Source organism: Anolis sagrei, chromosome Y (assembly GCF_037176765.1).
Source record: "Anolis sagrei isolate rAnoSag1 chromosome Y, rAnoSag1.mat, whole genome shotgun sequence".
In the NCBI taxonomy this organism is placed as follows: Eukaryota; Metazoa; Chordata; class Lepidosauria; order Squamata; family Dactyloidae; genus Anolis; species Anolis sagrei.
The window spans coordinates 25,916,095-26,060,273 of record NC_090035.1 but is presented as its reverse complement, the minus strand read 5'-3'; the positions used below and the strand labels follow the sequence as shown (position 1 = coordinate 26,060,273).

At 43.4% G+C, this 144,179-nt stretch overlaps 1 protein-coding gene and 2 pseudogenes across 1 annotated transcript; 1 reads left to right on the top strand and 2 right to left on the bottom strand.

The window, feature by feature from the left end:
* Positions 1 to 17,880: 17,880 nt before the first annotated feature.
* On the bottom strand, positions 17,881 to 28,445 carry LOC132775547 (small ribosomal subunit protein uS5-like). The gene is made up of 6 exons (XM_067461810.1): positions 28,359 to 28,445; positions 28,129 to 28,236; positions 21,173 to 21,346; positions 20,927 to 21,086; positions 19,506 to 19,597; positions 17,881 to 18,025 (listed from the first exon to the last, which is right to left on the bottom strand). The coding sequence occupies exons 1-6, from the start codon at positions 28,407 to 28,409 to the stop codon at positions 17,942 to 17,944; spliced, it is 669 nt and encodes a 222-aa protein (XP_067317911.1). The 5' UTR covers positions 28,410 to 28,445; the 3' UTR covers positions 17,881 to 17,941.
* A 29,577-nt stretch (positions 28,446 to 58,022) lies between these two features.
* LOC137095562 (transducin beta-like protein 3) lies at positions 58,023 to 117,616 on the top strand (annotated as a pseudogene).
* Positions 117,617 to 117,884: 268 nt separating this feature from the next.
* LOC137095280 (NADPH oxidase organizer 1-like) lies at positions 117,885 to 143,435 on the bottom strand (annotated as a pseudogene).
* Between the last annotated feature and the right edge of the window lie 744 nt (positions 143,436 to 144,179).

Genomic DNA, 144,179 nt, shown 5'->3' with positions numbered 1-144,179 from the left:
TAAAATTACTATTGTCTGCTGTATGCAGGACGATTGGAACATTGAAAATCAAGTCTACTTTGCTTTGTGTTGCCTAAAATTACTATTGCCTGCTATATGCAGAAACATTGGAACACTGAAAAACAAGTCTACTTTGCTTTGTGTTGCCTAAAATTACTATTGCCTGCTGTATGCTGAAACATTGGAACATTGAAAAACAAGTCTACTTTGCTTTGTGTTGCCTTAAATTACTATTGCCTGCTGTATGCGGGAACATTGGAACATTGAAAAACAAGTCTACTTTGCTTTGTGTTGCCTAAAATTACTATTGCCCGCTGTATGCAGGACGATTGGAACATTGAAAAACAAGTCTACTGTGCTTTGTGTTGCCTAAAATTACTATTGCCTGCTGTATGCGGGAACATTTCAACACTGAAGAACAAGTCTACTATGCTTTGTGTTGCCTAAAATTACTATTGCCTGCTGTATGTGAGAACATTGGAACATTGAAAAACAAGTCTCCTCTGCTTAGTGTTACCTAAAATTACTATTGCCTGCTGTATGCAGGAACATTGGAACATTGAAAAACAAGTCTACTTTGCTTTGTGTTGCCTAAAATTACTATTGCCTGCTGTATGCAGGACGATTGGAACATTGAAAAACAAGTCTATTGTGCTTTGTGTTGCCTAAAATTACTATTGCCTGCTGTATGCGGGAACATTGCAACACTGAAAAACAAGTCTACTATGCTTTGTGTTGCCTAAAATTACTATTGCCTGCTGTATGTGAGAACATTGGAACATTGAAAAACAAGTCTCCTCTGCTTAGTGTTACCTAAAATTACTATTGCCTGCTGTATGCAGGAACATTGGACAATTGAAAAACAAGTCTACTCTGCTTTGTGTTGCTTAAAATAACTATTGCCTGATGTATGCGGGAACATTGGAACACTGAAAAACAAGTCTACTTTACTTTGTGTTGCCAAAAATTAGTATTGCCTGCAGTATGCGGGAACGTCGGAAAATTGAAAAACAAGTCTACTCTGCTTTGTATGGCCTAAAATTACTATTGCCTGCTGTATGCAGGACGATTGGGACATTGAAAAACAAGTCTACTGTGCTTTGTGTTGCCTAAAATTACTTTTGCTGCTGTATGCGGGAACATTGGAACATTGAAAAACAAGTCTAGTCTGCTTTGTGTTGCCTAAAATTACTATTGCCTGGTCTATGCGGGAACATTGCCCCACTGTTTTCCTGCCCTTATTGAAAATCAAGTCTACTTTGCTTTGTGTTGCCTAAAATTACTATTGCCTGCTGTGTGCAGGAACATTCGAACATTGAAAAACAAGTCCACTTTGCTTTGTGTTGCCTAAAATAACTATTGCCTGCTGTATGTGGGAACATTGGAACATTGAAAAACAAGTCTACTCTGCTTTGTGTTGCCTAAAATTACTATTGCCTGCTGTATGCGGGAACATTGGAATATTGAAAATCAAGTCTACTTTGCTTTGTGTTGCCTTAAATTACTATTGCCTGCTGTGTGCGGGAACATTCGAACATTGAAAAACAAGTCTACTTTGCTTTGTTTTGCCTAAAATTACTATTGCCTGCTGTATGCGGGAAAATTGGAATATTGAAAATCAAGTCTACCTTGCTTTGTGTTGCCTAAAATAACTATTGCCTGCTGTATGCAGGAATATTGGGACATTGAAAAACAAGTCTTCTTTGCTTTGTGTTGCCTAAAATTACTATTGCCTGCTGTTTGCGGGAACATTTGAACACTGAAAAACAAGTCTACTTTACTTTGTGTTGCCCAAAATTAGTATTGCCTGCAGTATGCGGGAACGTCGGAAAATTGAAAAACAAGTCTACTCTGCTTTGTATGGCCCAAAATTACTATTGCCTGCTGTATGCGGGAACATTGGAACATTGAAAATGAAGTCTAATTTGCTTTGTGTTGCCTAAAATTACTATTGCCTGCTGTATGCGGGAATATTGGAACATTGAAAAACAAGTCTAATTTGCTTTGTGTTGCCTAAAATTACTATTGCCTGCTATTTGCGGGAACATTGGAACGTTGAAAAACAAGTCTACTTTGCTTTGTGTTTTCTAAAATTAGTATTGCCTGCCCTAGGCGGGAACATTGTAACATTGAAAAACAAGTCTCCTTTGCTTTGTCTTGCCTAAAATTACTATTGCCTGCTGTATGCGGGAACATTGGAACATTGAAAAACAAGTCTACTTTGCTTTGTGTTCCCTAAAATTACTATTGCCTGCGGTATGCGGGAACATTGGAGCATTGAAAAACAAGTCTTCTTCGCTTTGTGTTGCCTAAAATTACTTTTGCTGCTGTATGCGGGAACATTGGAACATTGAAAAACAAGTCTAGTTTGCTTTGTGTTGCCTAAAGTTACTGTTGCCTGCTCTATGCGGGAACATTGCCCCATTGTTTTCGTGCTTTTATTGAAAATCAAGTCTACTTTGCTTTGTGTTGCCTAAAATTACTATTGCCTGCTGTGTGCGGGAATATTCGAACATTGAAAAACAAGTCTACTTTGCTTTGTGTTGCCTAAAATTACTATTGCCTGCTGTATGCGGGAGCATTGAAAAACAAGTCCACTTTACTTTGTGTTGCCTAAAATAACTATTGGCTGCTGTATGCGGGAACATTGGAACATTGAAAAACAAGTCTACTCTGCTTTGTGTTGCCTAAAATTACTATTGCCTGCTCTATGCGGGAACATTGCCCCACTGTTTTCCTGCCCTTATTGAAAATCAAGTCTACTTTGCTTTGTGTTGCCTAAAATTGCTATTGCCTGTTGTGTGCGGGAACTTTCGAACATTGAAAAACAAGGTATTAAAAACACACGTATTTTTAAAAAATATTCAGAAATGGAAAATGAACCAAAAACTGGCCCTGATGTGAAGCAATCACAGGCAGGAGACAGGGCAAACGAGAGCATACAGGAACAGTAGTTTCTTTTCTTTTTTTTAGAATATTTTTTGTATTTTTTTAAAGAATAAAACACAGGTATTTTTAAAAAATATTCAAAAATGGAAAATTAACCAAAAACTGGCCCTGATGTGAAGCAATCACAGGCAGGAGACAGGGCAAACGAGAGCACACAGGAACAGTAGTTTCTTTTCTTTTTTTAGAATATTTTTTGTATTTTTTTAAAGAATAAAACACAGGTATTTTTAAAAAATATTCAAAAATGGAAAATTAACCAAAAACTGGCCCTGATGTGAAGCAATCACAGGCAGGAGACAGGGAAAACGAGAGCACACAGGAACAGAAGTTTCTTTTCTTTTTTTAGAATATTTTTTTGTATTTTTTTAAAGAACAAAACACAGGTATTTTTAAAAAATATTCAAAAATGGAAAATTAACCAAAAACTGGCCCTGATGTAGACCTAACACAGCCAAAAGACAGGGCAATCGAGAGCACACACAGAAGAGTCTTTTCCAACGAAGCCAACCCAATGCAAGTCTTTTTCCTACCCAAGCCAAGCCAAGCCAACCCAAAGCAAGCACAAGCAGCCCTCCCGGACCTCTCTCCTCCCTCGCCTCCGTGCAACAAATGAGCTCCGCGGCCACGCGGAGCCGCTTTTAAAGGCCTTGCCAGCCAATCAGACACTGCCACGGTGCACTGCTTGCTTGCTGATTGGCTCCAGCCTCCCAGGGCACCAGCATCCTCCATCCCATTTCCGAAACGGGCGGAAGCTCGTTAAAAGTATGGGGGATGCCGTTTCGTTATTTTTAAACCCTTCCGGGTTTGAAAATGTGTTTTGTAATCGTTTCGTAATTAATAAAAATAACGAATAATTAACAAATTACAAAATTAACAAACGAAACCGCCCAGGCCTAATATATATAACTAGCTGGGCTTCCATGGAGGGGGGTGGGTGGGGGAGGAGGAGGAGTGTAGGGGCGGGGCGTCAGTGGGTGTGGGCGGGGCTTCCATTGAGGGGGTGGGAGGAGGAGGAGTGTAGGGGTGGGGAGTTGATGGGTGTGGGTGGAGCTTCTGCTGAGGGGGGTGGGCAGAGGAGGAGTGTAGGGGCAGGGCGTCGGTGGGTGTGGGCAGAGCTTCTGCGGAGGGTGGGCGGAGGAGGAGGAGGAGTGTAGGGGTGGGGCGTTGGTGGGTGTGAGAGGAGCTTCCGTGGAAGGGGGTGGGTGGAGGAGGAGGAGGAGTGTACGGACGGGGCATCCGTGGATGTGGGCTTCTGCAGAGGGGGGTGGGCAGAGGAGGAGAAGGAGTGTAGGGGCAGGGCATCGGTGGGTGTGCGTGGGGCTTCCGCAGATGGGGGTGGGAGGAGGAGGAGGAGTGTTTTGGCCATGTGCACGCACCTGGGACTTGCGGGGCACCATTGCACATGCTCAGTTGTTTTGTCTATTTGTGAGTGTGTTGATATGTTGTTTAGTATTTTGAATCGATTTGTGCATACCTTGTGGGCTGAGGTATGTGCATGGGAATTTTATTAAATTTTCGTCTGGGTTTTTTTGAGTTTTGCTGTTCCGTTGGACGCCCCTTACAGATTTATATATATAGATATGCTACTAATTATAATATAATTATTATCATTATAATATATATAATGATATATTCTACTAATTATAATAATATATACTCTTATGATACAATATAAATTATACAATATAAATAATATAATATAGTATAGTATATATAATAATATATCCTCCTACTAATATATACTCTTGACATTCCAAATTCATACACTTCTATGGAGAATGCAATGGCTATAACTTACAAGGTAAATGTTGTGGAGATGATGTCTCAAACACAACACTGAAATGCCATGTTCCTGTGCTGCACATGTATTATGCATCTGTTAGCACATGGTAAATTATAACATGATATGTTTGTTTCCATTATTTCTTACGCGATTAATACCCATGCTATTTAATTCTGTTTATATAGTTGCAGATTTGAACTATACTGAAATACTTTTAATGTGAGCCACTTTGAGTCTCTTTGTGGAGAGAAAAAGCAGGGTATAAATAAACATAATAAACATAATAAACATAATAATAATAATAATAATAATAATCACAGCATATACTGTGCTTTTGTGTCAATAATAATAATAATAATAATAATAATAATAATAATAATGGCACAAGCCAGTCAAGGTGGTCCCAGTGGTGATCGTCCCAGTGCCTAAAGACTTTGGCCTGCACTTAAACACAATCGGTGTTGACAAGATTAACATCTGCCAGCTGCAAAAGGCCACCTTCTTGGATCTGCATGCATTATTCGCAGATACATCACAGTCCTAGACACTTGGGAAGTGTCCGACGTGTGATCCAATACAACAGCCAGCAGAAGGATCTTATTTGCTGTGGACTCTTTTTGTTGTGTTTCAAATAATAATAATAATAATAATAATAATAATAATAATAATAATAATCTGTATTTTCTCCATTGCCACTAACAGAACAATTATGAAGCTTTGGAGATTCAGATTAGGAAACAAAATGGATCCAATACAACAGCCAGCAGAAGGATCTTATTTGCTGTGGACTCTTCTTGTTGTGTTTCAAATAATAATAATAATAATAATAATAATAATAATAATAATCTGTATTTTCTCCATTGCCACTAACAGAACAATTATGAAGCTTAATTTCTTTATGAAATTAAGCAGAGGTCATCCAAATTACTAATTATTTATATTAAATATAAATAATAAACAATAATAAACAATTGATAAATTATGATTTATAATTATTAATAATTATGAAACAAATTACTAATCAGATTTCAGTTGCTTAACACACCTCTAGCAACTCCCATAATTCCATAGGATTGAGCCATTGGCAGCTCAAGTGGCACCAAATTGCATTAATTCTACAGTGTAGATGTATCCTTAGTTTGCAGCAACTGAAATAACCTGCAGGTGTATATTAAAAGCAACTGATAAAGTGGGATAACAGAGGATTACTTGGTGCACTCAGAGAATATGTTATAAGCCACGTTTCTTATTTATTTTTCTTGACCTGATTAATTGCATTTTGACATCAATAGCAATGTGAGCCAAACCCAGCCTTGCTTTAAAAGCTTCAAAACAACATACCCTTGACAACATTTCCTTTTAGGAACATTATGTATATCTAAATCTTGTTGGGTCTAAATGGGATTCCTTCCTGGCTGAGTTAAAAACACATTATACATCTGTCGAAAAGAAAGGGCAAATCTAAGGGAGTGAAGATGTGAAAGTAGAACAACCTGGATAAAGCCAAAACTAACATCTCCACCTATATTTTCTGACTAGAAAAAAAGTCAAGATAGAGGATATCTATCTATCTATCTATCTATCTATCTTCTATCTTGCATCCTATACACTAAATCCCCCATTAGTCCTTATATCTGCATTTAAGATACTAAATGCTGGAAGATCTATGACATTTTACAAGCTTGCAATGGAGTTCTGGGATGTAATACTGGTATTGTAGATTTAATGCAATTTAGCACCACTTTGACTATCACGGAATCCTGGGAATTGTAATTTAGCAAGGTCTTTCACCTTGTCTGCCAAAAAGAGCTGGTGTCTCACCAAACTACAACTCTCAGGAAAAGTAGTATCAAACAGAATTAGTTCTACAGTGTAGATGCAGTCAGCCAAGGACAAGGGGGCCATAATGTAATGTAGAGTTCTGAATTATGAATCCATTCTGGGTTTTAGTCTGAAATTTAAAAGCGATCCACAAATTGCTGTGACTTGAACAGCAAATTTGGAGGGTCATTTTGTCACATGTATCCCTATGCATTCATAGAATCATAGAATCATAGAATCAAAGAGTTGGAAGAGACCTCATGGGCCATCCAGTCCAACCCCCTGCCAAGAAGCAGGAATATTACATTCAAATCACCCCTGACAAATGGCCATCCAGCCTCTGCTTAAAAGCTTCCAAAGAAGGAGCCTCCACCACACTCCGGGGCAGAGAGTTCCACTGCTGAACGGCTCTCACAGTCAGGAAGTTCTTCCTGATGTTCAGATGGAATCTCTCTTGTAGTTTGAAGCCATTGTTCCGCGTCCTAGTCTCCAAGGAAGCAGAAAACAAGCTTGCTCCCTCCTCCCTGTGGCTTCCTCTCACATATTTATACATGGCTATCATATCTCCTCTCAGCCTTCTCTTCTTCAGGCTAAACATGCCCAGTTCCCTAAGCCGCTCCTCATAGGGCTTGTTCTCCAGACCCTTGATCATTTTAGTCGCCCTCCTCTGGACACATTACAACTTGTCAATATCTCTCTTGAATTGTGGTGCCCAGAATTGGACACAATATTCCAGATGTGGTCTAACCAAAGCAGAATAGAGGGGTAGCATTACTTCCTTAGATCTAGACACTATGCTCCTATTGATGCAGGCCAAAATCCCATTGGCCTTTTTTGCCGCCACATCACATTGTTGGCTCATGTTTAACTTGTTGTCCACGAGGACTCCAAGATCTTTTTCACATGTACTGCTCTCGAGCCAGGCGTCCCCCATTCTGTATCTTTGCATTTCATTTTTTTTTTGCCAAAGTGGAGTATCTTGCATTTGTCACTGTTGAACTTCATTTTGTTAGTTTTGGCCCATCTCTCTAATCTGTCAAGATCGTTTTGAATTCTGCTCCTGTCCTCTGGACTATTGGCTATCCCTCCCAATTTGGTGTCGTCTGCAAACTTGATGATCATGCCTTCTAGCCCTTCATCTAAGTCATTAATAAAGATGTTGAACAGGACCGGGCCCAGGACGGAACCCTGCGGCACTCCACTTGTCACTTCTTTCCAAGATGAAGAGGAAGCATTAGTGAGCACTCTCTGTGTTCGTCCACTTAACCAATTACAGATCCACCTCACCGTAGTTTTGCCTAGCCCACATTGGACTAGTTTCCTTGCCAGAAGGTCATGGGGGACCTTGTCGAAGGCCTTACTGAAATCCAGGTACGCTACATCCACGGCATTCCCCGTTTCTACCCAGCTTGTAGCTCTATCGAAGAAAGAGATCAGATTAGTCTGGCATGACTTGTTTTTGATAAATCCATGTTGACTATTAGCGATGACTGCATTTGTTTCTAAGTGTTTGCAGACCGCTTCCTTAACAATCTTTTCCAGAATCTTGCCCGGTATCGACGTGAGGCTGACCGGACGGTAGTTGTTTGGGTCATCCTTTTTTCCCTTCTTGAAGATTGGGACCACATTGGCCCTCCTCCAATCTGCTGGAACTTCTCCCGTTCTCCAAGAACTCTCAAAGATGGTTGCCAATGGTTCCGAAATGACTTCTGCTAGTTCCTTCAATACTCTAGGGTGTAGTTGATCTGGCCCTGGGGACTTGAACTCATTAAGAGCGGCCAGGTATTCCTGGACGACTTCTTTCCCAATTTGGGGTTGGATGTCCTCCAATCCCTCATCCACTCCATCTTGCTGAGGTTGAAGACTCTCTTTTTGTGAGAAGACCGAGGCAAAGAAGGCATTAAGTAGTTCTGCCTTTTCCCTTTCCTCTGTCAGCATTGCCCCATCTTCTCCTCGAAGAGGTCCTATCGCCTCCTTGTTTTTCCTTTTTCTACTGACATAAGAATAGAAGCCCTTTTTATTGTTTTTAATATCCCTGGCAAGTCTGAGCTCGTTTTTTGCTTTAGCTTTGTGGACCTTATCCCTACAGGTGTTGGCTATTTGTTTGAATTCTTCTTTGGTGATTTCTCCCTTTTTCCAATTCTTGTGCATGTCTCTTTTGTGTCTTAGCACAGTTAGAAGTTCTTTGGACATCCATTCTGGCTTCTTTGCACTTGTCCTATTTTTTCTCTTTGTTGCCACGGTTTGCAATTGCGCCTTGAGTATTTCACTCTTGAGAAATTCCCATCCATCCGTAACTCCCTTGTCTTTTAGTATCTGTGTCCACGGAATGCTGCTCAGCGTTTCCTTCATTTTTTGGAAATCAGCTCTCCTAAAGTCCAAAATGCGGGTTTGACTTGTCTTAGTTTCGGCCTTCCTTTGTACCTCAAATTGCAGGAGCACATGGTCACTTGCCCCTAAGGATCTTACCACTTCGACCGCATCGATCAGGTCCTCCGCATTTGTTAGGATGAGATCAAGAGTAGCCAATCCCCTTGTTGCCTCTTCTACCTTCTGGACCATGAAATTGTCTGCAAGGCAAGCGAGGAATTTGTTGGACCTTGTAATCTTGGCCGAGTTTGTTTTCCAGCAAATATTGGGATAGTTGAAATCGCCCATGACTACTACATCTCTTTTCTATGCCTGTTTGGTCAACTGTTGGCAGAAGACATCATCAAGATCTTCCTCCTGGCTTGGGGGTCTGTAGTAGACGCCTACAACGACATCTTTTTGAGTCCCAGTTCCCTTGATTCTTATCCAGATGATTTCAAGCTGGTTTCCCAGATTGCTGTCTTGAATTTCTTCTGCAGCATAAGAGTTTTTGACATATAAGGCTACTCCGCCTCCTCTCCCCTTTGTTCGGTTTCTGTGAAAGAGGTTATACCCCTCGATATCTACATTCCAGCGATAGGAGTCATCCCACCAGGTTTCAGTGATGGCTATGATATCATATTTGTGGTGTTGTGCTAGAAGTTGGAGTTCGTCTTGTTTATTTCCCATGCCCTGTGCATTAGTGTAAAGACATGTGAGCCCCTGGGATCTTCCCTTGAGCTGTTTAATTGGGATTATTGTGCTTTTGGTACTTGGTCCTTGTTGTGTTTGTGCAGCCCTCCGTTTAGCCTTCTGGTGATTCCCAGACATTATGGGTAAAGTAGTGTTCGCAAGGCTGTTGTCCCCCTCCCCGGTGGACCTAGTTTAAAGTGCGTCTAATTAGGTTTGCGAGTCTGTGAGCAAAAAGGTGTTTTCCTACTTGTGTGAGATGCACCCCATCCCTTGCCAGTAGGCCATCCTCCTGGAATAGCAGGCCATGGTCGAGGAAGCCAAAGCGTTCCTCCTGACACCATTTTCTAAGCCAGTCATTGACCTGGACTATTTTTCTGGCTCTTGTGGGTCCGTGTCTTACAACAGGGAGGAGGGATGAAAAGACCACCTGTACATTACATTCTTTTAGCATTGCTCCTAGAGCTCGAAAATCATTTGTGATCTTTTGAAATGTATGCCTTGCAGTATCATTGGTTCCAACATTCCCAGCATTGCACTGGGAATAATAATAATAATAATAATAATAATAATAGAAACACAACAAGATTAGTGTTTAGGACTGTGTGGTGTATCAGTGAATAATGTGTGCAGATAATGTGAATAATGTGTGCAGATGAGTCAGATAATATATTATTATTAAGTATTAATTAGTATTACAACTACCAATAATAATAATAATAACTATTATAAATAATAGTACCCAACTTTGAGCCTCAGACAGAAGCAGATAAATAATAATAATAATAATAATAATAATAATAATAATAATAATTTGAAACACAACAAGGTGAGTCCACAGCAGACACTCTGCTGGCTGTTGTATTGGATCACACGTCAGATACCTACTAAGTCTCTAGGACTGTGTAATGTATCGGCGAATAATGCATGCAGATCCCAGTAAGGTGGCCTTTTGCAGGTGACAGGTGGTAATTTTGTCAGTGCTGATTGTGTTTAAGTGCAGGCCAAGGTCCTTAGGCACTGCATCCAGTGGGCTAATCGCCACTAGGACTAGCTTGACTGGCTTGTGCAGTTTGATCTTTAAATTCTTGTATCGTGTCAGCTTATTATTATTATTATTATTATTATTATTATTATTATATCCTGCAAGACAAATCAAAACAACAGAGCACCAAACACCATGTTTTTCTCAATGTATTCATGTTGGGACGCGGACCAAAGCAGGGACAATTTGGAGAAATGAAAAGAATTAATTTTTTTTCCCAAGATGGCGTGGGATCAGCACCTCCTTTGTCCGCTCCCAAGGGGGATCAAAAAACTTTCCCCTTGACCTCCCCATCGGACCCCTCTCCACCACATTGAGTCCTCCTGAGGGACTTGTGGAGATCCAGGGAGGCTTTCAATAAGGGGATCAGCAGCGACGGCCTGAAATTCGCCGCTTCCACCGCGGTGCGGGCGCGAGCTCTTACCTCCAGCCAACATCTTGGAGGCGAGGCTTGTGGGGCCTGCATCAGTTGGCGACCGGGCCCTGATGAAGAGCTTCAACGGAGAGTGGATTGGCGATCCTGGGAGCCCCAAATTCCACCTGGTGAGGCTCCCGGCCCTTCCGCCGCCCCGGGGGAGGTTCCATCGGGCCTACTAGGCCCCGCCGCTTTGTGCCCCCCCTCCCGCCGCCCCAGGGAAGGGGAGAGAAGGCAAGAGCCCTGGCTGAATTCCATCAGGCCTGCTAGGCCCTGCTGTTGAGCGCCCCCCCTCCCGCCGCCCCGGGGGAGGGGAGAGAAGGCAAGGGCCCCCCCGGCTGATCTCCATCAGGCCTGCTAGGCCCCGCTGCTGAGCGCCCCCCTCCCGTTGCCCCGGGGGAGGGGAGAGAAGGCAAGGGCCCCTCGGCAGAATTCCATCAGGCCAGCTAGGCCCCGCCTCGGAGCGCCCCCCCCCGTCCTGGGGGAGGGAAGAGAAGGCAGAGCCCCCGGCTGAATTCCATCAGGCCTGCTAGGCTCCGCCGTTGAGCGCCCCCCCCATCCCACCGCCCCGGGGGAGGGGAGAGAAGGCAAGGGCCCCCTGGCTGATCTCCATCGGGCCTGCTAGGCCCCGCCGTTGAGCGCCCCCCCTCCCGCCGCCCCGGGGGAGGGGAGAGAAGGCAAGGCCCCTCCAGGCGAACCCCATCGAGCCTGCTAGGCCCCGCCACTGAGCGCGCCCCCCTCCCGCCGCTGCGTGTGAGGGGAGAGAAGACTTGGGCCTTCCTGCAGCAACTCCATCGGGCCTGCTAGGCCCCATCGCTGCGTCCCCCCCTCCTGCCATCCCGGGGGAGGGAGAGTGTGGGGTTTCTACTGGTGTACCGTCCACCCCGTGACCCAGTAGTTTCCCTGACTGAGCTAGCAGAGGTGGTCTCCAATTCGGCCTTGGTCTCCCAACACCTGGTTGTGCTGGGAGACTTTAACATTCACGCTGAGACCCTCTTGACTGGTGCAGCCCAGGATTTCATGGCCACCATGATGACCATGGGGCTATCACAAATTATATCTGGCCCTACCCATCAGGCTGGACACACACTCGATCTAGTTTTTGTGGCGGACAGTGGAGTGATCAGAGTGGAAGAACAAAACATCCTTCCTGTGTCATGGTCTGATCACTATCTGGTCAGCTTTAGACTTTCGGCGACCCTAAACCTCCGCAGGGATGGAGGACAAATTAAGATGGTCTGCCCCAGGAGACTGATGGATCCGGAGGGATTCCTGAAGAATCTTGGGGATTTTCCTGCCATGGAGCCTGTCGATCCTGTTGATGTCTTGGTCGATCTCTATAACAGGGAAATGGCCAAGGCGATCGATGCGATCGCTCCCGAACTCCCCATCATGCTGCGTCGTGACAAGCCGTCTCCCTGGTTTACCGGGGAGCTGCCTGTCATGAAGCATGCGAGGAGGGGGCTAGAGCGCACTTGGAGGAGATCTTGGGACGTGTCTGACAGAGCACGGGCTACAGCCTCTCTTAGGGCGTATACCGTGGCTATATGAGTAGCCAGGGAGGCGTATACGACTACCCGTATAGCATCTGCAGTTAATAGATCATCGGAGTTGTTCCGGGTCGTCGGGGAACTCCTTCAGCCACCTGTGATGGAGGAGACCTCCAACAACCCAGCAACTCGGTGTCACGATTTCGCACACCATTTTGCAGACAAAGTCTCTCAGATACGCCGTGAGCTCGACTCCAATTTCATCACAGTGCCAGATGAGGTGATTGAGCCATCTGCTTGTCCAACTTTGTGGGATTCTTTTAGGCTTGTTCTTCCTGAGACCGTGGAGGAGGTCCTTGGGGCTGTGAGAGCGACCACGTCTGCTCTGGACCCTTGCCCGTCTTGGCTAATTAAATCGGCCAGGGAGGGGTTGGTATTACGGTATATTGTTGTAAGTCCAGTGTGTGTGTGTTAAAGGAAACCTTGCAGAAAAGCCCTGCAAAACTGTTAATGATTAACTACAGCTGCAAAAGCTAGCTCAGCTAAGCAAGGCTAGGCCACGCCTCTTGAATGTAACAGTTTTCTGAGCCTTTTGCAGCCTGTTAGCAGTTGGAAGTTTGATTTGCTAGAGAGCAGATGCAAGAAACTTGTGCTATGGTGAAGTAACCATGTTTTATTTTGTTATGCTCTATGCTTATAACACAGAAGATTTATTCTGTATTACTTACAGAGACTATGTAAGTGTGCCAAGCTGTTTTATTTTCAACTCTGCAACCAAGAGTAAAGTTCTACTGTTTTATTTCGTCTGACTGGTCTGTGTCTTTGGCATTGGGTTTTTGGACATGTTGGACATTGCTACTGCGCAACAAATTGATTCTGCGTAACAGGTTATGGGCCCAGCATAACCCAGCATAACCCAGTATGCACCAGTATAACCCAGCCTAATTTTGCAAAGGCCCTAACAGAGGAATTTTTTTTACTTTACTTTGTTGTGGGACTAAACTCTGGAAGATGGATCCAGGAGTGAATATTGCAGCATTCCCTATTGCCAGGTTGAATGGCAGAAATTACTCCATATGGAAGGTTCGTATGGAGAGTTACTTAAGGAGGGAATCTCTGTGGGATTGTATTATGAACCCACCACCAAAACAACCAACAGCAGAGGAGCATAGAGCATTGGAGAAGGCTAAGGCAAGTCTCATTCTCGGAGTAGATGACGAACAGCTGATCCATGTTTGCAGTTTGCCCACTGCACATGCCATATGGGAGTGGCTTAAGGAGGTGCATGTCTCGGACTCTTCAGCAACTGTGGCTGTATTAGCTAGAAGGCTGTACAGAAAGCGTCTCCAGAGAGGAGATGAATTGAGAGACCATTTACAGACATTGCAGAGCTTATTTGTTGAGCTGGAGCAAAGAAACTTCACGCTCACTGAGGCAAATAAGTGTTTTATTTTGGTATCCTCCATGGACGATTCTTTTGATGGAATTGTGAATTCTTTGGAATCACTCCCACAAGCACAGCTGAATCTGCATTATGTTTCTTCGCGTCTTCTTGCCAACGATGAACAAAGAAAGGATTGGTGTTTGGAGACCACAAGCTCAACTGGTCGTGTTCAACACAGACAGCCTGCTGGGGAAGCAGCAGAGGAAGGAAGAGAGACAGTTTGTGCTGTGAGAAGGTGCTTTGTTTGCAATTCTCCAAAGCACATGAAGAAAGATTGCCCAAAGCTGTGAGACAAGCAGAAGGGGAGTCAGCCTTAACAGAAAAAGAGCGGTCCCTTGCACGTAAGGGTTGTACAGACAAATTCAAGCCTAGAACAGAAGGATGACTTTCATGTTGACTCAGGGTGTTCACAACACATTGTAAATAACAAGACTTTGTTTAGAAAATTTACTAAGCTGAATGGTTTCAATGTGACACTTGCTGATGGAAAGCATTACTCCGTTCAAGGAAAAGGAGAGATTTTTGTTGATAGTTTGGGTATAACCTTGGAGAATGTATTTTATGTTCCACAAATTGATTATAATCTCATATCAGTGGCGAAACTTGATAGTGAGGGGTTTGATGTTATATTTTCAGGAGGCAAGGTCAAAATCCTGAAAGGAATCAAACTGTATGGAACAGGGATAATACAGGATGGTATATATGCTTTAGAGTCAAGGAGTGCAAATAATATCAACATAGTGAGCAAGAATACTCCTTTACACCATAGGTGCATTCATGAGTTGCACAGGGTTTTGGGTCATCCATGTTTTAAAGTTCTGTACAAGATGCAGGAGTACAGTGAGGGTTTAAAATGGGAAGATTGTAAACATTTCCTGGTTTGCACTGTATGCAAGGGAACTAAAGCTCAATCTGCGCCTGTAAATAAAAAGAGCTTAAGGAATTCTGAAAAGCCTTTTCAGTTAGTGCACACAGATTTAATTGGACCTTTTCATCCCAGCAAAGGAGGGGAAATTTATTGCTTGTGTATTCTTGATGACTACTCTATGCATGGAGTTTTTTGTTAAAGCATAAAAGTGAAGTGTTTGAAACTTTTAAGAACTGGGTTGCTTACGTAAGGAGACAGTTTGAGGTAGATATGAAAGCCTTGCAAACTGATAGAGGAGGCGAATTCACATCACACAATTTACAGAGTTTCTTGAAGAAAGAGGGGATTAAACACAGACAGATGTGCCCATATCATAGTGCCAAAAATGGCAAAATAGAAAGATTTGTGAGAAAGATTCAAACAGTTGAGGATTCTCTCTTGACAGACTCAGGGTTACCCAGTAACTTATGGGGAGAGGCAATGATGACTGCCAATTACTTAATTAACAGAATATGGTCTGAACCTATTCAAAATACCCCATATTTTCTTTTGTATATATAAAAACCACCTTTGGGACATCTGAGAGCTTTTGGGACTCGAGCATGGGTTTTAGTGCCCAAAGCAATTAGAAGGAAAGGTCAGGATAAATCCAGAAAGTTAGTCATGGTTGGATATGCTCAAGGAGCTAAGGTGTGGAGATTTTTGGACAAGGATGGGTCCATAGTAATTTCTAGGTCTGCAAACTCCTGCTTCTCCTCAACTCAAGAGTAGTCCAGTGACTAAGAAATTTAAAATATCTAAGTCACATGAGGTTGAGGTAAAGGAAGAGCAGATACATCCTGAGGAAGGAACTAGTCAAGACATAGGACCCAGGAGGACCACAAGAATTAGAAAGGCTCCTGAAAGATTTCAAATCCAGCAAGTTAAAGAGTGTTTGGTAACAGATTAACCTCAAATTTATGAGGAAGTTGAGAGTTTGCCTCATGAAGAAAAAGAAAAATGGCTGCAAGCTATACAGGAGGAAAATGAGTTTTGTTAGGAGCAGAGCAGACCCATGTGTCTATACTTGGAATGTTAATTGCGATTATCAAGTTCTTTTAGTATATGTTGATGACCTTTGCTTTATTGCTGAGAGTGATAAAGAGATTAACCATTTTGCTGAGGAGTTAAAGCAACAGTTCCAGATAAAAAATCTTGGGCCAATACATTACTTCCTGGGGTTATATATCATGAGAACTGAACAAGGAGGTTTTATGTTAAGTCAGAAAGGGAAAATATTGCATGTGTTATAAACCATGAGAATGGAAAATTGCAAAGGTGCCCGATCACCTATGATTTTAGGGTTTCAGAATGAGGTTGAAAATGCTGAGCCAATTCAACAGAGGGATTTATACAAAAGTGTAATTGGTCAATTGTTGTATATAAGTAATTACACCCATGTTGATATTGCTTTTTCTGTAAATTTCTTGAGCAGGTATACAAATAATCCAACCACAGCAGCATGGAATGGTCTTAAGAGATTGCTGAGATATTTAAAAGAGACCCAATTTTTTTGTTTAGTTTTGAATCCTGACGATTCACTAATTCTAGAAGGCTATGTAGATAGTGATTTCGGAAATAGCCCCGATAGGAAGTCAACAACTGGGATTTTGTTTATGCTTAGTGGTGCAGTCATCGACTGGAAATCCAAGAAACAAAGTTTTGTGGCCTTGAGTTTGAGTGAAGCCGAGTTTGGTGCTCTTTCTCAAGCATACACAGAGTCATGTGTGTTAAAACAACTATTGAAGGATCTATTGATTCCTGTTGGAGAACCAATAAATATTTTTGAAGACAATCAAACTTGTATTTTGATGGCTACACAAGCAAGGGTTAAACAAAGGAGTAAACATGTTGACATAAAATATAATTGTGTCAGGGATGCAGTGAAAGATGGAAGAATTTCACTGACATATTGTGAAAGTGCAAAGAACCTAGCTGACATTTTAACCAAGCCGTTGGGAGCACAAAAACATAGACAGTTTCTAAGTTTCTTGGGAATATTTGAATTTGCTTTGTGAAGGTTTCTTTAACACAAGGAGGGGTATTACGGTATATAGTTGTAAGTCCAGTGTGTGTGTGTTAAAGAAAACCTTGCAGAAAAGCCTTGCAAAGTATTAATAATTAACTACAGCTGCAAAAGCTAGCTCAGCTCAGCAAGGCTGGGCCACGCCTCTTGAATGTAACAGTTTTTTGAGGCTTTTGCAAATGGTTAGCAGTTCGCTGTTTGATTTGCTGGAGAGCAGATGCAAGAAGCTTATGCTATGGTGAAGTAACCATGTTTTATTTTGTTATGCTCTATGATTTATAACACAGAAGATTTATTCTGTATTACTTACAGAGACTATGTAAGTGTGTCAAGTTGTTTTATTTTCAAACTCTACTACCAAGAGTAAAGTTCTACTGTTTTATTTCTTCTGACTGGTTTGTGTCTTTGGCATTGGGTTTTGGACATGTTGGACATTGCTACTGCGCAACAAATTGATTCTGCGTAACAATATTTACATTACAATTCATAACAGTAGCAAAATTACAGTTATGAAGTAGCAATAAAAATGATGTTATGGTTGGGGGTCATGACAACATGAGGAATTGTATTAAGATGTTGCGACATTAGGAAGGTTGTGAAACACTGGTTTGAATGGTCCCTTCCAACTCTATTGGGTCTATCTATGGCCCGCCCAAGTCCTCAATGTTGAGAAGTGCTCCCATGGTAAGGCTACTGAATGTGTGCTCTGCCTCCAAGTATGTGCAGAGTTCTTCTTTCTGCCCACCTCCCACCCTTGTGCATCTACTTCTACCAGTAGCAACTGCTGTTAGTGCAAGTAGGCAATACACTTGTGTTCTTACAGAAGAAAGCTCTTATTATTATCCTTATGGGCTTCATTGCAAACACTGCTGCCTATTCGGTAAATATTATTTTCTTCCCCATAAAGACTGCTGGCCAATTGAAAGAACCCACCAAATCAAAGAAGTATTTGCCAGACTAGTTTTAGAAATCGCTTGGTTCTGAAATTTTATTGAACATTTTCATCTTAAAAGCGTTTCCTCTTAAGTAGTGGCCACAGCGGCTGCCTGGGTTCTCTGCACAGAGACTCGAGTGGCATGGGTCTTCTCCAGGTGTTTGGTAAACTCCTGCAGAAAGAAAGGAAAAAGGATCATTATCCAAAGAAACAGCAATGCTTGCAGAATTTGCAGTTAGGGAAATAAAAAATTCAGTATCACATCTATATATATAAATCTGAAGTGACGTCGAACGGAGAAGCAAAACTCAAAAAAAACCCAACGGAAATTAAACAAAATTCCCATGCACCTACCTCAACCCACTAGGTACAAACAAACCGAATCAAAATGAAAAACAACACAACAACACCCTCACAAAATGACAAAACAACTGAGCATGCGCAATGGCGCCTAGCCGCCAGTTCCCCCACGCGCGCACATGGCCTGCCGGCCAACGCTCCCTCCACGAAGCCCCGCCCACATCCTCCCTCCCTACGTTAGCTTACATGGAGCCCTTTGCCCATGCTCCCCGTCGGGAAGCAGCAGCACCGCCGCCGAGTGCCGCAGCCTTCCCTCGGCAGGAAAAAAAGCCCCAGCTGACAGGAGGAGCGTTCCAAGGCACTGCCTGTGGTACCGCGCTTGGAAAGCTACTGAGGCGAAACACAAGGAATGCTGCTTCTGCCGCCGCTCTTCCCTCTTGGCTCTTCCGTCTTCCCTCCCTCCGCCCCCCCTTCCTTCTTGCCTTTTTGGACGACTCCGGCCAGAGGGAGGGACGACAGAAGAGCAGCAAAAGAGGCGCGTGCTGGGAAGGGAAGGGCGGGGGGGGGGGAGAGGAGGGGGAGGCTCCACAACACAACACAACATCTCACAACAGAAGGAGTGACCATCACTCAAACAATTATGATTTTGTCATTTGGGAGATGTAGTTCCTGGGATTTATAGTTCACCTACAATCAAAGAGCATTCTGGACTCCACTAATGATGGAATTGAATCAACCAGGTCATACAGAACTCCCATGACCAACAGAAAATACTGGAAAGGTTGGAGGGCATTGACCTTGAGTTTGGGAGTTGTAGTTCACCTACATCCAGACAGCACTGTGGACTCAAACAATGATGGATCCGGACCAAACTTGGCATAAGCATTCAATACGCCCAAATATGAACACAGGGAGTTTGGGGGAAAATAGACCTTGACATTTGGGAGTTGTAGTCACTGGGATTCACAGTTCACCTACACTCAAAGAGCATCCTGAACCCCACCAACGATAGAATTGGGGCAAACTCCCCACACAGGACCCCCATGACCAACAGAAAATACTCAAGTTTACACACAAGCATAAAGAAGGAGGAGGAAGGAGGGATGCGAGAGAGAGAGAGAGAGAGAGAGAGAGGGAAAGAGAGCAAGAGAAGGAAGGAAGGGAGAAGAAAGGAGGAAGTGAGGCCAGGCAGAGACTTCAAAACTCTTACTATAGGTCACAGCAACGCATGGCAGGGCACAGCTAGTTAGCTAATATATTTATAGCTTGCAATATGGTCTTTCTCCCCAGCTCTTGGAGGAGGAATAAAAGGGAATTCCAAGACATCGTTCCCAATCTCATGCTTTCCTTACCTGATATGGAGATTTGGTGAAGACTGTCTCCTTCCAGAGGTCGGGGGTCAAATAGCTGTAGGTCTTGGAGATGGCGTCAAAAGTGGCCTTGGCTGGAAAAAGGAATGACAGGTCAATGACAACTGGTGAATCCACAAGAGATTCCAACTGCATCGCCATTGCTGAGCACATGCAGGTCCCCAGCATTTCGGCCTGTTGAGTCCGGAAAGGAACAGAAGAGACCACAGGGTCAGGTCCCACTGCCATGCATTTAGGGACTCCATTGCTGTCCCTCTCGGAAAACGACATCAGCGCCACTGGCATCATGCGCAACTGAGCAGAGCTGAGAGGGTTTGAAAGCATACCCCAAAGTGTAGTACTTACACTAGATTGGAAAATACCTCCTACAATTTCATATCATAGTTTCCCTCATATACACATCTAAAAAACTTTTTTCCCTTTTGATGGTACTGTTATTAGTGTGCATCTTACCACCAATGGCATCTCGTAATTGATCAGATAGCATATTAATTCATTTAAAATAACGTAAGACTCTGGTTGCTTTTGTATCAGCTGACAGCCATAACTCCCTTCCATCCCCAACTTTTTCCTAGGAGAATTATAGGTCCTTAAAGCTAATGCAGGCCTAGCTGTCCTCCCTTGCAAAGTATGGAGCCATAATTTACATTACAGATATCCTAATTAAGATTATTATAATATTAAGAACAATAATTGAAATATAAATAAAAATGATAGCAGTCACAGAGACTACAATATAAAATGCTACTAACTTTATTACTATTATTGTCATAATATCTCCTCATTAGGGTGCAGCAATGTCAACAAATAAAATAATAATAATTAAAGAATAATGACATGGATTCATAGTCACCGGAGAACACAGTAGCCCTTCAGATTACAATCTAAAAATTGCTGAAGAGAATGAGACACACTGCAAGCCCACAAGGCTCTCGTTGTCCTTTCTAACACAGTGTTTCTGGGTTGTTGTAGGTTTTTTTGGGGCTTTATGGCCATGTTCTAGAGGCATTCTCTCCTGACGTTTCACCTGCATCTATGGCAAGCATCCTCAGAAGTAGCGAGGATGCTTGCCATAGATGCAGGCGAAACGTCAGAGGAGAGAATGCCTCTAGAACATGGCCATATAGCCCGAAAAAACCTACAACAACACAGTGATTCTAGCCATGAAAGCCTTCGACAATACACAAAGTGTTTCTAATTTTACCAGGCTAAATACAGTATTAAGGTTGGCACTACGAAGGTAGTATCTCTAAATCCCTTCCTTCGAAAACTGAATACAATGCAGCCAAAAAGTATCAAAGAGAGGTGAGACACTGCCCTTTTCATGGCAGAATGGGATTGCACTACTTTTGGGAGTCTTTTTCTAACTCTACTCTCCAGCTAATTGGGGCCAACAAACCTACCAAAGTTGCCCAATGTAGCTGTGCAGCCCCTGGCCGAGGTGTAGCAGTCGTCGATGCCAGCCATCATCAGCAGCTTCTTCGGAACTGGGGCAGAAACGATCCCAGTACCACGTGGTGCAGGGATGAGGCGCACCAGAACTGAGCCACATTGACCGGTGACCTACAACAAAAGATGATCGGGTTCATACAAGGAGAGACTTCTCCAAATGGTTTCATGTGGATACAGCCACTCCAGCGACTGGCTACCTTGCAAGGCACGGTGTGGTGTTTGCCGATCTTGTTGCCCCAGTAGCCCTGCCTGACTGGCACAATAGATAGCTTGGCCAAGATGATGGCCCCCCGGATGGCAGTGGCCACTTCTTTGGAGCATTTGACACCAAGGCCCACGTGACTGTTGTAGTCGCCGATGGCAACAAAAGCCTGAAAGGGGAAAACCACAAGTCAAGTCACTCATGCAGCTGAAATGCAACTTTTATTTATTTATTACTGTACTAGCTTGGGGATCCGGAGCTGCCTGGGTTATTAGAGAACGTGGGTAATGGCGGTTCTGTATGCCAAGTTTGGTCTTTATCAGTCATTGGATGACGGTTGCATTGTTTTCAGGAAGTGAGTGAAGGTACTTGAAGTCCCATCATCCATGGTCCATCCTCCTTCAAACTGCAGCAGGATGTAGTGGGGGGGGGGGGTCATGGAGGCTCTGTGTGCCAAGTTTGGTTTTCATCGGACATTAGATGAGGGTTGCAGCAGTCTTGGGAAGGGAGTGGAGGTACTTGAAGTCCCATCATCCATGGTCTGTCCTCCTCGAAAGTGCACCAGGATGTAGTGGGTCATGGGGACTCTGTGTGCCAAGTTTGGTCTTGATCAGTCATTGGCGAGGGTCTCAGTGGTCTCAGGAAGTGAGTGAAGTGACTGCAAGTCCCATCATCCATTTCCAAATTTTTCCAAACTGCACCAGAATGCGGGCTCTCTGTGAGAATTGTGATCCTGATGCATCACTGCTGGCAGTAGTAATGGTCTCAGGAAGGGAGTGCAGGTATTGCAAGTCCCATGGTCCATGGTGCATCCTCCCCCAAACTGCACCAGGATGTAGAGTGCATCATGGAGACTCAGTGTGCCAAGTTTGGTCTTTATCGGTAATTGGATGAGGGTTGCAGTGGTCTCAAGAATTGAGCAAAGGTACTTCAAGTTCCATAATCCATGGTCCATCCTCAACCAAACCACACCAGGACGTAAAGTGGGTCATGAGAGGTCTATGTGCCAAGTTTGGTCCTGATCGGTCATTGGATGAGGTTAACAGTGGTCTCAGAATGTGAGTGATGGTACTGCAAGTCCCATCATCCATGGTTCATCCTCCTCCAAACTGCAGTAGGATGTCGAGTAGGTCATGGGGGCTCTGTTTGGTCTGCATTGGTAATTTTCTGACAGAGCCCCTGGCCTTTTCTTTTCCTCTCTTTGTCATCTCGGAATCTTGGAATTGAGGGTGGCCAGTCAGAGACCATATGCAAATTTCCTTCTGTCATGTCCCCGTTTCTGTCATGAACCCTTTTCTCCACCATGGGCTCCTGTTGAAGCTGGCCAATCAGAGACCATATGCAAATAGCACCACAGCGGCAGCCAACCGGAATCTTGGAACTTTCAGGCTGACCAATCAGAAAGCCGGCACATACACCACCACACTTCCGCCGCATACAAACTTTGACTTTTATTATATACTAGCTTGGGAACCCGGCGCTGCCCGGGTTATTAGAGAAAGTGGGTAATGGCGGTTCTGTATGCCAAATTTGGTCTTTATTGGTCATTGGATAACGGCTGCATTGTTTTCAGGAAGTGAGTGAAGGAACTTGAAGTCCCATCATCCATTGACCGTCCTCCTCCAAACAGCATTGGGATGTAGAGTGGGTCAAGGTGGCTCTGTGTGCCAAGTTTGGTCTTGATCGGACATTAGTAAGGGTTGCAGCAGTCTTGGGAAAGGAGTGGAGGGAGTGGAGGTACTTGAAGTCCCATCATCCATGGTCTGTCCTCCTTGAAAGTGCACCAGGATGGAGAGAGGGTCATGGGGGCTCTGTGTGCTAAGTTTGGTCTTGATCAGTCATTGGATGAGGGTCACAGCAGTCTCAGAAAGTGAGTTAAGGTACTGCAAGTCCCATCATCCATAGTCTCCCTCAAACATCACCAGAATGTTGAGTTGGCCATGGGGGCTCTCTGTGCCAAGTTTGGTCTTTATTGGTATTTGGATGAATGTCACTGTGGTTTCAGGAAGTGAGTGAAGGTACTGCAAGTCCCATCATCCATTGTCCGTACTCCTCCAAACAGCACCAGGATGATCGGACATTAGTAAGGGTTGCAGCAGTCTTGGGAAGGGAGTGGAGGTACTTGAAGTCCCATCATCCATGGTCTGTCCTCGAAAGTGCACCAGGATGTAGAGTGGGTAATGGGGACTGTGTGCCAAGTTTGGTCTTGATCAGTCATTGGCAAGGGTCTCAGTGGTCTCAGGAAGTGAGTGAAGTGACTGCAAGTCCCATCATCCACTGTCAAATTCTTCCAATCCGCACCAGGATGTAGAGTGGGTCATGCGGGCTTTCTGTGTAAATCGTGGTCCTGATCCATCATTGTTGGCAGTTGTAATGGTCTTAGGAAGGGAGTGCAGGTATTGCAAGTCCATGATGCATCCTCCTCCAAACTGCACCAGGATGTAAAGTGCATCATGGAGACTCAGTGTGCCAAGTTTGGTTTTTATCGGTAATTGGATGAGGGTTGCAGTGGTCTCAGGAATTGAGTAAAGGTACTGCAAGTCCCATAATCCATGGTTCATCTTCGTCCAAACCACACCAGGACATAAGGTGGGTCATGAGAGGTCTATGTGGCAAGTTTGGTCCTGATCAGTCATTGGATGAGGTTAACAGCCATCTCAGAATGTGAGTGATGGTACTGCAAGTCCCATCATCCATGGTTGCAGTAGGATGTCGAGTCGGTCTTGCAGGCTCTGTGTGCCAAGTGTGGTCTGTATTGGTAATTTTCTGACTCAGCTCCCTCTGGCCTTTTCCTTTCCTCCCTTTGTCATCTCAGAATCTTGGAATTGAGGCTGGCCAATCAGAGACCATATGCAAATTTCCTTCTCATGACTCCATTTCTGTCATGAACTCTTTTCTCCACCAGGGGCTCTTCTTGAAGCTGGCCAATCAGAGACCATATGCAAATAGCACCGCTGCCCAGCCAATCGGAATCTTTGAACTTTCAGGCTGGCCAATCAGAGACCACAGTGGCAGCCAATCAGAAAGCAAGCACATACACCGCCACACTTTTGTCCTCCGCATACAAGTTTTGACTTTTATTATATACTAGCTTGGGGACCCGGCGCTGCCCGGGTTATTAGAGAAAGTGGGTAATGGCAGTTCTGTATGGCAAGTTTGGTCTTTATTGGTCATTGGATAATGGCTGCATTGTTTTCAGGAAGTGAGTGAAGGAACTTGAAGTCCCATCATCTATGGTCCATCTTCCTCCAAACAGCAGCAGGATATAGAGTGGGTCATAGGGGCTCTGTGTGCCAAATTTGGTCTTTATGAGTCATTGGATGAGGGTGGCAGTGGTTTCAGTAAGTGAGTGAAGGTACTGCAAGTCCCATCATCCATGGTCAACCCTCCTCCAAGCTGCAGCAGGATTTAGAGTGGGTCATGGGGGCTCTGTGTGCTAAGTTTGGTCTTGATCAGTCATTGGATTAGGGTCGTAGTGGTTTCAGTAAGTGAGTAAACATACGGCAAGTCTCATCATCCATGGTCAACCCTCCTCCAAAACTGCAGCAGGATGTAGAGTGGGTCACGGGGGCTCTGTGTGCTAAGTTTGGTCTAGATTAGTCATTGGATGAGAGTTGCAGCAATCTTGGAAAGGGAGTGGGTACTTGAAGTCCCATCATCCACGGTCTGTCCTCCTCCAAACTGCACCAAGATGTAGAGTGGGTCATGGGGGCTTTGTGTGCTAAGTTTGGTCTTGATCAGTCATTGGATTAGGGTTGCAGTGGTTTCAGTAAGTGAGTAAATGTACTGCAAGTCCCATCATCCATGGTCAACCCTCCTCCAAAACTGCAGCAGGATGTAGAGTGGGTCTTGTGTGCTCTGTGTGCCAAGTGTGGTCTTGATTGGTCATTAGAAGAGGGTTGCAGCAATCTGTGGAAGGGAGTGGAGGTACTTGAAGTCCCATCATCCATGGTTCATCCTCCTCCAAACTGCAGTAGGATGTAGAGTGGGTGATGGGGGCTCTGTGTGCCTATTTCGGTCTGTATTGGGAGTGTTCTGACCCAGCCCCCGGCCTTTCCTTTCCTCTCTTTGTCATCTCGGAATGTTGGATTTGAGGCTGGCCAATCAGAGACCATATGCAAATTTCCTTCTGTCATGCCCTGTTTCTGCCATGAACCCTCTTCTCCACCAGGGGCTCCTCTTGAAGCTGGCCAATCAGAGACCATATGCAAATAGCACCGCTGCTCAGCCAATCGGAATCTTTGAACTTTCAGGCTGGCCAATCAGAGACCATAGTGGCAGCCAATCAGAAAGCGAGCACATACACCGCCACACTTTTGTCCTCCGCATACAAGTTTTGACTTTTATTATATACTAGCTTGGGGACCCGGCGCTGCCCGGGTTATTAGAGAAAGGAATTGTATATCAAGGTTGGTCCTTATCAGTTATTTATATGGCTCGCAGTGGTCTCAGGAAGTTAGTGAAGGTACTGTGAGTCCCATCGTCTGTGGTCCATCGTCCTCCAAACTGCACCAGGATGGAGAGAGGGTCACCAGAATGTTGAGTTGGCCATGGGGGCTCTCAGTATTGGTATTTGGATGAATGTCACGGTGGTTTCAGGAGGTGAGTGAAGGTACTACAAGTCCCATCATCCATTGTCTGTCCTCCTCCAAACAGCACCAGGATGTAGAGTCTCTCATGGGGGCTCTGTGTGCCAAGTTTGGTCTTGATTGGTCATTAGATGAGGGTTGCAGCAGTCTTGGGAAGTGAGTGGAGGTACTTGAAGTCCCATCATCCATAGTCTATTCTCCCCCAAACCTCACCAGAATGTTGAATTGGTCATGGGGGTTCTGTGTGCCAAGTTTGGTCTTCATCAGTCATTGGATGAGGGTTTCACTAAGTGAGTGAAGGAACTGCAAGTCCCATCGTCCATGGTGCATCATCCTCCAAACTGCACCAGGATGTAGAGTGCATCATGGAGACCCGGTGTGCCAAGTTTGGTCCTTATCGGAAATTGGATGATGGTTGCAGTGGTCTCAGGAATTGAGCGAAGATACTGCAAGTCCCATACTCCATGCTTGATCCACAGTCAAACCACACCATGGCGTAAAGTGGGTCATGAGAGATCTATGTGCCAAGATTGGTGTTGTTCAGTCATTGTTGAGGGTCGCAGCAGTCTCGGAAAGCTAGTAGGGGTACTTCAAGTCCCATCATCCATAGTATGCCCTACTCCAAACCGCAGTAGGATGTAGAGTGGGTCATGGAGGCTCTGTGTGCCAAGTTTGGTTTTGTTCGGACATTAGATGAGGGTTGCAGCAGTCTTGGGAAGGGAGTGGAGGTATTTGAAGTCCTATCATCCATGGTCTGTCCTCCTCGAAAGTACACCAGGATGTAGAGCGGGTCATGGGGACTGTGTGCCAAGTTTGGTCTTGATCAGTCATTGGCAAGGGTCTCAGTGGTCTCAGGAAGTGAGTGAAGTGACTGCAAGTCCCATCATCCATTGTCAAATTCTTCCAAACCGCACCAGGATGTAGAGTGGGTTATGCGGGCTCTCTGTGTAAATTGTGGTCCTGATCCATCATTGTTGGAAGTTATAATGGTTTTAGGAAGGGAGTGCAGGTATTGCAAGTCCCATCGTCCATGGTGCATCCTCCTCCAAGCCGCACCAGGATGTAGAGTGTGTCATGTAGACTCAGTGTGCCAAGTTTGGTCTTTATGGGTAATTGGATGAGGGTTGCAGTGGTCTCAAGAATTGAGCAAAGGTACTGCAAGTCTCATAATCCATGGTCCATCCCCGGCCAAACCACACCAGGACGTAAAGTGGGTCATGAGAGGTCTATGTGCCAAGTTTGGTCCTGATCAGTCATTGGATAAGGTTAACAGCGGTCTCAGAATGTGAGTGGTGGTACTGCAAGTCCCATCATCCATGGTTCATCCTCCTGCAAACTGCAGAAGGATGTCGAGTGGGTCTTGTGTGCTCTGTGTGCCAAGTCTGTTCTGTATTGGTAATTGTCTGACTCAGCCCCCTCTGGCCTTTTCTTTTCCTCTCTTTGTCATCTTGGAATTGAGGCTGGCCAATCAGAGACCATATGCAAATTTCCTTCTCATGTCCCCGTTTCTGCCATGAACTCTTTTCTCCACCAGGGGCTCCTATTGAAGCTGGCCAATCAGAGACCATATGCAAATAGCACCACTGCGGCAGCCAATCAGAATGTTGGAACTTTCAGGCTGGCCAATCAAAATGCTGGCACATACTCCTCCCGTCGCACCGCCACACTTTTGTCCGCCGCATACAAACTTTCACCTTTATTATATGTATAGATATAGATATAGAATATAGATATAGATATAGATATAGATTTGTATACCGCCTTTCTCAGCCCACATGCGACTCAAATAATCTATATGTATTTATCTCAGGCATGGGAAAACTTTGGCCCTCCAGGTGTTTGGGGCTTAACTCCTGCAATTACTAACAGGCAGAAGGGACGAAGTTTGCCCATGTCTGATCTGTTATACAATAATAATAATGCTAATTAATATAATAGTAAATAATGTTATGAAAATCAATTAATTATTAATTATTGATGTAAAAGCAAATGTGTCTTTGTGTGTATATACGTATGTGCACATGTCTATATTTTCCAGGATGGCACCCACATCCAGAGAGCTGTATCGTGGCCGATAATTAATTTGGACCAAACTTGACATCATGACAACTTTTAAGTGGTATGGAAGCAATGACAGATAATGGGAGTTGTAGCTGACCCACATCCATATAGATTTTCTAATGCGATTATTTAAACATCTCTAAACTCAGCATTCGGTGCCTTAAGGCAACTGAATTAGCAGATCCATGCTGTTCTAAGAAATCCTGGCACAGAGTTTCTTTAGTATTAAATAACACACAAAACGAATGGGCAAAATGCAGAGATGCTGCTTGTGGAAGGGGGAGGGACCCCAAAGACTCACCTTGAACCTGGTTCGTTGACCGGCACGGGTCTGTTTCTGCACCGGCATGATCTTCAAAACCTCATCTTTCAGAGAGGAGCCCAGGAAAAAGTCAATGATTTCAGACTCCTGCAAAAGCAACATTGTTGATTCATCAGCTGCTGAGAAAGAATCACCATTACTGCAACAAGCCCCAGGGAAAGCAATGCACTCTAAGAACACCCACGCCCCAAAGTCACGCAGAGCAATACCTTGATTGGAAGGGAAAAAAGGTAGATCTCTTCTAGGGACTTGATCTTCATGTCTTTGACCAAGCGACCAAGTTTGGTGACTGGAATCCACTGCAGGGATGGAAACAAACCATTTTAAGCTGCCCACCCAAAACATTCTATCAAGTCATTTATGCCAAATGTAACTTGGAGGGGCCTTAGGTCCCACTTTGGGTCAAGGACAGGCTGGAAATTTGACACATCTAGTGCAAAAAAACCCCCACCAAAAAACCCACAAGCACTTGAGACAGCTGCATGGGGATGTTGTTTCACATAAAGAACAGGTATTTAATCTATCCTTCCTGTGCTAGTCTTCCAGTTATTTATTTATTTATTTACAGTTCTTATATTTCGCCCTTCTCACCCCGCAGGGGACTCAGGGCGGATTACAGTAAACACATATATGGCAAACATTCAATGCCAGTTTGACAAACAACATTTAACAGACAAAGGCTATTTAACTTTTTTTTTTCTGGCCGCCGGGGGAGCTGCTGCTTTTCATCGTCCATCAACGACACCGATGAAGTTCTTCCGCATTCCACATTCCCTGGAGTCTTCTTTCTTTATGGCCTCATAAATTAGTTAAATTTAGCCTCCCACACAAGGTGGTCCCTTATTTTCCTACTTGACAGATGCAACTGTCTTTCGGGTTGCAAAGGTCGACAATGGGCTACACAATGGCTGGACACCCACTCCAGCCCGGGCTGGCTTCGAACTCATGACCTTTTGGTCAGAGTGATCTTAATGTAGCTGACACTCAGCCAGCTGCGCCACAATCCCAGTTGTCAGTTTTAGCTTGGTTGGATGCAAATGCAATGCTCTAATGGGCAACTGCTAAATATCTTTCCTGCCAACATACATCAGTAAAATGTTATATGTATTTGCTTTATTTTAACTGCAATGTCCTAATATAGGAGACCTTGAGTCTCCTATATTGGGAGAAAGATGGAATAATAAAAACAAAGCAAAAAAATTACTAATCTCATTAGCTCCAAAGAAGACTTCATGGGAAAGGCATCCAAGTCTTTCGGAGCCTTCATTGCTAAGCTATGAAGTGTCAAATGATGTGATCAATACATTTAAACCATAATAAATGGCAGCTTTGGATCACATCTGCTGTATTTCCCCAAAAATAAGATTGACTTTTATATTAATTTTTGCTCCGAAAGACGTATTAGGGTTTACTTTCAGGGAATGCCTTACTTTTTCATGTATAACAATCTACATTGATTCATGCTCAACAATCTACATTTATTCACATATAAAAATCTGCACTGATTTAAATGCAGTCATGGCACATCCTCTTCTGGAACACTGTCATATTATTACTTATGGTATTTATATTCAATCATGTATTCATATTATTATTTTATCATTCAATACAGCTACCATTGGCTGCTACCAGACAAAGCATCCGCCTGGCTGATGATCTTAACCAGGGCTTATTTTTGTGGTAGTAGGGCTTATATCAACATGTAACAAAATGTTGATATAAGCCCTACTACCACAAAAATAAGCCCTGGTTAAGATCATCAGCCAGGCGGATGCTTATATCAACATGTAACAAAATGGGGGCGGAGTTAACCATGGCCGGGTGAACAGACGTCTTTCCTCCAGCTCTTGTGGAAATAAAGCAAATAAGCAGTGAAAATGGATGGATAATTGTCCTTTCTGGATCAAAAAGGAGGTGAAAGTCTGGAGCATGCGAGAAGCCGAAGAAGGTAATTTATTACCACTTAATTGCTTTGATTTATGAGCTTTGGCAGAAGATAGGGCGGCTGCCGAAGCTGCCTGATAGTGAAAAGTGGCTTGGAAGCTGCTGAAGCTGAAAGTGAAACCAACTTGCTAATTATAACTGCACACCGACTTGGAGAAGATAAACTGTTTGCAATTTAAATACAACATTAAAATACTAGAAATATTGGATTTAGAGGACTTAGAGGACTTAACGATCCGGGAAGGCAAAATAAAGATTAGAGGCAGATTCCTTCTTTGAAGAAGGATCGAGCTAGTCTCGTCATATTAAAAGCGAACCCTCTTGGCATTGCAAGGCATATTTGAGTGGGACTTTCTTGTATTGTGTGCTGTGAAGAATGGGAAAACTAAGTAATTAAAAAATTGATGAAAGCAGGAGGAGTAAAACTGAGGTTGAATGAGAAGGAAGAAACAAAGTCAGGATACCCCAAAGTCAAATCCTCTTTGGTTGCGTTCCAAGCCTTCAGACAGATCGCTTTCAAGATTAGAAAGACTGGAAAGGGTTCCACAGCCCCCCGAGGAAATGAGCACGGTCAGGAGAAGTCCTCCCCTCCCCACAATTAAGGGAGGAAAGCAGCTAAAACGAACACCCCCCAACCCCCCCCCCCCAAATGGAGGAGGCAAAAGGGGGAGGAACTATTTCTACCTCACTGCCATGTTTAACAGCAGAGCCAAAAGAAAGCAGGATGAGCAGTGAGAGGGAAGAATTGGGGATGGGCAGTAGTCAAATGCTAAGTAAATAGCAGAATTGATTAAAGGAGAGGCTGAAAGACAAACAAAGGAAATGAATTTGAACATGAACCTGATGTTTGATAAAGAAAGAGAAATAAGAAAGGGCGAAATTCAGGCATTGAAGCAAGAAATTCTGACCAGCAATAAGGAAATGAAAGCACAGTTGGATGCAGAATGAAAAAGCTCAGATGGAAAATTTCAGACAATAAGAGAAGCCTTGGAGACAGCACATGGAGAAATACGAAAAAACAAAGCAGAAATTGAAAGAAGTACACAGGAATAACTGGTACTTAAACAACAAATGCAAAAAAATGAAAATAGGCTCTCAGATATGGAAAGAAAGTTTGTGTACATGCAAGACAACCAAAGAAGAAACAATGCAATAATAAAAAAACTATCCAGAAGGAAACAAGAAAGAAGATCTGAAATCTGAGATCTTGAAATGGTTGCAAAAGATCTCGCCAACACTAAGCTGGTCAGAACTGGATATCGAGAGAGTTCATCACCTTCTGGCTGGAAGAAACAGAATAATTCCTAGGAACATAATAATTCGATTTCACAATTTTGTAAAGAAAGAAGATTTGATGAAAATATTAAAGAAGAACCAAGATCTCCTAAAGATGGGCGACTCAAAATTGGAAATATTTAATGACTACTGTCCTGAAACTAAGAACTGGAGATACTCAATGAAACCTATTACGATGCAGCTAATGAAAGCTGGAATTGTGTACACTTGGGGATACCCTATCTTTCTTAAATTTCAATGGAAAAGCAAGAGATATAGAATCGACACACTGGAACAAGGTTATCAACTACTGGAGGAGCTTGGCATAGTAAGAAGACAAGAGAGAGATCGAAAGGAAGAGGGGGTGAAGGATCCGGATGGAGGAGAATTGGAGGAATTAATCGGTGCTGTTGGAGGAATCGAGATGTAAGAAAAAACTATACACTGCAATCAAGTTTTTTATTGATTTAAAATGAGCACTCAGGGGGAGGGAGACTCTGGGCCACGGGATGACTTCGCCCACCCCTCCCCAATTGGGAAGGCCGGGGGCCATGATTGGGATGAGAAGTCCCGAAGATTGGAAGGGGAGGAAGGGGGGAATGAGGGAAGAGGGGTGACTGGGGGGAGGGGGAATGGGGAGTAAGGGGAGGGGAGGGAAAGGGACAAGGGTTCACGTTGTTTCAAGCCACAAAAAAGCTTTTAAAGGGAAATGGAAATGATGTCCCATAAATTAAGAATTTCAATGCATAACACGAGAGGGTTGGGGACGGTAATTAAGAGAAGGCGGATCGAATCCCTACTGAAGAAGGACGCGCCGGACGTCATCTTCCTATAGGAAACGCATCAAAATAAGCGGGGCTCAAATGAGCTAAAGTCGAGCTGGATAAGGAACTATGAAACATCTTTTGGGTCATCAAAGTCAAGAGGAGTAGCAATAATAATAGCAAAGAAATGTAATTTTGTCATAAACAAGGTATTGAAAGATGAAGAGGGAAGATATATAGTAATATATGGGGAAATAGGGGAGGAAAAATATGTATTAGTAAATGTATATGCACCAAATGTAAAACAGCAAGATTTTATGAAAAACTGTTAGAGCAAATAGAGAATTACCATCAACAAAATGTAATATTTGGAGGAAATTGTAATTACTGTATGGATTTAAAGAAGGATAAAACGATAGCATCAAAAGCTAGAAATATTGAAACAACGGAATTAAGTAGAGTAATGAATAAATGGCAATTAAAGGATGTGTGGAGATTGGTAAAAGGGAATGAAAGCAGATATACATATTATTCATCGGTACATAAGGTGTATACAAGAATTGATTATATTTTTGTCTCCAAAAATATAATAAGTAAAGTGCTAAATGCTGATATAGGTATGATTAAGATTTCGGATCATGCTTTGGTTTCAATTGAGATTGTGTTGAAATGTGATTATGACAAAATGAAAAGGTGGAGGTTAAATACAAGAATACTAAATCATAAAGAGATAGTAGATAAAGTGCAAGCAGAATGGCAAGAAATATGGGGCTTTAACGAAAAGGGGGTGACAAAGGGAGTTCTATGGGACACTATGAAAGCAGTGACCAGAGGGTTATGTATAAAAGTGACAATTAACTTAAAAAGAAGGCAAGAAGAAAGGAAAAGGAATTTAGAAAGAGAAATAGAAGAGATTGAAAAAGCATATGTAATAAAGAGAGATACACGAATTTATGCTAGGTTAAGAGCAAAAAAAGAGGAATTGGATAAAATGGAAATAGACAAAGTACAAGAAAATTTAATTTATTTAAGGAGGGAATATTTTGAGTTTAGTGATAGGAATTCAAAGATGCTAGCCAAATCAACACAGAAAAAGAAAATGGAAGGAATGATAAATACGATAAAAGATAAAACAGGTGAATTATGTAGAGCTATGAAAGAAAAATTGAAAGTATTTGAAGAATTTTATAAAGAACTATATCAAACCAAAGCAAGCCCCATAGAGGCAATTAGGAAATATGTGGCTGGAGCTTTCCCTACTTTTAATTTCTTAATAACTTCCTCTATTTCTTTTTTCTTAATAGGTTGTTCCAGTAACTCTTTATCTTTCTCCTCCAGCTTACTCTCCCAATTTTCCTCCACATATTTCTGTGTTGATTTGGCTAGCATCTTTGAATTCCTATCACTAAACTCAAAATATTCCCTCCTTAAATAAATTAAATTTTCTTGTACTTCGTGTATCTCTCTTTGAGTCTCTTTTGTAGAGAGAGAAAGTGGGATATAAACACATTTGGATCAACCAATCCAGGCCACCAAAGGCAAATTCTAAACTTGCATCCTTTGTTTAATCCGTTTGTGTATTTTAATATGCAATTTATAGAAATACATTTTAGTAATATTTTTACAATGTTTTATGTGTTTTAATTATTCTGTAGGTAAGGTAAAGGTAGTCCCCTGACATTAAGTCAAAGCGGCTCACAGTAAAACCAAATAAAATACAATTTAAAAATATAGAAGCAAAATTAAATATTAACGGTATTAAAAAGTAACCTGTTAAAATCCTTAAAGACTATTACAGATGTAATCCAGTTAACCAAGACTCGTCACTCAGTTAAGAACTAAAGAGGACTGACTGCTATGTAAGAAAATTATAGTTGGCCCTTTGTATGAACACCCATTATTATTATATTATTATATTGTTATTACAGGCAGTCCCTAAGTTACAAACATCTGAAAACTGCCCCCCCCCCCAATAGAAATTAGATCCTGGAAGAGTAATCATGGGGGAAAGGGGAAAGAGGCCACTACTGAAGCTTTATTAGTAATAATAAAGTATCTTGGGTAGTCTGACTTGGCCACGGTAGTCCACGCTCTGGTTACATCCCGTTTAGACTACTGCAACGCTCTCTATGTGGGGTTGCCTTTGAAGACAGCTTGGAAGCTCCAACTAGTCCAACGCTCGGCAGCCATGATTTTAACAGGAGCGGAGCGCAGGGAGCATACAACCCCCCTGTTGCGCCAACTCCACTGGCTACCGATCTGCTACCGGGCTGAATTCAAAGTGCTGACATTGGCCTTTAAAGCCCTAAACGGTTCCGGCCCAAGCTACCTATCCGACCGCATCTCTGCCTATGAACCCACCAGAACTTTGAGATCTTCCAGGGAGACCCTGCTCTCGATCCCGCCTGCTTCTCAAGCTCAGCTGGCGGGGACGAGAGATAGGGCCTTCTCGGTGGTGGCTCCTCGGCTGTGGAACGCCCTTCCTACGGACATTAGACTAGCACCATTTCTAATGGTATTCCGCAAAAAAGTGAAGACCTGGCTGTTTGAGCACGCGTTCCAATAATTAGTGCAATGATTGGTTAATGAACACTGGAATGGAACAATGGATGACGAATCTGGAACATGTTTTTGATGACGAGACGACAGTGAATGGGTATTGTAGTAACTGTTTATTAATTGTGTAATGTGTTAGGTTGTTAACTGTTTCTATACTGTAGCACTGAATTTTTGCTGTTCGTATTTGTTGTGAACCGCTGTGAGTCGCGTTCGGGCTGAGAACAGCAGTATATAAGTAAGGTAAATAATAAATAAATAAATAAATAAATAATCCTTGTTTCCATAACAACCCACATTTTCCAAAATCAAAATCTCACAGAGACGGAAAGTGAGGGGAAATCTTCTGAACAGAGGCACAGACAGCACAGGGATACCAAAGCTCTATATGTAATTGGTTGGGGTTACGCTTAAAAATGTACCTATTTCGACTTAGAAACAAATTCAGTTTAAGAACTAATCTACAGGACCTATCTTGTTTGTGACTTGAGGACTGCCTGTAGTATTATGCTTATTTATACCCTGCTTTTTCTCTCCATAAAGGAGAGACAAATCAGCTTAATTAAAAGCAATTTACAATCTAGATATGTATAAATATTGAAATAGAATTAAACATCAATGCAATTAATTAAAATTAACAGTTAACATCCTTACAACTGATTGGAAACCTATTCAAAACTAAAACCACAGCATCCCATGTCTTGATCTTAAAAATCTTTAAAAGTCTGCTTGAGTGAAAAGGTTTGAAGGTAACCTGATGTGGCCCTTGATGGGAATGAGTTGGACACTGAGACTTGTAACAAAATGACGATTCCCATGTCTTTTTTTCCTTTTTTTCCTTTTTTTCCTTTTCCAGCAAATGGCGGACGACGCCGGTGCTGCGGGAGGAGCCGGAGGGGCTGGTGGCGGAGGAGGAGGACCGGCGGCCTGAGGCGGCTTCCGGGGTGGCTTTGGCAGTGGAGGCCGAGGCCGGGGCCGCGGATGAGGCAGGGGCCGGGGCTGGGGAAGAGGACGTGGGGCCCGCAGAGGCAAGGCAGAGGACAAAGAAGTGAGTTGGACTCCATCCTTATTGTTCTCTCTGTACTTAAAAGTTCAAATTTCACTGTTAGGGCAGTACACTGGGGTCTGAAAGCTATGCACCAGTGGAAACGTGGCCACAAAGCTGCTAGTGATGAATCTATTGAACACTCCCAATTTTTAACATAGTGGAAACTCTCTTTTGTTTCCTCTGGAAATAAGATCTAGCACGATACCCATAATATAAGCTCTACTACCCAAAAGTAAGCCGTGGTTAAGTTAATACTGTAACACAATTTTTGTTCCTGGCTTATCAATGTCATTTTCTAATTGGCCCTATCATTAAAACGTGGGAAAAGTTTATTAAACTGCAAAACCTTTTGTTTCTGCGAAAGGGACATCCTGCAGCGCATTTTGCTCTAGTTTTGCAATGAATATCTCCTAGAATCTCAAAAACTCCAACCTAGTTTGTGGCAGCCACAAAAATGAAGTTCATGGAGTACTACTTTCAAAGTAAGTGCCACACAATTAAACAGGAATAACACTTGCAAACCAGGAGCTCCCCCCCCCCATTTTGTTACTTTTTCTTCTTTTTTTATTGATATATCACATTTATTACATACTATTGCAATTTGTACATCAGCCTCTTTAACATGTTTTATTGTTTTGCTTTGACATTCCCCCCTTTCTCTTTTTTTTTCCTTTTTATCACCACAGTGCTCCCCTCCACCCGTCTCAAGCCACCATTCTTACATTTCATCTGTCCAGAATTTCATTTTTTCTTGTGACAGTAATTTTCCTTCCTTATTTTTTAATCCATTTACCACAAATCTTCCCCATACAGCATCAAAATCGCTTTGTTTCCATGTACCTTTTTTAACCTTTAATATACATGTCAATTTATCATTTATTGCTATTTTCCATGCTTCCTTATACCACTCCTCTATTTGTATATTCATTTCTTTTTTCCAGTTCCTTGCTATGAGCAGTCTTGCTATAGTTAGTAAGTTTGTTATCGCTTCTTTATCCTCCTTTTTCCATTGCTTATTGTTATATAATGATAGTAAGGCTATGCTAGGACTTTTATCTATTTTCATATTCATTATAGTTTCTATTTCTCTAAATACTTTCTCCCAAAAATTATTTACATATTTACATTGCCACCACATGTGTATATATGTTCCTGGTTCTTGACACCCTCTCCAACAATTTATTGAGTTATTTTTATTCATATATGCTATTCTTACCGGTGTCAAGTACCACTTCCATATTAACTTGTAATAATTTTCTTTAACTCGTATCGATAAATTTTTTAAATGTCTTTGTCCCCATAACTGTTGCCACTCTGTTTCACTTATTTTCATCCCTAAATCCTCTTCCCAAATCTCCTTAAGGGTACACTTTTTTATTTGTTCATCCTTCATTTCAATTAGTATCTTATAAATTTTGCTAATTTATAAGATACTAATTGTCAGTGCTTTAACCCACTGCGCCACCGGGGGCTTATTCTGTAACCTACCTCAAATCATGAGGAGAGGCAGGTACAAAATACAATTATTATTATTATCATCATCATCATTATTAACCGAAATCCATGGCATAGATACAAATAAACAGAAAACGGCGAAGCTACTCTTAGTAGGTAATACATGAGAAAACTTAGACTTTGGGGATCCATTTTAGGAAACAATATTGTTAAGAGAATATCCTTGTGAGTTTCATGGGATTTACTTCCAAATATAATTATAAAATGGGACATATTTACAAGGATATAATTAAAACCTGGTGAATACACTTCAAGAGTAAAGGTAATGGTTCTTTGTTTTAAATCAGCACATTTCTAGGGTCTTCATAATGTATTTTTAATCCCTTATTTCACTTTATTGTGGAAAACATTGTTAAAATTAAAATAACCGATTTTTCTTTTAAGCCTTGCAATTTTATTTAGTTTTTACACTTACTTTTGGGGTATTATTAATAATATATTTAATAAAATATATTTTACTCCTATATATGGAATTTTAAGAGTCTATTTCCATGTCAAATCCAGCAAGACATACATTGTCTTTAGTCAATTCAATATTAAAACTTCAGCATTGCTTATTCATCGACACAATATTTCAAATAATTTTGTCCATGAATCCAATTTTGTTGATATTGATTAATCTAACAAAGGCTACAAATATGGCTCTATTTTTGTGCATTCTGGATTCCCAGATGAGAGCTATTCAACTTGTATTTTAAAATCCTCAAATAAAGCATTCCAGACTTGCTATAAATGATTATTATTATAATTATATTATATTTATTTATACTCCGCTTTATCTCCCCAAAGGGAACTCAAAGTGGCTTGACGTAAAAGCATTATTAGCCCAGAATTTAAAATATACAAATATTAAAACATAACTAAACACAAACAGCAGTAAAAAAAATCAGTTAAAATCCTATAAAAAAGGATCTTCAATATTATTCTTCCCAGGTCCCTTCTACACTGCTATATAATCCAGATAATCAAAGCAGATAATTCAGTTCAAATCTGATAATCTGGACTTTATATGGCAGTGTTGGAGCCTCAAATGGGCCCAGAAACCAACCCAATAAGAAAAAAATTAAGTTTTTCCTGATTAGCACTCGCATGGCCTGCTAATCCAGATGACTCAAACCTTGTATATATTAAGGCCTTAGTAGGCCCAAAACAAAGGATCCACGTCTGAATGCAGCCTTGAACCCGTGTCTAACAGCTCCCGGGAAAAAATACAGAAAACATCCTCATTTTGGACTGCTTAGGAAACTGACATCCATTCCCATCCCGCTAGAGTCAATTTAAATGCGCGATGGCAGCGGATTCCCCTTTCCGCCGGCTCTTTGACAAAAACCCCTTACTTACGTGATCTCGATTAGAAGGCCAAAAGCCTGCGGCCGAAAATATTTATTCACCGCAGTCTCGCAAGATTTTCCTCACGGCCGACCTGACGTGCAGCCGCAGAAGGTTTGTTATATGGTGATGCTGGTGTTGGAAACCCCATACCGAGCATACCGAGCATGGGTCTATAAAAAGGCCTCTGGAAAGCGGTCCACTTCCTGCCTGCGCGTGGCCACGAGGCAAGTTGTGTTTAGGAGAGGAGTCTAGCAATGTATAGCAGGACAGAGTTATGTGTGTCCATGCCTAGGGGGTTGGAGTGCTTTTGAAGGGGGTGAATAGAGCTTATTAGGAAATTATTAGTGCCTATTGGGAAAATGCTGAAAACTGTAAAAGCCTAAGGAAGAGTCTTGTCCTTTGCCATAGAAAAGGGGCAAGGGCAAGAAGAGAGACAGAGTTTTGGGAGAGAACAGGAAAGAACAGGATGCAGAGCTGAAGGACAAGGGACAGGATGACATCCAAGGATCTGCAGTCATAACATGGATGCAGGAGGCTCTTAAGTGGGTGAAAGGGCTCTGTCCTTGTAGAGTTGAGAGGAAGGAGGTGAAAGAACATGTTTTTGAAAGGAAGTTTGGAAGAGGGGTGGATCTGTTCATGATCTGTTCATGACACGGCAGAAAAAGGGTATAAGAATGATATTGGAAAGATCAAATGGGACAGGCAGCCTTTTGAGAGACATCTGATTGTCTTGCTGTTTCTGTCCAGTGCAGCCGCACTTGAAATAAAAAGATTTTTTGCTTCAAACTTCACGGAGACTAATTGTCTTTTTTAGATTCACCACATTTGCCTATTGAAATAGTCCCCTTCATTTTGGGGACCTCGTCCAGGATCTTGACACCATCTGGTGGTGAAAAATAAAAAGACAACCAGGAATCTTTGCCATTCGTTCCAACAGGAACAGGAACAGACCCCCTTGGAAGATTAAATAGTTTGCCGTGTCAGGGAACTGTAATAATGAATTGTGTGTGTGTGTGTATGTTGCAACACTGGATTGAGATTGGTGCATGTCTGAAGCGCTGTTTTGTGAAAAGGAAAGTGAGAAAAAGAGTTGGATTCTTGTTCCAGTACTCAGAAAAGGATAGGAATGTGTTTCATGGAATTATGTCCTAAATGGAGAACTTTGTGTCCTGAACTCTGATACAAAAACATAAAAGTTAAAAATTGGTGAAATGCCTGAAAAAGTTGGCAGACCATTTGGTGTATGTGTGTGTCTAAATGATATAATGGATATTTGACAAGAAAGAACTCAGACATGTTGAATTGAAAGGTATATATAGAACGTTAATTGTGTTTGAAGGATTCAATGGAAAATAGATTTATGTGTCTTTTTTTGGCAGCATGCCCTTGCTGTCACAGCCGGTGCTATTTGAGAAAAAAAAAGTCAAAAGAATGTGTGGGTAATGTGGATAAATGACAAAATGGGTTATCCTTAAAAATTGATGTTTTTTAATAATTGTTTTTAATTTTCTGATGTTTATGTTCTGTTCTGTGTGCCATTTTCAAATCATGTGTGGGTGTTTGTGTATGTGTGTGTGAACAACGTTTCTCTCCTTGTGTGTAAACGTGTAAGGATGTGTGAGAGAGTTTGGAGAATGAATATTTGTCTATGTTATGCGATATTTTGTGAAATGGTTAAAATCCTAATGTGTTCTGTGTCTATGAAAAATGAATTTTGCACTATGAATATGTATCTGAGATAACATGAAAAATTCACCCACTTGGGTGCCAGGAATTGGAAAGGGAAAAAGACCCAAAACAAACTCGTTGTCTGTGTTAAAAGGTTTAAAAAAAGCAGGCTATTTAAGAACTTACATTGGTGCCAGCCCAGAATAAAATCAAAAGGTGTCTATTGTTCTTGGAGAGGGAAAAATGATTATGGAACAGATTGACTGTGTTTTTAAGAGTGTACATTTTTAAAACCTGAGGTCTAAATTTCATTTTTTTGCTCAAGAATATGAAATAATTCTTATGTTTAAAGCAAACCTAATGGAAGACAGCTGCCTTACACAGCCAGAAAAGAGATAACGAGGCAGCCTGCCCCAGACATTGTTTTCAAAGATGCTTCATTTTTACCACCCCCTTCTTCTCCTAAGGACTGTTATTAGGTGTTAACTCTTTGCAGCTTGGGACATTTTTAAGGCTTGTGTCAAGAAGAGAAAAGTTACATCTGTGTGTGTGGACAAAAAGGTTTTAAAAGTTCAGGTTATCATAAGTTTTTTCAGGCTGAATGGCCATGTTCCTGAAGCATTCTCTCCTGACAATTTGCCTGCACCTATGACAGGCACCCTCAGATGTTGAAAGTTTAAACTTTTTTTTGGCAATTTAGAGATGCACACACTAGGAACTGTGTGGGAGCTAGTAATTTACAGAAAATAGGGATTTTCCAGCAACTTCTCTTGAGACAAAGAAGAGGCACAGGATACATGTCTAAAATTTGTTTGGGACAAAAGGTGTTTTCGGTTGGAGAGTTTGATTTTATCTCAGGACAACTTGCTAGGAGTTGTGGAATTTATAAATGCATTTCTTTTGAGGGAGGATTCAACTTCCCTCCACAGAATTCACTTTTATGTGGATACAATAACCCTGGACATGAATCATAAAATCATAAAATCAAAGAGTTGGAGGAGACCTCATGGGCCATCCAGTCCAATCCCCTGACAAGAAGCAGGAATATTGCATTCAGGTCACCCTTGACAGATGACCATCCAGCCTCTGTTAGAGTTCTTAGCCTGAGATGGCTATATTTCACAGCTTTCTTCAAACATAGGACAAAGTACCTCTACAGATTTTGCTATTTTGACCCAATCCCTCTACAAAGTTACTGAAAGAATTAATTCTGAAATGGGACATTAAACCAGATAGATAGGGCAGCTTGCCCTGGAGTTGCCAGATTTAAAAGACAGTACCTTGCCAAGGGCCAAGAAGGTTTTTGTCAGATTTGAGAGACATTGCCAGCAAAAGGATAACTGTTTATTAAGTTGGAAAAAGCAGGTTAAAGTTGGAAAAAGCAAGTTGAAGATGGAATGAGCTACCAGTATAAAGGATTGCTTACAGCAGATGGATGGAGAAACTGTGAGATGAATCATGGAGAGGAACGTAAGATGAATCGTAGAAGAAAACCGTGGAGAATTGTTTAAAAGGATGGAGATTGGTAGAGAGGACTCAAAAGTGAAAGATTGTGGAGGCCCGTCAATGGATGTAGAAGTGAAAGATATCGATGGAAACTGACAATAGAACTGGCCAAGAAGACTTCGGCAGATGGGTAATCAGTATCCCCCCTCCCTCTTTTTCTCACTATTTGTCTCTTTCAGCTCTTGAGCTCCTGGTATGAGACCCGGATCCTAAATTGGATATCCAAAAGGCACCACAGCCAGCTGGGAAGCCTAATGGGAGTCCAAAATACAAGAGCTCAGCCTATTTATTTATTTATTTATTTATTTACTGTCCTTGTATACCGCCGTTTCTCAGCCTAATAGGCGACTCAACGCGGTTTACAACAAAATATACAGTGCACAGTATACAATTAAAACCATAAAAAACATAATACACAATATTACACGAAATCACAATCCAATACATCTCCTAACTAAAATCGTGGTCCAATTGCATCATCCATATTACCAATCCGTAATCAACACATTTATTGCACCGAATTAGCCAAATGCCTGCTTGAACATCCAAGTTTTTAGTCTTCTTTGGAATACCATCAGCGAGGAGGCTGATCTTACCTCCATGGGAAGGGCGTTCCAGAGCCGAGGGGCCACCACAGAAAAGGCCCTGTCTCTCGTCCCCGCCAGCCGCACCTGTGAAGCAGGCGGGATAGAGAGCAAGGCCTCCCCAGAAGATCTTAGGGTCCTGGTGGGCTGATAGGCCGAGATACGTTCGGATAGGTAGGTTGGGCCAGAACCGTTTAGGGCTTTAAAGGCCAACGCCAGCACTTTGAATTGAGACCGGTAGCAAATCGGCAGCCAGTGGAGCTGGTGCAGCAGAGGAGTTGTGTGCTCCCTGCGCTCCGCTCCAGTTAGTATCATGGCTGCCGACCGTTGGACTAATTGGAGCTTCCGAGCCGTCTTCAAAGGCAACCCCACGTAGAGAGCGTTGCAGTAGTCTAAACGGGATGTAACCAGAGCGTGGACTACCATGGCCAAGTCAGACTTCCCAAGGTACTGGCGCAGTTGGCGCACGAGTTTTAACTGTGCGAATGCTCCCCTGGTCACCGCCGAAACCTGGGGTTCCAGGCTCAGCAATGAGTCCAGGATCACACCCAAACTGCGAACCTGCGTCTATCCAAAACACCACCAGCTGGATAGGACAAGCTAAAGACGTGAAATATGGTGACTTTATTTTACAGATTTTCTTTACACAGAGACTGACTTTAAAGACTAGAGACTGCTGGATATAGAGACTTGTTGAACATAGAGACTTTCTTCATTTTACCTGGAATTTAATAGACTCATTTCTTCAATCAAGAAGGGGAACACATCCCCAGTTTGACTCAGATTGCTTTTTATGCCAGAGACTGAAATGACATAAAAGTTGGATACATATGTGGCAGGCTATCCATCAGACCCGATGGGCAGCGTGAGCCAGCCAAGGGCAGCTGCTCTGCATGGCCTACTCGTGCGTAAAGCACCTCGCGAGGTGCTTTACTCGCAAGTAGGCTGCACAGGGCTGCTCCTCCCTTGGCAGGCTCATGCCATCCATCAGGCCTGATGGGCAGCGTGAGCCAGCCAAGGGCAGCTGCTCCACGTGGCCTAAACATAAACACACGTAAATTACCTCGCGATGGAGGGGACGTGGTTTTAAAAAGGGAATTTTCATATATTTCCCCAATGCCCATATGTCATGATTTACTACCATATTGGCCTATTTCTGCAGTAGGCCTTTGTTCACAGAAAATGCTGATTGTTTGAGAAATCACTGCTCCAAAGAAGAAGTTACTATTCAAGGATAACAACATATCCGGACAAAACCAACTAGCTGTTTGCTAGATAGAACCCCCAAGTTTCCCAGTTGCTCTGAAGCCATGTTTGCAACAGACTAACAGATAAGATGCAGTCATGGTCAGAGAACAATGGACCATAGTTATGTTATAGTTGTGCCATTGTTAGGATCCCACGTGTGCTATAATGTCAATCAAAATCATAAACAACTAATGAACAACTGCATAGCTAGCTTAGACCAATGAAATGATTTGTCTTTGGGAACCAATGAAAATGTATATTCAATTTACTATAATTGCTCTGCAGCCCCCTTGGGGGTTGCGACAAACCCTTTGATTGCATCCCTGTATGCTTGTTTGTCGTTATTGCTATGGCCACACAATAATAAATAGTTGGATTTTTTTTTTGCAGTTTAAAGGATTCAACTTTCGTGGTGTCCATCGTTGCCCTCCCTATTGGAAAGGGGGCTTCTGCCTTTTGGGAAATATTTTGGTTTCGTTGCCCCTACATTTTCTGGAGGTTCCACCGAGATAGTTTCTGAGGGCAATTTTGGGGACACCAGAGAGAGGTTTTTGGGACCTACAACTTGATCCTTCCTCTGGACGGTAGGAGAGGGGAAAACTGCCTGCGCGAGAGCTAGGTCTATCATAAATAAATAGCCGCCAGGTTTTTTGGCCCTAGCTTGTCGTCCTGAGAAGAGGGCTAGTTGGTTGAAGTACTGCAAAAAATCTACAGAGAAGCCCGGGTCGCAAGGATGCGTAGATGAGATGATTTGTTGATATGCGCAAGTATGAGATGATTACACACTCATATAGTTAGCGGGAATTTTATATTATCTGCAGTAAAAAAACATCCTTTGGACTGGAGTGTGGGGAGAGTGAAATCGGATGCTCTGACTTCACTTCCCAGAGAAACAAATTTTTAGTGCTGGCTGGAGAGATAAAACCCCCAAAAAAATCCCATCAAACAAAACCCAGCCGAAATCCTATATGAACGTGGAGTGAATGGCCACTTGTATGTTTGTTTCCATGTGCGCAAGGCTGTCCTGTCTTCACACCACCTGTCTATATGTCTTGTTTCCACACTTATGTGGGGGGGGGGGGGGATTTAAGATTGATGTGATGTGTTGAAATGACAAACTGCCTATGCTGATGTTTTTACTAATGTTGATGTCTTAAACTTTTGTGTTGAAATATATTGCAAACGTTGAGATTTCAAATGTACTAAAAATATTCAAACCTTGCAAATGTTATTGATGAATTGCATTCATCTGTATTGATTTCAATATTATTGTAAACCGTTAAATTGTGTTGAGATGCTGATTTGGTTGCAAAGGTGCTGTGTTAAACCTTGAGTGTGCATTCTGAGGCTGGAGAGGGCTTCGCCTCAGTGATTCTGGAAAGGAAAGAAATGAGAGAAGCTATTTTGATGTTGTGTTGTGTGATTTGAATTTTCTGCAAAAAGCTTTGGATTTTAGTTACCTGTTTGAAAAGGAGAGAAAGTATTTGTGTTTCCTTGAGTCAAAGGTGACAGGAGCAGAGAGAATTTATAAAAGGCATGATTCTTGTATTTTTAGCCCTCTGTAGCTTCCACAAGCTCTGAATTGGCTTCTGTCGCACAGTAGCACTGGCTTCCTTTTACCATCAAAACCCCAAGGAAGTCACCTACAGACGCAGTCAGTCAGTATGGAACTTTGGACTAGAGCTGTGTGTGAGAGTGAACAGATGCCTCTGAAGAATCAATTCCCGATTTGTGAAAAAGATTTGAGAAAATTATGTGATACTCCCTGGGAATTGTCAATTGTGTGAAATTCCCTGGAAACTAGGTTCTGTGAGACCTTGTGTTGTTGGAGGTATTTGTGATGTGCACATGTGATCTTGAGTGAATGGCAGCAAAGATTATCTATGTGTTGTAACACTGGGTTGAGATTTGTGCAAGCACCACTGTGTGAAAGAATGAGTACCTGATTTAGTTTTCCAAGAGTGCTGAATGAAAAGATTTTAAAGAGAAACTGAGAACCGTTTTGTGTAGATGGATTATTGTTGTTTCAAATGGGGACTCGTTCAGGTGCTTGGAAGAAGATAGGAATGTGGAATACAGTGATGTTTCAAAGGAGAGCTTTGTGTCCTGAACTTTGGCACGGAAAAATATATATAAAAAGTAAGATTGCCTGAAAAGTTGACAGGTGATTTGGCTATTTTGACCTTGTATGTGTGCCAAAATGATACGGGACTCGGTTTGACATTCTGTGTATTCCATTGATGAAATGCCAGGGGAGACTGGGAGCGAGAGACACTCAGACATGTTGAGTTGAAAAGTAAATATAGAATGTTAATTGTGGGAAATGAATTTATGTTCAAAATGTGTCTTTTTGATATTTAGTGACATACCCCTAATGCTGCCATTTGAAAAGCTGTGTTCTTAAAATGTAAGAAGAATGTGTGTATTATGACAAAATGAGTGATCTTTAAAAGTTTGATGTTTTCAATAATTGTTCTGAATTTTTATGTTCTGTTCTGTGTGCTGTTTTCAAATGATGTGTGTGAATGCAAAAGAGGGGAAGCTGACCTTGGGAAGTGTGTGTGTGTGTGTGTGTGTGTGTGTGTGTGTGAACGAGGCTTCTCTCTGCGTGTGTGAATGTATAAAAGGCCTAACCACTAACCACCAACCAGCCTACCCTTTGCAGATTGAATGTATGTGAATTTGGAGAATTAATATTATGCTATGTGACATTTTCTGAAATAGTTAAAATCCTGATTTGTTCTGTGTCTATGGGGAAAAAATGAGTCTTGCATTATGAATATGTATCTTTTGAAAACATGAAAATTTGCCCGCATGGGCTATATAAATAACTGTGTGGGGGAAAAACCAAAAACCTGATGTCAAGGGTTTTTGTGTCAAGAGTTGTGACTGGACAAAAGAGTTTTTCAAGCACTGAAAGAGGCCAGGGCACATCAAAATGAAAATTTGAAGGCTGATAGAAACTCATTGTCTGTGTTAAAAGGTTTAAAAGTAGGCTATTTAAGAACTGTTAGAAACTGATGTTTTACAATGCCCAGAATAAAAGTACAGTGTGTTATAGAGATAAGAACTTAGATTGATACCAGCCAGGATGAGATCAAATGAAATGTATTGACTGTGTTTTAAGAGTGCATTTTAAAAACTGAAGTTCTAGCTTTGTTTTTGCTCAGGAACATGGAGATAGTTCTTATGTTTGAAGCTACTGCTTGTCATGAGAGGGTGAAATCATGTGCCGGAGTTTTAAAATATTTTTTTAAGAGCTGTTTTAAAATGGATGCTATGTGGAGGGCTCCTGCTTTACAGAGCCAGAAGAGAGATAACTGGAAAAGAACATGGTGTTCTTTTGCCATTCTCTGACAGAAGAGAGAAAATGGTTATGAATGGTACATTTTAAAAGTATCTAATACCATTTTGGATTTTTTGTGTTCAAATTTATGAATGCTTACCAGAGCTCCTTGTAGCTTTCTGGTTCAAAAGGGAAAATGCTTCATTTTGCCCTCCCCTTCTCTATGGACTGCTGATGGACATTAACTCCTTGCAGGTTGGGACATTTTGAGGCTTGTGCCGAAAGGGGAAAGTTACATCTGTGTGTGGACAAAGTTTAAAGTTTGGGTTGTTATAAGTTTTTCAGGCTGAATGGCCATGTTACAGAAGCATTCTTTCCTGATGTTTTGCCTGCATCTATGGCAGGTATCCTCAAGGTGCCCCGGTGGCACAGTGGGTTAAACCCCTGTGCCGGCTGGGCTGAGCTCCCTCTATTAGCTCCAGCTCCTCATGCAGGAACATGAGGGAAGCCTCCTGCAAGGATGATAAAAACATCAAATCATCCGGGCGTCCCCTGGGCAGCAACCTTGCAGACAGCCAATTCTCTCACACCAGAAACGACTTGCAGTTTCTCAAGTCGTTCCTGACACGACCAAAAAAATCCTCAAGGTTATGAGTTTAAAGTTTTATTTTGTTTCCCAGCAACCTTTCTTGGAAAGAGGCACAGGATTTGTGTCTAAAATTGTTTTGTACCAGAAAGTTTTTGGTTAGAAAGTCTGATTTTGTCCCAGAACAACAGCTTAATAGAGGTTGTGGAATTTATAAATGCATTTTCTTTTGAAGGAGAATCCAACTCCTCCTTCCCTATCCTCTGTTGTCATTGGAGGATGGCTTTTTCTTCAGATGGCTATGGAATGACAATAGTGCTTTTATGTTAGAAATAAGTGAAAACTGCAACATGGCAACAGCAGAGAAGAACATGTCTTAAGTTGAGAAAAAAAACCTTGCCTTTTTAAAAGTCAAGCTTGCCTATAGATAGATTGAGACACTGGTTGATGGACAGAACTCTTTACATTGTTTTTTTTTTTTTGGTTTGATATTTAGTTCAAAAGAAAACTTATAATTGATTTTGACAGCAGAATTGATTTTTTTAATGTGGATATGTGGATACAATAACCTTGGACATGAGTTATAGTTCTTAGCCCAAGGTGACTAACTTCACAGCTTTTCTTCAAACATAGGGAAAAGTACCTCTACAAATTTTGCTACTTTGGCCCAAATTCCTCTACAGAGTTATTGAAAGAGGTAATTCTGGAACGGGACATTAGAACAGGTAGATAGGGCAGCTTGCCCTGGAGTTTGCCAGATTTAAGAGACAATGCCTAGCAAAGGGCCCCCGAGATTTTTGCCAGATTTGAGAGACATTGCCAGTAAACAGCTCAAGAGACATTTTACAGTTTACTGTTTTGACTAAGTTGGAAAAGCAGGTCGCAGATGGAATGGGCAACCAAGAGTGCCAGTATACATTGCTAAAGGATTGCTTACAGCAGATGGATGGAGGAACTATGAGATAAATCGTGGAGAGGAACCCTGAGATGAATCGTGGGAAAAACCTGTGGAGAATTGTTTAAAAAGGATGGAGATTGGTCGAGAGGACTTTGGAGTGAGAGATCATAGAGGCCCGCCCATGGATATTGATGGAGCTGACAACAGAGCTGGCCAAAAAGACTTCAACAAATGGGTAATCAGTATCCCCCTCCCCCTTTTCCTCTCACTATCTTTCTGCTTATCTCTTTCAGCTCCTGAGCTCCTGTATGGGACCCTGGATGAGACCCTGTTCCTAAACTGGATATCCAAAAGGCACCACTGCCAGCCTGGAAAGCCTAATGGGAGTCCAAAACACAGGAACCAAGCCCACATAAACCAGGAGTCAAAAAGCAGGAGCCAAACCACCACCAACTGGGTAGGATGAGCTAAACACTTGTGAGATATGAAGATTTTATTTTACAGACTTTCCTAGATACAGACTTTCTTTACACAGAGACTGACTTTAGAGACTAGAGACTTTGCTGGATACAGAGACTTTTGAGACTTAGAGACTTTCTTCATTTTACCTGGAATTTAATAGACTCATTTCTTCAATCAAGAAGGGGAAGACACCTCCAGTTTGACTCAGATTGCTTTTGTATGCCAGAGACTGAAAGGACATGAAAGTTGGATACTAGGGCTGGGCGGTTTCGTTCGTTAATTTCGTAATTCGTTAATAATTCGTTATTTTTCTTGATAACGAAGCGATAACAAACCATTCAGGAGCAACTAAAAAACGAAACGAATTTTTAAAGCTATTTCGTAATTGTTTTGTAATTGTTTCGTTATTATTTCCGTATGTCTGGTGCAAGTTTTATTGTTGTTTCCCTCCCCTCTCCCTGGTTGCAAGCGGTCGGCATTTACCCCACTTCTGGGTCCCTGGCCTCTGCTTAAGTGGATCAAATTCTCCTCTCCTCCTGTCGTCACCTCACCTCGTTCCTCACTCTGGCCTGCGTGTGCATTGGGCAAAGAGACACAGCAGTGCAGCACTCAGAGACCTGCCTATTGCCTGCCTAACCTCTTTCCTTCTCCAGGTTAAAACTATTATATTTATTATTATTATTATTAATATTATTATTATTATTATTATTAAGAATGGATGGCCATCTTTCAGTAGTGCTTTGACTGTGCCTTACATGCTGGAAGGCAGAAAGTGGTTTGTTATAATAATAATAATAATAATAATAATTATTATTATTATTATTATTATTGGGAAGCGTTGTCAAACCAGAATAGAGATCTCACCCCTCCTCTCTTTCCCCCTCTTTCATTCTCCAGGTTAAAACTATTATATTTATTATATTTATTATTATTATTATTATTATTATTATTATTAAGAATGGATGGCCATTTTTCAGTAGTGCTTTGACTGTGCCTTACATGCAGGAAGGCAGAAAGTGATTTGTTATAATTATTATTATTATTATTATTATTGGGAAGCGTTGTCAAACCAGAATAGAGATCTCACCCCTATTATTTTCAGTTGCGCAACCGCGTCTGCCATTTTAACGAATTGATTCGTTAATATTAACAAAATTTCGTAAATATCAAACTTTTTAAAAGGAAAATTTCGGAATTCTTTTAAATATCGAAACGCAAAAAACCCCAAAAAACGAATCGATTTTAGAAACAAATTTTTTCCGTTGTTACCCAGGCCTATTGGATACATATGTGTGCAGCCACATTTGGGGACTGGATTTGATGCATATGTGCATGGCCACATTTAGGCCTCTGACAGCAAGAACTGGACTTGATCAAAATTTTACAAAAGACTATATCCTTTCTCAAATTGAATGATTTCTGTTGCTGAATTGTTAAAGTGGTTATTGTCACCATTTAGTTTTGATTGCTAGCTTGATAAGCTTTCATTTGTTTGTGCTATTTCAGCCAAGTGTATAGAATTATGTTTTGGAAAGAGTCAGAGATGATGTCATTGACAGCCTGATGCCACACCCCATTACAGCAGGATGGGAGAAGGACACACTCCACCAGTTGGTAAATGCCATTGCAGAAATATTACAAGCACGGGACTGTTGAGTATGTTACTTGCAATCAGCCCGCCTTCCAAACACCACACAACAGACAACTGATCATACAGATGATCCCAGTTAATTCATTTTGAAAAAAGGGAGGTCTTCACCCCCCTTGCCCCTTTGTACACCTTTGTGCACCACTTAGCTCAGCCCAAACATCACTTACAAAGACATCTTACTATGACCATGTCCCATGTCCAATTGGGACAATACCCTAGATGTGACACCACTGTTTTCCTGTCAGATATACAGGACACAGACATATAAAACGAAACAAACTTTGACATGTGCAGGTGATTCCGCATTGCATTGCAACATGCATACAAAGACACTGGCAAGATTGGCCAGGACACTATTGTATTTGCAGAAGTTGGGCAGGAAGGGAAGATACTGCCCCAGTCTGGAATAGCACATGTACAACTGAAATCCCTGATTCCTGCGAGACTGATATTCTTTGATATACAACAGCCACTTGGGGCATGAGACAAAACAAGATGGATGGGCCAGAGTTTAAGGAGCACACAGTGACACAACACTGACAATACAACATACTTTTTTTTTTTTTTTGGGATAACACTAACTGACGCATTTCAGCGCAACTAGAGCAACTGGCAAACTACACAATAAAAGGTTTGGAATCCCTCCAAATAAGACACCCAAATGCAGCACAGATTGGCAGTAGACCACCTGTTCAGAGAAGGAGGTCTATGCAGTTTGTTGCAAAATGAGAATGTTTCCAAGATACACCAAATAGTCAACACAATCAGTTTCACATACACTGAAGACTCAGATTGGCAGGGGTGGCTCACATCATGGGTGCTTGACTTACAATGGTTAAAAGATTTAGTCATGTCTGAAATTGCAATTATCATGATGCTGTTGATATTTTTGTGTTGCTTCACTTTGATAACATGTGCTTGTAGAGTTACGCTGCACTCAGCCTTGTCCCAGTTAGGATGACAACAGAATATACATCCTTAGGGTGAAAGAAACATCCCAAGTGGACACAAATGATTGGTCAAAAATAGGGGGTCATTGTGCAGCAATAAGATTAACTGCTTCTTTGCTCTGCTTTTGTAAAGCCTGCTTGATTTGCTTCGCTGAAAAGATTTCATCTCAGCAAAAAGAAAAGGCGGGAATGGAGGAGACGTGGTTTTAAAAAGGGAAATTTCAGATATTTCCCCAATGCCCATATGTCATGATTTACTGCCATATAGCCTATTTCTGCAGTAGGCCTTTGTTCACAGAAAATGCTGATTGTTTGAGAAATCACTGCTCCAAAAAAGAAGTTATTATTCAAGGATAACAACATATCCGGGCAAAACCAACTAGCTGTTTGCTAGATATAACCCCCAAGTTTTCCAGTCACTCTGAAGCCATGTTTGCAACAGACTAACAGATAAGATACAGTCATGGTCAGAGAACAATGGACTATAGTTATGTTATAGTTGTGCCATTGTTAGGATCCCACGTGTGCTATAATGTCAATCAAAATCATAAACAACTAATGAACAACTGCATAGCTAGCTTAGACCAATGAAATGATTTGTCTTTGGGAACCAATGAAAATGTATATCCCATTTACTATAATTGCTCTGCAGCCCCCTTGGGGGTTGCGACAAACCCTTTGATTGCATCCCTGTATGCTTGTTTGTCATTATTGCTATGGCTACATTATTGCTATGGCTGTCGTTATTGCTATGGCTACGTTATTGCTACGCAATAATAAATAGTTTTTTTTTTTTTGCAGTTTAAAGGATTCAACCTTTGTGGTGTCCATCCTTGCCCTCCCTATTGGAAAGGGGGCTTCTGCCTTTTGGGAAATATTTGGTTTTGTTGCCCCTACAGCAAGGTGCTTTACTCGCCAGTAGGCCACACCAGGCTGCTCCTCCTTTGGCAGGCTCATGCTATCCGTCAGGCCCGATGGGCAGCGTGAGCCAGCCAAGGGAGGCTGCCCCGGCGCTCCATGCAGTCATGCCGGCCACATGAACTTGGAGGTATCTACGGACAACACTGACTCTTTGTCTTAGAAATGCAAATGAGCACCATACCCCAGAGTCAGACATGACTGGACTTCATGTCAGAGGGAAACCTTTAACCAGGAAAATTGTGGAGGATCCAGGGTGGGAGAAAGAACTCCTGTCTGTTGGAGGTAGGTATGAATGCTTCAATTGGTCACCTTGATTGCCATTTCATAGCCTGACAGTTTTTAGGGAGAATCCTTTGTTGAGAAGTGATTAGCTGGCCCTGATTGTTTCTTGTCTGGAGTTCCCCTGTGTTTGAGTGTTGTTCTTTATTTACAGTTATAATTTTAGAGTTTTTTAAATACTGGTAGCCAGATTTTGTTCAGAGTAGAAATAGGAAGATTTTCCATTCTCTGCTCCTGGAATTACTGCCTAAAGAGGGCTAGAAAGAACCCCCTCTAAGGGCCCTTCCACACAGCAAAATAAGATATGTGCAATGTGCATAGGATTTTTTATTGATTTTTTTTTTTAAAAAAAACTATAGTCCGGCCCTCCAACAGTCTGAGGGACAGTGAACTGGCCCCCGGTTTAAAAAGTTTGAGGACCCCTGCTTTAGAACATGGCCATTTAGCCCGAAAAAACCTACAACAACCCAAACATAAAATACTGAATATATAAACATCCAAATAAGAACAAGAATATCCAAATAATATCCCAATAGTAATATCCTAATAATAATACTATTCATGTCATTACTATATCACAGCTTTCAGTTTTTAACCCCATCACCTGAATTGGTTACTATTTTTCAATCTGTTGTTCCATGTCTCAATCCAAAAGAACCCGGAAGTCGAGGTGAGAGTGTTTCTTTCTCAGAAGTTCCCAATCTTTCATGCTTCTATGTTCACCTCAATTTTGGAAGCCGGAGGAAAAGCTTTGCAACGGGCCCGGAAGTTGTGGAGCGGGTGGTTTCTTCTAAAATTTTATAGCTCTATATACGTCTGTGCTACCGCAGCGCGCCGGAAACCAGCAGCTCATGCGTCAAAAGCCAGCCTCTCATTCCGGAAGGACGTGTGTAAGAGACCACCAGAAAGGGTGAAACAGGGCGAGAGACATGTCGGCTTCGAGTTCCTCGACGACTTTTAAAACTAAACTTTTTAAAACTAAAACTACGCTCTACGTAGGGCTACCCTTGAAAACGGCTCGGAAATTCCAACTGGTCCAACGGGCAGAAGCCAGGATGTTAACTGGGGCTCATTACAGAGAGAGGTCAACCCTCCTGTTTAAGGAGCTCCACTGGCTGCCGTTTATTTTCCGAGCCCAATTTAAGGTGCAGGTGCTCACCTACAAAGCCCTGAACGGTTTGGGACCACCCTACCTGCGTGACCGCATCTCCATCTATGAGCCTACACGCTCACTCCGGTCATCTGGAGAGGCCCTGCTCATGATCCCGCCTGCATCGCAAGCGCGCTTGGTGGGGACGCGAGACAGAGCCTTTTCTGTAGTGGCCCCCCGACTTTGGAATGCCCTCCCAAAAGATCTTAGACAGGCCCCCACATTGGCAGTCTTCAGGAAGAATTTGAAAACCTGGCTGTTCCGATGTGCCTTTTCAGATTAGGAACCTCATTACCAAGTCCCAGATGCACTTTAGTAGAACCACGATCACTGCACACCGCACACTGCACTTATGTTATAACCCTATATTCCTCCCGCAATATCAGCACTTTTAATCCTGTACCCACTACTCTGGCCGGCCCAGTTTTAATAATTGTCTGATGTATTGCTATTGTTTTGTTTATTTGCTTAACTGTTTTAATTTGCTTTTGTATTGTATTGCTGTATTGTTGTTCTGTGGCTTCGGCCTGTTGTAAGCCGCATCGAGTCCCTTGGGAGATGCTAGCGGGGTACAAATAAAGTTATAATAATAATAAAGTTATAATAAGTAAGGGGAGATAAAGGGAGAGAGTGGGGGGAGGGGTGGCCATGGAGACGCTGTTGCCACGATGACGACGGGGCGCCTCTCCATGTCTTGTGAGAGCAAAGGGGCGCATGACTTTACCGGCGGGAGCTACCGGGGTACCTCTGCGCATGCGCGGGGGGTTCCTTTCTAGTATTCTAGGTTCTTGAGAGACTGTGGCTTAGGCTAGACCAGGCCTGGACAAACATCGGCCTTCCAGGTGTTTTGGACTTCAACTCCCACAATTCCTAACAGCCGGTAGGCTGTTAGGAATTGTGGGAGTTGAAGTCCAAAACACCTGGAGGGCCAAAGTTTGACCAGGCCTGCTCTAGACTCTAGACAGACAGTTATAGCGCTATTGTTCCACTTTAGTTGCCATGGCAACATGCTAATTAAATCCTGGGATGCACAGCTTAGATTCTTTGTTGTCAATGAACTTTGTTTAATGGCGACACAATGAATGAGAATTTTGTCTCCTAAGGAGAGCTTGGTGCTCTAGAGCTGCATCTGCAGAATGAATGCGATTTTAATCCGCTTCAACTATTAAGGCTCAAGGCGAAGGCATCCTAGCAGTTGTCAAGGTTCGGGGCTCTTGTCAAACTTCCAGGATGTCATTGCAGCAAACTGTGACATGAGGAGTTGAATGAAAAGTAATGTCTCCACCTTCGTAACTCCTCAACAGATGGCAGTACTAGTATGTGGCAGGGGCTGGCTTATTCAGTAGATTCTCCTCTACAGTTCCATTTTGGCAGGAAGTCTTAGCATTGTACGGTTGTGTTGTTAAAGTGCGAAGTATGGAACCCTGCACAGACAGTTGGTCAGTGCGACTTAAGCAATGTGCAGTCATTGAATTCTTGACAGCAGATGGTGTCACCCCAAAGGAGATTCATCAGAGAATGCAGCTGTTTATGGTGATTGTGTTGATGTGAGTACTGTGTGTCGTTGGGCAAGTTAGTTTAAAGATGTTGAGGTGGAAACATCTGACTTGCATCACAAACAAAGAGTTGGACGTCCTGTGACAGCAATCACTGAGTTTCACAAGCAAAAGGTTGCCAGATTGATTCAGGACGATCGTCATATCACTCAGAGAGAAATTTCAAGCATATTCGGCATTTCATAAGAGTGTGTGGATCACATTATTGCTTTGTTTGGCTATCGGAAGATCAATACATGATAGGTACCCAGGATGCTGACGCCTGAAATGAAAGTGCACAGACTTGAAACTTCAGAGACTGGATCTCACCACTCTACAGCATCCTCCATACAGTCCAGATTTAGCACCATCTGACTTCCATCTGTTCCCGATAATGAAAGAAGATCTGTGGGGATCTGATGCTTCTGATGAAGACGTTGAGAGAACTGTGAGACGCTGGTTGCGAAAACAGAAAACTTGTTCATCGTTGGCAGAAATGTACCCAATTGTCTAGTGATTATGTGGAAAAGTGAATAGTGGTAGTTAAAGAGCACATTCTAAGGATTATTTCTGCATTTGATTTACGTATTAAAATATTCCCATCCAAACCCAAGTAATGAAGGTGGAGGCATCACTTTTCATTCAGCCCTCATGATTTCACAGTGTAGATGCATTCCGGAACACCCAGCAGTTCAAGCAGCATCAAACTGTTAATTCCACAGTGTAGAAGCACTCAGGGACGCCCGTCTGATTCCCCTCTCTTCTTCACATTTTGCCTTGTTCTGCCTTTCTTTGTCAAATAAATAACACACAATCCTAAATATGGGAAATATAGTGGCATGGTGTGTGTATTTTGATTATTCTGCAGTCAGCCTTGAGCCATGAGGACCGGCGAGTAAGAAATAAAGGTATTATTATTATGACCTGACTATTCATTGGTACAGTTTCACACTTTAGACCAGGCCTGGGCAAACTTCAGCTCCCACAATTCCTAACAGCTGGTACAAAACTAATATCTGCACAATACTAGTTTTCTATCTAATAAACTAAACATTTAGATTATTTAGACAATAATTCAGATAATAATAAAAATTGGATAAAAGTAATAATCCAAATCTCTAGCCCACCCCTTGTTTGGGTATCAGCTAGACGTCAACAACTAAAATCAAGAAATCATTTTCTAAGATCTACAGAGACACTCGCTGGAACACCCCAGCAAGCAAGAGTCTAAAAGTGGCAGGCTCAAACCCAGAACCTCAACCAATGGCTGATACCAAATAAGAGACTCCCCCCTGGGCACACAAAACTGGGCGACTTGGAAGGTGTTGAACAGACTGCGCTCTGGCACCACGAGATGTAGAGCCAACCTTAAGAAATGGGGCTACAAAGAGGAATCCACGACATGCGAGTGTGGAGAAGAGCAAACCACAGACCACCTGCTGTAATACAACCTGAGCCCTTCTACATGCACAATGGAGGACCTTCTTGCGGCAACACCAGAAACACTCCAAGTGGCCAGATACTGGTCAAAGGACATTTAATCAACTACCAAGCTTGCAAAATTTGTGTTTTGTCTGTTTGTTTGCTTTTTTAAAAATGTAATACAAATGTCTGGTTGCTCCTGACACGAAAAATAAATAAATACTGGTATATAACAGGGTTAGGAGGACAATAGCTTTGTAAACAAGCACCTTGGTCTCCCTATTTTAAAATAAAATTTAAAATAAAATTATATTTTAAAACAAAAATATTATTTGAAAATGAAAGAAAGAAAGCAAGCACCGGTGGGGAAAGGTCCCCCCATGGCTCTCACTTTGATCTCCCCAACCACCAGATGGTTTTTATTTCACTCAGCCGATTTCATTTCAATAGTAAGCATGAGATACTAAATATTTCAGGTCTTTAGATAAAAGGCAAGGAAGGAATTGTTAACACTGGCAGATTTTTCTCATTCTATTAACTCTCGGCTGGTTTTCCTCCCCATTCCCTTTCACAACTATTCCATTTTCCGGAAGATCGAGCCTTTCTACAAAGGAGGACGCATTCAGGTAATAAACCTGCAGGGTTTTTTGTCTTTTCGCAGCAAATCTCATAGAGAAAGACAATACAAAACGTGCGGGCTTTTGATGTTACCTGAAAAGAGAGAGGGAGGGAGGAAAGAGGGAGGGATGAAGAAGGGGAAAGAAAGAAATAATATTGTATTGGTCTTTTTGCCCTTCAGATGAGGACAAAGTATGTGCAGTATATATAGGAATTTGTTCAGGATTTTTTGAAGTACTTTATAGTCAAGCACTCCCAACAGTCTGAAGGACCATGAAACAGCCCTCTGCTTAAAAGGTCAGACTGAGGAGCCCTGCTGTTTGGGATGTGCTGCAAAAGAACTGCTCTCCTTATTTGTCTCTCTGCCCCAGGTCAGCCAAAATGGGGATTATATGTTTTGCCCTTGTGGAAGCAAGGTCAACGTGGTCGAGATCTCGACAGGAGACGAGGTTCGCTGTATCGAATAGGTAATAAGAGCAACTAAATACTCCGCATAAAGTGACTGGGAAGTTTTGTTGGAACTATTCACAGACTTATTACTGTAAATCATGAAGTTATCAAAGGGTTTTCCCTCCTTGTAATAGTTTTGCGAATAATTTACATTTGGGAAAATTTGCTCAGAGCAAGAACATGAAGAACCAAGCCATTGCTTCCCTCTCTTTTCTCTCTCAGGATGATGAAACCGACATCACGACGTTTGCCCTCAGCAATGACGATGAAGTAGGTGATTACTGGTTTGCAAAGCAGGAATCTAGCAATGAGAAGCCCTCTAAATATGGTGTCACCTCATCTCGTAGCAGCCTTCATCAATAGTTAGAAATGCTGATAATTGTTGAACACTATTTGGAATGCCACACTTTCCGCATCCCTGAGTCTGATTGAACAAAGCACTTATGTAGTCCCAGCTATTGAGTTTTGATGGTGCCTTCCTGCCTTGTAGTAGAGGGTTGGACTGGATGGCCCTTGGAGGTCCCTTTCATCTCTATGAGTCTGATAATAATGGAGAATAATGAATAATAATCATAATACTGTGCCCCCAGTGGCGCAGTGGGTGAAACAGCTGATCTTGTTGACCGAAAGATTAGTGGTTTGAATCCAGGGAGCAGCGTGAGCTCCCGCTGTTAGCCCCAGCTTCTGCCAACCTAGCAGTTTGAAAACATGCAAATGTGAGTAGATCAATAGGTACCGCTCAGATGGGAAGGTAACAGTGCTTCATGCAGTCATGCCGGCCACGTGACCTTGGAGGTGTCTATGGTCAACGCTGGCTCTTTGGCTTAGAAATGGAGATGAGCATCACCCCCCAGAGTTGGACCCGACTAGACTTAATGTCAGGGGAAAACCTTTATCCTACTGTCTTTCTGTCTGGCAGGAAAGAGTTGGACTAGAAGGCTCTGATAATAATAATAGTAATAATGATAGTAATAATAATAATAATAATAATAATAATAATGGGTAACAATAATAATAATTCTATTTTCCTGCCTAGAATAAGGAGGTTCGATTAGATGGCCTTTGGGGCCCCTTCTAATTCTATGAGTCTTGAAGTATTAATGATAATGTGATAATAAATTATAATTATATAATAGTAATTATATCTTCCTGCCTGGTAGGAGGGGGTTAGACTGGATGTCTCTTGGAGGTCCCTTCCAACTTTGGCATTTTATTATGAGCTCTTTCCTAAGAGTTCTCTTTCTTCTTGTCTTTAGATCCTTGTGACTGCAAGCCAGGCATTGCTGCTGAAGCAATGGGACTGGCTGGCAAACAAATGCAGCCGCACCTGGAAAGCCACACACACAGCTCCAGTGGCCAGCATGGTGTTTGACTCGACCTCCACCTTGTTAGCCACAGGTATGGATTGAAATTTGCCTGATGGGTCAAATTATGGGAGTAATCTCTGAATCGGCTTGAAGTACTGCATACTTCCACATGCTAATAACTAGAGAGTAGAACTGACTACCACAAGATGTAGGTTTTTTCTATCGTGTTAGAAGTGACCCAAAAAACTGCAAGTCACTTCTGACACGATAGAAAAAATCGTATGTATTACCATCCTGTGGGAGGTTTTCCTCATGTCCCCGCAAGGGAAGTTGGAGCTGAGGTATGGGAACTCAGCCCGTCTTGCGGATTTGAACTGCCAACTTTCAGGTCAGTAGTTCAACTGACAAAAGGGTTTAACCCATTGCACCATTGTGGCTTCATACAAGATGTAGTGATACCTATGTTTATGGAGGGCCACCTCAGCCTTATTGTGGTTGCCTTTGAAGGGCCATTGAATCCGTGGATGGAGAATCCATGGAGACACAGAGAGGGCCAGCTATAATTTTATTACATAATGGTCGGTGCTCTTTAGTGTTTACCCAGTTTGGGACCCCATATATTATTGAATGACAACTCCCATCATTTTTTGTTATCTGGGGATGATGGAAATAGCAGCACAACAGACCTTGTGGCTCTGAGGTTGGAGAAAGGTGAAAGGATCTTGTAAAGCTAGGCGTCATCATCATATGCACAGACCTTGGAGCTCAATTCAAATTCCACTCCCCTGACTAAAGAGAACGAACTACAACCTTCCAGATGTCACTGTAATCCATCAGCTCTAGGCATGATGTCCAATAATGAAGAATAGTCAAGCATGTACAGGAAGGCCACATAAAATCACATGGCAGGATGGATTGGGCCACAGGCCTTGACCCTGACTCATATAGAATCATAGAATCAAAGAGTTGGAAGAGACCTCATGGGCCATCCAGTCCAACCCCCTGCCAAGAAGCAGGAATATTGCATTCAAATCACCCCTGACAGATGGCCATCCAGCCTCTGCTTAAAAGCTTCCAAAGAAGGAGCCTCCACCACACTCCGGGGCAGAGAGTTCCACTGCTGAACGGCTCTCACAGTCAGGAAGTTCTTCCTAATGTTCAGATGGAATCTCCTCTCTTGTAGTTTGAAGCCATTGTTCCGCGTCCTAGTCTCCAAGGAAGCAGAAAACAAGCTTGCTCCCTCCTCCCTGTGGCTTCCTCTCACATATTTATACATGGCTATCATATCTCCTCTCAGCCTTCTCTTCTTCAGGCTAAACATGCCCAGTTCCCTAAGCCGCTCCTCATAGGGCTTGTTCTCCAGACCCTTGATCATTTTAGTCGCCCTCCTCTGGACACATTCCAGCTTGTCAATATCTCTCTTGAATTGTGGTGCCCAGAATTGGACACAATATTCCAGATGTGGTCTAACCAAATATGTTTTAGGCCCTCTTTTTCCCTCTCTCTTTTTTTCTAGGTGGCTGCGACAGCACCATCAAGGTCTGGGACGTCCCCAGGCAGTACTGCACCCACAACCTGAAGGGCTCCTCCGGCGTCGTCCAGTAAGGAAATGCCCTCGTTTTGCAAAAATGCAGACTACTTTAGGTTGTCCACATATCATTTAGTCATTCAGCTACAGGCATTGCTGTTCCATACTCAGCAATCCAAATGGAATCTCTGTTTGCTGCAATAATAATATTGACCTTCCTTGAAGGTTTTCTGCAATATCATGAGGTCAATATTGGCCTACCTTAAGAATCCTTCCTGTTCTCTGCAAAGCAAGATGTAAGTCCTTCCTCGTGAATCTCATGGGTAGAATCTGCCAACAGACTCTCTTTCATAAGAGAGTCCAAAATTCCAAAAACAACTTCCTCGACAGTTATTTCCTCACCAGATATTTTGGTCCCAGTAGTTCTCAATCTGTGGGTCCTCAGATGTTTTGGCCTTCAACTCTCAAAAATCCTAACAACTGGTAAACTGGCAGAATTTTCTAAGAGTTATAGACCAAAATACCAGGGGACTCACAGGTTGAGAACCACCCATCTATCCCAAACACCAGGTCAATTGGGCCTTCAGTGCCCTCTGTTAAAATACAGCAGAAAAGGAAGAACCGTTAAAGGAACAAGGTCCAGAGCAGATTAAAATTGTCTTTTTGCATTATCTGGAGACTTCTTATTATCTTCTAATTGTATGCCTGCATTTCCCTGACAATAAGATGGGTGGTATATTAATTAAGATGCATTAGGGCTTATTTTCAGGGGATGTCTTATTTTCAGGGGTGGGTGGGGGAGTAGGGAACTAACAGCAGTAAATGGAAAAAAGGAGACCCAAAGATTAAACACCTCTGCTTTGAATCATATACTGAGGGCCCAGAATAGGTTGTCTCCACTCAGGTGAACCTTACCTGGCAAGCTAAAGCTGTGGAGTCCTATGCTTTTTCATTTGCTAAACAATTATGATGTCGAAGGACGTTGTTGGGTCATTGGTGCAGTCCCTATGTTTTATATGTTTCCTGTCCAGCCTCGTGGAATTCCACCCAGACGTCTCGCAGCTCCAGCTCTTCTCCTCCTCCATGGACAACATCATCCGCATTTGGGACCTGACCTCCAGCCAATGCATTGCCCAGCTGGAGAACCATTACAGCCCAGTTACCTCCCTGGCCTTTTCTCCCGACTATGAGACACTCATCAGGTGAGGAACTCCAATGGGCCTCCTGGTCCTTCCCTATTTATTACTACTATTATTTGCTTCTTTTGCTCCCCGCCTTTCTCCCCAAAGGGACTCAAGGTGGCTGATAACTACACACTTTGATAAATTTTAAACAAGGTGAATACAAACATTACAAAAAGATCACACTATTGTTATAGAGCGGAGGCTTTCGTTTACCTGTACCTACTGGAAGCAAAATCTAGCAAAATTGTTGGAAATGTCATTTAGGGGAGGGCCTTTCGAATTGTCAACCCAAGGAAGTCCTCGGCTTTCCTAAGCAATATTTCCCAGTGCTGTGGCTTAGTGCAATGGGATCCTGAGAGCTGTAGTTTCACAAGGCCTTCTCTGCCAAACTCCCAGGTCAATAACAATGCCTCTGGTTTTCTTTCAGTGCTGGCCGTGATAAGATCTGCACCGTGTGGGACCTGAACAAGAAAGAATCCAAAGTCACCATCCCAGTCTATGAGGTGAAGATTCTCTGCATTGGTTGATGCTGTTTGGTAGAAAGATATGCTCCCTGGAAATACTTAACATTTTGAGTCATGATGTGCAAGAAAAACAGGGTCATTCCTTGTTGTCATGGGGAAGTTGGATGCAGTTTTATTTTCCCCTTAAATTTCTGTCCACTTTCATTCTAACAGTTGACTCAGTTCAGAGCCTTATTATATTCTTGTGCCTTTCACAGCTAGGCTTGATTTTAAATTTCCACTGAAAGATGCAGTTGCTGTCTTCTCAGTTATTATTATTATTATTTGATACACAACAAGATTATTACACAGCAAACAAGATCACTATGCTGGCTATTGTATTTGATCACACATTGATCACTTCCCAAGTGTCTATAACTATGTGCAAATAATGTGTGCAGATCCAAGTAGGATGACCTTTTGCAGCTGACAGATGGTAATTTTGTCAGTGCTGGTTGTTTTTAAGTGCAGGCCAAGGTCTTTAGGCACTGCACCCAATGTCCCAATCACTACTGGGACCACTTTGACTGGCTTGTGCTGGAGTCTTAGCAGTTCTATTATTATTATTATTATTATTATTATTATTATTATTATTATCTGCCTCTCCCTGTGACTCGAGGCAGGGTAAACATATATGTATACATACATTTTATGTATACACACACACACACACACACCACACACATATTCTATGTATACATAAATATACATATTACGTAGGCTTGTGCATAATTTGTTTTTAATTCGTTTTTCGGAAAGGGATATCCAAAACACTCAGGCAAGGGGGAGGATTAGAAATTGAAACAGTCACAAATCATTTTGTTAATGTTTTGTAACATTCAGATGTCTCTCAGGTCATTTCAATTTTCAATATAATAATTAAGTGACTTCAATAAAGCCAAGAGAACATAAAGTGCTTATAAAACCATTCGTTTTACTTTGGCCCCACTGTCACAATGAGGAAGGTGCTGTGGGTAAGACTAGTTAATAGGCTGGAGAGTCTTAAGTGTAGTTTGGGAAATCGAAGACCCCCATGGCAGAGAATGCAAAAGGCCCTGATGTAAACTACATTTTCTGGAAGACAGTGCTGCTCAGCATCTGAAGGACCCGATGAAAGCTGGCTGCAGCAGCTGCCGTTTAGAGCCAGTCCAATAATAATAATAATAATAATAATAATAATAATAATAATAATAATTTGAATCTGCAAAAAGGAATAAAGTCAGTATAAGCATTAAGCAACTTTGGCAAAGCCAAGAGAACATAAAGTGCTTTGAAAACTAATCCCTGGCCCCATCATCGTCATAAGGAAGGTGATGTGGGTGAGACTGCAGTTAATGGGCTGGAGACTGAGAACACAGCAAGCTTTAAAATGGTAGTTTGGGAATGCGAGGCCCCCAGCAGCAGAAAATGCAAAAGGCCATGTCCTGAACTACATTTCCCAGACTGCATCAGAAGCAGCAGGCACCAATCAGAATAGCAGAGAGAGATCTGTACCTCCCTAACACCAGCCACAGAATCTGCAAAAAGGAGGACTGATTGATACATCTCTCTCTAATTAGTAAGCCAATCTCTGTGCTGGGCTTGAAAAAAAATAATGACCTAAATGGATGGCCCTTGGAGGTCCCCTCCAATTCAATAGGGGAAGCATACTAATTGGATGTCAGGAGAGTTTGGGTGGTGCTTTTCTGCCCAGAAGAAAAGGGTCAGTCTAGATGTCCCTTTATGGTGCCTGTACTGTGATTTCTGTTCCTGGGTTATAAATGGCAGTTCCTAATTGGTTCTGTCATAAAAACATGGCAAAAGTTTATTACACTGCAAAAACTTGAAATTGTTCAAGCACATTTTGCTTTGTGGAGTCTCTACCAATTTAACAAAGTTTCTTCTACAAAAACAAAGTTTCTGGAGTAGAACAACTACTTTCAAAATAAAGATCACACAATGAAACAGGAAATGACATTTTTAAAGTAGGAAGATATTTTTATTATTTATTATAAAAACTTTGAAAATTTGCCAAAAATCTGTGGATAAGTGAAATGTTCTGAAATTTGGTGGGCTAACCATAGAAAATGTGTTCTACCTCAATAGCTTTAAAAAGGAGGGCAATAGGAGCCACTGAAGTTTCCACAATAGTGTAAATATTGCATTAATGTGCATGCACAATTACTGCAAAGAAATAGTAAATGTCATTAGTCTTGTTATAGTAAAAAGTTCTTTTTACTAAGTACACTTTAAAAACATTTTAGAAACGAAGCACCAGTACCCCCCAGTTTTATAAGTACTTTTGAACCATTTATTTATAAATTTGTCCAACAAAATGTATAAGCATACACTCTTCTCTCTTTTTACAGTATTTTAGACAAAAGAGTATGTCATATTATAGACAATCTAACAGTAAATAAACATCAAAAACATCTATAATCATATTTCTTGTCATTATTTTTAAATTTCCATTACAACTTGTACTACATATAACTCTTATCACACACCTTTTATCTGCTTATACATATTGCATTTCTTAATAGTTACTTTTATTATACCGTTTTCCCCCCCTCTTCCCCTTACCCTTAGTTTGTGCTCCCTTCACCAGGACCAACCAACTCATGTTGTTTCACCATTCCAAAATATCATTGTTTCTCTTGCTGGCTTAAATCCCTTTCCCTCATTAAACACATACTCAGTAAATTTTCCCTATATTTTCCAAAAATCTGTTTGTTTACATATTGTTTACATGTATATGTTTACATATACATATTACATATTCCATTTTAATTTTAATGTTACGAGTTAGCTTATCATTAATCGCTATATTCCAAATTTCCCTATACCATTCTTCTAATTGAATTTCTTTTTTTTCTTTCCAGTTTTTTGCTATTAACAATTTAGCTTCTGTTATCAAATTAGAAACCAGTTCTTTCTCCTCTTGTAAGGGAATTGTATTATGTATGAGTAATAATGCTAATTTTGGTGTAATCTCAGTCTCTATTTTTATTATTGCTCTTATTTCTTTGAATATGCTTTCCCAAAATTTTTGTATAATGTTACATGACCACCACATATGAAGATACGTCCCTATTTCCTGACAACCTCTCCAGCACTGATCTGAGTATTTTTTTTATCAATCTGATTTAATCTAATGGAAGTTAGATGCCACCTCCATATCATTTTGTAGTAATTTTCTTTAATTCTTATAGGCATATTTTTTAGTATTCTCATATTTCATATGTTTGCCCATTCTTGATTATTCATTCCCCCCCCCCCATCTGTTTCCCATACTTCCTTCAAATAATCTTGTTCTTGTTCGTTCATTAATAATAGTTTATAAATATCACTTACTGTGCCTTTTAATGTTATATTCTCTTCTTTAGTCCCCCTTTGAGTTATCATATTTTTTATTTTTGTATATTCCCTACCTCCATTATACTTTTTCATTATATCACTTGACCATTTACCCAATTGTAAATACTTGTACCAGTCTAAGTCTCCTAATTCCTCTTTTATTCTTTCCATATTTACCATTTTCAGATCCCAGTCTTTTACTTTCATTAATCCTCTTCCATTAAGATCTACTTCAAGTTCTTTTTTCAAGTTTTCTGGGAAGTTTTCTGTCATTAAAACTGGCATGATAGGAGAAATACCTGGTGTGATGTCTCGGCCTAGCTTTTACCTCTCTGTTTGTTCCCTGTAGTTAGACTGTTCCATTCTGTTAAGTTTTAGAGTAGGAGTTTAGGATCCCCCTAGAGGCCGAGCTCAGTTGGTTCAGCCCATTCTGGCTCAGAGCTTGGCAGAAAGACTTTTTATTCCATTCCTTTTGGTCATAGTTTATAGATAGTTGCCAGAAAGTGTCTGGTCTGGCCTAGCAATTTGAACAGGCCATCCTTATCACATATTTGCCCTATAGATAGAGAGTTAATAGATAACACGTTTCAAAGAATAGTTATATATGCCAAAGTTTATAGATTTTAGATTAGAATATATTTACCTCAAAGAAATTATAGTTGTTACCTCAGAGTTTATATTTCACTATTCAAACTACACTTTTATACCTTGATTATTTAGTAAACAATTGTTGAACTTAATCTTGTTTTTAGAGTTTTATTTTTGGGGGCATTAAAGTAATTTACGGCATACCGATGGTCACTGGAAAAATAGCCAGACACATTTAGTTTCTCATTAGATCTTCCTGGTGTGTCATCATACCTGGCATTAGGGGTTTTTTTTTTATATCTCCCCCAAATCTCTAAAATATTTTTAAAAGGGAATTATTTAAATTGTTATACCAATTCTTTTTACCCTTTTCTCTATTACCCCTATAAAATGTATTCTAATTTCAATTCTAATTTTTTATCATCTTCTTCCAGCCACTCCAAGCTTTGTTTTGCTAAAATTTCTACTATATATCTAATTTGATTTGATTGATAATATAACGAGGTTTGGTAATCCAAGACCTCCCTCTTTCTGTGACTTATACCATAAACTTTTATTTATTCTAGCTTTTTTGTTCCCATTACAATACAGATTTAACATATTTTGCCAGATCTTGATTTCTTGATCTGAAATTTTTACAGGTAACATTTTAAATAGAAAATTTAGTTTGGGTAATATCTTCATTTTAATTAATGCTATCCTACCGAACCGTAATAATTTGAGCTTATTGTATTCTAGTAATTTTTTATCAATTTTATTTCTTAATTTGGTTAGATTATTTATTGCCAAGTTTTTTAAATCTTTAGTTATATATATCCCTAAATATTTAATTGTTTCTTTAATTTTAATTTTAATTTTCCCCTCCTGTTTTATATTTTTTATCTCTTCTTCTCGATAATTAAATATCATCATTTCTGATTTGTTCCAATTAATTTGTAACCCTGTCATTAATCCAAATTCTATTAAGTGAGCCTCGATTTTCTCCCATTGTTTTATTGGATATTCCATTGATAAAAGGTGTCATCTGCAAACAAATTTATTCTATACTAGCTTGGGGATCCGGCGCTGCCCGGGTTATTAGAGAATCATAGAATCAAAGAGTTGGAAGAGACCTCATGGGCCATCCAGTCCAACCCCATTCTGCCAAGAAGCAGGAATATTGCATTCAAATCACCTCTGACAGATGGCCATCCAGCCTCTGCTTAAAAGCCTCCAAAGAAGGAGCCTCCACCACACTCCCTCCGGGGCAGAGAGTTCCACTGCTGAACGGCTCTCACAGTCAGGAAGTTCTTCCTAATGTTCAGATGGAATCTCCTCTCTTGTAGTTTGAATGATGTATATCAAGGTTGGTCTTTATCAGTTATTTATATGGCTCGCTGTGGTCTCAGGAAGTTCGTGAAGGTACTGCGAGTCCCATCATCTGTGGTCCATCTTCCTCCAAACTGCACCATGATGGAGAGTGGGTCATGGGGGCTCTGTGTGCTAAGTTTGGTCTTGATTAGTCATTGGATGAGGGTCACAGCGGTCTCAGAAAGTGAGTTAAGGTACTGCAAGTCCCATCATCCATAGTCTCCCTCAAACATCACCAGAATGTTGAGTTGGCCATGGGGGTTCCCTGTGCCAAGTTTGGTCTTTATTGGCATTTGGATGAGTGTCACTGTGGTTTCAGGGAGTGAATGAAGGTACTGCATTGTCCATCCTCCTCCAAACAGCACTAGGATGTAGAGTCACTCATGGGGGCTCTGTGTGCCAAGTTTGGTCTTGATTATTAATTAGATGAGGGTTGCAGCAGTCTTAGGTAGTGAGTGGAGGTACTTGAAGTCCCATCATCCATAGTCTGTTCTCCCCAAACCTCACCAGAATGTTGAATGTGTGAAGTTTGGTCTTCATCAGTCATTGGATGAGGGTCTCAGTAGTTTCACTAAGTGAGTGAAGGTAATGCAAGTCCCATCGTCCATGGTGCATCATGCTCCAAACCGCAGCAGGATGTAGAATGCATCATGGAGACCCAGTGTGCCAAGTTTGGTCCTTATCGGAAATTGGATGATGGTTGCAGTGGTCTCAGGAATTGAGCGAAGGTACTGCAAGTCCCATAAACCATGCTTGATCCACAGTCAAACCACACCAGGGCATAAAGTGCGTCATGAGAGGTCTATGTGCCAAGTTTGGTGTTGTTTGGTCATTGTTGAGGGTCGCAGCAGTCTCGGAAATCAAGTAGAGGTACTTCAAGTCCCATCATCCATGGTATGCCCTACTCCAAACCACAGTAGGATGTAGAGAGGGTCATGGGGGCTCTGTGTGCCAAGTTTGGTTTTGATCGGACATTAGATGAGGGTTGCAGCAGTCTTGGGAAGGGAGTGGAGGTACTTGAAGTCCTATCATCCATGGTTTGTCCTCCTCGAAAGTGCACCAGCATGTAGAGTGGGTCATGGGGACTCTGTGTGCCAAGTTTGGTCTTGATCAGTCATTGGTGAGGGTCTCAGTGGTCTCAGGAAGTGAGTGAAATGACTGCAAGTCCCATCATCCATTGTCAAATTCTTCCAAACCGCACCAGAATGTAGAGTGGGTCATGCGGGCTCTTTGTGTAAAATGTGGTCCTGATCCATCTTTGTTGGCAGTTGTAATGGTCTTAGGATGGGAGTGAAGGTATCGCAAGTCCCATCATCCATGGTGCATCCTCCCCCAAACCGCACCAGGATGTAGAGTGCATCATGGAGATACAGTGTGCCAAGTCTGGTCTTTATCGGTAATTGGATTATGGTTGCAGTGGTCTCAGGAATTGAGCGAAGGTACTGCAAGTCCCATAATCCATGCTCGATCCACAGTCACACCACACCAGGGCGTAAAGTGGGTAATGAGAGGTCTGTGTGCCAAGTCTGCTGTTGTTTAGTCATTGTTGAGGGTTGCAGCACTCTCGGAAAGTGAGTAGAGGTACTTCAAGTCCCATCATCCATGGTTAACCCTCCTCCAAACTGCATGGGGGCTTTGTGTGCCAAGTTTGGTATGTATTGGTAATTTTCTGACAGAGCCCCTGGCCTTTTTCTTTCCTCTCTTTGTCATCTTGGAATCTTGGAATTGAGGGTGGCCAATCAGAGACCATATGCAAATTTCCTTCTCATGTCCCCATTTCTGTCATGAACTCTTTTCTCCACCAGGGGCTCCTATTGCAGCTGGCCAATCAGAGACCATATGCAAATAGCACCACAGCGGCAGCCAATCAACACTGGCACATACTCCTCCAGCCACACCGCCACACTTTTGTCCGCCGCATACAAACTTTGACTTTTATTATATGTATAGATTTCTGTTTTATTCCTATCCCTTTTATACTACTGTCATCTCTAATTACATTACCTAATAGTTCCATTACAATTGCGAATAAAATTGGGGAAAGAGGACATCCCTGTCGCGTGCCTTGTGTTATATCTATTTTCCCTGTTAAACCATCATTCACCATTAGTTGGGCATAATTTTTTGAATATAATTTATCAATTAGGTTTCTAAATTTTTCTCCAAATCCAAATTTAGCTAATATTAATTTCATTGTCTGTCAGGATACACTATCAAATGCCTTATAAATATCCAGAGCTAATACTCCTGCCACTAAATTTCTTTTTTTAGTACTATGAATTACGTTTAATACCCTACCCATTAAATTTGACATTTGCCTTCCTCCTATAAATCCACACTGATCCTCTTTGATATATTTTTATATAAATTTATTCATCCTTTTAGCCAGTATGGCAGTTAATATTTTTGCATCTTGGTTTATTAATGAGATAGGTCTGATCCTGGGTCTGTAGGGTCTTTATTGGGTTTTAATATCAAAGTGATCAATGATTGTTCCCATGATGGTGGAATTTTTTTCTCCTTTTATTATTTTATTATATAGATCTTTTAATTTAGGTATCAATAATGTTTTAAATTTTTTGTAATATTCTGGACCCAACCCATCCAGTCCTGGGGTCTTTCCAGGTTTTAAATTGTCTATAATTTCCTCAATCTCTTTCTCTGATATTGCTTGTTTTTGAACCATTTTTAATGGATTGCATATGTCATACACACACACACACACACACACACACATGTATATATTATATGTACACTGATATGTATACATATAGATTATATACATATCATATACACATGAATGCATATCATGTCGGTCCATCTATACATCCTGCTTTCAAATGCCTTCATCTCTCTTAGAGCGTTGAAGTGTCGTCATGTTGCCCGAAGGAGGAGACACCTCCCAGTTGGAGGTGAAGACATCCAGCTCCCTCTTTCTCACTGCCGGCAGCAAAGGTACCGTATATACTCGAGTATAAGCAGAGTTTTTCAACCCTTTTTTAGACTGAAAAAGTCCCCCTCGACTTATATTCGAGTCAAATTTATTTATTATTTTACTCTATTATTTTTGTTATTACATTTACATTATTTTACTCTATTATTATTTTTATTACATTTATTTTTACTCTGTTGTTATTATTACATTTATTATTTCATCTGGGGAGGTCCTGCTCTCGGTCCCGCCACCATCGCAGTTGGGTTTGATGGAGATGAGAGACAGGGTCTTCTCCGTGGTAGCCCCTCAACTCCCTCCCTAAAGAGGTTAGATCTGCCCCCTCCCTCCTGAAATTTCGCAAGACACTTAAAACTTGGCTGTGGGATCAAGCGTTTGCAGAATAGATCGTTTTTCTTGGTGAAGATGAGATTTTATGGACCACATTTTTGGACTGATTTAGAGGAAGTTTTAAACCTGGCAAACTGTTTTAAATTATATTTATTATCATTTTATATAACTGTGTATTTATTGCTGTTTTTATAAAAATAGATACCAATAAAATTACATTGGTATCTATTTTTATTTTGAAATTTACCATTATCTGCTGCATTTCCCATCCTCGGCTTATTTAATTAATTATTTATTTATTACTTAGCTTATATACCGCAATTCTCAGCCTAATGGCGACTCATTGCGATGTACAACATAGAAAAACAGGTGCAAAATACAACATACAAAAAATAATCCACAGTACATCATTATCAAAACATCTCATCAAAAACATCAATATAACTACAAGCCATTCCGAGTCGTCTCATCGTCAAGTTCACGGTCCAATACCATTTCCGTTGTTCCATTCCTATGGTCGAGTTACCCGTCATTGCACTACTATTCAAATGCCTTCTCAAACAACCAGGTCTTTAACTTCCTGCGGAATATCAACAGGGAGGGGGCTAGCCTGATGTCTACGGGAAGGGTGTTCCACAGCCGAGGAGCCACCACCGAGAAGGCCCTATCTCTCATCCCCACCAGCCGTGCCTGTGACGCAGGCGGGATCGAGAGCAGGGCCTCCCCGGAAGATCTCAAAGTCCTCGTGGGCTCATAGGCCGAGAGGCAGTCAGTTAGGTATCTTGGGCCGGAACCGTTTAGGGCTTTATAGGTCAATGCCAGCACCTTGAATTGAGCCCGGTAGCAGATCGGCAGCCAGTGGAGCTGGTACAGCAGGGGGGTTGTATGCTCCCTGCGCCCGCTCCTGTTAGTATCATGGCTGCTGCACGTTGGACCAATTGGAGCTTCCGAGCCATCTTCAAGGGCAATCCCACGTAGAGAGCGTTGCAGTAGTCTAAACGGGATGTAACCAGAGGGTGGACTACCGTGGCCTAGTCAGAAAAAAGCTTCTCTGGGAGTTGAAATCTATATAGACATAGAATTCACATTGGAGGGAACAGCGGTGTTTGACTCCAAAGAGAGTTTCCAGATAGAGCTTATACTCGAGTCAATATGTTTTTCCAATTTTTTGTGGTAAAAATCAGTTCCTCGGCTTATATTCAGGTCAGCTTATCCTTGAGTATATACGGTATGTCAAAGATGTGGTTTTCATCCTTGAAAACCTGAAAATTATTTTGAGTGTTCCTCCAAGGTAAAAGATTGAGTGTTGCTTAGAGTTGAAATGTTGTGTGTTGGAGTAACCGCCTTATGTTTCAGAGCCGTGTTTCCTTGACCTCCTGCCATGATCTTGTTATAAGGAAATAAAAATCACATTGGCCCCCAGATTGTGAATCAGGGGTCTAGGCACCTCCTAATTTCACCCAAAGCTTTTTGCCTCCTTTGCCGATGACTAACCCATGTTTCCTGCCTCTAGGTCTGCTCCAAGTGTGGGACTTCTCCTCAGCCACCTGCGTCCGCGTCCAGTCCCTGCCCAACCTTCCCACCAGGATCAAAGAAAAGGTGGCTGTGGTGACATCTGGAGAACACAGCCTGGTGCATTGCACCCTGGTTCCTGCAAAGAGCGAGGTCCTAGCCTTGAACACTGAGCACAACATCTGCATGTACAATGCGGAGATCCTTGAGCTCCGGAAGCAGGTAGGCTCCCATCTTAGAATCATAGAGTTGGAAGAGACCCCAAGGGCCATCTAGTCCGAACCCCCTTTTGTCATGCAGGAACAGCACTATGAAACTACCCCGAAAGATGAAACTACCCCAGCCTCCAGCCACCCTAAATCATAAAGTCATAGAATACTAGAGTTGGCTGTTGCCAGATTTCTCTCTGACATAACCAGGATAAGACAACTTCCTGTATTCGATTGAGGCTGAAACTTGTCCTATATCTGTTTGCAGTGTTCTTATCCTTGTTCATGTTATGAATAACTTTTCAGTAACTTTAAAGCATAGATTATTTATATTACAATTTTCCAGTAAGAGAAAAAGTATCAGAACTTTTACACTAAGAATGACATTAGGCATACAGACATACAGATTCTATGTAACAACATTGAATCTACAAACAACATACATTGGCTAACAAACAAACAAAGGGGAATTAGATTTTTCCTCAGCATTCATATTATCTATACCTATACACATTCAGTCATCCTCATTCATCCAGATATTACCATATCCTTTCTCTCTCCTTGGAGAAGCATTTGCTTAAGCCAGGCCCTGCTTTCTCCTGCAGACTGTCAACACACAGTTCCAAAACTTCTAAAATGGCAAAGCACTTTTTCTTTCCCCAAGAACAATGCCAAGGGTTAGGTCCCTGTTTTCCCTACAGCAGAAACTGGCTCCGTGCAATAAATGTATCATGACAATACTTCTAAAATCACACTCCTTTCTCTTCCCATGAGAAAAAGAGGCAAGTTTCCAGAATCCTGCTTTCCCATAGCAGACCTGACACTTCTAAAGTACACCATCTCTCTCAATAGAGCATGGTGGGTGAACAGCATAGCTATCTGTCACACTTTTGGAATTTTAGAAGCAATGTCTTATATAGCAATGTTTCTTACTGATGTTGTTCCAAAATTGTAAATGAATTATAGGTTATTTTCCCAGTCTGAAACAACATGACTTCATCTCTTCCTGGCAGATGTTGATTCTTCTTAATTAATGTTGATAAACATAAGCAGCCTTGTGTTGACTTCCTTCTTAACATAAAGAACCTTGTAAACATTTCTTTAACTTAAAGAGCCGTTGTCTCTGATAATGTAAACACAGTTCAATAATTAATATTGTCACCGTTCTCATCAGCAACTTTTAATTACAGTTCCTGAGTGTACTTGTTTTCCAGGCCTCAATATTTTAGAATTGTGCCTTCAGACCAATTAGGTCCCATTCATACAGCTTTCATACAATTTCATTTAAACCATACAGCATATATTTTTAAGCATCACATTCATATGCATCTTACATTGCACGTGGTCCTGCATTTAATTAGTCTTGTCAGTTTATTAATCTCTTTGCAGTTGTGCATCTCTTACTACTGTTAGGAATTGTGGGAGTCCAAAACACCTGGAGGGCCAAAGTTTGCCCATGCCTGCTATAAGGAAAACGTTTCCTCAAAAAAGCCCTTCTGCCTCAGAGATTACGGTTTCCTTTCCTCTGTCCTATGTTTCCATTCTTTTCCATTTGGTAAGTTCCCAACCCACTCATTTTCCTCTTTTCCTTCTTCCTTTTCCAGTTTTCAGGAAGTGCTGGATGTCCGGTTTGTGGGACCCAAAGACTCCCATATTGTGGTGGCCACCAATAGCCCCCAACTGAAGTTCTTTGAGCTGACCTCCTCGCACTGCCAGATTCTGCAAGGCCACACATGTGGGGACACATTCTCTCCATATCTTGGTTTCTACAAGGCGATTGAGCGAAAGAGAAAGAGTGCAAGAGAGGGAAGGTGTCTGGCAGATCAGAAGCTTCTAACATCAACAGAACAGACATTGAGCTTAAGCAATTCAGGAGCAGAGTCAAGCTTAAAACTTCTTCTTATTATTATTAATAATAATATAAACACAACAAGATTAGTACACAGTAAACAAGATCACTCTGCTGGCTGTTGTATTGGATCACACGTCAGACACTTCCCAAGTGTCTAAGACTGTGATGCATTGGCGAATAATGCATGCAGATCCAAGTTTGGTGGCCTTTTGCAGCTGACAGATGGTAATTTTGTCAGTGCCAATTGTGTTTAAGTGCAGACCAAGGTCTTTAGGCACTGGGACCACCTTTACTGGCTTGTGCCAGAGTCTTTGCAGTTTGATCTTTTAAATTTGAGGATGATGATGATGATGATTATTATTATTATTTCTTACCTGCCTCTCCTTAAAAACATATCATTATAAAACATTATGTGAAAGACGTATGTTAAATATATTTCTATGGAATACATATATTAAATACACTGAACAAAGATTAAAATACAGTAAACACAAGATGTATATTGTATGTTGTGTTTATATTGTCTGAATTTTAAATCATGTCTTGTGCTTACAAAACGATTTTATTGATCAGCCAATTGACCTTATCAAAAATCCTTTCGTAAACATAACACATGATTTTATAATTCATAGCTGAAAGGTGACTGGTTAGGTCTTCAGTTGTCACTTAAATTTCAACAGCTGATTTAGCTGCAATGGGATCTCTTCTGGCAGGGCATTCCGAAATCTTGGGGCAACCTATGAAAAAGGTCCTCTAAGTGATGGCCACCACTCAGAAGTTGAATTAAAGACTTTAATGCTTATACCTGCTTTGGCATCTTTCTTGCAGATACTGTCCTGGGTTTGGATGTCTTCTGGAAGGAGAGGATGTTTGCTAGCTGTGGAAAGGTATTTATTTCCCAGTTGAGATCTCATAGGAATATGTATGTGTATGTGTGAGTGTGTGTGTACACACACACACACACAGGCAGTCCCCAAGTTGCGAACAAGATAGGATCTGTAGGTTTGTTCTTAAGTTGAATGTGTATGTAAGTTAGAACAGGTACATTTTTGAAGTGTAATTCCAGACATTCACACATCTATCTATTTAAAAGTGAAAATGTGTGTCTGTGGGGCTAGGTTGTCCACTTACACAGACAAGCTCCTGCCTCCACAAACAGCTATAGCTCCCACTACTTGGGAAACCAGTGGCCCTCACTCCAATGACATTGCGGGTTATAATGAGCTCCATGAACGTGCATAAGAGCCCTGTCAATGTCCTCCACAAACACAGTACTGCCCCCCACCCAAGTGAAGGCTTTCATACGAGGACAATTCCATCGTAGATTTTATTTGTTTTTTCCACCACAGACATCCCAGTGTTTCTGACTCTCTCAATTGATGTGGAATTTGCATGACTCCTCCCATTGTCTCTCCCTTAACCATTTCCTATTCTTTTCTATGGAACACATCAAACAGAGGAATTGATCAACAACTGAACATTCTAGAGAGGTTTGGGGAGAATTCACCATGATTTTTAGTTGTAGGTACTGGGATGTATAACTCACCTGCAGTCTAAGAGCACTCTGAACTCCACCAACGATGGACCTGGAACTAACTTGGCACACAGAACCCATATGACCAACAAAAAACACTGAAGCTCTTTGGAGGGATTTATAGGAGTTGTAGTTCACCTACATCCAGAGATTAACTGAGGCATCAGCAGGTGAAATGTTTTTGAATATTTACATAAAACTGCAATTTAAGATAAGACTGTCCAACACTGATTAAACCATTATTCTAACCTTCTTCAATGTAAATATACTTACGTATCCTTCCAATAAGAACAAAGAGAGTAAAATAATAAATGTAATAAAAATAATAGAGTAAAATAATGGAAATGTAATAATAACAATAGAGAAAATTTTATTTATTTATTTAGAACATTTGTATCCCGTCCTATTCCCGATCTCTGAAGGGCGGCTTCCAACAATATAAAACTTGGTACACATAACTGAAATGCCGACATTTGATTACTGGAAGAGTTTGTGGAGAACTGACCTTCCTTTCTGGGAGTTGTAGTTCACCCACAACCAGAGAAACTGTGACCTCCACCAATGATGGACCTGGACCAAACTTGGCACACAGAACCTCCATGACTAACTCAACCTGATGGAGGGGTTTGAGGGGAATGACTCACCATAGTGGGAGTTGTAGCTCACCCTGTAGCCAGAGAGCACACTGAACGCCACCAATGATGCACCCAGAGCAAACTTGCCCAACATAACAAACTTTAAGTACTGATGGAGTTTTTTGAGGTTAACCTGGCATGAAGTGAGTTGTAGTTCACCAGAACGTATGCAATTTGTACAATTAAAATTGACTTTTTCAAATAACCTGGACAATGCCAGGTACCCAAGCTAGTCTATATGTATATATAGATGGGGGGGGGGGGGGGGGAATGTGTGGAGTTAGACTTCACCCCCTGTGATTGAGGGGAAAAGCAAAAGAAAAAGAAAAAAAGGGAGACAGAGAGAGAGAGAAACCCTTAAGCAAAAGCAACCCCAGCAAAGTGCAACCAGCTCACTGCATACAGACTTTAGGATCCCTACATGCTATTTCTAATGGGGTGATTTATGAGGCAACGTTTTCTCAGAAAAATGGTCCCAACCTAATCTCTTTCATGATATAGTTGGCCTCTGCTCTGGGTCCCCATGTTGCTATCACAGCTTTATTCTTGGGCCCCGAAAATCTGCTCTTCTGGACCTTCAGACAGATACCTCACAACTTCTAGCTGCTAGAGATCCTACATTGAACAGAAAACGGCTGAACTAGATGACTTCTGGGGGACCCTTCCAGGTCTGTAATCCCGTAAATCCCAACCTGTCTTCTGTTTCCAGGATAAAACTGTCCGCATTTGGCTGATGGCAAAAAACGGCACAGTCCGCTGCATCACCCAGGGCCTGGGCCACGCACATGGAGTGGGTGCTCTGGCTTGTTCCAGGTATCATAAATCTTTCCCTGCAACGCAAACACACAAGGATAGGAAATGAAGAACAAATGTCAGGAAAGGCATTGACAACAAGGAAGGGACTGGCAAAACCACCTTTGGGTATCCTTTCCTGCACTCATCCTTCACAAGTTTATAGTCCTCATGGAGGACTTAGCTAGGCAGATAAGTGAGTCGAAAGGGAAATCCCTTCTTCCCCCAATGTGTTTCATACCTGTGTTTTGGAGCACATGCCAAGGAATTGTGGAAGTTGAAGTCCAAAACACCTGGGGGGGGGTGAAGTTTATTCATACCTGGTCTGCACTCTGCAGCAAAGTTCCCTGTTAATAATGATAATACTGGGTTCAAAGGGGGTTTAATGATCTGCCCAAGTGGCTCCATTGGACGAAGCTGGAGGTGTGAATCTGACCCAGCTTTGCCCACCAGTCTTCTCTGTGCAGTACCAGCCAAGATCCGGAGGGCGGGGAGGCAGGGTTGCAGTGGTCTATAGAGATTCCATCCCTCTGACCAGGGGCCCCATCCCGCAGTCAACAAATTTTGAATATGTCCACCTGAGGGTGGGTGACCAGGACAGAATAGGGATTCTGCTAGTGTACCATCCACCTCGCTGCACTACAGTCTCCCTACCTGAGCAATCGGGGGTGGTCTTGGACGTGGCATTGGAGTCCTAACGGCTGCTGGTGCTGGGGGATTTCAATGTCCATGCCGAGGCTGCCCTATCGGGAGCGGCTCAGGACTTCATGTCTGCCATGGCAACCATGGGGCTGTCCCAATGGGTATCTGGCCCCACTCACAGCGCAGGACACACATTGGACTTTTTTTTCTGCCAGGGATGGGAGGAAGGTGGTGGTGTTGAGGAGTTGACCATCTCTCCATTGCCATGGACCGACCACCTGGTCAGATTTAGACTTACTGCACCCCCTAACCTCCGCAGGGGTGGAGGACCCATTAAGTTGGTCCGCCCCAGGAGGCTTATGGATCCAGATGGATTTCTGATGGCTCTTGGGGAGTTTCCCGCCACCTCAGTAGGTGATCCTGTTGATGCCCTGGTCACTCTCTGGAACGGGGAGATGACTAGGGCAATAGACACGATTGCTCCAGAACGTCCCCTCTCAAGTAGCCGAGCTAAACCAGCTTCTTGGTTCACTGAGGAGTTGGCAGTGATGAAGCAAAGGAAGAGGGAACTAGAGAGCGTGTGGCGTTCGGATCCGAGCGAGCCAAATCGAACGCGGTTTGTGTCCTTTCTAAGGGCATATGCCGCGGCAATAAAAGCCGCAAAGAGGTCTTTCTTTGCGGCCACTATTGCGTCTGCAAAAAACCCACCATTCAGGATGGGAGCCCTGGCGACTCAGCAGCTCGCTGTGGAGCTTTTGCTCAGTTCTTTGCAGACAAAGTTGCTTTGATCCGTTCTGGTCTGGATACCATATTAACGGCAGTCTCTGAGGATGTAACACGAGCACCTGCTTGTCCAGTTTTGATGGATTCATTTCAATTGGTGAAGCCTGAGGATGTGGACAAGATACTTGGAGGAATGAGGCCAACCACATGCATTCTAGACCCATGCCCATCCTGGCTTCTAAAGGAGGCCAGAGGGGGATTGGCTGAGTGGGTTAAGGTGGTGGTTAATGCTTCCCTTTGGGAAGGCAAGATTCCAGCGAGCTTAAAACAAGCTATAATAAAACCCCTGTTGAAAAAACCATCACTGGACCCCACTAAATTCGACAACTATCGGCCAGTTTCCAATCTCCCCTTTTTGGGCAAAGTGCTGGAACGTGTGGTGGCCTCACAGCTCCAGGTATTCTTGGTAGACATGGATTATCTAGACTCGGCACAGTCTGGCTTTAGGCCGGGGACATGGTACCGAGACAGCCTTGCTCGCCTTAGTGGATGATCTGCGCCGGGAGCTCGACACGGGGAGTGTGTCCCTGTTGGTGCTGCTGGACCTCTCAGCGGCCTTCGATACCGTCGACCACGGTATCCTTCTGGGACGCCTCGCGGGGATGGGTCTTGGAGGTACTGTTTTGCAGTGGCTCCGATCATTCCTAGAGGGCCGATCTCAGAAGGTGTTACTGGGAGACACCTGTTCAACACCACAACCTTTGTCTTGTGGGGTTCCTCAGGGCTCAATATTGTCTCCCATGTTGTTTAACATCTACATGAAGCCACTGGGGGAGATCATACGGAGTTTCAGGGTACGGTGTCATCTGTATGCAGATGATGTCCAACTCTGTCACTCCTTTCCACCTGCTACTAAGGAGGCTGTCCAGGTCCTGAACCGGTGCTTGGCCGCTGTGACAGTCTGGATGAGGGCGAACAAATTGAAATTGAATCCAGACAAGACAGAGGTACTCCTGGTTAGTCGTAAGGCCGAACAGGGTATAGGGTTACAGCCTGTGTTAGACGGGGTCGAACTCCCCCTGAAGACGCAGGTTCGCAGCTTGGGTGTGACCCTGGACTCATCGCTGAGCCTGGAACCCCAGGTTTCGGTGGTGACCAGGGGAGCATTTGCACAGTTAAAGCTTGTGCGCCAGCTGCGCCCGTACCTTGGGAAGTCTGACTTGGCCATTGTAGTCCACGCTCTGGTTACATCCCGTTTAGACTACTGCAACGCTCTCTATGTGGGGTTGCCTTTGAAGACTGCTTGGAAGCTTCAATTGGTTCAACGTTCGGCAGCCATGATACTAACAGGAGCGGAGCACAGGGAGCATACAACTCCTCTGCTGCGCCAGCTCCACTAGCTACCAATCTGCTACCGGGCACAATTCAAAGTGCTGGCGTTGGCCTATAAAGCCCTAAATGGTTCTGCCCAAGTTACCTATCTGAACGTATCTCCGCCTATGAACCCACCAGGACTCTAAGATCTTCTGGGGAGGCCCTGCTCTCGGTCCTGCTTGCATCACAGGCACGTTTGGCGGGGACGAGGGACAGGGTCTTCTCAGTGGTGGCCCCCCGGCTGTGGAACGCCCTTCCCATGGACATTAGATCAGCCCCCTCGTTAATGGTATTTCGAAGAAGACTGAAGACTTGGCTGTTTGAACAGGCGTTTGGATAAACAATGCAACGAATATAATGAATATAGGAAAACGGAATTATGGATGACGAGTTTGGATCACGATTCTAGTTACGAAATGTTAATGTGTTGTCTATTGATGTGTAGTTACTTAGTATATTACGGTGTTAATTGTTTTTAAATTGTGTATGTTGTTAGCATTGAATTTTTGCTCTTGTTGTAAACCGCGTTGAATCGCCTACGGGCTGAGAAATTGCGGTATACAAATAAAGTAAATAAATAAATAAATAAATTATTCCTGACCTCTCTTTTATCCATCTTGATCATCTCTTCTTTTTCCAGAATGAAAGAGAACTTTGTGGTCACCGCCAGCCAGAACCATACCATCAAAGTGTGGCCTCTCCCTGACCCCCTTCCTGCCAAGGAGGACGACAGCCTCATAATCCTCCAGGCCCACGTGACAGAGAAAGCACATGACAAGGTAAACTGGCATTTAGAAAGCAGCCATATTGGGACCTTGTGAAGGGAAGGCCTCCAGCCAACCCCATAGAGCTCTGGATGGATAGATAGATACAAAGATAAATAGATAACAAAGATAAATAGATAGTTGATTCTTTTGTAAGCTGCTTTGAGTCTCGTTTGTAGAGAGAAGATGTGGAGTAACCTAATAATAACGATATATAACATGGTTTTTGTTCCTGGGTTATCAATGTCATTTCCTAATTGGTTCTATCATAAAAACATGGAGAAAGTTTATTACGCTGTAAAAACGTTTGTTTATGGGAGAGGGACACCCTGCAACACATTTTGCTCTTGTTTTTCAATGAATATCTTATAGAGTCTCAACCAATTAAACATAGTTTGTGGTAGTCACAAAAACAAAGTTTCTGGAGTATGACAACTACTTTCAAAGTAAGCACTGTGCAATTAAAAAGGAAATAACACTTTAAAACCACGAATAGATTTTTTTTAGAAAATGCTCCCTAGTGTAATAGGTACATGGCTATAAAGTATCCTCAGTATTCTCTAGCAGGTATGGAGGGGTTTTTTTTCCTATTGGAACCACATCCTTGACAAGGTTGTAGTCCTCACTGAGGACTTAGATGAGTTAGTTGGCCCTTTCCCTATTGGTCTCTCTGTCTGTCTTCTATTCAGCCCATAATAAGAACATTTAAAATGAAAGTTGAAAGTGCAATGACCCAGGACTGTTAATGGACAATGGCTATGTCTTTGTGTGATATGCGATTTTATCTGCTGTGTGTAATAATATTTAATGTTTTATCAGGGGAGGATCAATTTTGATGTTTTATACTGTTTTTTATCAATGGCATTGAATTGTTGCCAACACTGTGAACCACCCTGAGTCCCTTTCGGGGTTGAGAAGGGTGGTACACAAATACCGCAAATAAATAAATAAATTCTTCTCTCTCTTCCTATTAGAGTTAGAGTGATACTTGTCAAGGATATGCCTCCTTTTCTGTGCACATGGTAAACCCCTGAGTCCTCAGTTTTGTTCTTTTCCTGTGAGCATGGAGAGAGGCAAGATGTCTGCTGTGAGTTGGTTAGATAGCCTGGTCCTGTGTTAACTTTCCTATCTAGATATGTAGTTCTTTGAATAAATAACTTTTTAAGCTTGATCTTCTTCTAATTGATGAAGCCCAATGGCTCTTCTGAGCTGCTAAACATCTGCTAATGTTGTTGCTGCTGCTTTATTATCTTTGAATGCAATTTTGGAAATAATGCCCCCTCTCATCATTTTCCACCACTTTTGGGTCCAAAGAGCAGTTATTTTCAATATATATGTAGAAACAGGCAATCCCTGAGTTACAGACATTTGACTTATAAATGGCTCCTAGTTAAGAACAGGGGTTAGACTACAGGAAGGGAGAGAAATCTCCTCCTCAGAAGGGAAATTCACTTCTGGAAAAGTTTCATGGGGAAAAGGGGTCTCCACTGAAGCTATATCTCTGATCTTTGTTTTCATAACAAGCCAAATTTCCCAAAATCCAATGGTTACAGGGTGGAATTTTTCTGAACAGTAGTACAGATAGCAAAAGAGACATGAACTCTTTCCTGTGCTATTCCAATATAGATATATAGATAGATGTGTGTGTATTGACAGGAGTTATACTTAAGAAAACATACCTGTTTTGACTTACATACAAACTCAACTTAATAACAACCTTCAAAAACTGACTGGATTATAACTTGGGCACCACCTGTATGTATATGGATGTGTGTGTGTATGTGTATCCACCATATTTGAGGCCCCCGGGGAGTCAATGAGGCCCTAGAGACCTGTTTTGTGAAACCAGAAGAGGACAGCAGCTTCAAAGTGTGTTCCTGGTTGCTTGACAGCTCTTTCCTCTCCTTGCAGGACATCAACAGTGTGGCTGTTTCTCCCCCCACTTTTGGGGGTCTTTTCTGGCCACAAGCGCAGTGTCTGGTGCGTCCAGTTCTCCCCAGTGGACCAGGTCTTGGCCACTTCTTCTGCCGACGGCACCATAAAACTTTGGGATCTCCAGGAGTTTGGCTGCTTGAAGGTAAAGCCCTTGGGTTCATCTCCATGTCCTCTGCCCCTATTACACTATGTAACACAATTGTTGGTCCTGGGTTATAAATGTCATTTCTTAATTGGTACTATCATAAAACATTGAAAAAAGTTTATTAAACTGCACAAACTTTGTTTTTGCGGGACATCCTGCAGCACATTTTGCTCTAGTTTTCCAATGAATATCTCATCAGGTCTCAACCAATTCAAACTAGTTTGTGGCAGCCACAAAAGCGAAGTTTCTGGAGTTGAACAACTACTTTTAAAGCGGTCCGCACAATTAAGCAGGAAATATCCCTTTCAACCCAGGTACATAAATTATTGCAGCAAGACTACTCTCTAATTATAGAACTGTTGGGCAAGTGGGCTTATTAACAAAGACCCTCCTCATAAATGTACAGCAGAGTAGCTTATCAGCATCAACGTGACCCAGCACCAGTAGCCCAAAGTGATAAAAAGAACAAAAAACACACAGACCAATGTTATCTCTTCCATAGGAGGCTTTTCTTTGTAGTAATATATATATATATATATATATATATATATATATATATATATGGTTGCACTTTTTGCAAGAACAAGGGATTCCATAACACAAATAAAGTCCTTTATACTTCTTTGCTTCCTCGCAGGGCTTTTTTCTCATGCTTTACTCTCACAGAATCTCACACCGAACTTCCTCAGGCGCTTCACACATTAGCTTTACACACAGTTTTATACATGAGGATCACTCATACCGAGGGTTACCTCACACAGGAGCTCCTAGTGGCGCAGTGGGTTAAACCTTTGTGCCAGCAGGACTGAAGACCGACAGGTCGGAGGTTCGAATCTGGGGCAAGTGTGGATGAGCTCCCTCTGTCAGCTCTGGCTTCCCATGTGGGTGTTATCGAGCTCTTTTGTGGGGTCCTCCCAGCGAGGGAGATCCCAGAAGACCGCTAATGGGGTCTTTGACCTTGCTGAGCAGCCAGCGAAAGCCAATCCAAAGCGCAAGAATATTAAGAATTAATCTCACCAGAGGCCTAAGAGGTATCCAGTGATCGAGGCGTTTATTTGCGATTCAGCTGAACGGATGATTTACAGGAATCGTTCCACTGCAAAGCATGCCGGGGTACAGCGATGCAGGCATATTTATACAATTTTTGAAAACCCAGAGTTCAACCCTTCTGCCCCGGCTCCTCTGATGTTCCCCCCTGTGATTGGGTGATGGGCGGACACCTGGGAAGCAGCCCTCCCACCCCTGGCGCCTCTGTACCAATCAGGAAGCTCCAGTGGTCTGTAGGATCCAATGGGGAGACCTCTGTCACATGGTGGCGACAGCCAATCAGGAGAAATGGGGGCGGGATGAGGGAGCACAAAGGAATCTGGGAAAGGAATCTGCAGACAAAGGAATGCCATGTACTCAGCGAAACAAAGGAAAAATGTCTCCAGATGTTTGACAAACAAAGGCTTTCCTGTCCTTGATGAGTCTGGCAGGGAATTTGAATAGGCTAGATCGATATCGGACCACCCGGAGGGTCAACAATATCTGGGTGAATTAATCAGTCTCTTTTTCCGAAGCTCTGCTGACCCTTGTTCCTTCGCTGGCCATGCTCCGAGGGCTATGGTTGGGGCCAGCAGCATTGTCCATGCAAAATGAGTCAATCAATGGGTGATTTGGGGGAAAGAGGCTTGGGCTCTGTCCCCAGGCAGTTCCTGGTCACGCTGGTTTTCTTGTGGGGCGAGGGTCAAGGGGGTGAGGATACAGAGGAGTTCATAGGGGTTACATATTTCATATTCATAAACCATAGGCATCACCAGTATACAGGCATTCCATATATCACCACCCACCACCCATCCCAACCCCAATCCACAGTAATAAGAAAATATTTTATTCATTTCATAAAAAGAGAGAGGAAAGAACTAGAAGTCCCAAAGTCTGGACGGAAGGGTTTTGGGTGCAGGGGCCAGTCCATGCATCAGGCTGGCCACCAGAAGATCAGTCCAAGGTCCGGGTTGGTCAACAGAAGATTGGCTCCTTCTAGGAACAGGAGCTGGAGCTGAAGGGGGAGCTGGGTTGGGTAGTAGCAGAGTCCATAGTCCAGTGCACAAGCCAGAGAATTCACAAAAAGGAAACAGGAACCCAGTTATGTGTGCTGGGTCAGGAAGCAACAGAATCCATTGTCCGGCCCTTGGCGAACTATAAATACTTGGGGGGGGATGCTTGGCATCAATTCCTCCCTTCGAGGCTGGAAAATGCTCATGCTCATTTTCCCAAGCCTCGACAATTCTTTAGCACCCAGGGCCTCTTTCTAGACAGATTAGATTGTATTTTGTTGATTATTTTGGGGCCCAACTTATGCAACAACAGCAGGGCCCAGCAGGGTGGGAGAGACCAGCGGCAGAGTGTCCTTTGGGTTGGAGTAATAAAGACTGAAGTAAGAAGGTGAAGGCGGTGGAGGCAGGGGATGATGGAGTCTGTGATGGCAGTCAGCATGGAGCACTCAGGGGTCCCGAGTGAGTCCCCAATGGAGAAGGATGGCACATGGTGGAATTCTCCCATCTGGTAGTGGTCCTCAGGCCTCCTGGGGGCGCTGGCTCCTCCCTTGGCACTTGGGGGAGGGAGAAGATGGGGCACAGCCTTGCTACTCCTTCTGGCGTGGCACCTCCTGGTGACCGCAGACAGGTCCGGCTCTCCATCATCACAGAGACTCAGGGGCAGTGTCTAGGACAGTCAGAAAGGTTTACAGCCCCCCCCCACCCACCCCCCTTCCCAGCCCAAGGGTAGTTAGTAGGGAAACAAAGGGAAGACTTTCATACCTAGTGGGGACTGCAGTGGTCCTTTTTTGGGTCGTCCCCTTTGCACAGCCTGGACAGCAAGGACATCTTTCCTTCACTGTGGGATCCTGGACGCTCCTCCTGCGATGGCATTCCCTCGTGGGGGGTGCAGACCAGCCTCTAGGGGGAAGCTGTCTCTTCTGGGTGGCTCTTTTAGGATCTTCCTGCATCATCTGGGTCCCAACTGCCACACGGAAAGTCCATAGAGCGCCTTACCCAGGTAGTTGTCTTCGGCGGCAGGAGTGGATTATGGGTCCCACAGTTTGAGTTGATGTCTCGGTGGTTCCCTGTGCAGGGGAGACCTTTTCGGACCCTGCTGCCCCCCTCACGATTAAGCCAATTAGGGGGATAATTAAAACATACACATACATGCGCTCAGGGAAAGGGGAGGGAGGAAGGGCCAGGAAGGAAAAAAGCATCAGAGGGACTGCGTGTGTGTGAGAGAGACTTAACCATAGATGTGGGTGAAATGTCAGGAGGGAACGCTTCTGGAACATCCCTCCCTTAGGTTTGAGGAGAAGGAGGTAAGAGGGAGCAGCAGGATTTCTCTGGGAGATAGAGGAAAGAATTCACAGAATGCTGGCTTCTTAGAAGATGGGAGGGGAGGGAGAAGAGAGAGAGAGAGAGAGAGAGAGACCCAGCAAACCTTATCTGGCAAAAGGAAACAGGAACAACAAAAAGGTTCCCCCCCCCCTACACCTCCCCTTGTTTGCAAGAGGAGAGAGGGAGGAGGGGTTTGAAAGCAAAAAAGGAGAAGTTGGGGAGTAAAGAGAAAACAAAGGAAAAGAGCAGGGACATTGGTGACTGCCTCTGAAAAATGGGTTTTGTAGTTGCACAGAAGAGAAGGGGGGGAGGGAGAGAGCTCTTGGGTCAGGGAAACCAGGGGAGAGAGAGACAGACTTTTGCAAGGCAGCTGAGTCACACCTGTGGCAGGGTCTCTCCTGGTGGGGAGAAACACTGTTTATTATAAATAAACAGGCACTGAAGATTTAGCTTTAGAAAGAAAGGGATTTGTAGTAGCTTGGTGAAGAAGGGAATGAGCAACGCCTCTTTTTCCCATCTGAAGGAAGGAAAAGGTGGCGCAGGAGAAAGCAGGAGAGGAGGAGAGCAAAGAATTTCCCTAGCACATTTCCTCAAGGAGCAGGGAAAAAAATTAGAAGGGGCATATACATGCAGACATATCATAATAGGGAATAGGGAAATGGAGGGGTTGGAAAGGGAAGGAAGGAGTCAGGGAGATTGGGTAAAGGGAAATGGGAAGGGGATGGTGGGGGAACAAGCAATTTTTTTTACAAAGGGAGGGGGTGAAAAAGGTCTGGAGGGGGTTTCTGGGAGAAGGGGGGGCCTTGTGACCTTCCTTTTGCATGGTGAAAGTTGGGCACAGGCTCCTCCCTTCACCCCCTTCCGGCTTTGGTCAAAAAGCATGAAATATGAGTAATTTCTTCCCATTTTGCCCGTCCATGACAGTCTTCCACGCTGCCATGTGGGGATCAGGAGGTTCCACCTTCCAAGGGCCTTAAGGGCCACTTGGGCATGCTATATTTGACCATCTTGGCCTGCGTCGACGAATCGTGACACTTGCCTGTCCCAATTGGCCAAGAACTTATCTAAAGGTGTTTCTTTTGAGACAGGACATTTGGGCTTGGGCCCACAAACACTCATTTCTAGCTCAGCCCCTGCCTACCTAGCAGTTAATGGGAAATGTCCTGCCAACCGCAACAAAGACTTTTTCCAAGAGTTCCTTCCACTAGGACTGAGTGGCCAATGCCTGGCAACTTGCAGGCGAGGAGAAGGACGCTTCCCCTCCCAACAGAGTTCCAGGTATGCAAAACGCAAATTGGACTGCAGATATCCAAACCCAAATCGCCAGATCTTCCCAGACCTCACTCAGGAATTTGTTACCGAGCCCCGCAATCCCGACACCCAGTGGTCTTACTCCGAAGCTGAGCAAAGGGACCCAGGACCCCTCCCACCTGAGAAATCTTGGCCTGCCCGCGGTTGCTGTTACTTACCCCCCAGATGCCTTCCCCCTTCCGCGTCAGTCGCTCCCCTTCCAGGAAGTCCTTGGATCAAGGCTTCCCTGGCACTCCTTTGTACCGGGAACCCAGGTCAGAGACTGGGAGGAAATTTGGCTTTGGGAGAATTTGTAGTTTTGTCAAGAAGAAGAGTCCAAATTAAGAGAGGCGCCTCTTTTCCCAAGCTGTTCCTCCCAGCAGCCTGGCCCAAGCTCCTGGACCAAGGTGCCTGCTTGAAAATTTAGGCTATAATTTAGTCTGGACCTCAAGCAGGAGTCCCTTCGTGGTAAAGCCAAATTGTTATCGAGCTCTTTTGTGGGGTCCTCCCAGCGAGGGAGATCCCAGAAGACCGCTAATCGGGTCTTTGACCTTGGTGAGCAGCCAGCGAAAGCCAATCCAAAGCGCAAGAATATTAAGAATTAATCTCACCAGAGGCTGAAGAGGTATCCAGTGACCAAGGCGTTTATTTGCGATTCAGCTGAACGGATGATTTACAGGAATCGTTCCACTGCAAAGCATGCCGGGGTACAGCGATGCAGGCATATTTATACAATTTTTGAAAACCCAGAGTTCAACCCTTCTGCCCCGGCTCCTCTGATGTTCCCCGCTGTGATTGGGTGATGGGCGGACACCTGGGAAGCAGCCCTCCCGCCCCTGGCGCCTCTGTACCAATCAGGAAGCTCCAGTGGTCTGTAGGATCCAATGGGGAGACCTCTGTCACATGGTGGCGACAGCCAATCAGGAGAAATGGGGGCGGGATGAGGGAGCACAAAGGAATCTGGGAAAGGAATCTGCAGACAAAGGAATGCCATGTGCTCAGTGAAACAAAGGAAAATGTCTCCAGATGTTTGACAAACAAAGGCTTTCCTGTCCTTGATGAGTCTGGCAGGGAATTTGAATAGGCTAGATCGATATCGGACCACCCGGAGGGTCAACAATATCTGGGTGAATTAATCAGTCTCTTTTTCCGAAGCTCTGCTGACCCTTGTTCCTTCGCTGGCCATGCTCCGAGGGCTAGGGTTGGGGCCAGCAGCATTGTCCATGCAAAATGAGTCAATCAATGGGTGATTTGGGGGAAAGAGGCTTGGGCTCTGTCCCCAGGCAGTTCCTGGTCACGCTGGTTTTCTTGTGGGGCGAGGGTCAAGGGGGTGAGGATACAGAGGAGTTCATAGGGGTTACATATTTCATATTCATAAACCATAGGCATCACCAGTATACAGGCATTCCATATATCACCACCCACCACCCATCCCAACCCCAATCCACAGTAATAAGAAAATATTTTATTCATTTCATAAAAAGAGAGAGGAAAGAACTAGAAGTCTGGACGGAAGGGTTTTGGGTGCAGGGGCCAGTCCATGCATCAGGCTGGCCACCAGAAGATCAGTCCAAGGTCTGGGTTGGTCAACAGAAGATTGGCTCCTTCTAGGAACAGGAGCTGGAGCTGAAGGGGGAGCTGGGTTGGGTAGTAGCAGAGTCCATAGTCCAGTGCACAAGCCAGAGAATTCACAAAGAGGAAACAGGAACCCAGTTATGTGTGCTGGGTCAGGAAGCAACAGAATCCATTGTCCGGCCCTTGGCGAACTATAAATACTTGGGGGGGGGGGGATGCTTGGCATCATCCCCAGGAGGAGGAGGAGGGAGAGAATGAAGGTGTTAACGCTCAGTCTGTTTCCCAGGTGGGTATGTTTTTTTTGGTTGGAGGGGGGGGGTGCAGGGTTTGGGCAAAGTTTTCTTTGGAACATTGTCCTCACTTCCTTACCAATTCCCCCCCCCCCCACCCTTCCAACGACAAATGCCCTTTTTTGTTTTCTCCCAGGGCGCAGGACTTACTTCCTCCCTCCCTCCCTGGCTGCCTGCCTTCCTTTTTTCCCTTCCCTCATTCAATTCCTTCCCTTTCTTCTTCCCCTCTCCTTTCTCCTTCATTCCTTTTTCTTCCTTGCTTCCTCCTTTCTTCCATCTTTTCGCCATTCCCTCCCCTCCCCAATCCAAACTGCCTAAACACGTCCCATTTCCCAGGTTTACAGCCCCGGTGTTTGCAGCCAGTCAGACGTCCATGCGTTGGAGGAAGGGAGCAAAAGGAGGGAGGAAGAAAGGCTGCTGCTGCCTTTGGCTGACCCTCAGTGCTGCTGGGGAGCTGGACCCAGTGGCATTAGTGGAGTCAAGCAGCACCCGGCATGCACGGAGGATGCACTGGCTGCAGGGGACCCCAACTGCTTCGCTGCCTCCTCTTCCTCCTCCTTCGTGTTGTGTTTTTGTTTTTGGAAGGGAGGGAGGGAGGGAAGAGGAGGGGGTGCCTCTCCGGGTGACCTTAGCTCAGGCATGGGCAAACTTGGGCCCTCCAGGTGTTTTGAACTTCAACTCCCACAATTCCTGACAGCTGGTAGGCAGTTAGGAATTGTGGGAATTGAAGTCCAAAATACCTGGAGGGCCCAAGTTGGCCCATGCCTGCCTTTGCCACAAATATGCAATGAGAACCTCTTTGATTGTAGGTGAACTATAAATCTAATCAACTCCAACTCCCAAATGTCACAGTCTTTTCCCCCCAAACTCCACCAGTGTTCAAATTTGGGCATATTGCATATTCGTGCCAAGTTTGGTCCAGATCCATAGCTATTTGGGGTCACAGTACTCTCCAGATGTAGGCAAACTACATCTCCCCTAAATCACTGTCAATTCTTCCCAAACCACTCTGTGAGCCAAGTTTGGTCCAGTTCTGTAATTCCTGAGGGTCTCAGTGGTCTGTGGAAGTCAGAGCAGAATTGGTTGAAGGTACTGCAAATCGCATCAACCATTGCCCATACTCCCCCAAACATATTGTTTTTGTGATTCATTGCTATGCTTTAATTATATTCAACTAGCTGTGCCCTGCCACGCGTTGCTGTGGCCTATAGTAAAACTTATCAAAGTTGAGGTAGATATCTGGACTATTATGAAAGAGAGGTACCTACGTATTCCTTCCCCCTTTCTCTCCTTTCTTCCTTCTCTACCTCTTTCTTTCTTTCCTTCTTTGACTACTTGGTTTCATCCTTCTCTCTTTCCTTCATTCCCTCCCCCTTCCTTCCTTTGCCTTCCTTCCCTCCCTGTTTGCTTCCTTCTTTCGCTTTTTATTTCCTTTTATTTCACCACCATCATAACAATAACAATAATGCAATGCATTACCTCTGGGACCTGACACCTCTCCCATTCCCCCTAAAAGGGTCTCATAGGAATAATAGCATCATAATAATCATAGAAATAACAACCTTTACCCGCCACGCATTGCTGTGACCAACCTTCCCTCTTTCTCTCCTTCTTTCCCTCCTTCCTTCCTTCCCTCCCATCTTTCCTTCTCCTCTTCCTTCTCTATCTCCTTCCTTCCTTCCCCCTTTTTCTTTCTCTTCTGGCCTCTTTCCTTCCTTCTCTCTTTCCTTCTTTCCTTCCCTCCCTCTTTCCCTACATCTTCCCCCTTCCTTCACTCCCTCTTTCCTTCTTTCATTCCCTTTTTTCTTTCCTTCTTCCTTCCTTCCCCCTTTTTCTTTCCCTCCCTCTGTCTCTCATTTCTTCCTTCTCTACCTCTTTCCTTCCTTCCCCCTTTTTCTTTCTCTTCTGCTGTCTCTCTTTTCTTTCCTTCCATCTTTCCTTTTCTTTCCTTTTCTTCTTCCTTCTTTCTCTAACTTTCCTTCCTTCCCCCTTTTCTTTATCTCCCTTTCTCTTTCTTCCTTCTTTCCTTCCTTCCTGTCTTTCCTGGATTTTGACAGGGCGGGAAGGGGTGCGGTGGGGTTTGGAGGTGGCGTGAAGTAAAAGGAGGTAAGATTGGGGCAGGCGAGTGATGGAGCATGAGGTTGTGTGTGTGTGTGCGGCAGCGGGGGGAGTGATGGAGCGTGGGGTTGCGTGTGTGTGTGCGGCAGCGGGGGGAGTGGGGTTGCGCGTGTGTGTGTGGCGGTGGGGGGAGTGATGGAGCGTGGGGTTGCGTGTGTGTGTGCGGCGGGGGGAGTGATGGAGCGTGGGGTTGTGTGTGTGCGTGCGGCGGGGGTGTGTGTGTGTGCAGGAAGCAGCGCGGCAGGGCTTGGAGTGGGCATGGCTTCCGCAGAGGGAACTGTGTGCACGCGCCAGGGAACTTGCGGCTGGGCACCAATGCGCATGCTCAGTTGTTTTGCCGTTTTGTGAGTGTGTTGTTGTGTTGTTTTTCATTTTGAGTAGATATGTTTGTACCTTATGGGTTGTGTTATGGGCATGGGAATTTTGGTTAAGTTTTGTTGGGGGGTTTGTGAGTTTTGTTGATTTGCCGTTTTGTGAGTGTGTTGTTGTATTGTTTTTCATTTTGAGTAGATATGTTTGTACCTTGTGGGTTGTGTTATGGGCATGGCAATTTTGGTTAAGTTTCGTTGGGGTTTTTTGAGTTTTGTTGTTTTGCCGTTTTGTGAGTGTGTTGTTGTGTTGTTTTTCATTTTGAGTAGATATGTTTGTACCTTGTGGGTTGTGTTATGGGCATGGCAATTTTGGTTAAGTTTCGTTGGGTTTTTTTGAGTTTTGTTGTTTTGCCGTTTTGTGAGTGTGTTGTTGTGTTGTTTTTCATTTTGTGTAGATATGTTTGTACCTTGTGGGTTGTGTTATGGGCATGGCAATTTTGGTTAAGTTTCGTTGGGGTTTTTTGAGTTTTGTTGTTTTGCCGTTTTGTGAGTGTGTTGTTGTGTTGTTTTTCATTTTGAGTAGATATGTTTGTACCTTGTGGGTTGTGTTATGGGCATGGCAATTTTGGTACAGTTTCGTTGGGGGGTTTTTGAGTTTTGTTTCCTCGTTGGATGCCCCTAACAAATTTATATATATAGATTTGTAACAATGAAAATACATCCTACATATCAGATATTTATATTACTGGGTTGCTGTGAGTTTTCCAGGCTGTATGGATATGTTCCAGAAGCATTCTCTCCTGACGTTCAGCCCACATCTATGGCAGGCATCCTCAGAGGTTGTTGGGATCTGTTGGAAACTAGGCAAGGGAGGTTTATATATCGGTGGAATGTCCAGGATGGGAGAAATAATGATTGTCTGTTGGAGGCAACTGTGAATGTTGGAACTAATCATCTTGATTAGCATTGCAAAGCTTTGCAGCTTCAAGGTGTGGCAGATTCCTGCCTGGAGTAATTCTTTGTTGGGAGATGCTAGCTGGCCCTGATTGTTTCATGCCTGGAATTCCCCAGTTTTCAGAGTGTTGTTCTTTATTTACTGTCCTGATTTTAGAGTTTTTAATACTGGTAGCCAGATATTGTTCATTTTCATGGTTTCCTCCTTTCTATTGAAATTGTCCATGTACTTCATGTGGATTTCAGTGGCTTCTCTGTGTAGTCTGACATGGTGGTTGTTACAGTAGCCAAGCATTTCTGTGTTTTCAAATAATATGCTGTGTCCAGGTTGGTTCATCAAGTGCTCTGCTATGCCTGACTTCTCTGGTTGAAGTAGTCTGCAGTGCCTTTCATGTTCCTTGATTGAGGTTTGGGTGCAGCATTTGGTGGCCCCTATTGAGACTTGTCCACAGCTGCATGGTATCCGGTAGACTCCTGCAGAAGTGAGAGGACCTGCAGGACTTCTGCAGGAGTCTACCATATAGCATGTACAGGGACCGCCAAACGCAGCATTTCCCAAAACACGAATTAAGGAACACTGCAGACTGATTCAACCATAGCAGGGCACTTGATGAATAATTGAATTTAATATTAAATAATTAAATAATAAGTAGTAAAATAAGTAGGAACAAAAATCATTTTATGGTTAGGGGTCACCACAACATGAGGAACTGTATTTAGGGGTCACGGCATTAGAAAGGTTGAGAACCACTGATCTAACCCCTTCAGTACTTGATTCACATTTTTGTAATTAAAAATATTTTATATATTTTAGTATTTCTGACAAGAACTACTCCTAAAAGAAAAATTGGATCACAAAAGTTTTACAAACTGGATCAGAAACGGACAAAGTTCTCTTGCTTGATTAAGGAGAAGTAACTCACTATTTTTTCAGAGGGATGGGAAACATTTATATTATTCACAAAGGGGAAAAAGGGAAAAGTCCAAACGCCATTGGGTTTTGAACACTGAATAAAAAAATTAAGAGAATAAGGTGGAATGGAGAAACTGCCTAAAAGAATAGATTGACGAGTTTATAATGATATTTTTCACTGTATGTTTTTGAGGTGGGAAATCCATTTTTATCATTATCTTTATTGTTGTTGTTGTTCCTCAATGGGGAAGATGACCCTTTGTGATGCTTTCTTCTTCTTCTTCTTCTTCTTCTTCTTCTTCTTCTTCTTCTTCTTCTTCTTCTTCTCCTTCTTTCTTCCAGACATATGAAGGCCATGATGCCTCTGTCTTGAAGATCATCTTCATCAGCCGAGGGGGACAGGTGCTGAGCAGGTATTAACTCTCCCTTGGAAACATGGAATTTGTTTGCTCAGACAGATTGTTCTCTTTCTGGCAAAGTATTCCAAAGCAGAAAAACTGTTTCGCTCTTTCTAAAAACTGGCAGAGTGTTATATCTTTGCACTGGAAAGATAGATAAATATGGGTTGCTGTAGGTTTTTCGAACTGTATGGCCATGTTCTAGAAGCATTCTCTCCAGATGTTTCATCTATATCTTTGTTTTGCCTATATCCTCACAACCTCTGAGGATGCCTGCCATAGATGCAGGTGAAATGGCAGGAAAGAATGCTTCTAGAACACAGCCATACAGCTCGAAAAACTTACAACAACCCAGTGATTTCGGCCATGAAAGCCTTCAACAATACACAGATAGATATGATTGAGAGAAAGAGAGAGAGAGAGAGATCATAGGTATATCATAGAATCCTAGAGTAGAATCCAAAGGCCATCCAGTCCAACCCCCTTCTACCAGACAAGAAGACACCATACAATCCCTCCCAACAGGTGGTCATCCAGCCACAGATAGATGACCATAGCTTTGATAGTTATGATAGAAATAAATACGTAGGTCGATGAAATTGAGAGAGAGTGATCTAATAGACTACAATTGGGAGAAATTGGCTATTTAGCTACAGATAAAGGACCATAGATGTGATGAGCTTTGATTGAGAAAGATATTGAATCCTAGAGTTGGAAGAGACCATCCAGTCAAACCTCTCTATGCCACACAGGAACACCATCCAAACCCTCCTGAAAGATGGCCATCCAGCCTGTGCTTAAAAGCCTCCAGGGAAGTAGACTTACCAGACTCTGGATCATAGAAGGCGAAGGGACCCTCAAAGGCAATCTAGTGCAACCCCTTTCTGCTAGGCAAAGCAACACCACCCAAGCCCTCCTGACATATGGCCATACAACCTCTGCTTAAAAACCTCCAGAGACAGAATCTGCTTCAGACTCTGCTATTGCCTTAGCAATTGTGAGATAATATATTACCTTGGGATATATACTTTGAGATATATTTTCTGTGGTGGTTAGGGGAAAGAGCCACATAAGTTGGCATCCTTCGCCTACAGCAAGCCACTGCATTTGGACACATGAAGCCGATCAGTCCCCCAAGTTCAGCCATGCTGACCGTCTCTGTGTACTTTTCCTCCCCAGCGGCTCAGACGGCCTGCTGAAGCTGTGGACGGTTAAGAGCAACGAGTGCGTGAAGACATTGGAGGGCCACAAGGACAAGGTGTGTGGCCTCGACGCCAACAAGAAGGACAATACGGTGGCCAGCGACTCAAAGGTCTTGCTCTGGAAGGTACAGCCCCCGCACCTCATCAGCCCCCAGGCAGCCCTCATAGGCTGGATGTGCTGTTGCCTGCTCTTCTTCATCCTCTTCCTCATCCTCCTCATCGTCCTCATCGTCAGACCTCGCTAGAACAGCCTCCCTCCCTGCCTTCCTTCCTTCTTTCCTTCCTTCCGATTAAGAAATTGTAATATACAGGTGCCGTTTCCAAATGAGGCCAGTCGATGCTCCTTGTCAATTTCTTTAGGGAACCAGATCCATCCATTTATCCTCTATTATTATTATTTTCTACGTAGCTTAAAATATTGTAGGAGTATTTGGCCTCCATAGCAGAACGCACCATAACCAATGTTAAAACATATTTATGTTTTAAGAAACCTTTTGGGTAAGTTAAAATATTGTAGGAATATTTGGCCTCCATTGCAGAGTGCAGCCTAGCCAATAACGCTATATATTTATATGTATGTTTGAAGGCATCCTTTGTGTACCGTATATTTCGGCATATAAGACGACTGGGCGTATAAGACGACTCCCAACTTTTCCAATTAAAATATAGAGTTTGGGATATACTTGCCGTATAAGACCACCCCTCTTCCATCACACACCGAATAAAAATAAAAACTAAAAACATCAGATTTGATTTCAAATCCAAGACTATCAAAGAAGTATCCAGCTCTTCAGCTTAGAAATGGAGATGAGCGCCAACCCTCAGAGTCGGACACGACTGGACTTAACGTCAGAAGAAAACCTTTACCTCACCTGTAAACTCCTGTATGTTTATTATTTATTTAACAGTTGTGGGTCCATGGAGCATAATAAAGTTCTATAAATTTCTATCTTACCTTGCCTAGGGTGAGACCAGAGCTGGGTCCAATGTCCTTTCCCCAACAACAACAATAATGGAAACCTAGAATTGGAAGGGACTCCAATGGCCATCCAGTCTAACCCTAATTCTGCCAGACAGAAACACATGTCCAAGCCCTCCCGACAGGTGTCCATCCTGTTCTACTTAATAACAGAAATAATAATAACAATAATAATAGAACCTTAGTGTTGGAAGGGACCTCAATGACCGTTCAGTCCAACCCCATTCCTGCCAAGCAGGAAGACACAATGCAAGCCCCCCCAACAGGTGGCCATCCAGTTCTAGTTATCATATATACTCGAATATAAGCTGACCCGAATATAAGCCGAGGCACCTAATTTTACCACCAAAAACTGGAGAAACGTATTGACTCGAGTATAATTCAGGGGAGGGAAATGCAGCAGATACTGGTAAGCTGAGGGGACAGAAGTTGCCTTAAAGCCACCCAACACTTGAGAAGATCTTGCACTGCAGCCAGGTATTTCCAAGGTCATGCCCAAAGGGCTTGATGAATATACCCTTTTTGAGATGGATCTAAATCAGGCATGGGCAAACTGTAGCCCTCCAGGTGCTTTGGACTTCAACTCCCACAATTCCTAACAGTCAGTATTTGAGAACACAGAAATGCTGGACCACTCTCACAACCACCATGTCAGACTCCACAGAAAAGCCATTGAAATCCACAAGTATGTGGACAATTTCAACAGAAAGGAAGAAACCATGAAAATGAACAAAATCTGGCTACCAGTATTTTTAAAAACCCCTCTAAAATCAGGACAGTAAATAAAAAACAAAACTCAAAAAGCAGGGGAAATTCAGACAATACAAAATCAGGACCAGCTAACACCTCCCAACAAAGAATTCCCCCAGGCAGGAAGCAGCCAGGCTTTGAAGCTGCAAGGCCATTCAATGCTAATCAACAACATTCCCACTTGGCAACATTCCCACTTGCCTCAAGCAGACAAGAGTTCTTTCTCCCACCCTGGACTTTCTACAGATATATTGCCAAGTTTCCAACAGACCTCACAACCTCCGAGGATGGCTGCCATAGATCTGGGCAAAACATCAGGAGAGGAAACTTCTGGAACATGGCTATACAGTCTGGAAAACTCACAGCAACCCAGCCAGTAGGCTGTTAGGAATTGTGGGAGTTGAAATCCAGAACACCTGGAGGGCCAAAGCCTGATCTAAATGCAACTTTTGGAATGTGTCCAGAGGAGAGCGACTAAAATGATCAAGGGTCTGGAGAACAAGCCCTATGAGGAGCAGCTTAAGGAGCTGGGCATGTTTAGCCTGAAGAAGAGAAGGCTGAGAGGAGATATGATAGCCATGTATAAATATGTGAGAGGAAGCCACAGGGAGGAGGAGGGAGCAAGCTTGTTTTCTGCCTCCCTGGAGACTAGGATGCAATGGAGCAATGGCTTCAAACTACAAGAAAGAAGATTCCATCTGAACATGAGGAAGAACTTCCTGACTGTGAGAGCAGTTCAGCAGTGGAACTCTCTGCCCCAGAGTGTGGTGGAGGCTCCTTCTTTGGAAGCTTTTAAGCAGAGGCTGGATGGCCATTTGTCAGGGGTGATTTGAATGCAATATTCCTGCTTCTTGGCAGAATGGGGTTGGACTGGATGGCCCAGGAGGTCTCTTCCAACTCTTTGATTCTATGATTCTATGATTCTATGTGTTCATGATTTTCCCACTTAATACACACATTGTTGGCATGGCTGGAAATGAGTTAATTTCTCCTGCTATTAAAGAAAACATGTTCCGGATATGTCTCAAAAGCTAAACTATCTTGGAACATTTCTGTTATTTTTCCTGATGTATATCTGGTTGATGCCGAGCATCTTCCCCCCCCCCCCCAAGTATTTATAGTTCCCCAAGGGCTGAGCGATGGATTCTGTTGTTGATCAACCCAGCACCCATCACTGGACTTCTGCCTTTTCTTATTGACTCTCTGAACTGTTTTTGGCCACGAACTTCCTTCTGGTGCTTGCCTTGAAATGCAAGCAGCCTCCGTTTCCACGCTCCTTTGCCAAAGGACTATGAGATCTCCAGTTTGCGTTATAATAAAGATCTAATATTGTAATAAACCATTGCTGGGGATGGGGATGGGATTGCCTTATGAAATGTATGAGATATATGAAATGTATGTAATGGAATGAAATGTACTTTGGTTCCCCTTCCCTACTTCCCCTCTTTGACCCTTGCCTCAAAAGGAATGTGACCTAAGGATTACTGCAACAGGGAGGAAACCCTTTGTCCTCCTAAAAATGGTTCATATTTACATTTGCATGGGCCCGTGATTGATCCCTTCTCCTTGCATACTTTCAGAGCAGACAGTAAGCCAGGGAAGGGTCAACAGAAACTTAGGAAGAAGAGACTGATTAATTCACCCAGATATTGTTGACCCTCCGGGTGGTCCGATATCGATCTAGCCCATTCAAATCACTCGCCAGACCCATCAAGGACAGGAAAGCTCTTTGTTTATCAAATATCTCCCTTTTCCCGCCCAAGACAAAGCCTGCATTCCAGCAAGCAGGAAATCCAAATCCCATCATCTTTCCCCTTTGTCTGCGGCCGTCCCGCCCTCCTCGCTCCTGATTGGTCCAAACTCAGAAGCGAGCAGAGGGTGCTCATTGGCCCTCCCGAGGCGCAGGAACGTTCTGATTGGCTGAGAGCCGAGGCGGGCCGCCAAGCCTCCTCCCAGCTGTTCCGCGGCCAGCCAATCAGAGCAAAGCCGGCCAGCAGAGGGCGGGCGAGATTTTTGAAAATGTTTCCTTTGTCTGTACACTATAAAAATGCCTGTAAAACTCAGTAAAACCATGCTTGCAGTGGAATGATTCCTGTAATGCATCTGATCTCAGCTGAATCACAATAAACCTCGGTTGCTGAAAAGAAACTTCTTCCACTTGGATGAGGCATTATTATTTATAATATTTTTACTCTTTGGATTGGCTCTTGCTGGCCTCACCAAGGGACCCAGAGCCCTTTAGGCGCGATCCTCGGGTCTCTCTCTCTCAAGGAGACCCTGCTAAAAGCAGCTTGATACCATTTGGCTTTACCATGAAGGGACTCCTGCTTGAGGTCCAAACTAAATTATAGTCTAAATTTTCAAGCAGCCACCTTGGTCCAGGAGCTTGGGCCAGGTTGCTGGGAGGAACAGCTTGGGAAAAGAGGCGCCTCTCTTGATTTGGACTCTTCTTCTTTGACAAAACTACAAATTCTCCCACAGCCAATTTCCTCCCAGCCTCTGACCTGGGTTCTTGGTACAAAGGAGTGCCAGGGAAGCCTTTGCCAAAGGACTTCCAGGAAGAAGGGCAACCGATGCAGAAGGGGGAAAACGTCCGGACGGGTAAGAGAAAGCAACCGTGGGTCGCCCCGGTGGTCGTCAGGTGGGAGGGGTTCTAGATTTCCCAAGCCAGCCTCGGAGTTAGCCCACTGGGGAGGGATTCTCTAGGACTCGGTAACAAATTCCTGACTGGGGGTGGCGGACATCTAGGCGTCTGAGGTCCAGATCTTGCAATTCAGCTCGCTTTTGCGGACCTGACGGGAGCTACGTGGGAAAGGGAGTCCTCCCCTTTTGACTGCCTAGCTGTCAGGTGCTGATCGCCCCGAGCTCTCCTGCCCAGGAACCATTCAGTAGATGGTCTTTTTTTCCTGTTAGCGGTTGGCAGGGGCCTCTCTGATTAACCACTGGTCTGTGGGGCTGCGCAGAGAGAGATGGGCATCTGTGGGTCTGGGATCACACGTCCCGTTTCATCAGATACACCTTTAGGAAGAGTACTGGCGGAATGGAACGGGGTTGCGTCGCCGACGCAGGCCAGTATGGTAAAAATTGCATGAAGAAGTGGCCCACCAGGCCCTTAGAAGGTGGAGTTTCATGGCCCCATCACGGCAGTCGGATCGCTGTGAGAGAGCCAAGTGGACCGAACTCGCCTATGACTCATGCCTTTTTGCCTTGTGCCAGAAGGGGGGTGGAGGGAGGAGATTGTGCCCAACTTTGACCATGCAAAAAGGAAGGCCACAAGCCATCCCTCCTCCAGGAGACCCCCCCTCCAGACCTTTCCCCCCCTCCCTTTGAAAATTGCTTGTTCCCCTACCATCCCATTCCCATTTCCCTTTACCCAATCTCCCTGACTCCTTCCTCCCCTTTCCAACCCCTCCATTTCCCTATTCCCTATTTATGATATGTCTGCATTTATATGCCCCTTCCATTTTTTTCTGCTCCTTGAGGAAATGCACTGGGGAAATTCTTTGCTCTCCTCCTCTCCTGCTTTCTCCTGTGCCACCTTTTCCTTCCTTCAGATGGGAGAAGAAGGCATTGCTCATTCCCTTCTTCACCAAGCTACTACAAATCCCTTTCTTTCTAAAGCTAAATCTTCAGTGCCTCGTGTGTTTCTCCCCACCAGGAGAGACCCTGCCACTGATGTGACTCAGCTGCCTTGCAAAAGTCAGTCTCTCTCTCTCTCTGCCCTGGTTTCTCTGACCCAAGAGCTCTCTTCTTCTCCCCTTCTCTTCTGTGCAACTACAAAACCCATTTTTCAGAGGCAGTCACCAATGTCCCTGCCTTTTCCTTTGTTTTCTCTTTACTCCCCAACTCCCCCCCCTTTTTTTTTGCTTTCAAACCCCTCCTCCCTTTCTCCTCTTGCAAACAAAGGGAGGTGTAGGAGGGGACCTTTTTTTCCTGTTTCCTTTTGCCAAATAAAGTTTGCTGGGTTTCTTTCTTTCTCTCTCTCTCTCTCTCTCTCTCTGCTTTTCCCCTTTTCTCTCTAAGAACCAGACCTCACCAAAGAGTTCCATGTGCTTGTGAAATGTCTCTGAAACCCATCCTCTTTCTCTTTCTCTCTCTCTCTTCTCCCTCCCCTCCCATCTTCTAAGAAGCCAGTATTCTGTGAATTCTTTCCTCTATCTCCCAGAGAAATCCTGCTGCTCCCTCTTACCTCCTTCTTCTCAAACCAAAGGAAGGGATGTTCCAGAAGCATTCCCTCCTGACATTTCACCCACATCTATGGTTAAGTCTCTCTCTCACATACACAGTCCCTCTGATGCTTTTTTTCCTTCCTGGCCCTTCCCCCCCCTTTCCCTGAGCGCATGTATGTGTATGTTTAGATTATCCCATTAACTGCCTTAAATATGAGAAGGACATCGAGGTCCAGGGGTCCCCTCTGCGCAGTGAAGAGACCACCAGACATCAGATTGAACTGTGGGACCCATAATCCACTCCTGCCGGTGAGGACAACTACCTGGGTGAGGTGAACAATGGGAGGTCTGTGGACTTTTCCTGTGTGGCGGCTGGAACCCAGATGGCACAGGAAGATCCTAGGAGAGCAGGACCAGACCCCATGCCGCCCAGAAGAGACAGCCCCTCCTAGAGGCTGATCTGAGCCCCCACGGGGGAATGCCATCGCAGGAGGAGCAACCAGGATCCCACAGCAACTGCCATAAAGGAAGGAGGCCCTGCCCGTTCCAGAAGCTGTGCAGAGGAATGGCCCAAAGGAGACCACTGAAGTCCTCACTAGGTATGGAAGTTTTCCCTTTGTTTCCCTACTAACTACCCTTGGGCTGGGAAGGGGGGGTGGGGGGCTGTAAACCTTCTTTCTGACTGTCCTAGACACTACCCCTGAGTCTCTGTGATGATGGAGAGCCAGACCTGTCTGTGGTCACCAGGAGGCGCCATGCCAGAAGGAGTAGCAAGGCTGTGCCCCATCTTCTCCCTCCCCCAAGTGCCAAGGGAGGAGCCAGCGCCCCCAGGAGGCCTGAGGACCACTGCCAGATGGGAGAATTCCACCATGTGCCATCCTTCTCCATTGGGGACTCACTCGGGACCCCTGAGTGCTCCATGCTGACTGTCATCACAGACTCCATCATCCCCTGCCTCCACCGCCTTCACCTTCTTACTTCAGTCTTTATTACTCCAACCCAAAGGACACTCTGCCACTGGTCTCTCCCACCCTGCTGGGCCCTGCTGTTGTTGCATAAGTTGGGCCCCAAAATAATCAACAGAATACAATCTAATCTGTCTGGAAAGAGGCCCTGTGTGCTAAAGAATTGTCGAGGCTTGGGAAAATGAGCATGAGCATTTTCCAGCCTCGAAGGGAGGAATTGATGCCGAGCATCTTTCCCCCCCTCCCAAGTATTTATAGTTCCCCAAGGGCTGAGTGATGGATTCTGTTGTTGATCAACCCAGCGCCTATCACTGGACTTCTGCCTTTTCTTATTGACTCTCTGAACTGTTTTTGGCCACGAACTTCCTTCTGGTGCTTGCCTTGAAATGCAAGCAGCCTCCGTTTCCACGCACCTTTGCCAAAGGACTATGAGATCTCCAGTTTGCGTTATAATAAAGATCCAATATTGTAATAAACCATTGCTGGGGATGGGGATGGGATTGCCTTATGAAATGTATGAGATATATGAAATGTATGTAATGGAATGAAATGTACTTTGGTTCCCCTTCCCTACTTCCCCTCTTTGACCCTTGCCTCAAAAGGAATGTGACCTAAGGATTACTGCAACAGGGAGGAAACCCTTTGTCCTCCTAAAAATGGTTCATATTTACATTTGCATGGGCCCGTGATTGATCCCTTCTCCTTGCATACTTTCAGAGCAGACAGTAAGCCAGGGAAGGGTCAACAGAAACTTAGGAAGAAGAGACTGATTAATTCACCCAGATATTGTTGACCCTCCGGGTGGTCCGATATCGATCTAGCCCATTCAAATCACTCGCCAGACCCATCAAGGACAGGAAAGCTCTTTGTTTACCAAATATCTCCCTTTTCCCGCCCAAGACAAAGCCTGCATTCCAGCAAGCAGGAAATCCAAATCCCATCATCTTTCCCCTTTGTCTGCGGCCGTCCCGCCCTCCTCGCTCCTGATTGGTCCAAACTCAGAAGCGAGCAGAGGGCGCCCATTGGCCCTCCCGAGGCGCAGGAACGTTCTGATTGGCTGAGAGCCGAGGCGGGCCGCCAAGCCTCCTCCCAGCTGTTCCGCGGCCAGCCAATCAGAGCAAAGCCGGCCAGCAGAGGGCGGGCGGGATTTTTGAAAATGTTTCCTTTGTCTGTACACTATAAAAATGCCTGTAAAACTCAGTAAAACCATGCTTGCAGTGGAATGATTCCTGTAATGCATCTGATCTCAGCTGAATCACAATAAACCTCGGTTGCTGAAAAGAAACTTCTTCCACTTGGATGAGGCATTATTATTTATAATATTTTTATTCTTTGGATTGGCTCTCGCTGGCCTCACCAAGGGACCCAGAGCCCTTTAGGCGCGATCCTCGGGTCTCTCTCTCTCAAGGAGACCCTGCTAAAAGCAGCTCGATACCATGGTGATGTGAGTTTGTGCTCAACAGAACTGAACCTTTTGTGTTTTTCTACAGTACTATTGATGTACCCTGAAGAAATGTAGGATGCTTCTCTACCAGGCATGGGCAAACTTTGCCTATGCCTGGTGTTAGGAATTGTGAGAGTTGAAATTAAAAACAATCTGATAGAAAACTGGGACTTGTAGTTTGGTATGGTACTGGCTCTCTTAAACAGGGAAGGCTAAGGACCTTGTAAAATTACAACTGCTGTGACTCCATGGCACTGAATCTGTGGCAGTTTTTTTGGAGGGCATTCCCCTTTAAGACTAGCTCGCCCCTCTCACTGGCAATTCCCCTTTAAGACAAGCTCGCCCTTGCAGAGGCTACCTAGCTCTTGGCTGCAGAAATGAAACAAAACGGGGGGAAAGATACCTTTTTCTTCCTCCCTTTGCAGGCTTTTAAAACTTTTTAAACTTAGCTGCTGAAAGAATGGAAAAGCTGAGCAAAGAGAAAGGAAAGAAACCCCAAAGAGGGAAGATGGATCAGGAGAAAGAAGTTTCTCCAGCAGGACTTTCTCGGAGGTGCCTTTGTTTTGACTCTTCTTGAGTAGCCTGCCTGTCTGGCTGCACTGTTTGAGGAAGGAGAGGAGAGGGAGGAAGAGGCCTGAGCTGGCCGGAAATGGGAGGCTTTGCTGCTTGGGGGGTGGAGGGCAGCCTCTTCTGCCCTTTTTTCCTCCAGGAAGAGGACGGGGAAGAGGAGCAGGAGCAGGAGCGGCAGGCCTGCCGAGGGTGGTGGCCAGCTGAGCTTGTGCAGGGGCAAGAGCAACAGGGTGCGCTGCTTGGGGGTGGCGAGGGGGGAGGAGGAGGATCGGCAGGTCTGCCGGGAGTGGTGGCCAGCTGAGCTGCGATACCAGCAGGCTCCCTTTGGCCTCTAATGGCTGCTCGCATCCCTCGCTCTCGGCATCCTCAAGTGGTGAAACTTATAGCAGGCACACAAGACGACCCCCCACTTTTAAGATGACTTTCTTGGTTTAGAAAGTCATCTAGTATGCCGGTTTTTACGGTAAGTTAAAATATTGTAGGGACATTTGGCCTCTGTAGCAGAGTGCAGCATTATATGTGTGTGTGTATGTGTGGTGTGAATGTATGTATATATATATGTGTGTGTGTATGTGTATGTATGTATATATACACACACACACACACACACACCCCGTATATGTGTATGTATTTGTGTGTATACATATGTGTGTGTGTGTGTGTGTGTGTTTTTAAGGCACCTTTTGTATGTATATATATTTGTGTGTGTGTGTGTGTGATATTTTTGGGTAAGTTAAAATATTGTAGGAATATTTGCCAGAAGTTATAAAGAAACAAGATGAAGAAGAAAAGGGATCGAACGGAGTTGGTGCTCCACCACTAACTATGGCATTGTTAACATGTTCTGTTTGAGATAAGTGCCTGATCAGATTTACAAAGCCCTTTAAAATGAGTTGGTTAATCCACAGTTTTCAGAAGTATTAATGTTTTGAGCATTGGACTATATCTCTGGAAGACTATAGAAACCTATTGAAATTGCAGCAAACCAAAAGAAAGGTGTTTGTAACATGAGTTTTCATAGATTCAGCCTGCTTCATTTAGGTCAGTAGTTTTCAACCTGTGGGTCCCCAGATGTTTTGGCCTTCACCTTCCAGAAATCCTCACAGCTGGTAAATTGGCTAGGATTTCTGGGAGTTGTAGGCCAAAACACCTGGGGACCCACAGGTTGAGAACCACTGATTTAGATGGAACACCTCAAGAGGTTTAATTGGGTTCCGGTGCTTCTTATTTGATACAAATTTTCAGAATATATTTTGGGAATTGGGTTGTTGTTGTCGTCCTGGGTTTAATTGTATTTTAACTTGTTTATGCTTTTTTGGCTTTAATGTACATCTTGTATAACTTTTAATGTTAGCTGGTTTGTCTCTCCTTTGGGGGAAAAGAAACAGGATATAAATACTTATTTATTATTATTGTTATCTTATGAAATAATAATCTTAATAATTATAAGAATAATAATGCAGTTTGCTCTCCACAGTATAGTACTAGTAGTAATAAGTAATAGTAATAATAATCATATTTTTATATTTATATCCCATGAAATAACAATAATAATATTGCAATTTGTCCTCACAGTACAATATAATAACAATAATGATGATGATGATAATAATAATAATAAATTTATATCCCATGAAATAATAATGACCCCTATTATTATTATTATTATTATTATTATTATTATTGAGGGTATTATTATTTCATGCTTTTTGTGTCACTTCCCATGTCCCACAAGGGCTACCCAAGGGAATGAAGAAAAGCCAATTAACATGATACAAAAGAAGGAATTTAAAAAAAATTATTTGAAATGCTCTTAAACATTATACTAAAATCCATTGTTGAAAAAAAGTTTTAAAAGCCATTTCAAGCAGAGTTGCTTCCCACGCTGTTTTGAGGAGATTCTGATTTTGGAGAGAAGTCAACATTTCCCCTTTCATCTGTGGGAGTGAATAATGGCTCTGCACCTTAATTAATGCATGAAGAGATAAGTGCACTGTAAATAGGGAGCAGTGGTTGCATTAGGCAGAGACAAGAGGCTGCTATGGATACTTGTAACTAATTAGTGTTCGGTGCCATACATTTTTAAATTCTTTTACTGTGTGAGGTCTAAGTTTGGCTGCTGTGTCAAACCCACAAAACTTCAGTGTGATTCCAGGGGGTTCAGGTGTTCTGTCTGCATTTCCCCCAAAGCATCATCTGCCCCATTTGGCCTGTTTCTCTTTCTTTTTGTTTTGTCTCTTTGTCTTTGAAAGGACATCACTCAAGCAGAGCTTGAAGAGGAGCAAACGAAGCAGGAGGAAGAGGTCCTGAAGTGAGTTTTTTCCTTTGGCAGTGCATGAGATGCGTGCATCCCCTTCATGCGAATGTGATTTCCCGTAATCAAGAGCTTTCCAAACTATGTGTCAGAGCTCATTGGTGTGTCACATGAAAAATGCTCCCCTCCCCAATCAAAGACCTCCCAACAGATGGCCATCCAGCCTCAGTTCAAAAACCTCCATAGTAGGAGACTCCACTTGGAGAGGCCCCCAAAGGGCATCCAGACCAACCCCTTTCAGACAGGCAGGAAAATATAGTCAAAGCCCTCCCGACAGATGGCCATCAAGCCTCTGCATAAAAAGACTAGAATGCTAGAATTGAAGAGACTCAAAGAGCCCTCCAGTCCAACCCCCTTATGTCTTCATACAGGAAAAATACAGACAAATCAGATACACGCACCCAGGGCCGTAGCCAGAAAAAAATTTCGGGAGGGGTTGAAATTTTGGGGGGGGGGGGGTTGAAAAGTTCGCGGGGGGGGGGTTAAAACTTGCCTCCTAGCTCAAGCTGAAGCAAAGAGCACAACAGGGGGCAGAGCAGCCTTCAATAGCCTGCAGCTCCGCCCTTGTCAACCACCTCCACCAAGTCTGGCCTCCTTAATGAGAGCATTCAACATACCCCCCCCCCCTTCCAACTTGGTTGCTTCACTACTGTTCTGTCGCATGCTGGGCCTGTAAATAATTGTCTTTAGTACAGGATGTGCAACCTTTGCCCAGCAGGAAGCCAGGGGGCCTAAAGAGAAGTTCTCAGAGGTTTCCATCACAAACAGTCTTTAGATGGCTTGAGAAGTACAACAGTTTTTTATTAATGAACAATCAAACAGAAACTTCTCTTGTCTTCAGTAAAGTTAAGCAAATGATTCCAAGCTTTTAGGCAACTGGTGAATTCCTAATCTTGCCCACGAAGGACAGGCAACTGTCTTCAATAACTTCTTCTTTAAAGGAAAATCCCCGTTTTAACTTCTCCCAGGCTGACTGTAATCTAACCCTTCCTGATGTGGGCTCCGCTACTGGGTTGAACTGCGTCTCGAATGCCGAGTGGATCTACCAGCAAGGAGGTAGATGTTCTCCAGCTGGAGTTCTTTGGTCTTTAGGGCTGTTTTCCTGGAAATTCTTTGGAGACTCTTAAGACCTTTCTCCCCCGGAAGGTCTTAAGGGTTGAAGCTTTTGTACAGGGTAAGCTTGCACACATCCTATACATAAGCTTACCTTGCTGAGACTAACTAAAATGGCTCCCTTCCCTTCCCAATTGCCCTGAGCAAGGAGCGGGACCAAAACTTAACAATGATGGACAGGTGACTTGCCCTATGACTGCAACCAAAGAAGCCACCTATCTGCAGAGTCCCTGAAACCTAGGACTGCAATCAAACATTTAATACAAAGCAAATAAAGTTGGAGCTCCTGGTACAGCTGTACCAGAACAACTACATCGGCTATTGCTGCAAGTAATGACAGTGTGAATAAATTGCTAATATTTGCTTGAGATAGTGCTTGCAATTCTGGAGGGACTCTTGATTTTTTGCATCTCATAGACTTAGCATGGGGATTTGGTTAACCAGTTAAAATTCATGAGTAAACCAGGTCTTTTAAAAAAAATCTGAAACATTTCGGGGGGGGGGGTTGAACCCCTAACACCCCCCCCCCCCCCCCCCGCTACGGGCCTGCACGCACCCCAACAGATGGTCATCCAGCCTCTATTTAAAAGCTTCCAAAGAAGGAAACTCCAAGACAGTTAGTTCTACTGCTGAACAGTGTTTCTCATGATGTGGGGTGGGGGGTGTCAGTGTCAGTAGATCTTTCTGAAGTCTGTGTGACCTGACCCTTTCTCCCTCCTTGTTCTGCTAGGGAGCAAGAGCTGTCCAACCTGCTGCATGAGAAGAGGCACCCGCAGACCCTAGCCCTGGCCCTCTCTATGGGGCGGCCCCATACAGTCCTCAGCGTCATCAAGGGTAAGGAGAGGTCACCTGAGGAGCCAGGCATGAGCCAACTTCTGTCCTCCAGGTGTTTTGAACTGCAACTCCCACAATTCCTTACAGCTGTAGAAGGACCCAGGTTTGCCCATGCCTGCGTCTGGACCATAAGATCACTATTATAAAACATTCAATATATGAGAATAAAAATAAGAATTTGTATTGCTATTATTATTATTATTATCATTATCATTACTGTTGGAAAAACTCACCAGCCAATACCCTAGATTTCTGGAGGGTAGTCACTGTGAATCGTACATTTGGTACTTATGCGCCTGCGCAGTATAGCTTTCGGAACCTTCTAGAAGATAAAATAACAATTTAGACCCCAGCTAGCCCCACCCATCTCCCTCGAGTATAAGTAGCCCGTGGGCGGGGCTAGCCAGCATTTCTCTTTTCCACGCTCTTGTCAGCAGCTTGAGAACCTTTTTCTCCTTGCGAGCTTTATCTGACTGATTTATTGGAATTTTTGGACTGGACTGGTTAACTGACTGAGGTATTGGAATTATGATTTGGACTCTGTTTGCCTACGTTTGACCCGGACTGTCTGACTTGCCTTGGCTTTCGCCTATGTTAACCCGAGCCATTTGTCTTCGCATTAGTTGTAACATGATGGCTACCACCTCTTTCAAACGGTGCGCAAATTGCCCCAACACGTATCCTGATACGGACGGGCACTCGCTGTGTTTGGCCTGCCTCAGTGAGGGTCACCTCACCCAGACCTGGTCGGTCTGTATGGCCTTCACTCCACAGACCAGGAAGAACCGGGAGCTTAGGCTAAAATCGGCCCTCTACGAGAGAGCCCTGCTTCCCCCCACCCCATCGGCGCAACAGATGCCTCCTGCTGTGCCTACCTTGCCTAAAAAGAAGGCTAAAAAGCCAAATGACAAGGCCACAGAAGATGGACACCGACCAGCTCTGGGGAAAAAAGCGGCTTCAAAAAAGGCAGGAACCTCCTCTTCTTCTTCTTCCACCGCCCCCACTCCTCCCCCTTTAATGGTGGAAACGCAAGGAGAGGCAAGCCAGCCTCTGGGGGCACCTACCTTAACTATGGAGGGAGCGGACGCTATCAGAGCGCCGCTGTCGAGGCCTGAGGGCTCGATCCCGGAGATGTTGTTAACTCCTGTGATGCCAACTCTGTCTCCTCCAGAGCGCGAGGGATGCCGAGATACCGCACTGGGAGATGGGAGACTGGCCTCTGTGGCTCCGCCCACAACTCCTCCTTTGGAACCTGCACCTTCTGGCAGCAGCGCATTTGGGGGCAGCTCTGGAGGCGTCCTCTCCGAGGCCGACGATGTCTAGCCTCCCTCCGGCCTCGGCGGATATGCCGGGTGAGAGTTTTGTCGAGCCGCCGATGATGGCCACAACACCAGCCGCGGCCATCTACCAAGGCCAGCAGAGGAATGGCTGGGGATCATGCCGCCCCAGTAAACGCCCTAGGCATTACAGATCCCCTTCACAAAGGAGTAGAGGCTCCCCAAGAAGCGGTCGACATTCCCGGTCATCCTCCTCTTCGTTTTCCTCATCTTCGACCTCCTCTTCAGCCTGTTCCAAACGCCGGAGACGCTCCCACCGTTCCTGTGCCCCGTCAACCCACCAGGGTGGGTATGGGCCGAGATCGATGGCCCCGCAGGGGTACTGGCAGATGGCACCATCGGGCCAACTCATCTTCGTGCCGGCCCCGGTTCCATTCTCCATGGCAGCGGCCCCCCTCCCCCCCAATGTCAGGGCAAGGGAGGGGGTCCCTCTCCAGGCAGGCCCGTCTCCTGCACAGGCCCCACCACCACGGGCTGCTCCAACGGGCCCTGTCTGCCCCGAGTGTGGGAAACTGTTCAGCTGTGGAAGGACTGCCTATGGCGGGCCGGCCTCTGTATCGCCAAGATGCACCCGTTGGGGCTACAACTTGTGCTGATCTTGTTTTGTGTAGTTCTCCTGCTGTATTGGCCTCGGCCAGTTCTAACTCTGCCCCCCCCCCCCCCGTTGGGCTGGGCCTCACCACTACTCCTTCAAGAGCAACTGCGGTGGACTTACCCACGGTCCCAGACCAGGACAATAACGATCCGAGAGACAGTGACTCTGGCTCAGAACCACCTGAGGTGTCTCAGACGCTGGGGGTGAGGATGTTTCTTCTAACTTACCTGCTGATTTTAACAAGTTTGCAGCCTTGGTGGACAGGATGATAAAGGCTTTAGATATACCTGCCCCAAACCTTCCGAGCATGTGGAGGATTCGATGTTCCCGTCGGAGGAACAGAATGTGGTTTCTTCCTCTGCCCTCCCTATGTTGCCTTACTTACTAAAGCTAGCGAAAGTTGTTGACATGTCACCTTCTGCTGTGCCTGCCGTTCCTAGGCGGCTGGATTCGTTATATAAAATTGACATGGCTAATGCCAGATGGGTGTTCGCACCACCCAAGGCTAATACTGTTTGGCGGAAGTCACCAAATCCAAGCGTCCTAAGAATTTGGTGACCACCCCTCCCCCCCCCCCTGATAGGGAGGGCAGGAAACTGGACACACTGGGCAAAAAAGCTTACTTCTCGGCCAGCTTATTCACGCGTATGGCTCATTATGCGACATACATGAGCGGCTACCAATCTTTTCTTTGGAACCGAATGTTGTTGTATATTGAGTCTATACTGGTAGACAAACAGCGTCTACCCAGCGCATTACAGGTCAAGGCTCTGGCGTTGTCAAAACTACAAAAAGACTTCGCCAAACATATGGCAGAGACAGCTGGCAATTTATTTGCCACTGCCACTTCCATAAGAAGACATGCCTGGTTACGGGGCTCTAACCTTTCAGAAGAGGGGAAGGCTTTAGCTGAAGACCTCTCCTTTCACGAAAAAGGGCTGTTCAACCCCAATACGGATGACCATTTAAAACAGAAACAAGATGTTAGGCAATCAGCCTACAAATTCAGCTACACATGGCAGCCGTATAACCAGCCAAAGACCAGATGGCAACAGTCTGCATCCTATCGTAGGCCCTTTAACAACTCCTTTTCTGGGCCCTTCAGGAATAGATCTACTGGGACGTCCAGGTTTCAAGAGGGCCATCAGACCCCTTACTTTCAAAAGGCCAGGGCGCAACCCTTCCAAGGGAAGCCTAAACTCTCAGGCGCCTCCAAGAAGCGCCTTTGATGCTCTCTCGGGATTTTGGGAACGGTGCACCCGAATCTGTTCCAGTTCCTCAGGTGGATTCCCCGGTTGGGATCCCCTTTCCACATTGTTCAATCCCTCTACACTCTGAAAGCCCCGTTGGGCCACTTCCCCTTTTGAAGGACAGAATCACTCCCTTTTATCGTGAGTGGGCAAGCATCATCACAGATTCCTGGGTCCTGTCTATTGTTTCTAACGGTTACTGTATTGAATTTGAAGATATAAAGAACCCTTACCGTTTAGCAGCCAGGATGGAGGGCCTAGAGAAGCCTGAAAGCTTAATACAGATAGGATGTGGGCATGGTGAAGCCTCGGCGGCCATTTTAGTGTAGTTCAGAGCAGGGGGCGTGTCCTAGTCAAGAAGCCAGCAGGGAATGGCCGGGATTGGTGGAGAAAAAGGGAGTGGAGTTTAGGAGACTGAGAGGGAAAAAAGGAGCGTTTTAAGATATAGAGTTGGGAATTTGGGGTTTGAAGAGAAAGGGTGTTTAGGAGTTTGGTGTTAAGGGTTAGAAGAAAAAGGCAAAGGCCTAGCCAGAAGTTTGCCAGCAGGGTAGCTAAAGCAAACTGGCAGCTATTAGGAGTATAGCTGGGTAGTAGCAGGATAGAACTAAGATTAAGTTTATCTGGGCTACTGAAGAATTTCTGACAGAGATTCAGTCCTGTTAGGATTCTTGTTTTGTTTTGAGAGGGTTAGAGAGAGAGAAAGGCCTGAGTTTGGCCAGAGTTACTAGCGGGGATAGCTAGTAGTAAGCTAACAGCTATTAGGAAGATAGCTGGGAAGTAGAAAGATAGATCCAAGTTAGGACTATCTGTGCTGCTTTAAGAATTACTGTCAGACAAACTATCCTGTCAGTATTCTTGTGTGGAGGGAGAAAGGAGAGTCTCTTGTGTAACTAAAACAGAACTATTCTTGTAACCATCACGCTTTAAGACACAACTTTCTGTAACAGCCAAGATATTGAAGCATTTGTACCCATTCTAAATAATAAACTTTGTTGATTATTGTTCATCAAAACCTGACTCAAGTGTGCCTCAAAGTTTGAAGATCACAAAAGCAACTTTTGAAGAAACTAATGGTGGCAGCATACTTTCAAAGTAAATAAGCCTATATACATACACCACTCCCATATCTGTGTGGAGAGGGCCATTCATGATGTGCTAACGGGTTCCGGCTCAGGGAGTCTGCTAGTAGATTCAGCTCTCCTGGCATGTGGGTCATCTAATTGAATGGCACATCATGAATGGCCCTTGAACCCGGAAGAAGTTCGAAGACTCTTCCAAGCATGGTGAACCCCAGAACTGGATCTGTTCGCAACACGGTTCAATTCGAAGTGTCCCCTCTTTTGTGCATTGATGCGTGCCACGCCTCAGGAAGGGTGTCTGGGAGACGCCTTTCTCCACACATGGACAGTCCGGAGGACCTACGCCTTCCCTCCATTCCCTCTCCTGTTGAGGGTCATTGCGAAGGTCCAGAGGGACAACGCCCATTGCATACTGGTGACACCTTGGTGGCCGAGACAGCCATGGTTCTCGCCCCTATGACAGATGGCAGGAGGGTTCTTCACCCGCCTGCCGGACAGGGCAGACCTATTAACATCACAGGGACGCCAGGTGTTGTATCCAGAGGTACACAAACTGAGGCTAACTGCCTGGCGGATCCTCCCCACCACTTAGCCCCATTCTCTGATTTGTCTCACTCAGTACTTCGGATTATTGAGGCGGCTCACGGGCCATCTACAAAACATTCCTACCTCTATAAGTGGTCACGATTTTCCTCTTTTGCCAGGGAACGGGGAGTAGATCCTGACACCGCTCCCATCTCCCTAGTGTTAGATTTCCTAGTGTTGCTGTTGGACGCGGGTTTATCGTTTCCATCGTTAAAGTGTTATCTGGCTGCCATTTTGTGGTTTCGAAGGAAATGTGGCCTCCCCTCCTGTTTCCTGGATACTCTGGTTAAGACATTTTTAAGAGGACTTATGAATACCAGACTCCCAGTAACTCCTGTTGCCCCATCATGGAGCTTGGAGCTTGGAGCTTGTGCTTAGCTCATTAATGAAGGCTCCATTTGAACCCTTAGCATTGGCGTCTTTTTTGCCTATCGTGGAAAACGGCCTTTCTAATCGCCATCACATCGGTGAGGAGGGTTAGTGAATTGTGTGCCCTTAGGGCGGACCCACCATACCTTACATTTCATAGGGATAAGGCAGTGTTGAGGACTGATATAGCTTTCCTGCCTAAGGTGTCTACGAAGTTTCATATCTCTCAAGACTTGATACTACCTTCCTTCTTCCAGAATCCCTCCACTTCCCTGGAGAGGGGTTTGCATTTGCTCGATGACCGCAGAGCTTTAGCCTTTTATGTGGATAGGACAACTCCTTTTAGGAAAACCCCTAAATTGTTTGTTAAATACCGGGCGGATGTTTTGGGCCTTCCTGTTTCGTCTCAGAGACTATCCTCCTGGATTGTATCTACAATTCAGTTGTGTTATCGCCTGGCTGGCAAAGACTTGCCCCTTCCCATGAGAGGTCATTCTACAAGGTTGGTTGCTACGTCGGCAGCCTTCTGGAGGGGCGTTCCCTTGGACGCTATTTGCCATGCAGCCATTTGGTCTTCACCCCTCTCTTTCGTGACCCATTATAAATTGGATGTAGTTTCAAGATGGGACGCACAATTTAGCAGGACAGTCTTGTTTTGAGCGATGGCATGACGCCCACCATCCATGGTCAGTAGCTCGCTAATCTACCAAATGTACAATTCACAGTGACTACAACAGGAAATTATAAGTTGCTTACCTGTAATTGTAGTTTCTTGAGTAGTCACCTGTGAATTCGTACATACCCACCCATCCTCCCCTCGAGTACATGCCACGCCTTCTGGCTGCTTTGCGGCGGAAGAGAACTGCTGGCTAGCCCCGCCCATGGGCTACTTATACTTGAGGGAGATGGGCGGGGCTAGCTGGGGTCTAAATTGTTATTTTATCTTCTAGAAGGTTCCGAAAGCTGTACTGCGCAGGGGCATAAGTACCAAATGTACGAATTCACAGGTGACTACTCAGGAAACTACAGTTACAGGTAAGCAACTTATAAATCATAGAATCCCCAATTTGAAAGAGAGGGTCATCCAGTCTATGCAAGAATAATAACAATGCAATGCCAGAGTTGGAGGAGATCCCAAGGGGAATAATAATAAATAATAACACTTTATTTATATTCTGCCCTATCTCCCTGAGGGGACTCAGGGCAGATCCAATCCATACAGGAATTTATTTATTTACTTCATTTCTATCGCGCCTTTCTCATTGTTAATAATAATAATAATAATAGAATCCTAGAGTTGGAAGACACCCTGAGGGCCATCCAGTCCATACAGGAATGATGGTGATGATGATGATGGAATCCCAGAGTTAGAAGAAACTCCACAGTCCTTCCTGTACATGCAGGAATACTACTACTACCGCTACTACTACTACTAATAATAATAATAATGGAATAACAGAGTTGAAAGAGACCCCGGGGGCCATTCAGTCTCCTTCTGCCAGGCAGGAAAAGCACAATCTAAGCCCTCCTGACAGACAGCCATCCCACCTTGGGAGGATTTCTTCTTCCTTACCATGCTTTTGGTTTCCACCTTCCTCACAAGTGGCTCCATAGAATCCTATCCCTATTGTACTCTTGACTGGCATGTTTTACTTTCCTGTCTCCCATCAGCCATTCTCAAGGAGCCCAACTGACACCAGAGCCTGGTGGAAAACATCACCAAACTGCGGAAGGACCAGAAAGGTGGGTTGTTCTCATGCTAAGAAGGTTCCTTGAATGGTGTGTGAACCAAAGCGGACACAACTAGCCACTCTTAGGATTCTGCTTCCAATGTAAGTGTGATTGATAGCCTGGATTCTCAAGATTTACCACATCTCCTCTTTCTGGTCTTCATGTTGGAGCTCAACCACATCCTGTAAAAGCTTGCAGTCCTCAATAAGGACTTTGTTTGTTTGTGGTTTTTTAATACATTATAGCTATATTCTCAATTCACTTCTGACACAATAAATAAAATAAATCAAGGACTGAGAGGGGCAGATGAGTTAGGTTGCCAGGGGAAAGCTTTCAGCCCATTGGCCTCTTTATCTGTTTCTCTGTTCTCTCCACCTATCACTTTGCTTGTTAGACTGCTACTTCTCTTTTTCTGAGGGCATACCAAGCCCCTGAGTTCTACTTTTGGCTCTTCTCCTGTGAGCATGGAGAAAGGCAAGATGTCTGCTGCGAGTTAGTTAGATAACTAGCTATGTTAACTTTCTTAGCTAACTTAATTAGCTAATTATGTCATTCTTTCAGTAAATTCTTTTGTAACTTTTAAAGCTTGACTCTGCTGAATTGCTGAAGCTCAGTGGCTCAGCTGATGGCTCTGGAAGCTTCTGATCTGCTAAATTGCTGCGATTGTTGCTGCTTTACCATTTTTTGAATGCTCTTTTTTGGAATTTACCCCTTTACCACCCACTACTCTCTCTGTTTCCTCTTCCAGAGGCTGTGCTGAAGTTCTCTGCGGAGTTGAACACCAATTCCCGGAACTGCATTGCAGCTCAGACAGTGCTGGAGATCCTCCTCAAGAACGAGGAGCCTGAGTCACTCCTGCAGTATGAAGGGGTCAAGGGAGCAGTGGAGTCTTTTCTGCCCTACACAGGCAAGTGGCTTTTTCTTGGGCTCATTAGGGTTTCCCTTCTATTAACACACACACACATTGAATCAGATAACGATATAATTGGAAAAGACCCCCAATGGTCATCCAGTCCAACCTCTTTCTGCCCTGCAGGAAGGTACGATCAAAGCCCTCCCTGCAGGAAGGCACAATCAAAGCCCTCCCAAAGGATGGCCATTTTGCCATAATCCCATTCCGCTATGCTTAAAAACCTCAAGAGAAGGATAGAATCCTAGAGTTGGAAGAGACCCCCCAAAGGCCATCCATTCCAACCTCCTTTGGCCAGGTAGGAAAAGCACCATCAACCCCCCCCCCCCCCCCCCCGACAGATGGCTACCCAGCCTGTGCTTCAAAAACATGATGCTGTTTTCAGCCTCATTCAAAGTTTTCTTTCTCCACAGAGTGCCACTTCCAGAGGCTGAACCGGCTCCTGCAGGGCTCCATGTTTGTTGACTTCTTGTGGAAAAATATGAAGCTTCCAGATGCTTCTGAAGAAAATCAGATGGAGGCCTGACCCCCCCCCCCCCTCCCCTCCAAAAGGGATGCAAGTGGCAAATGTAGCCAAAGGACCCGGGACTTATTGCGGACTGTTTTTGTATTCTTGCCAATGTTGGATATGATAATATTAGTACAATAAGGTTTTTATTTTATTTTTTTATATATACATATAAAGGGGAAATGTCTTCATCCCCTGTTCTCTTTTTTCTGTGCATGTCCTCTCGTCCCCTTTTCCCCTCCTGATTGAATTAGAATTATTTAATTTGAGTTCACAAGATGAGTGAAGCCCCACTTTGAGCTAAAGTTGGAAGGGGCCTCTAAAGCTCATTACGTCCAATTGCCATTTGCTGTGAAGGGAGACATAATCAAGGCCCTCCTGACTGATGGCCGTCCAGCCCAGCCTCTTTAATAATGATAATAATCATCATCATCATCATCATCATCATTATTATCCTAGAGTGGGAAGGGACCCGCAAAGGCCATCCAGTCCAACCCCCTTCTACCATAAAGGAAGACACAATACAAGCCTTCCTGACCAATGGCTATCCAGCCTCATAGACATTAGCAGATTTTATGGAGAAACAGGACTAGAATCAAAGACTTCTAGAGTCAGAAGGGACCCCTAAAGACCATCTAGTCCAACCTCCTTGATCCTAAAAAGGCATGCATTGGCATCAGTTAAATAATAAATCCCAACACCCATTAAGGATCATTCTCTTCCTTCTATGACACTATTAATTCAGTTACCAACATCCCTCTTCCTTGGCCAGTTTAGAAAATCTGGGACTCAGTTTTTCTCAGATATATATGTGTGTGTGTATTAATCTCAGCATTACAACATAGTTAAAAACACATAAATGTTATATAACATATACATATTAAAACATATCTCTACAAAATACATATTTGAAAATACGCAGAAGTTCTCCATCCCAGATGCCTGGTTTGCTTTCCCTTTTACTCTGGAAGGCCATTCAATTCCAAGCAGAAGGCAGAGGCAATTGCAAGGCTCTCTTGGTGACAGTTGAACACCTCTGGAGCATTTTGTGGATGGAGGAGCGAGGAGGCATTAAAGGGGAGCCACACGGAGGATCCACAGAGTCCGGAGCTTCCTTGTCAAGATTCGAGCGACTGCTTTCCATCCCAGTGTGGGTTTCTGTACGGTTGGAGGAAGGCCGACGGGACGTATCCACGCTCTCCATTGTACCTGGAAGGCCAAAGGAGCCCCAATATCAAAACTCATCCCCCTTATTTTTCAGTACAAAGGACACAATGCAGCAGCTCAAAGGGCCAGTAATAATAATGATGATAATAATGGTGCAATCTCAGACATGAAACCATCCAGTCGATACAGGAATAATAATAATAATAATAATAATAATAATAATAATAATAATGAAAGAGGTGTATGTAGATTGAGGGAGGTAATATGGGTTATCACTCTTTATATGTGTGTGTGTGTATATATAAATATATATTGTGTGTGTGTGTGTGTGTGCGTGCGTGCACCCAAAGGAAAAAAAAAACCTTTCCTGTCGTAGTCATTCGGAACCTTCTAAAAGCAAAAAACTGACAGTTAGACCCCTGGCCACGCCCACCTTCCCCGAGTATAAATGGCCCATGGGCAGAGCCAGCCAGCAGTTCTCTTCCACCGCAAAGCAGCTGGAAGGCACGGCATGACACTCAAGGGGAGGACGGGCGGGTATGTACGAATTCGCAGTTGACTACTCAGGAAACTACTGTTACAGGTAAGCAACTTATAATTTCCTATCGTAGTCACTGTGAATCGTACATTTGGTAGATTAGCGAGCTATTGACCGTGGATGGTGGGAGTCATGCCACCGCTGAAAACAGCACCGCCCTGCCGAACTTGGCGTCTCTCTTGGAGGTAACGTCCAACTTGTAGTGGGTCATGAATGACAATGGGGTTGTCCAAATGGCAGCTCGGCAGATGACGTTCAGCGGTACTCCTCTCATGAACGCAGTCGTGGTCGACATGGCTCTAGTGGAATTACATTTTACCTGTAAAGGTAAATCTTTGCCAGCCAGGCGGTAGCACAGTTTAATAGTGGAGACAATCCAGGAGGAGAATCTCTGAGAGGACAAAGGTAAGCCTTCCATGTCTTTACAATATTTCACAAATAAACATGGTGATTTTCTAAAGAAGGCTAGAGCTCTCTGGACATCAAGGAGATGGGACATATGTAAAAAAGAAGAGACCTTGGGCAAACAGGCAACATCAGTCCTAAGCACTACCTTATCTTTATGGAACTTTAGGTGAGGTGGGTCTACCCAAAGTGCACATAATTCACTTGCGCATCTAGCCAATGTAACGGCCACTAAGAACACAGCCTTCCATGACAAATAAGATATATGTGTAGTGGCTAAGGGTTCAAAAGGTGGTTTAGTTAAAAATGAGAGCACTAATTCTAGGCTCCATGCTGGAGCTATTGGAGCTACCGGAGGCTTTGTGTTCACCGTCCCTTTCAGAAAATTTTTAACTAGGGGGTCTGAGAAGCAAAACAGGAGTCCCTCCTTCCTCCGAAACCATGAGATAGCAGCTATATAGCATTTTAGAGAAGAATGTGACAGACCTGCCTCTGAAAGAAACACTAAGAAGTCTAAAACTGTCTTTAACAATACAACTGTCTAAAACTGTCCTAACTGTCGATATGGGGGCTGTGTTCGGGTCTTCTCCCCTTGAATTAACAAATGTACAGAATCTTGTCCATTTATAAACATAGGACTGTTTTGTTGAGGCCCTATGGGCAGCCTCTATAATGGCCAGGACGGGTTTCGACAAAGCCGTAAAGGGTATTAAAGGGCCGGCTGGACTCTCCAAGCTGGGAGTCTTAGCTTTTGAACTTCTGGGTAAAGTACTTGGCCCCCCTGAGTCGACAAGAGGTCTGCCCTGTCCGGAAACCCGAAGAAAACCTGAGACATTCGAAGCAGAGGGGAGAACCAGGGTTGCCTGGGCCACTACGGGGTTACCAGAATACACTAAGCGTTCTCCCTCTGGATCTTCGCTATCACTTTCAGTAATAGGGGAAAGGGTGGGAAAGTGTACATTGGTTGGCCTGACCACTCTTGCAGGAAAGCATCCCCCAGAGAACCCTCTTGTAATAAAGCGCGTTGTTGTGCGCAGAAGAGGATGCACTTGGCATTGGCTTGAGTTGCAAACCTCCAGAAATTCCCATGCCCAGAAGAGTCTGTTCGCTTCCTCTTGATTGAGGGACCACTCATGATTTGCAACCCTGCGGCACTCTGCTCAGTGAGTCCGCTAATGAATTCTCTTCCCCCAGCACATGTGTTACTACTAGATGAATCCCCCTCTCCAGGCACCAGTCCCAGATCTGGAGAGTGAGATTCAAGAGGGGGAGAGAATGAGTGCCACCCTGCTTCTTTAAGTAGTACACCACCATGGTGTTGTCGGTGAGTACTTGAATGACTTGACCCTCTATGACCTTTTTGAATGACTTTAGTGTCCTCTCAAGTACGTTTATGTGCGACATACCCTCTTCTTCTGTCCACTCACAGTGAGCAGTAAGGCCCTGAGTGTGAGCACCCCATCCTGTGAGGGAGGAATCCGTAGTAACTGTACGGGTTGGTCTGGGGACATGAAAAAGACAACCCTGACACACCCAGGACCTGTCCCCCCAACACAGTAGTGATTGGCGGACAGCTTTGGGTATGGAGAGTTGGGTAGTTTGGTTGTCCGTTACAGGGTTGAACACATATGAACCAGGATTGAAGAGGGCACATGCGCAATCTGGCATACGGAATTACAGTAGTAGCAGAGGCCATGTGACCCAGCAAGGACTTGCTTGGCTGTAAGACATGGAGGATGGATAGCCTACTGGACTAGGCCTTGTAGGTTGACAAAGCGATCCTCTGGAAAATAGGCCCTTTCAGTGGTGGAATCCAAGAGGGCGCCTATGAAGGGGATTCGCCAAGATGGGGTCAGCGCCAACTTTTCCATGTTGATCACGAGTCCTAGAGACTGTATGAGAGACAAAATAATAGAATTGTGACTGAAGTTGGTCCCACGAGTCGGCCACGACCAACCAGTCATCTATATAAGGAAAGATAGATATCCCCTTTGTGTGCAGGTAAGCCACTACCACTGACATGAACTTTGTGAAGACCCTTGGGCTGAAGATAGGCCAAATGGCAACACATTAAAACAGTATGCTTTGTCTCCTACCATAAAGGAAAGGTACCTCCGATGGTGTTGGGCAATTGACACGTGGAAATAGGCATCTTTTAAATCAATAGTGGCAAACCATGCCCCCTTCGAAAGCAGGGGCAAAATGGTGGTGAGAGTAACCATACAAAACCTCTTCGGTTGAACATGTTTATTTAAAGATCTGAGATCAAGAATCGGCCTCAAGCCTCCACTGTATTTTTTAATCAGGAAGTAACGATAAAAATAACGAGAAACAGCATCAGGAGTAAGGGGGGAAACGGCACCCTCACTTAACAACATTTGAACTTCTTCCAATAAAGGTTGGGAGGAAGGGGTACTGCATATGTGACCCACTCTAGGGAAGTCAAGAAATTCTATAACATATCCCTGGGCAACTATTGACAAGACCCACTTGTCAGTCATAATTCGAGCCCACGCAGCATAAAAGGGGACCAATCTGTCACCAAACATAGGTGCTTCTGTATTTATTTATTTATTTATTTACTTTGCTTATATACCGCTGTTCTCAGCCCAGGGGCGACTCACAGCGGTGTACAACATAGGAACAACAAAATTCAAGACATAGTATAAAAACAATTCTGGCCCCAGAGTGGCCGTTGGTGTTGGGGGAGGGGCGCTGATGTCACAAGGGACAAGATGGCAATGTCCTCCTGGCTCCCCTTCTTTATTCTGGCCCCAGAGTGGCCGTTGGTGCTGGGGGAGGAAAAATGAAAATGAACAACTTCTGTAGAACAACTAACGTGAAAACCGGAGGACAAACTAACTGCAACAGGTATGGTGCCCTCAAGACTAACAACATACGAATCAGTGGTAAGAGCGTCAAAGACGCTTCTTGGGGTTTCCCTGTGGTTTCCCCTTACTGGACCAATTTTGCGTCCTGGGCCTGGAGAATCATAGAATCAAAGAGTTGGAAGAGACCTCATGGGCCATCCAGTCCAACCCCCTGCCAAGAAGCAGGAATATTGCATTCAAATCACCCCTGACAGATGGCTATCCAGCCTCTGTTTAAAAGCTTCCAAAGAAGGAGCCTCCACCACACTCGGCGGCAGAGAGTTCCACTGCTGAACAGCTCTCACAGTCAGGAAGTTCTTCCTCATGTTCAGATGGAATCTCCTCTCTTGTAGTTTGAAGCCATTGTTCCGCGTCCTAGTTTCCAGCGAAGCAGAAAACAGGCTAAACATGTCCAGCTCCTTAAGCCGCTCCTCATAGGGCTTGTTCTCCAGACTTTTTATCATTTTAGTCGCTCTCCTCTGGACACATTCCAGCTTGTCAATATCTCTCTTGAATTGTGGTGCCCAGAACTGGACACAATATTCCAGATGTGGTCTAACCAAAACAGAATAGAGGGGTAGCATTACTTCCCTAGATCTAGACACTATGCTCCTATTGATGCAGGCCAAAATCCCATTGGCCTTTTTTTGCTGCCACATCACATTGTTGGCTCATGTTTAACTTGTTGTCCACGAGGACTCCAAGATTTTTTTCACACGTACTGCTCTCGAGCCAGGCATCCCCCATTCTGTATCTTTGCATTTTGTTTTTCCTGCCAAAGTGGAGTATCTTGCATTTGTCACTGTTGAACTTCATTTTGTTAGTTTTGGCCCATCTCTCTAATCTGTCAAGATCGTTTTGAATTCTGCTCCTGTCCTCTGGAGTATTAGCTATCCCTCCCAATTTGGTGTCGTCTGCAAACTTGATGATCCTGCCTTCTAACCCTTCATCTAAGTCATTAATAAAGATGTTGAACAGGACCGGGCCCAGGACGGAACCCTGCGGCACTCCGCTCGTCACTTCTTTCCAGGATGAAGAGGAAGCATTAGTGAGCACCCTCTGGGTTCGTCCATTTAGCCAATTACAGATCCACCTCACCGTAGTTTTGCCTAGCCCACATTGGACTAGTTTCCTTGCCAGAAGGTCATGGGGGACCTTGTCGAAGGCCTTACTGAAATCCAGGTACGCTACATCCACGGCATTTCCCGCATCTACCCAGCTTGTAACTCTATCGAAAAAAGAGATCAGATTAGTCTGGCATGACTTGTTTTTGATAAATCCATGTTGACTATTAGCAATGACCGCATTTGTTTCTAAGTGTTTGCAGACCACTTCCTTAACTATCTTTTCCAGAATCTTGCCTGGTATCGATGTGAGGCTGACCGGACGGTAGTTGTTTGGGTCATCCTTTTTTCCCTTCTTGAAGATTGGGACCACATTGGCCCTCCTCCAATCTGCTGGAACTTCTCCTGTTCTCCAAGAACTCTCAAAGATGGTTGCCAATGGTTCCGAAATGACTTCCACTAGTTCCTTCAATACTCTTGGGTGTAGTTGAAGTAAGAGTTTCTTCTACCCGATTGATATCTGTTCGAAGGATAACTCCTATTTCTATTCGGGCCTGCAAATGAATTTCCGGAGTGTCTACGGGAGTTGGAATTATATGAGTGCCAATGTTGCCTTTGTCGTGAATAAGGCTGCCATGCATAACTGAATTTATTTGCAGCCTGCCTAACGTCCTGCTTTTCTTTAATACTGACATTAGTTTCAGGATTAAAGCGACCCTCCTCATGGAAGGGGAGGTCCTCAGCTAGCGCTTTCCCTTCCTCTGATAAATTGGAGGAACGCAACCATGCATGTCGTCTCATTGACGTAGCTGCGGAGAACAAATTGGCGGCCATTTCCGCTAGGTGTTTAGCAAAATCTTTCTGTATTTTTGATAAAGCAACAGCCTCGGCTTGTAAAGCCCTTGGGAGGCGCTGCTGGCATCATTTTGGCCCACAAAAAATTCTGGTACCCACTCATGTAGGTCACATAATGCGAAATACGTGTGAGAAGGCCCGCAGAAAGATGTGTCTTTTTTCCCAAGGTGTCTATTTTTTGCCTTTCTTTATCCGGAGGAGTAGTGAGGGAATTCTTGGGGCGTTTGGTTTTAGCGACCTTGTCCACAACCGTGTTTGGCTTAGGAGGAGTGATTACCCATCTATTAGAAGAGACATCAATTCTATATAAAGCATCTAGCCTCCTTAGAATCACTGGCACCACCATGGGAGACATATCAGTTACACGTGCCAACTTTAAAAGGTATAGTAAAATAGGTAGAGTGGCAGTAGGTGAAGTGACCTGTTCCTCGGAAGGGAACATGGGATCTTCTACATGTTCTGGAACCTTTGGGGCGGGCAGGTCCAATGTTTTTATCATTCTTTCAATCAGTGCATTAAACTTATTCACTTCAGCAGGGTGTATAAGGTTAATTATTATCGTTTCCCCCTTTACGTAAGTAATCAGGCACATCAGAATCCTCAGCAGAACTGTCCAGTCCCATAGGTATTTGCTCAGCTCCCTCAGGCTGGGAAGCAGAGCCTGGTCTCTGAGGAGTGGAGTCACCTTGCGTATGAGGAGAAGTCAGCACAGGATCGTTTCTAGGTATATTATCATTGGATGCTGCTTCAACGCTTGTAGGTTGAGAAGAGGTCAACACAGCATTTCCATTGTCCATTGATTGATGTGTGGAGGACATTACAATAGCTGGTCAACTCAGATTCTGAGTGGTTGGCATATTCTGAGTTACACACTGGGATCTCCCCATAACTGCAGCAGATGTAGAGGGGCCCTCCATATCAGCTGGATGCACATTATTATTGAAGCCTCCTCCTCCTTGGGATGGTGGGAACATGGTGCTTTGCATAGACATCATAGACCTACGCGCTTGCATAGGCAGCATTTGGCCCGAAGGTCCAGCTTGCCAAAAACCTGGAAATGGACAATGGCCCATGGGTGTTTGGCCCCAGTAAGGTGGTTGGGGGTAGCGGGAGCATCTGTGACGTTTCGAAACTCTCGGGGAAGGAGAGGAGGAGGAGGAGGAGGATAACGAAGATGAGGAGTGGCCATAGGCTCCGCCCCTAGAAGCCAATCAATATCGCCGCTGGCGGGATCGTGTGCTTCTCCTTGAAGGCGATCTCGAACGCCTGGGGTGCTTACTTCCCCTCCGGGAAGTGCGCCTTGGCCATGGTTGGTTATATAACTCTGGCGCCAGCCTTGGAGTTGAGTTAGGTAAAGGCTCGGGAACAGAAGCCCTTATGTTTACAGGTAGAGCCAAGCCCCTGCATTCCGCTACTTTGTTGGCCTCGGTGTCCACAAGCGGAGCTAAGCCTCTATGCTCTGCCTCCTCCGTCAGATCAACATTAGCAAGCAGAGCTATGCTCTCACATTCTGCCCCCTCGCTGAGCTCGATAGCGGCACACTTATTAGAAGGAGGAGCCCGCTGGTCATAGTTGACGAGCATTCAGGGGGATTATCTGTACTCAGAATTGCCGATGTCGGTGATACAATTGGAAGCAAGATTGGCTCTGCTTTATTGGGAGCCAAAGCCCCGGCATCCCCTGAGGAGTGAGGCTGGTTCCCCAAGGGCAAAAGGATCGGCATCGGTGGTGTTAGTTTTGCCGATATCGGCTCCCCCTCGTGCACACGCGCATCTCGTGATGGTGTAATATTGGCCTGATTTTTAGACAGCAGGGGGAGCCCATTGCCGTTCGTTCTAGGCTTTGAAGGGACTCCAGCAGCACGACGGACAGCTAACGAACTTCCCGTTACGTTCCCAGCGGCCGCTTTTTTGCTTAAAGTAGGGCGGCCATCTTGGGACATTTTGTTTTCTTTCTGGCCGTTACAACAGGGGATCCAGCATCAGGTAAATCCATTTTCATAGGAGAGGCTGATGGGAGAAGGGCTCTCTTATAGAGGGCCGCTTTCAGTTTTAAAATCCTATTCTTTCTAGTCTGCAGTGTAAAGGATTGGCAGACTGAACATGTTTGAAACAGGTGACCTTCGCCTAAACAGGCGAGGCACACGTCATGCCCATTGTTATCTGGTAATATATTTGGGCACTTAGTGCATTTCTTAAATGAATTAGTAGCCATAGCCAAAGGAGTAGGCAAAGGGCAGTCGAGAATCAGTCCGTTTTCAAATACCTCAGAACAGTCAGTTAAAACACTAGCTCGCAAGAGATAGAAGGTTCACCAGCTGCTTTTGACAGCGCGGATTAAGAGAACTACTGGCTGGCCCCGCCCATGAGCCATTTATAACCTGGATGTAAGCCAACAATGTGATGCAGCGAAAAATGCCAGTGACTCTAGGCTTCATTAAGAGGAATATGTAGATTGAGGGAAGTAATATTGGCTATGGCTTAACTACACACACGCGCACACACATATACAAGGAGAGAAGGAAGGAAGGCAAGCACAAACTGAACATGAGCCAACAGTGTGATGCAGCAGCCTTTATGGCAGAAAGGAGTTGGATTGGGTGACCTTTGTGGTTCCATTCAAAACTCTTGACTTTCTAGGGTCATTAGTCTTGCAATTCTCCAATAGTGAGATAACCTGCTCAGAGTATCCCACAATTCTCTGGCATTCCATGCACTTGAGGTCATTTAGTCTACTTCCTTTGCAAGAGGTTGCCAAAATTGGTGGCCCAATGGAGTCTGTCCAGACAGGTCAGTGAGCAGTCAGATTGCCTTACCAAACCAACCACCAGCCCCTGTCCAGCTTCTTCAGTGCTTCCACCAAGACCCCCGACTTCACAGACAGCTCATCCTCCTCCTGGGTCTCATAGGATTCTGTGAGATAATACAGTAACCCTGGAATAACAACAGCAACAACAATAGAATCCCAGAGTTGGAGGAGACCCCTGGGGCCATCTAGTCCATGCAGGAGTAATAATTATAATTATAATGGAATCCCAGAATTGAAAGAGGCCATCCAGCCCATGCAGGAATCATAATAATAATAGTAATGGAATCTCAGAGTTGGAGAAGACCACAAGAGCTACCCAGTCCATCCAGGAATAATAATAATAATGATAATAATAATAATAATAATAATAATAATAATAATAATAGGTCTCCAAAGTACAAATAGGGCTCACCTTCTTCGCTGTCCTCCTCCATCGTGGTTCTGTCTTCCGTCTCCTCCAGAAAGGAGGCTGGGAACCAGGCCAGTTGCTTGCAGTTGTTTTCTACCAGCCACCAGCCTATAATAAAAAGCACCAGAAATATAATAATAATAATAATAATAATAATAATAATAATAATAATCTCATTCTGCAAAGAGGAATCCCTGCACCTGTCATCCAGATTCCGTACCTGTTCTGTCTTTCAGCAGAACTTCCAGGCCTTCTCCTTGCAGGCCTCTGAAGAGTCTGTCCTTAAGATCTATAGTTTCAAAGGGGGCGACACAAGCAAAGGTGGAGCAGACGATGGGTTCAGTGATGCTGAGAGCAAGCGGCCCTCTTTGTCCACTTCCTGTTTCGGAAGAAAAAGTGATGCTGCTGTAAAAGGATGGAGAGATATCTGCAAAGGACTCCAGTATCACCTGCGAAAGCTTTGCAGGGCACAATATAATAATGCTGTGCTGTTGTTGTTAAGAATAAAGACACAACATTAGCCATAAATACAGGACCTAAAAACCCTAAAAATATCCAATTCCCATCTGATCTCAGGTGCTAAGCAGGGCCAGCCTTGGTCAGGCCTTGGATGGGAGGCCGCCAAATGAATACCAAGCAATGTTTCGGGAAAAGGAGTTGGCAAAAGCTCCTTCACCCTTATTCAATGCCCTCCCAACAGATGGCCATCCAGTCTCCATTTAAAACCCTCCAGAGAAGAAGTCTCCACTGGAAAGGTCCCCCAAAGGGGATCTAGTCCAACCCCATTTTGGGAAAAGGAAAAGGCTGGCCCTCCTATTTGAATGTTTAACCCACACACCTGTTTTGGGGAAGTCGGGGTCTAGGTCTTGGCCCCAGGCTTCAAAGAATCGGACTTCATCTTCCCCTTGAGAGATCTGAGGCTTGGTTTTCAGAATCTCCTGGCAATAAACCTCCATCTGTTTCAGGTTCTTTAGGCATTGGCTCCCTTTCTGCTTCTTCCATACGATCCCATGAATGCCTTTGAGACAGAGAAGATGAGGAAAAGAGCCTTCTAGGAAAGCCAGACATCCTCTTTCTAATATGCATCCCTTACGAATTAGACATATATATCTATATGTCCACAAACATATACACATCCACACATATACATATATATACACACACATATATACATACACATACACACGTACACATATATACATATACACATAAAATACACATAAGCAAAGATATACACATTACATATACACATACACATATGTCCAGATACATATATCCACTTAGGCAATCCCTCGTTGGACGAGTAGGATAGTCTTCCGTGATCAGTATTCTTGATGATCTGTAGGTGTATATATACATATACATAAGTGTATATATATATATACACACATAAGTGTATGTGTGTGTGTGTGTGTGTATATATATATATATATATATATATATATATATATATGCATATACACATATCTGGGAATTGTTTTTTCTGAGACCGGCTCTTGGCTACCACACCATCAAAAAAGCTCAGTTAGGGCAAGAGTACGTGCAAATCAACTACTTAAACTGACAAATCACAACCAACCAGGATCCTTAGACCCACTTCTCAAAGTATATAAAGCAAAGGTTACTCCCATGCTCTTGTACAGAGCTGAAGTTTGGGGTCTAAACCAGGTACCATTATTAGAGCAATCACAATCACAGCACCTGTGAAGTTTCCTAGGAGTGGACAGGATGACCTCAGCTGCCGCAGTAAGAGCGGAGCTGGGAGTACACACAGTGGATGGCTTATCCAAAATCAGGGCCTACAACTACTGGGCAAAACTGATGGCCATGGAAAATGATAGACTCCCAAAACTGTGCCTGTTAGAGCAGATAGAAAATCAACATCAGACCTCTTGGTTAGTTCTCCTGACAAAATACATTAGGAGTTGTGGACTTCCGACTCGGTATCCAAATCTCTTAGAAGAGTTAGACCCAAAAATAGTTGCTAAACGACTATTGGATATAGAAGGCCAAAAAGACATCGCTACCCTCAGTAAAGCTGGCTCACTGAAATGATTAGGCCGCTTTAAACATACCTTCCAAACAGTTCGATATCTAAAAACAGAAATCTCAGGTCTTGTGGGTTTTTTCGGGCTATATGGCCATGTTCTAGAGGCATTTCTCCTGATGTTTCGCCTGCATCTATGGCAAGCATCCTCAGAGGTGAGGTCTGCTGGAGCTGGGAAAAAAGGGGTTTATATATCTGTGGAATAACCAGGGTGGGACAAGGGGCTTTTGTAAGTTGGGCAAGGTGTGAATCTTTCAACTGACCACCTTGATTAGCATACAATGGGCTGACTGTGCCTGGAGCAAACTCTTCTTGAAAGATGATTAGATGTCCCTGCCTGTTTTTTTTCTCTGCTGTTTTTGCTGTTGCAATTTTAGAATTTTTTAATACTGGTAGCCAGATTTTGTTCATTTTCATGGTTTCTTCCTTTCTGTTGAAATTGTCCACATGCTTGTGGATTTCAATGGCTTCTCTGTGTAGTCTGACATGGTGGTTGTGAGAGTGGTCCAGCATTTTTGTGTTCTCAAATAAAATGCTGTGTCCAGGTTGGTTCATCAGATGCTCTGCTATGGCTGATTTCTCTGGTTGGAGTAGTCTGCAGTGCCTTTCATGTTCCTGGATTCTTGTTTGGGCACTGCGTTTGGTGGTCCCTATGTAGACTTGTCCACAGCTGCATGGTATACGGTAGACTCCTGCAGAGGTGAGAGGATCCCTCTTGTCCTTTGCTGAACGTAGCATTTGTTGGATTTTCTTGGTGGGTTTGTAGATTGTTTGTATGTTGTGTTTCCTCATCAGCTTCCCTATGCGGTCAGTGGTTCCCTTGATGTATGGCAGGAACACTTTCCCTCTGGGTGGATCTTCATCTTGACTCTCGTGGCTTGTTCTTGGTCTTGTAGCTCTTCTGATGTCTGAGGTGGAAGCTGATGAACTTTCTCTTTATAGTATAAACATTGGGGGAAAAGTGACTTTATCAAGTAAGCATAAAACCGGGAAGACAGCCAAAAATGGCGTCCAAACGGGAGCTGCAAAACATTCAACAAACGATTACAGAGCTATCTGAATCTCTGAATTCAAAGGTTGACTTGCTATTGGAACAAATGAAGACAATACAACAAAATAACAAAATAATTTTAAAAAAGCTCAAACAGACTGAGAAAAAATCACAGCATAACCAGGAAGAAATTGCAGCTTTAAGACTTAAAGTGGCTGAGCTTTCAGACAGGCAAAGAAGAAAGAATTTAAGATTGTCAGGCTTCCCAGAACAGATACCTGCAGAAAAGCTAGAAGCGGAATTAATATCATGGTTTCAAGGATTAAACTTGGAAATAACGCAAACTCAAATCGAAAGAGTGCACAGAGCTTTTCGCCAAGCAAGTGGGGGAGGCGTTAAAGACATCCTAATTGCCTTTACTTCAGAACGAAAAACGGAGGAAGTGTTTAAACATCTTAGAAAAAACAGAGACTTATTATACAAAGGAAAAAAAATAATTCCAAAACATGACTTGTCTCCTGAATCTTTGAAGATAAAAGCTCTCCTAAAATCATATGCAGACAGTTTGTTTGCTCATGGAATAAAGTTTTCCTGGGTGTTATCAATGGCCATTCTGGTCTATAAAGATAAGGAAAAATATATTGCAAGAACTCCAGAACAAGCCCAGAGAATGCTGGAAAAATTGGGTATTCCCTCAATACCAGAAACAGAGAAAAAAGGAGAAGCAAGCAAGTCAGAAGAAGGAGAGGAAGATGAAGATGAAGATCCAACTGTTACAGAAGGATAACTACTAACTGGATTATCAAGAACTTCAAAATGAACATGGACTACAACATTATTATAAGTATTAACTCTGCCTTGGGACTAAGTATGGGGGGAAGTAAGGGTGAAAGTAACTTTTGCTTTTTTCTTTATTCTCCTGGATTTCTATTGGAAGTTGTTTTTGGAACCTTTTCGTAAGATGATTGTAGGGTTGATGGGTTGTAATATTGGTATAAGAAAACTAGCATATATGGAGGGAAGGGGGTTGAAGGCGGGGCCATACAAAGGGTAAAAAACAGTGAAGTAATGGGACGGACTGGAATAATAATACTAATAATAAATAAACAGGAGATGGAACAGGGGGCGCAGTACTCCAAGAAATCTCAAATGAAAGGAAAGATAGATTTCCTTAAAAAAACATTTGAGAAGGGGGAAGGGGCAACCACAGTTATAAGGCAAGGGATAATAGCAGATGAAAAGCCACAAATAGACAAAGATAATGGGTGATAATCTGAAAATGTGGTTTTTTAATACAAACGGAATGGCTTCGGATTTGAAGCGGTCAAGAATAGCACAGTTAGTAAGGAAATTGCATTGCAACGTCCTCTGTTTACAGGAAACCCACAAACATAAAAAAGATAGCAAACAATTAATAAATATACCAGGTTGGAGGGTGATAGCAGAAGCGAGGGGTACAAATAAAGCCAGAGGAGTAGCAATAGCAATGAAAAACTCATTAAATTTGGAAATATTAGAAACAACAATAGATAAAGAAGGGAGATATATAGTGTTGATATGTAAAATAAATGGCAGGAAATATACAATAGGTAATGTATATGGCCCAAATAAAGGGCAAAAGAAATACTTTAGAAAGTGGTTCAAGAAAGTACAAGAAATCTACCAAGGGGAGCTAATAGTTGGAGGAGACTTCAACATGGACCTTAGAAATAATAAAAACCTTTTAAAAGAATGGAAGTTGGAGGATGTATTTGAAGGAAATTCTATAAATCAAAAGCCAACATACTTCTCAAATAGTCATAAATGTTTCACATGGATAGACTACATATTAATAAAAAACACTAACAGGTCTAGAATTCTAAATACAGAAACACAACCAATCTGGATTTCAGACCATGCGCCTATTATAGTGGAGTTAAAGCTAGACGAGCCAGATGAAACAGAGGTAATAAAAACTTGGAGATATAAAAATTTGATAATCAAGACAGAAAAACTTAAAAAAGAATTAGAAGAGATAAAAAACTATTTCAAGGAAAATAGAGGCTCAGCAAGTATAGAAGTAGTCTGGGATGCAGCAAAAGCAGTTATTAGGGGTTACTGCATAGCAAAAGAAGTGGCAGTAAAGAAACGGCAAGATAAAGAAAGAAAAATAATGGTTAAAGAAATAGAGGAAACACAAAAGCTATTGCAAAGTAAATACCAAGTGCAGGTGAAAGTAAAGTTGGAAAAAATAAAGAAACAATTAGAAGAAATTGATAATTTGGATTTGTGGAGAAAGGAGATATTTCTTAAAAATAATTTTCAAAGACAAAATACAAATGCAATGAAAAAATTGGCTAACTATTTGAAAAATGCGAAAGAGAAAGGAAGAGTCAACCAGTTAAAGAATAAATATAATAAAAAGGTAAATTCAAATAAGGAAATAAGAGAAGTATTTGAAGATTTCTACCAAGGCTTATATAAAAAACAAATACATGGAGAAAAGTTTAATGAAAATATACCAAAGATATTAGATAGAGAGGACAATAGGAAACTAGGAGCAGAAATAACATATCAAGAAATAGAGCAGGTGATTGATACACTGAAAAATGCAAAATCCCCGGGATGCGATGGGTACACTGCAGAGTTTTACAAAGAAACGAAAGAAATAATAATCCCAGAATTGAAGGATTTATTTAATAGTATAATGATAGGAGGAAAGCCCCCAGACACATGGAGAGAATCAGAGATAATAACAGTGAGAAAGAGCGGGAAAGACCCAGAAGACCCTAATTCATATAGACCCATTAGCCTCCTAAATCAAGATTACAAAATATTCACGAAAATATTAGTCAACAGAATAGAAGGGATTATAAGTAAAATAGTAAAGTACGATCAATACGGATTTATAAAAGGTAGAAACATCGCACATCCTATAAGAAATGTATTAAACATTCTTAATCATAACAAAAAAAGAAAATTTGCACTCTTAAAGTTAGATATATACAAAGCTTTTGATTCACTAAACCATGATTATCTGTTGCAATTAATGGGTAACTACGGATTTGAAACTTCATTTACTAAAATAATAAAAGAGTTATATAGTAATATGAGAGCAAGAATAAGAGTAAATGAAGGACTAACAAAATTCTTGAAAATAGAAAGAGGAGTAAAACAAGGCTGCCCTCTATCTCCGCTGTTATTTGCATTAGCAATGGAACCTCTGGCAGACAGAATACGAAACAATGGCAGGATAAAGGGTTATCAGATTAAGAATGAAGAACTGAAGATAAATCTTTATGAGGATGACATTTTATTAATAATGGAAAATCCAGTAGAAGCAATAAGGGAAATACAAATAATTCTAAAAGATTTTGAAAGATACTCAGGATTGAAAGTCAACATGAGCAAATCAGAAATGCTTATATACAATATGGGGAAAAAGGAACAGAAGGCGCTGCAGGCAAAAATGGGAGAAATAAAAATAATAAGAAATAGAATAAATATTTAGGCATTACTATTACAAAAGAAATAACCAAGTTAAAAGTAGCCAACTATGGGGTAATATGGAAAAAAATTCAGGAAAAAATAAAAGCCTGGAGGGATAAGCAATTAAGTATCCCACGGAAAATACAAGCTCTGAAAATGTGCATAATTCCCAAACTACTTTATCTTTTCCAAACTTTATCAATAAAAATAGAATATAAACAATTAAAAGAATGGAACAACACTTTGAGAGAATGGATATATGGGAAAAAGAAAAACAGAATAATGAAAAAGATTCAATATACCCCAAAGAGAATTCTTGGATGGGGGTTTCCAAACCTACAATGTTATTATGAGGCTTTCCAATTAAGAGCATTACTAGAAATAAGTTTAAAGGGAGAAGATAAATGGATAAAAGTAGAGAATGAAATAAATCTAGGATGGGGAAAATACGGGCTATACACCAGAGATATTAACAAAATAAAAGAAAATCTAACAGGTCCGAGAAAGGTAGCATATGACTGTTGGCAAAAATGGCAAAAACTATGGGCATATAAAATATCAGGAAAGACCCCTATTAAGAGCATGGGACTCCCCGAAAGGTTAGCAAATAACTTAGAAGAAAAGGGATTAAGGAGGGTACAAGATATGTGGAAACAAGATGGAGAGATAATTAATTGGCCAGAGTTTTTGGAAAATGGGGGAAAGAAAATTGGTTAAAATTAAGAGGGATTTGGGAAAAAGTAAAAAAAAGAGGGTGCAAAACCCACTGAAGAACTAAAGGTAGATAAATTGCTAAATGCAAGAGAAAAGACAAGTAAAGGAACAGTGGCAAAAATATATAATTTAATGGTAGAAGATAAAGAGTTTATGATTAGAGCAATAAGTAATAAATGGAATGGAGTTAAATCATTACAGTCAAGAGAAATAGAGGAAATAATTAGGAAAATGAATAAAATAAAAATAGAAAAATATAATGAATTAGAAAAAAAGATGATATTAAGATGGTATAGAACTCCTGAACAATTGGCTTATATGTTAAAAGGAAAGAATTCGAAGTGTTGGCATTGTAATAAAGAAAAAGGTACTTATTCACACATGTGGTGGGAGTGTTCTGAAATAAAAAAATTCTGGCAAATCATACAAGTAAAAATTCAGGAGATATTCCAGATAAGAATTCAAATTAATAATGATTTGCTACTTTGGGGAGTGTTGGATCATCCGAGTATAATAATTAATTGCCAGGAGTTATTTAAGGTAACAATAAGAGCAGCCCATGCAGTGATTGCCAGAGGATGGAAAGACAAATTGAAATGGACGTTAACTAATTGGAATGATTATATGTACGACCAAGTGCTGTTAGACATTACGGGAATCATGACCAAGCAAACACCAAGAATGGACAAAGAAAATATCATTACAAATAGATGGAAGGTCTACTTCAACTGGGTGAAAAATGGAGGAGCCAACGATCACATCAAAGAAAAAACACAAAGACTCTACCAGTGGCTGGATCTGCAAGATTAGCTAGAAATACACTGTGGTTGAAGAGGGAGGGAGGGAGGGTGGGAGGGAGGGTGGGAGGGAGATAAGGTAATATACACCAGTGTAAATTACTATAATATCTTTAATATTTGTTGAATTATTTAGGTTTTATATGTGTAACACTTGGAATTTGGCTTACTGATCTGTGTGTATAATATAATAAAAAATATCTTAAAAAAAAAAAAGAATATCCGTTAGCCTGTAGAGCCCAGTTGAGGTGGTTCAGTTCATCTTGGAGGAGGTGGGGTTCACAGATTCTTTTTGCACAGTCTGCCAAGGCTTTAATGGTGCTTCTTTTTTGACTTGGGTGATGGTTGGAGTTTTTATGGAGATATCTATCTGTGTGTGTGGGCTTTCTGTAAACGGTGTGACCCAATTGTTGATCTGGTTTACGGATGACTAGGACATCTAGAAAAGGCAGTCTTCCTTCCTTTTCTTTTTCCATAGTAAACTGGATGTTTGGGTGGATGCTGTTAAGATGGTCCAGGAACCTGTTGAGTTCTTCTTCTCCATGGCTCCAAATGGTGAAGGTGTCATCCACATATCTGAACAATATCGTGGGCTTTTTGGTTGCTGTTTCCAGGGTTTGTTTTTCAAAGTGTTCCATGTAGAAGTTAGCTATGACTGGGCTGAGAGGGCTTCCCATAGCTACTCCATCTTTCTGTTCATAGAATTAATTGTCCCACTGAAAATAGCTGGTGGTGAGGCAATGGTGAAACAGCACCATGGTGTCTTCTGGGAACCTCTGGTTGATGAGTGCCATGGTGTCTGTAACTGGGACCATGGTAAATAGAGACACCACATCGAAGATGATCAGTTTGTCATTTGTATTTAGCTTGAGATTGCTGATTTTTTCAATGAAGTGGGCTGAGTCCTTGATGTAGTGTGTTGTGAGCCCAATGTGGCTCACAACACACTACATCTTGTGCAGCAAGAAATTTTGCTAAGTCATATGTGGGGGATCCAATGGCACTCACGATGGGTCTGAGTGGGGTGGAGTCCTAACTAAGGACCAGGAAAGCACATCTACTGTGCTCCCTGACTTTCCTTCTTCCACTCTCACAACCACCATGTCAGACTACACAGAGAAGCCATTGAAATCCACAAGCATGTGGACAATTTCAACAGAAAGGAAGAAACCATGAAGATGAACAAAATCTGGCTACCAGTATTAAAAAATTCTAAAATTGCAACAGAAAAAACAGCAAAGAAAAAAACAGGCAGGGACATCTAATCACCTTTTAAGAAGAGTTTGCTCCAGGCACAGTCAGCCCATTGTATGCTAATCAAGGTGGTCAGTTGAAAGATTCACACCTAGCCCAACTTACAAAAGCCCTTTGTCTCACCCTGGTCATTCCACAGGTAAACCCCTTTTTTCCTAGCTCCAGCAGACCTCACCTCTGAGGATGCTTGCCATAGATGCAGACGAAACATCAGGAGAAATTCCTCTAGAACATAGCCATATAGCCCGAAAAAACCCAGAAGAACTGAGTGATTCCAGCCATGAAAGTCTTCGACAATACATTGAACATCTCCACGGGTAGAAACTGTTCCAAGACACACGGAAATTGGAAAAACTAAGGCCCAGGAAAGCACATCTACTGTGCTCCCTGACTTTCCTTCTACGCTGCAGAGACACGGATACCATCCCACAATTTCTCGCAGCCAAAAGGACTTTCAAAACACCACAGGCTCACCGGATCTATGACCGCCTGGAACGCAACCTCTTAAGAGAGAGTATTCACACTATCCGCAAAGAACTCGCAAACACAGACAAGGAACTGCTGCATCTCCATATCAACATCAACCAGAAGATGAATTCCCAGGACTGGGAAAAAATAGACAACCTCACTTACAGGAAAATGGAGAAAAACATGGCTGTCCACACCAACAGACAAAAACAAAAATTCCACAAACGACAAAAGCAACAGCCGAAACCAGAACTGGATACATCACGGACCATCATCAACCTGACAGACAGACAACTCTCTGAAGACCAAGTATCCATACTAGCGAAAGGGGGAAACTTTGCTGTAACCGCCACCAGGATCCCAGTAGAAAACATCATTGCCAATGTCGAATCAGCAATTTATCGCCTCCCAGAGGAAGAAGCAGAAGAAGTATGAGCGGAAGCAGCAAGGATCCTGAAAAAGGCAAAACTACCCTCCAGTAACATTACAAGGAAGGAAAGACAAGCTATTAGAGACCTAAATTCAGATCCTGATATCCTCATTCTGCCAGTAGACAAGGGGAATTGCCACAGTAATCATGCATATAGAACAATATAAGGAGAAGATCAGAAAACTCCTGGACCCTACAACATACAGAAAACTTAAGCAAGGCCCAACTTCCAAAATAACCAGAAAAACCAACACTCTAATTAAGAACTCCTCAATCAACTTTGACATACGACAGCAGCTATGTAAATCGGAAGGCCTTCCACCCAGGCTTTATGGACTCCCAAAAATCCATAAGGACTCCACCCCACTCAGACCCATCGTGAGTGCCATTGGATCCCCCACATATGACTTAGCAAAATTTCTTGCTGCACAAGATGTAGTGTGTTGTGAGCCACATTGGGCTCACAACACACTACATCAAGGACTCAGCCCACTTCATTGAAAAAATCAGCAATCTCAAGCTAAATACAAATGACAAACTGATCAGCTTTGATGTGGTGTCTCTATTTACCATGGTCCCAGTTGCAGACACCATGGCACTCATCAACCAGAGGTTTCCAGAAGACATCACGGCGCTGTTTCACCATTGCCTCACCACCAGCTATTTTCAGTGGGACAATGAATTCTACGAACAGAAAGATGGAGTAGCTATGGGGAGCCCTCTCAGCCCAGTCATAGCTAACTTCTACATGGAACACTTTGAAAAACAAGCCCTGGAGACAGCAACCAAAAAGCCCACGATATGGTTCAGATATGTGGATGACACCTTCACCATTTGGAGCCATGGAGAAGAAGAACTCAACAGGTTCCTGGACCATCTTAACAGCATCCACCCAAACATCCAGTTTACTATGGAAAAAGAAAAGGAAGGAAGACTGCCTTTTCTAGATGTCCTAGTCATCCGTAAACCAGATCAACAATTGGGTCACACCGTTTACGGAAAGCCCACACACACAGATAGATATCTACATAAAAACTCCAACCATCACCCAAGTCAAAAAAGAAGCACCATTAAAGCCTTGGCAGACCGTGCAAAAAGAATCTGTGAACCCCACCTCCTCCAAGATGAACTGAACCACCTCAACTGGGCTCTACAGGCCAATGGATACTCCACCTCAGACATCAGAAGAGCTCCAAGACCAAGAACAAGCCACGATAGTAAAGATGAAGATCCACCCAGAGGGAAAGTGTTCCTGCAATGCATCAATGGAACCACTGACCGCATAGGGCAGCTGATGAGGAAACACAACATACAAACAATCTACAAACCCACCAAGAAAATCCAACAAACGCTACGTTCAGCAAAGGACAAGAGGGATCCTCTCACCTCTGCAGGAGTCTACCGTATACCATGCAGCTGTGGACAAGTCTACATAGGGACCACCAAAAGCAGCGCCCAAACGAGAATCCAGGAACATGAAAGGCACTGCAGACTATTCCAACCAGATAAATCAGCCATAGCAGAGCACCTGATGAACCAACCTGGACACAGCATTTTATTTGAGAACACAAAAATGCTGGACCACTCTCACAACCACCATGTCAGACTACACAGAGAAGCCATTGAAATCCACAAGCATGTGGACAATTTCAACAGAAACGAAGAAACCATGAAGATGAACAAAATCTGGCTACCGGTATTAAAAAATTCTAAAATTGCAACAGCAAAAACAGCAGAGAAAAAAACAGGCAGGGACATCTAATCACCTATCAAGAAGAGTTTGCTCCAGGCACAGTCAGCCCATTGTATGCTAATCAAGGTGGTCAGTTGAAAGATTCACACCTAGCCCAACTTACAAAAGCCCTTTGTCTCACCCTGGTCATTCCACAGATATATAAACCCCTTTTTTCCCAGCTCCAGCAGACCTCACCTCTGAGGATGCTTGCCATAGATGCAGGCGAAACGTCAGGAGAAATGCCTCTAGAACATGGCCATATAGCCCGAAAAAACCCAGAAGAACTGAGTGATTCCAGCCATGAAAGCCTTCGACAATACATAAAAACAGAAATACCTAAACACCTTAGGAGGGTATTTACCAGAGCTCGTTTCGCACAGCTGGATACAATGGACAAGCACGGAAGGTTTAATCAAGTCCCATACAACGAACGATTTTGTATTTGTGGAGCACCAGAGGTGGAGGATATCACACATGTATTGTTCAACTGTGAGCTGTATAGAAAGAGAGAGACCATTGCCTTGGACCATACATTACTCAAAAAACACACTGGGACCCATATATTAAAACCTCTTTTTTGTTGGCCGTCCAGAACCCTAAAATAACACACAAAACAGCCCTTTTTCTATTCAAAGCAACACAGCTGAGAATTGCACATTTAGAATCAATTGGGGTAAACTGTGGAGGTGACGCAGACATTTGACCTGAACGAGATCTTGTTAACAGCTTGTTTATTTTAACTTCTTTTATACCGAGGGTTGTATGTTGTATGTATGACTATGTACGACTATGTGTTAATTGTGTTGTGTTAAATGTTTTGATACGGCCAATAGGCCAATCAATAAAACGTATCTATCTATCATATACACATACACACACACACACATTTATTTATTTACGATATTTATATGCCGCCCTTCCCACCCCATAGGGGACTCAGAGTGGCTTACAAGATATATATACATACACTAGCTGTACCCTGCCACGCGTTGCTGTGGCCTATAGTAAATCTTTTCAAAGTAGAGTTAGATATCTGGAGTATTATGAAAGACAGGTACCTACCTATTCCTTCCCCTTTTTTCTCCCCCTTTCTCTCCTTTCTTCCTTCTCTACCTCTTTCTTTCTTTCTTTCTTTCTTTCTTTTCTTCTTTACTCCTTGGTTTCATCCTTCTCTCTTTCCTTCATTCCCTCCCCCTTTCTTCCTTTGCCTCCTTTCTTCCCTCCATGTTTCCTTCCTTCTTTCATTTTTTTTCTTTTCTCCTTCCTTCTTTACCTCTTTCCTGCCTTTCCTTCCTTTTACTTTTCTTTCCTTTGCTGTGGCCAACTTTCTCTTTCTCTCCTTCTTTCCCTCCTTCCCTCCTTCCTTCCTTCCTTCCCATCTTTCCTTCTCCTCTTCCTTCTCTATCTCTTTCCTTCCTTCCCCCTTTTTCTTTCTCTTCTGCTCTCTTTTCTTCCTTCTCTCTTTCCTTCTTTCCTTCCCTCCCTCTTTCTCTACATCTTCCCTCTTCCTTCACTCCCTCTTTCCTTCCTTCATTCCCCTTTTTCTTTCCTTCTCTCCTCCCTCCCTCCCCCCTTTTTCTTTCCCTCCCTCTTTCTCTCATTCTTCCTTCTCTACCTCTTTCCTTCCTTCCCCTTTTTCTTTCTTATGCTGTCTCTCTTATCTTTCCTTCCATCTTTCCTTTTCTTTCCTTTTCTTCTTCTTTCTCTTACTTTCCTTCCTTCTCCCTTTTTTTTACCTCCCTTTCTCTTTCTTCCTTCTTTCCTTCCTTCCTGTCTTTCCTTCTCTTCTTCCTGCATCTATGATGGCCTGTGGAAATGGTCCCCTGGGTAGTTCCAGGACTACTTGGGAGTGAGTCCCCACAGGGCCCATACTCCATTAGACCTGGGCCTTTCAGGAAGGGGAGGAGGGATGGTTTTGACAGGTTAGAAGGGGGCGGGGCTTGGAGGTGGCGTGAGCAGGGTAAGATGGAGGAGGGGTTGGAGGGATGGTTTTGACAGGGGGAAGGGGGTGGGCGGGGTTTGAAGGGGGTGGGGCTTGGAGGCGGCATGGGCGGCATTTGATGAAGGAGGGGAGGAGGGATTGTTTTGACAGGGGGAAGGGGGTGGGCGGGGTTAGAAGGGGGCAGGCCTTGGAGGCGGCATGGTGGCGTTTTATGGAGGGGGGAGGAGGGATGGTTTTGACAGGGGGGAAGGGGATGGGCGGGGTTAGAAGGGGGCGGGGAGGAGGGATGGTTTTGACGGGGGAAGGAGGTGGGCAGGGTTAGAAGGGGGTGGGGCTTAGGCGGCATGGGTGGTGTTTTATGGAGGAGGGGAGGAGGGATGGTTTTGACGGGGGAAGGAGGTGGGCAGGGTTAGAAGGGGGTGGGGCTTGGAGGCGGTGTGGGCGGCATTTGATGGAGGAGGGGAGGAGGGATGGTTTTGACAGGGGGAAGGGGGTGGGCAGGGTTAGAAGGGGGCGGGGAGGAGGGATGGTTTTGACAGGGGGAAGGGGGTGGGCAGGGTTAGAAGGGGGCAGGGCTTGGAGGCGGCATGGGCGGCATTTGATGGAGGGGAGGAGGGATGGTTTTGACAGGGGGAAGGGGGTGGGTGTGGTTAGAAGGGGCGGGGCTTGGAGGTGGCGTGGGCGGCGTTTGATGGAGGAGGGGAGGAGGGATTGTTTTGACAGGGCGGGAAGGGGTGGGCGGGGTTAGAAGGGGGCGGGGCTTGGAGGCAGCATGAGCGAGGCTTGGAGTGGGCGGGGCAGGGCTTGGAGACAGCGTGAGCAGGGTAAGACGAAGGAGGAGATGGTTTTGAGAGGGCGGGAAGCAGCGCGGTGGGAGGATGGGGGTGTGGCTTGCACGGGGGAGAGTTGGCCGGCAGGCCATGTGTGCACGCCAGGGAACTTGCAGCTGGGTGCCATTGCGCATGCTCAGTTGTTTTGTCGTTTTGTGAGTGTGTTGTCGTGTTGTTTTTCATTTTGATTCAGTTTGTTTGTACCTTGTGGGTTAAGGTATGTGCATGGGAATTTTGGTTAATTTCCGTTGGGGAGGGGTTGAGTTTTGCTGTTCCGTTTAACGCCCCTTACAAATTTATATATATATATTATATTATTAGCATAGAACAATAGCAGTATTATATATTACTATATTGTACTATACCATTATATTGTAATATTATCAGTAATATTACATGTAATGTAAAATATATAATTATAATATCATATTATTGTTATATTTTATTACATTATAATATTATAAATATTATATGTATATACAATATGTTATATTATATTATATTATATTGTATTATATTATATTATTAGCATAGCACAGGAGGCAAGGTGGAACTGTCCCCTGGCCCTCTCTCTCTTCACTCTGGCTCAAAGCAGCAGTTTGTGCTGTGGGGAGGGGCCCCCAACTGATGACATATATACATACACACATCTATATATACACATATAGATATACACATATGCATATATACATATACATGTATACAACACACACGCATATATATATATATATATATATATATATATATATACTAACTGTCCCCTGCCACGCGTTGCTGTGGTCCACATGGGGAGGGGGGGGGTTCTGTCACGGAGGTTTAGCCCAAATCTATCATTAGTGGGGTTCAGAATGCTCTGTGATTGTAGGTGAACTATAAATCCCAGCAACTACAACTCCCAAATGTCAGGATTCTATTTTCCCCAAACTCCACCAGTGTTCACATTTGGGCGTATTGAGTGCTTGTGTAGAGTTTGGTCCAGATCCATCATTGTTTGAGTCCACAGTGTTCTCTGGATGTAGATGAACTACAACTCCAAAACTCAAGGTCAATGCCCATCAAACCCTTCCAGTATTTTCTGTTGGTCATGGGAGAACCGTGTGCCAAGTTTGGTTCAATTCCATCATTGGTGGGGCAAAAGCCCTTTTACCTGGAAACTTCGGAATGGTCCAGTCTGAATTCCTCAATAACCCTCTTTTGATGGGGAATTTTCTTATCAGAGTTTCCTAAAGCAAAAGAGGAATTAGTCATATCACTCTTCTCAATGGGGAAAGGAAAAGTATTCTCCTGATTTTGGATCCATTTGGGGCAAAGGGAAACTTACATGGAGTTTCCAAAATTCTTCAAATGCTCTGTAGATTTGAAGGATTTTTTTGGGGGGGGGGGGGGGATGGAATAAAATTATTATTATTATTATTATTATTTGTTATTTTTTGTTATTTTATTTATACTGACTTATTATTATTATTATTATTATTGGACCCAAACCTGCTCCCAAACTATTTATTATTATTATAATAATTATATTATTATTTTATTTATACTGAGAATAATTATCATTTTAATCATCACCATCATCATTATAATTGTTTTATTTATACTGAGACCCAAAGCAACTCAATCATTGCCTTCCTGCCACAGTTATAATATGAAGGATGCAAATGGGAAATACCTTCTCTTTGCCATGTTTCAGCAAAGCCATGGCTTTCACCTCCAAAGGGAACCTCTGTGGGTTCATCCTCTCTCCTTTATGGTCCAGAAGGCTTTGAGTTGGCCGCTTCATCCAGGTAAAATATTTAAGAGCAAAAAGGAGGAGCAGGAGGTGAGCCTGGCCTTTTTCCTACCTGCCCTTTGCAACTTTTCTTTGCTCTTGAATACTTTACCGGGATGAGGCGGCTGCATCAAAGTCTTCTGGGCCATAAAGGAGATAGATGAACTGGTCCCCCCTTTGCTTTGACCCAAGTGAGTTTGATATTGCAAGGCCAATCATTCTTGGATGGACGGAAGCTGCAGTTCAAATAGAATACCAATATAATATAATAAAAAACATAATATAAAAATTTATAATATACATACACTATTTTATATGTACAATCTTATGTATGTATAAAATATTGAATGTATATATTATGTGTGTGTATATACACATATACATTATATAAATGTATATAAGGCCCCCGTATTGCCTCACCACCAGCTACTTTCAGTGGGACAATGAGTTCTATGAACAGAAAGATGGAGTAGCTATGGGGAGCCCTCTCAGCCCAGTCATAGCTAATTTTTACATGAAACACTTTGAAAAACAAGCCCTTGAAACAGCAACCAAAAAGCCCACTATATGGTTCAGATATATGGATGACACCTTCACTATTTGGAGCCATGGAGAAGAAGAACTCAACAGGTTCCTGGAACAACTTAACAGCATCCACCCAAACATCCAATTCACCATGGAAAAAGAAAATGAAGGAAGACTGCTTTTTCT

Bases quoted from the DNA above. Each gene is read 5' to 3' on its own strand.
- LOC132775547 (XM_067461810.1), bottom strand. From the start codon at position 28,409: ATGAAGATCAAGTCCCTAGAAGAGATCTACCTTTTTTCCCTTCCAATC. The intron at 28,237-28,358 runs GTATTGCTCTGC...TTGCTTTTGCAG, and splicing joins TTTTTTCCCTTCCAATCAAG to GAGTCTGAAATCATTGACTT. The intron at 21,087-21,172 runs GTAGCCAGTCGC...CTTTTGTTGTAG, and splicing joins ACCACACCGTGCCTTGCAAG to GTCACCGGTCAATGTGGCTC.